This window comes from Ascaphus truei, chromosome 6 (genome assembly GCF_040206685.1).
Source record: "Ascaphus truei isolate aAscTru1 chromosome 6, aAscTru1.hap1, whole genome shotgun sequence".
NCBI classification, from domain to species: domain Eukaryota; kingdom Metazoa; phylum Chordata; class Amphibia; order Anura; family Ascaphidae; genus Ascaphus; species Ascaphus truei.
Window position 1 is genome coordinate 115,719,844 of NC_134488.1, and position 144,179 is coordinate 115,864,022.

Genomic DNA, 144,179 nt, shown 5'->3' on the forward strand with positions numbered 1-144,179 from the left:
AGAGCGCGGGGCCCTTGCAACCGCCGCGTCCCCCCCCCAAAAAAAATCCTGCACCCCCCAGTTTGCGCACCCCTGCATTAGAATACATTAAAAAACGTCTTTAAAATTGTTTATTTTGTATTTTTTTTTTTAAATGCTACAAATATTTTCTCACAGTATAGAGCTGATTTATTTAAAAAAAACACACAGTAGGATATTGCTTGAACTGCAGCTTTAAGTTAGTCACATCCAGACACTGAACTAGGACTTGTGCAGTGTCGGGGTGGGTGTAACGCCATCGCGTCCCTCTCCTCTTCTCTCTCTCTCCACTTCAATAAAAACCCTATTTTGGGGACTGGATAAGAGGATAACACCAAGACTGGCTTACCATTACATTATTGGGAGATAACGCTATGTTATGCTCCACTAACGAGACTGGAAGCCCAGGCTAATGATATGTAGTACGGCTGTTGTTTCTGTATGTCATTAGCTTTGAGGATGCCATGTTAAGTCAGGGAACATAACGTTCTTTTCTGTTTTAGGTAACGTCACAATAATGTATAAACCCTGACTAAACAGGACTTAAGAAGCCATAAACCTTTGTCGCGTGTTCCTCTGTAATATTACCAAGATCCACCCTTTCATATGTCAATCTGCTGCTAAAACGCTACTGCATGCCCTTATCCTCTCCCGTCTGGATTATTGTAACATGCTGCTAACAGGCCTTCCTGCCTCACAACTTTCTCCCCTGCAATCTATGCAACATTATGCTGCTCGAATAATGTAACTTTCTCCCAAAACATGCTCATCTCCTCCTTAAATCCCTCTCCTGGCTGACATTTCAGATTACGTACAAAGTTCTCCTCCTTACCTTTAAGGCTCTCCACTCACCTGCTTCTCCCTACATATCATTTTGGGTCTCTCGCTATGCCCTGCTCATCTCCTGAGCTCTACCCATAACTGTCTCCTTTCCACCTCTACGACTCTCTCTCGCCTTAAACCCTTTCCCCTCACTGCCCCTTACCTGTGGAACTCACTCACACTCGGTGTACGCCAAGCACCTTCCCTCCCCACCTTTAAGACAAACCTTAAAACTCACCTCTTAAATGAAGCATCACAATAGCCTGCCCTGGACTTATGGCTGCTGTCCCACACCCAGTCACTCACTCCTACCAACCATTGTGGCCGAGCACTGTCACCTACAGCACTTATTCCCTCACCTGCTGTATCCAAGTCTCCCAACATTCCACTTAGATTGTAAGCTCTCCAGGACAGGCATTTCCTTTCCTATTGTCTGACTTTGTATTTTTTTTTTACACTGATTGGATTACAATTCCCTGTACGGTACTGTCTCGTTTGTAAAGCGCTGAGTACATTTTGGGTGCTACTGTAAATAAATAAAGATATACATACATAAACAGTTAAGAACGTAATTAAATGTAGAATATGTATCAAGATTGTGAGATTTGCTCAACAACATGGAGCAAAATGTTCTTTTTAGTCAGTTTGCACCGATGGCAAACAGTACGTTTATGGCTTGTTCATCTTGTTTCTTACATTTGCCTTTGGGTTCTCATAACCGTATCTCAGGCCCGGAGAATTCTATTTCATGCAGAGAGAAATAAAAATGGCACCAGGAAAAGGTACAAATTGACATACATCTCTTTATAATTGTAACGGGTATTCCCTCTAGTCTGACCCCCCCAATCTGATATTGGCCCCTGTGGTCTAACCAGCCCCACATTACATGGTCGTGTCTGGTGGTGCACCTGTTGGCAACAGGACTCCTGAGTCTCCCGCATGATGTTGTGTGGGGATGTCATCCAGACAGGTAGCTGAGGTAGTGGGTGCGAGTCCGACTTACTTCTTGTGCAGCGCCTCCACCTCATCAGGATCTATGCTTCCGCAGGGAGATGGTCCTTGTGAGGAACTCCTTCTTGGTGGTGACTGCCACTGCTGAGTAATCTCACACTCACACAGTGGGGGTATCTTTAAACAGGGCATCTTTATTGTTTCTTTTGATGTGATAGACAGCCCCGGGCAGCTGTCAGCCTCAGCCGCACATTCCTCCGTGCTGTCCCTTTGTCAGGTACTGCCCTCCCAATTGGAGTGGGATCCCCTCTCCCCGTAGGGAGATCACCCCTGTGCCAGGTCCCTGGACACAGTGTGGCCTCGACAGGCTTGATTAGAAAAAGTGCCACCAGTTACTTCACTAGTGGGCACAACAGCTATCCTGCACTTCCTTTGCCAGGAGCCAAACCACAGCAACCAACCACTAACTTTTGACAGTGTTGTGCCTTATATATCTCAGGGGGCAGGCACATCTCTGATGTCACTAACCTGGGACTCAGAGCATGTGGCCACTCCCATCCATACATAGGGCACCTCACCAGGGTGTGAGGGAAAACCTCCATAATTACTGCTGGCATACCTGTTACCTATCAGGTTTTACTGCCAGCAGAGGAGATGGCTGCAGACTATTATTATGCATGGCTACATAATATTGTGCTAACTACCTCCGCCCCTATCTCTTCCTACAGCCTCTCCCCAAAACGCTCACTGATAGAAATGGTGCAACATTGCAGTATAGCACCGTGATACGCTGACGCAAAGTGGTTCAGAGTTGCTATGTGCATTTAAGCGCTATATAAATAAAGACATACAATACAATACAATACCTGTGTTTGGAGGTGATACCTATCAAGGCTTAGAACTCCGAATGTAACGCGTTGTATCCACCGTGCAATCACCTTCGCAGGAATTGGTTGCGCTTAGCAGCTCTTCTGAAGGTGCATGGAAATGTAAACCTTTATATGGCCCAGCTGCATGAAGCCCTGTTAGCTTGTGTAACGTAACGCTAACCAGAAGTAACGCTATCTTAATCCTACCGCCTCTGCAAGAGAATAATATTATGATAACATGGAGTTAAATACTTAAAAATAAGTAACGTTATGATAAATAGGTCACACATAAACGTAATTTATTCGTTAATCAGGATTATCAGAACGTTATATATCCCAGAACGTTAGATAAGAATTATCAATGTTACACTTATAAAAATACTGTCGGTTTAATATATGCAGCAAGAAGAAGACAAAACGCACCGAGGTACGTTTTCAAATATTTATAGGCAATAAAAAAGCAGATTTCCAAACTTACAACTTTAAATGCAATACTTTAGACAAAGCTTTATCCACCGGAAGTCCCAAAAGCGGAACGCGTCTTGCACGAGGAGGGAGGCAATGGGGATGTCTCATAAACTGGAAGCGGAAACAAATTGTCCTCCAACGAGATCAATGTCTCAGGAATAGAGAAAGTGTAAAAAAAAACAAGCCCTACGCGTTTTGCACATCTAGTGCTTCATCAAGGGTGCAGTCGATGCTCCGTTCTCCGTTCATCTATGGCAAGGCAAGCTGCCAGAGGGTTTCCTACCTTTTAAAGAATTCATCTTGAAGTATCTTGCACAATGGACTTTACCCGATTCAGTCTAATATATCCTTAGGTATAAGTGATGCACCTCACACAGGTGAATGTTTGCATTATTTAACATAGCCTAAAGCATTTTTACATGACTTAATATTTAATATATCACCATTGTGGTTGTAACGCTCATTCGCTAGGTGGGCATTCCTGGCCTAATTAGCTTTAGGTGTTCATATCTAACCCATTCTTAGCAGCATTGGCTATGAAACCATGCCCACGCCATAGTAAATGGATTAAGATTAGCCAAGAATGAATAAATATATACATCATATATTAATCATTAGTACCCATGCCGTAACATAATTCAAACTAATAAATTGTATAGCAATGGGTTACAAACTTGCCTATGTGTTGTGCATTTATTGGAATTTTAGCATGCACAAGCGCGTTACGGTTAGGTAGCGCACGTGTGTTACACGGTTGGAACGCATGGGCGTTAATTGGAGCACACGTGAGATTTTGTCCAATGCACATGTGCATTGTATTGCGTAGCGCATCTCTGCGCTAGTCGCGCGCCTGCCACCGGATTTGTCGCTTCTTTGGGTAACGGATGCTATTTTTAGCATATCATCAGCTCAGTTGACGCTCATCAAAGTTAGAGTTTCGTGCATCTGGTTCCACGGGAGATACGGATTGAAAAGGTTCGTGGCACATTGTGGTCTGTGGCTATAAGCACAAGTAGGAAGATCACCCAACCAAATGGCTTTACTTGTTTTTGCCACTTTGTCAAAAATACGCAGGACGAGTATCTTACATGGAATGCAGGTTATTAACCAGGTAAATGTAGCAGCAATCCGAGTGGGAAACATCTCATTGTAATAAATAGGCCATATAACTCTTCTCCAGCTCCTCCTGTTTACACTCCCAGGCCGTAAACTGATGCACAAGGTGCGAAATGGTAGCAAAGCGTTCAAATAACAATGCAATTCTAGTGCAAAACTGGTGCGTTTTTATCTTGCATCAATGTATTAAAGAAACAAATCATGCGCTTATTTTTATTTTTTACATAGGATTGAAGCAGGCGGTCTCCGTAGCTGAACCCCATCAATTTCAGCTCTGGGGACCCCCTGCTTCCTGATATCCAGACCTCTGAAGGGGGTGCTGGTATCTCAATAAAGTTTAAAGCTCCCAAGCCACGTGGGCCAATAGGAAGCTTCACTGGATGACGTCACGGCTTTCTATTGGTCCGCAGGACACGGGAGCTTTAAAAAGCGGCCATTACATGAACCCAGCCAGCCGCGCGGCTACCAGCATCCCTTACAGAGGTCTGTATCTCCAGTACCAAGGAGTCCCCAGAGCTGAAATTAATGGGGTTCAGCTCTGGAAACCCCTTGCTTCAAGCCTATGTTTAAATAAAACATTGGATTGCCTCGTTAAGGTACTTGACTCCAATTTTGCCTCATACTGTATGTACCGACTTGCGATTTGGTGAATGTCAACAGGAATTACAAAGCACATATGTTACAGTTGGGATACATCAAATTCTCTGTCTCTGTGACATTATGTCTCGTTTTACGGCGAGAAAGGATGCCTTGTAAAACAGCACAGAGCCCTGCAGGACGACACTGAGGCCGGAGAACCTTTTCCATTCTCTGCTGCTTCAACGTCGGAAAATGTTGACACAACATGGACAGATGATGGGCAGAGACTTCATAGGACACAGACATGGGGCTTTGGCTTCGGAAAACCACTAAGGGACAGGGAAGCCAGGTGAGGAACACACCCCTCCTTATCTCTCTCCCTGCCTCTTCTCCCCTCTCCTGATATCTGACATGAGGATTGTTGCTGTGATGAAGGTGACTGAGCTGGAATTCACTTTCACCTGCAGCTCATTTTTATTCTAAACACAGGAAGCCAGAGGGCTGGTTCTGCCTGACTTCTCAAGGACATTTTAATAGTGACTATAAACCTTGTGTGTATGTGTGTGTGTGTGTGGGTGAGTGTGTATGTGGAGGGGAGGGAGAAGAATTGGGTATCTGTTGGCACTCTCCAGGACAATGCCACTGAAAGCAGACGAAGAGGCACAAAGAGACCAAGCAACGCTTCAGAAGGTGGCATAATCTGGCCGAGATACCACCACCACCACCACACAGGAGAGGGCAGTTTTGCCATCCCGACTGATTCTGCATCTTGAGATCATAAAGGATGCGGGTGAGTTTATAACTGTTAGATCAGACTGGAGCTGGCAGGGCTGTAACTAGATATTGGAGTTTGGGGGAGACTTTTGGACAGTGAATGAACAAAGGGATCATTGAAAAATAGTTTCAAGATGAAGATAAGAGGCTATACATGAAGAAAGCACCTTTGAGGTTTCAAAAGCTCTGTAAACACTTTTACATTTATGGAAACTACTTTTATTGGTCAATTTAAAGGTATAACAGCCTATAACAAATCTATCCTACACTTCTAGGACTTTGCACTCCATCAGTAAAAGGGTAGTGATGCACAGAACAGCATACCAGCATAGGCGGTAGATGCTAGCACTGCATTACGTTAATTCCAAAATGCTAAAGGTTCCTGTGATCAGATACAGTCTTACGTCTAACAAGGAATAACATGCAGAGAAGGTGAGTGCCAAAAGCTGCTTATCTACCATCAAATAATAATATTACAACAGCCGTCACGCTCTTGGCAGCAAAACAGGTTGGTTTCAGCCTTGTTTTTGCAGTCGAGAGCTGCTTAGTGCTCTGGCCACCCACCGTTTATTTGAATAATCCTGTTTTAGAAAAGTTCAGCACGTCCTCTCCAGTCATACCCTCCAAAAAGAAAATAATGATGAGAATGAACATAAAGCTTTGGAGCTCCCGGTATATCCCAAGTATGTGTCTGTGCTTTAATGAAGCCCTTTGTCACACTTGTATATATTAGTAACCACCTCCCATATCTCCCAATTCAGATTTGTTTTCAAAGATTCCCTTTGAACCCTATTTGCATGCTGGGCAACTCTACTCCTGATGCTCCTTACCACCTGCATAATGTATGTATATATATATAAATATCTTTATTTATATAGCGCCATTAATGTACATAGCGCATCACAGCAGTAATATATGTGACAGTCATATAAATAACAAATAATACAAATAACACATAATGGAAAGAAGTGCTTCAGACATAAAAATTACACTTAGGAAAAAGAGTCCCTGCCCCGATGAGCTTACAGTCTAATTGGTAAGTAGGAAGAACGTGCAGAGACAGTAGGAAGGTATTTTTGGTAAGTGCGTCTGCAAGGGGATAATAAAAGCTTATTGAAGAGCCAGACTGCAGCCATGAATCAGGACAGACGGGATATTGGGGTACAGGTTAAATTAATCCTAGTGTTGATTTTGTGCTGGCATTTAAGATATTGCATCTTCCACGGAGATCAGGGGTTATTTACTAAAGTGTCCCGGATGCAAAACTGGTACAAAAGGGTTTTTAGTGGGCAGTATTATCCTGACAAACTAGGGGGGAGAGACTGCTTCATGCCCTAGTATTTTTCCAAAGGTTTATTGTAATAATAAACGAGAGTACTCTGAGAACTGGGCATAACATTACCGTCTCGCCACTCCCTACCTTTGGCACTTGGCACTCTATCCGTTGCCTGAGCTGTGAGTTGTCTGTGAACAATGGGGGTTATTTACTAAGATTTCCTGGTAGAAAAACTGGGGCAAAAGCTGTACAAATTAATATCAGATTTACAAAAGGGGGAAAAAAACTATTACTTTCAATGGGATTCATTTTCTTTCTGAAATCTGGTGCGGTTTTTGCACAGTTTTTCCCCTTGTTTTTGCAGCCAGTTAACTGTAGTAAATAACCCCCCATGTTTCTATATTTCCATGAAAATTACAAGCTGGTGACTTCAGTGCCTAAATAATAGCAGCTTATATCCCTTTCACAGGGAATATATTCTAAAGTCTTCCCGGGAACAAGACTGCAGAAGGATTTAGGAGTGCTTGTAGACAGCAGGTTTAGCAATAGTGCTCAAAGTCATGCAGTAGCTGCAAAGGCAAACAAGATCTTACCTTGCTTTAAATGGGGAATGGGTGGAAGGGAAGTAAACATAATTATGCCCCTTTATAAAGCATTAGTAAGACTACACCTTGAATATGGAGAACAGTTTTGGGCACCACTTCATCAAAAAAGACATTATGGAGTTAGAAAAAGTGCAGAGAAGAGCTACAAAATTAATAAAGGGGAAGGATAATCTGATCTATGAGGAGAGGCTAGCTAAATTAGATTTGTTTACATTAGAAAAGAGGTGTCCAAGAGGGGATATGATAACTATATACAAATATATTCGGGGTCAATACAAGGAGCTTTCAAAAGAACTATTCATCACAAGAGCAGTACAAAGGACTCAGGGTCATCCCTTAAGGTTGGAGGAAAGGAGATTTCACCAGCAACAAAGGAAAGGGTTCTTTACAGTAAGGGCAGTTAAAATGTGGAATTCATTACCCATGGAGACTGTGATGGCAGATACAATAGATTTGTTCAAAAAAAGGTTGGACATCTTTGTAGAAAGGAAAGGTATACAGCGATATACCAAATACGTAAACATGGGAAGGATGTTGATCCAGGGAGTAATCTGATTGCCAATTCTTTGAGTCAGGAAGGAATGTATTTTTCCCCTTATAAGATATCATTACATAATATTTCACTAGGGTTTTTTGTTTGCATTCCTCTAGATCAATATACTATAAGTACGGATATAGGATAAAGTATCTGTCGTCTAAAACAGCTGCAAAAAAACAGCACCATTTTTATCAAAGAAAATGAATGACATTGAAAGCAATTGACGTTTTTCCATGGATACATCTTTTGTGAGAAAAAATTCACAGACGTCAAACTTTGCAACAATAGAAATTAGCCACGAATGAATAGTCATTGCGGAAGGTCCCGTGGCACTTTGTATACTGCCACTGTCTGGGGAAACTCGGATGACATTTGTTGAAATTGGCAACATTCTGGCAATGCAAAATTGAAGAGAAAACTGCATGAAATGTGAATTAATATTGAAGAGATTTGCACAAAGGTAGTTCTGCCGACAGGAAAGCTTTCGTAAATAAGTCCCTTAATGTCTGCAATTTGGGGGCTAATTTGGGGGACAAGTGAGGACGGATACATATCTAATGTTGTTTTATTTGCCACAAAAATAATGCACATTTGGTAGAAATAGTTTTATGTACAGAAATCGTGTGTGATAACTGGGAGCTTCGTCATTTTCTCTACTTCCACATGTTCTAGCTCTGTACATTATCTGAGCCGTGATACCTGGGCTTACCCCCATCGGACCAGCTGCAAGCTCGGGATCTGGGATCCAGGCATCATGGACGTGCTAAAGGTAGAGCAGGGAGACGGAGAGGACAGAACGCTGGTACAAAAAGATTTCTTCAGGCCCTGGCCAAAAACGCGTCGGACAGTTAAAGGTAAGAGCAGAGACAAAGAATGTCATTTGTGTGCTGGACGTCTGGCTGCAGGGTACTGAGTATTTACTTAGTGCTGAGTATGTCTGGCTGCAGGGTACTGAGTATTTACTTAGTGCTGAGTATGTCTGGCTGCAGGGTACTGAGTATTTACTTAGTACTGAGTATGTCTGGCTGCAGGGTACTGAGTATTTACTTAGTACTGAGTACGTCTGGCTGCAGGGTACTGAGTAATTACTTAGTACTGAGTACGCCTAGCTGCAGGGTATTGTGGTTTAATTACTCAAGTCTCCCGGTTGCAAAACTGGAACAGAACCTGTGCAAAAAAACAGCATCAGATTTGTCACAGTGAAATCTCCAGTGTCTTTTCGTGGGATTCATTATCCATGATGAATGCGTTGCTGTTTTTTTGCACTGATTTTTTAGTCTGGCAGTAGGAAGACATTAGTTTTAAGTATATAATTCCTAATGTTCGAATGGGTTTGGGTTGGGATTCAGTGTATATGGGTTGGATCTAGGATAAAGTGCGTGTATGTGAAGGCTGCAGAATACATTGACTGGAGAATGATTCCACCCCTACAATGCCAAACAGGCTTGTAACACGTCACAAGTCCACAGTATGTATGTGTTGCAGACCCCTTTGACCGAGGTTAATTTGCAGTCTTTGTTTCTCTCCTTCTTTCCACAGTATGTCTACAAGGTCTGAAGCGGTTCCTTTTCCGCATTGGTGATGATTGGTATTTCCTGTTTGCCCTGGGGGTCATCATGGCCCTTATCAGTTTTGCTATGGACTTCACTGTCTCCAGAATGCTGAATGGTAAATAGTTTTCTTGTTGTGTGTTCGGTCTGTCCTCCAAACTCCAGAACACCAGGTCACCTGTTCCATCACTTCAGTGGGAGTTATTTACAAAAGTCTCCCAGGTGTGAAACTGAGGCAACCCCACTGCAAAAGCTTTGCACCAGATTTACTCAGTGGTTGGGCACCTTGCGATTCCAGTGGGGACAACTAAGAACCCAATGACTGGACAAGTCTCTCTGGCACTCTCTCTCTGCACCCTCATCCTTTCTCCTGCTCTGTGATCACTTGCCAGGTTCCACGACGGAGAAAAAGATGAGCGACAAATGACATCACACCTGCCTCAATTCATTTTGGGGTGCAACTTTGCAGTGCTTACCTGTTATTGGCAGATACAAGCTACCAATCCCTTCCATGCCCGGGAAAGTTGCACCTCCTCATTCAGGCAATTCGTCCGTAGCAGGGAGGTTCTACTGATTTTGTTTTGCTATCAGGTTTTGCCTGATTAGGCCCTGTTAGGAGATTTTACTTAATAGACTAAAGGCATCAAGGAAAAATGGGCTGAAAGATTCACTAGATGTATCAACAAAATTATCCTAATGCTTTCGATAGTAATGTTTTCTTGCACTAGAATCCCACTATTTTTGCCTACACTTTTGCACGCTTAGTGATCCACCCCAGCCTCACTATCTTGAAGCTGGCGTGGCCATAGCCACCAGTGACCACTTGTTAGCCCGTCTGCTCTCCTTTTCTTGACCTTAACCTGCTGCTATTTTAGGTGCACAGGGTAGATAAATATTATGGGCCGTCAGCAAGTGATGCAATGTTATCAGAGGGCCAGCAGGACAGAACATTTTCTTCTCTCCAAGGACTTCTCACTGGGAATGTTGGCAGCTGGTTGCACATTGGCAGCCAATCAAAAAACAGGATCCCTAAGAGTGGGATTATAGGAGAAGTTGTGGTGCTTCTCTCCAGCTCAACTCTGTCTTTAGGGCTGGACGAGTCTGATGGATTCATTTATAATGGCTCATTAAATGTGTTCCATCAATGTGCAGGATTGGGCCACAAAAAGGATTTAGAACAGGGGTTCTCAGCCCCAGTCCTCCATACCACCTAACAGATTAGGGTTTGAGGATATTGCAGCTTCAGCACAGGTCACTCAATCAGTGGCTCCGTCGAAGAGGACTGGAGTTGAGAAGCACTCACGTAGAACATTTGTCGGACATTTTGGATCTTAGTATAAAAACCCACTGACTTTTAACCTGGGTTCAAATCCCAGTGTCGGTTCTCTCTGTGACCTTGGGAAAGTCATTTTTATCTCTGTGCCACAGGCGTTCAAAATAGCCCACCATATGCACGTGGTAATATAATATGGATGATAACAAAAAAAAATGGGGGTTATTTGTATTTAACGGCAATTTTATTTATCCTCCTACTCATTAAAGCAAGGGTTACAAAATATATAATGAACTAGCACTCACCCTGTCTACTATAATGATGGATAGCTTGAGATGCTATGATCCTGCACCTATACCGCAAGATGCATATAACAATACAAAAACCATACTGGATAAGCACTCTTCACTTTTCTTTGATTGGAGTGCTGATCCAGTATGGTTTTTCTAAAGTTAGGGTTACTTAGTATACGTCCGTATTTTTCCGGACCTGCTCGGCTTTTTGGTACTGAAATCGCCGTCCGGGAGGAAGTTTGAAATATCTTAAAACGTCCAGGATTTTGCCAATACAGTATTATTTTTGAAAAATGTTTACACAAAAAAGTGGAAGAAGGGCAGCGGTGCGGCGGCAGCGGTGCGGCGGCAGCGGTGCGGCGAGGGATGGCGACTGCAGAGGAGGAGCATGACGACGGGGGCAGTGGCAGCAGAGAGCAGTGATGGAACCCGCCCCAGCGGTATATGGAAGTAAATTACAACATCTGATGCCTGCTGTGGTAGGCTCCATCACTGCTTTCTGCTGCTGTCAAGGCCGTCCTCGCCATGGTCCTCCTCCGCATCCGTCATTCCATCCGACCGCTGCCATCCTTCTCCGCCCATCGCTGCCAGACGGACCTTCGTCACCCAAGTCAACCATCAGGTAAGTGCTGCGCAGTGAGAGACGGTCTGTGAGGAGGAGGCTGGGGGCTGAGAGGTCTCAGCAATAGGACGAGGGGGGGCTGTGAGGAGGAGACTGGGGGCTGTGAGGAGGAGGCTGGGGGCTGAGAGGTCTCAGCAATAGGACAAGGGGGGGGCTGTGAGGAGGAGACTGGGGGCTGTGAGGAGGAGGCCCCGGGTGCTGTGAGGAGTAGGAGGGAGAGGAGAGAAGGGGGTCTGTGAGGAAGGGGCCTGAGAGGAGGGGAGCTGTGAGGAGGGGAGCTGTGTGGTTGAAGGCGGCTGTGTGGTTATGAGGGGCTGTGAGGTTGAGAGGGGGATGAGAGATGGAGGGAGGAGTGGGTTGGGCAAGGAGGGGGGCTGAGAGATGGATAGAGGAGAGGGGCTGAGAGATAGAGGGAGGAGGGGGAGGATGGGGCTGAGAGATGGAGGTAGGAGGGGGTTAGGGGAGGAGGGGGTTAGGGGAGGAGGGAGGAGAGGGGCTGGGGGAAGAGGGGGTCTGAGAGATGGAGGGAGGAGGGGGCTGGGGGAGGAGGGGGGTTGATAAATGGATGGAGGGAGGGGGCTGGGGAAGGGAGGGGGCTGAGAGATGGAGGGAGGGGGCTGAGAGATGGAGGGAGGAGGGGGCTGGGGGAGGAGGGGGGTTGATAAATGGATGGAGGGGCTGGGGGAGGGAGGGGGCTGAGAGACGGAGGGAGGGGGCTGAGAGACGGAGGGAGGAGGGGGGCTGAGATATGGAGGGAGGGGCTGGGTGGGGGAGGGGGCTGAGAGATGGAGGGTGGCTGACGACATGTAGTGAACAGCATATACAGTATAACACATTAATACAACATGAGTTGGTAGATACTGGTGCAAATACCATACCTTAAAACCTGACCTGTTGGGGGGTCTTGAGGACTGGAGTTGAGCCCCGCTGGGTTAGATGATTTTCTGCCATATGATTTTTCCACTAAATCAAAGTACTTAACGCTACTGTAGCAAAGTGTGCACTATTAGAGAGGGTTGGGGTTCCTTACAATGCATCTGATCTCAGACGCGCTATTAGAGAGGGTTGGGGTTCCTTACAATGCATCTGATCTCAGACGCGCTATTAGAGAGGGTTGGGGTTCCTTACAATGCATCTGATCCCAGACGCGCTATTAGAGAGGTTGGGGGTATTCTTTTGTTTATATGACTAAATGTGTCTGCACCATAGAAGTGCCGTTGTGTGCCTCTTTCTGTCTATGGAATGTTCCTGGTAGAATTCTTGCACCCCCTGTAAGGACGCTTTAGCACTTTTCTGAGCTACGTGAACTTTTGTTAAAATATTACGAAATATAAAAGAACTTGTTGAAATGTATTTGCGGGGTATATATGAAGACACTTGCACAGCTCTGGTTGCCCCCCATGGCTGTGGCCAAAGTACGCACGCGCGATAGTCCTGGAAATAGATTCACGCGACTGCCGCTTAGCGATTTGTGTGCTCTGTTGACGCGCGCGACGGAGAGGCGTGGCCGTGATGTCACCAGGCAGAACAATTGAGGTTCGCCCTCATTGGTTCAAACTTGTCACGTGTTGCGGCCGTCGTGCGAAAAATCAAACAGATTTGTCTCCTCCGCATCGAGCACAGTATGGCCGGACTGGTGCACTTAATGAATATGCTTGTGCCGCGGCTGCGGGCACTATGGCTGCGGCCTAAAACAACCTATAACAAATCAGCATTTCTTCTGAACCAATACGACTACCGAACATGGAACTGCCTATTTCTGTGGGTTATATGAGCTTTCAGATCTACGCTGTTCGATAGACAGAGGTCATGTATCAACGTAGAGAAAAGTGTGTTAAGAGGCACTGCCACAGTACATCATAACAGTTTCTTATATCTGATGCACTGGGGGTTATTCTGCAGCCCCAGGGTTATATGCAGGATATAAATGAAGCCAGATAGCTGAACTCATCCCTTTTTGAAAGCACAACAAGTCCTTTTGTCTTTTCTTAACTTTATTGAGGGAGTCACAGAAATAAGAGGTGCTTGTAGATGCTCTAGTGTGGGTAGAGAGCGCTTCTCTAAGTGACGGTGATTTGTAGTAGAGGGAAGGTCAAACGAATTGCTATTGCAAGAGAGTAAATAGCAGAAGAAGTACTCGCTCAGCCTGCTTGGATGGAAAAGGAAGTGTGATATTACTGTCACACAGGAAAAGTGACTGGTCTGTGCTAATTGTGTCATTTCCCAGAATCCCTTGCTGCAGTGGAAGTGCTGTGTGCTGGGTGATAATGGTGAAAGGTAGGGTTGCAGACCTGTCTAAGACATGCAAATGAGCATACAGGAATATTTCCAGTTGCTATATATATATATATATATATATATATATAGCAATATATATATATATATATATATATATATATATATATATATATATATATGTAGAGAAGAAATGACCTAGGCGCAAATAAGCCAGGAAAGAAACAAAGAGAAAAATATCATAGGGCAGTATGTCTGTTACTTTCAGAGTTAAGGTGGTAAGGTATACACTTACACTTAATCAGCCAAATAAAAGCCTTTAATCCACCACTGGGATTCAGGAACACTGCTGCTGGGATTTCTTTGCTGTTTGCATGGATCTCAGACTCTCCACGACTGCTGCTTGCTTCAGGGGTCACCTTTTCATCTGTAGCTGCGTGTCTCCTTAGCATGGGATATAGCTCACCAGGGAGGGGGGGGGGGGGAGGGGAAGAGGGACAATGGAACAAAAATAGTATAAAACCTTTTATTGTAAAAACTATCTAAAAAATAACAAACAGTATCTCACTCACATGGTGTGAAATAATTTCAAGCAGTTGAGAGTTTGAATTGAGTCTCTCACACTCGTAGAGTAAGCTGTCCGGTCCACTGCACTGCTGCTAGCCTGGTTTACTTCCGCGTCACGTGCTCCGGCTCCAATTCTCGCGAGACTTCGACCTCCAATGACGTCACAGCGCTATCTCCACTCCGTTCTGCAGCGCGTCTCACTCTGCTCGGTTTGCAATGCCTGCAATGACTGCAGGGTCTGCCCTACGCGTTTCTCCTCTAGGGCTTCCTCAGGGGCAGTTATGCCCCTGAGGAAGCCCTAGAGGAGAAACGCGTAGGGCAGACCCTGCAGTCATTGCAGGCATTGCAAACCGAGCAGAGTGAGACGCGCTGCAGAACGGAGTGGAGATAGCGCTGTGACGTCATTGGAGGTCGAAGTCTCGCGAGAATTGGAGCCGGAGCACGTGACGCGGAAGTAAACCAGGCTAGCAGCAGTGCAGTGGACCGGACAGCTTACTCTACGAGTGTGAGAGACTCAATTCAAACTCTCAACTGCTTGAAATTATTTCACACCATGTGAGTGAGATACTGTTTGTTATTTTTTAGATAGTTTTTACAATAAAAGGTTTTATACTATTTTTGTTCCATTGTCCCTCTTCCCCTTCCCCCCCCCCCCTCCCTGGTGAGCTATATCCCATGCTAAGGAGACACGCAGCTACAGATGAAAAGGTGACCCCTGAAGCAAGCAGCAGTCGTGGAGAGTCTGAGATCCATGCAAACAGCAAAGAAATCCCAGCAGCAGTGTTCCTGAATCCCAGTGGTGGATTAAAGGCTTTTATTTGGCTGATTAAGTGTAAGTGTATACCTTACCACCTTAACTCTGAAAGTAACAGACATACTGCCCTATGATATTTTTCTCTTTGTTTCTTTCCTGGCTTATTTGCGCCTAGGTCATTTCTTCTCTACATTATCCATTGCGGCAAGTGTGGAGCCGCAGACCTAATTGGCTGCATTCAAGCAAGAATAGATTGTAAGGTATAACACCTCCTGTTTGACTGATTGGCAAGGGGTAGTTAATATTTTTACTACTACAACCCCACTAAGTGTTTGGAATTTGCGCTGATTGTATTCTGTTTTTTCTATATATATATATATATATATATATATAAAGAGTATTCTTAGTTGGAGTGGGTGATACAGTCAAACTAGTGAGACGTCTTGTATATGTCTCAGTAAATTCCCCCTGAAGGTCACAGCCGATAATGGTGTCCCACACCTCTGCAGCCTCATTGGGGGCATCTATCAAGGTAAAACCATCTTCAGCAAGACATAGTACTCACATATCTTCTTAGATTTGTGATTATTTCAATCCTTTACCACTCCTTGAATCTCTGATGAGGCGTGCCAGCCGCAGGTAGGTAAATCCAGGTTAAAATGGAAAAAACCCAGCAGCGCACAGCCAAGAGAGCCAGGCTCAGGGTAATAATAAAAAAAATATTTATTTATTGAAACATCACCAAAAGGAGGTACACAGACCCTCCTACGCGTTTTGCACCTTGTGGGTGCTTTATCAAGCTTGATGTGGGGTTTATCAAGCTTCATAAAGCACCCAGAAGGTGCGAAATGCATAGGAGGGTCTGTGTATCTCCTTTTGGTGATGTTTCAATAAATAAATATTTTTTTATCATTACCCTGGCTCCCTTGGCTGTGCGCTGCTGTTTTTTTCCATTTTAACCTGGATACCAAAGGATGCAGGACCTCTGGTCAACCGGTCAAGCTCAACCACTGCTTCTCCGTGTAACTCCATTCATTTGTTCTGTTAGCTCACAGGTGGCTTCAGCAAGAGCTGCAGGAGAACATGCTGCTCCAGTACCTCTCCTGGATTGTGTACCCCATCGCACTCGTTGCCTTCTCCACTGGTTTTGCGCAGAGCATCACTCCTCATTCTGGAGGTGAGAGGCAGGTGTACACTTCCTATCCGCACTGTACAGTATAGGAATACACAGAATATATCATGTAGGAAGGCATATATTAGAACTATAGACCATGTCCTCTATATAGTATTGTTTGGGTCAGAGTGTTTACACTCCACTAGATATGGCCAGATGATTAATTTAATGCATACACACTGTATAGAGTATGTGACTCTTAGGATTTGTTGGCTCAGAAGTTTGGTGTAGGGATGCATAGCCTGACACCTCTAGAATTCAGTGGGTCAGATGAAGGATGTATAAATGCATAATCTGTAACCACTGGGACCTAGTGTTTAGGGTGGGCTCAGAGTCATCTGTGCCACACTACAAGCTACCCCATGGGATGACTGTAGAGATGCACATAACCTTGGCATACAGCATGGTGCCATGGAGGGTTCCCCATTCCCTGTAATACTGCAAGAAATGAATGTTCCCTTTCTCCGCAGGCTCTGGAATTCCTGAACTGAAGACCATTCTAACTGGAGTGATTCTGGAAGAATATCTCACCATCAAGAACTTTGGAGCCAAAGTAGTGGGTTTGACGTGTACCCTGGCAGCCGGCAGTCCCGTATTCCTGGGCAAAGTGGTGAGTTCTGCACGAAAGAGGTTAAATGCCTTTCCCTCCAAATAGCAGACGTCTCACAGGTTCAGAAATATTAAGACATTTCAAAAGCTTCTGGTCTTAGAGGGAGCAAATAATAAGATTAATAATGCTTATTTCAAGAATGTTAGAATGTTTATTTCTAAGCTTCTATAAGGGGATAATACCCTTAGGCCCAGGACATAGTGCACTCAGCGTCGCTGAGCCGCACTGAACAGATGCACAAAGCCCCTGCACCTGTAATCAGCACGGCTATAGTTTCTCCCTCCGCATGCGTGCTGATGCGTGCGGAGGAGGAGAAACTTCCCCGAGAGCGGCAGGTTTGAAATTTGCCGCTCGGGGAAGCGGAGGAGTGGTCACGTGACCGCTCCCATCCAATGGGGCTGCAGCCGGTCCTACACAGGCAGCACAGAGGTGTGTGTGTGTGTGTGTATATGTGTATGTAGGAGGGGGGGGGGAGCGGGTGATGTGTCCCCCTTCTGCCCTGATCCCTGTCTCCCTGCCAGCGTGGGAGATGGAGGGGTGTTGCGCTGCCCCTGTGGGGAGGGGAGGGGGGAAGGGGGGAAAGGGCAGGGGGCAAAGGGCAGGGGGCAAAGGGCAGGGGGAGGGAGGGCAGGGGGCAAAGGGCAGGGGGAAAGGGCACGGGGAGGGAGGGCAGGGGGAGGGAGGGCAGGGGGCAAAGGGCAGGGGGGCAGGGGGCAAAGAGCAGGGAGGGTAGGGGGGAGCAGGGGGGCAGAGAGGGTATGGGGGGCAAAGGGCAGAGGGAGGGAGGGACGCGTTAAATAACCCATTCCCCTGCGTTTACTCACCTTGCACACGGTTGCGCTCCTCTTCCTACGGGTACCGGCCGCCCTCCTCCTCCACTTCGGGTTCCTCAGCGGAGAGGCTGAGACGCTCCGGTGAGGAGGTGCTGTGCCTTTCGTGGGGAGAGGCGGAGACAGCCGGAGGAGCGCTCTCGGGGACGGGGAGCGGCCTATGTGAGGGGAGACCCACACAGTGCGTGCTCTGTGTGTGTGTGTGGGGGGGGGGAGGGGGAGGACAGGGGGCAAAGAGAGCCGTGGGGATGTGAGAGCGCCGGTGTGTGAGTGTGTGAGTGTGTGAGTGTGTGTGTGTGTGTGAGTGTGTGTGTGACCTTTGGCCCGTCACTCCGCCTCAGGCCAATGAGAGGTGTGCGGGGGCGGGCGGGCCAAGGGAGCCATCTCATTGGCCTGAGGCGGAGTGACAGGCCCAAGGTCCAATGTGATTGCCGCTAGGGACACAGGGAGACACATACAGACAAAGACACATAGAACACTTTGAGAAATATATAGATAGATACACACACACACACACACATATACACACACACACACACACAGGTTCCCCAGTGACACACAAACACACAGACCACTTCAAAGTGACACACACACACACACTGACAGCTACCAAGTGACACACACACACAGTGATACCCGCCTCCCAAGCGCTTGCTGTCTCCTCTGCCAGGACAGCATAAAGCTCCTGGCAGAGCGAGCGGCAGCAAGCAAGAGCGAGCAGCTGCACCTAAGCGCTTACTATGTCCCAGGCCTTAGAGATCACCCTTTCTTTCATATTTGTAGGGTTTGAGGATGCTAAAAATCCCTTCCAGTTGGAGTAAATATATTTTTGGTATGGAAAAGTATGGAGGATAGACAGTGCTCTATGTGGAGCTAATGCACTAGAACATAAGTCACAGGTGGTGCAGCGGGACCAAGGAGGGACCCTAAACCCTCCACATACTCAATAAACAAAAAAAGGCGTTCCCAGCACTCAAAATAACCAAAGGGAAATATGGATATGCCAAATGATATTAAATATATAAGTTAATGTGTTAGCAATATACATAAATGCAGGATACTCGTGAGGTATATGGATACAGTTTTGACAATGTCAATCGATGATAGCAAGTGTGCTCACAATAATGTGAGATGTGTTAACTACATAAGAATGCAACACGAGGGTAGGGACGGGAAAGAGAGGTAAGGGGAAGGAGGGGAAGACAAGGGGAAATGGGTGTAATGGGAATAAGGGGGACAACGTTTCGGGGGGATGAGCCCCTTCTTCAGGCCCGTTCACAAGGACCGATTAGATCAAAGGTACTTTCCTTAACCCCTGTGGTAAAACCTCCCTAACAGGTAGGATATACAGTATGTGTAGTGTCAATTAATGGGTCCACACCCTGGGAGACCAATAAGGCACCCAGCACAGCACTATAATCAATCAATCAATCCAGAATAGGAGAAATCAGCAACAGCCCAAAAGGGCAATGATAGCATGCAGCCAGAGCACAACACACTAAAGAAAATTAGAGTTCCTTCTAGAGAATGTTAAATTCTCCTCGTTAGAAGTTAGTCTGAGACAGCACCCGTGGGTACCATATATGTTAATCGTTACGTTTAGACGAAATCAAGTATATGCCAAGACCCAATACGCTCCTCTAGCATGGTCATGACACCCCGGGCAGGCACCCGCCCTATCAGGCGCCCTATCTCCTGCTGCACATCAGACGCCGCCTTTTTGACTGCCCGGGGTGCCATGACCACGCTAGAGGAGCGTATAGGGTATTGGCATATACCTGATTTCGTCTAAACGTAACGTTTAACCTATATGATACCAACGGGTGCTGTTATGACTAACTTCTAACGAGGCATTTAACATTTGGCATATCCTTATTTCCCTTTAGTTATTTTGAATGCCGGGAACGCCTTTTTTCTGTTTTTTAAATATATTTTTGGTGCACCCTTCCTGTATAGGAGTAAGGTGTTGGATGAAATATTTGTGGCAATAACATGTGAGTTTTATGGTTCCCTGTGAAGGGAGCGGGTATGATATGCATGGCATTGTATTTGTGGAACGTAGCCTGAATTTGCAGGGGGAAGAGGGGTAGGGGAGATTAGGGGAGCAGGGCTGTTGATCTTCAAGTTCATAAATGATTTTAATTGTGCTGTACTATAACCTTTTAATACCTACAATATGGTGGGACACAGTATACACTTTTTGAGTTACCCACTGAAAAGACAAATGTTCTTACTTAAGAAGGATTCCGTTTTTTCAGACACACAATGACTTTGTTAAGTTGGTTACACATTTAAACGTACGGTCTCTTCTGGGGTCAAAAGGAACCAATGGCAGTAACATGTTTAAGGAGTCTCTTCTTCTCCGACATCCTCTCGTACAGTGGGGAGAAGGCCCCAGGAACATCGTCCGACAGCCTAACTGGGGTGAAATACTATCTCATAAGCATTTGGTGTGCGTTTTCTTGGATACTTGTACAAATCACGCGGTTTGAAGCCACTTTCGAAAATGTCATCCCAATTATCTTGTTCTAGGATACAATGTAAATGTACTTCCCGTTGTGTAATATGCTTAAATATATCTTGATCATTCAAAGAGAAAAAAGAGTTATAAAGAATTGCGATCAGACCTTCCTCATCAGACCATTAAGAGAAGTCATTCGGCCTCAGCGAGGGAAGGAAGTCTGGGTTCACGAATAGGGGCTTAGTAGGGATTCGTTAGTGGTTTTATTTAGTATTAATTGTTTTCCAGATTTTTAGAGAGTACAATATCGTACGAACTGTCACCTGGGATTGGACTTTGTTGTGATTGGGTAACCAAATTAGTATGTTTATTTTAGTTGTGGTTATTGTAGATTCCTCAATTTTGACCCATCTTTTCTGCCCTGGGTCTGAATGCCACAGCTCCAATTTGTTCGCCTGGGCAGCCTTATAGTAAGAGAATATGCGAGGAAGCGCTAGGCCTCAGTTACGTGTGGGCTTATACACATGTTGTTGTATGTTGTATTGTACACATGTTGTTGCTTGTTAACCCCTTATTTTGCCAGATAGGTTTGCAGATATTAGTTTGCAGATCTTTAATATCTGCCTTTTTTTTATTGGGATGTATGGAACAGATACAGGATTTTAGGTAGTAGGTTTAATTTTATAGCATTAATAGGCCCTACCCAAGAAATATGGAAGCGTTACCACGCAAGAAGTTCATTTTTAAGTTTTTGTAGTAAGGAGAAAACATGTGTTCGGTCCTATGTGTGGTAAGAGTTGGTGAGAAAAAGGCCTAGATATTTCAGTGAGCTGTCTTTCCATTTGTCTCGTTATACCCACGTACCAGCTTCACGTTGCATTGCCAGCAATCAGCCTCGCACTGATGAGGCCCAAAAGGTCGAAACAGCTGTCTGTGAGCAGGTTTATTGGCTACAGGCTGTGCTGAAAAGCTGTGTAATACAGCAGGCAGAAGCTTATAGTGGTCAACGTTAAAATGGATAAGATAATGTGCTCATTTGCATGTCATTACCCAGAAACTCTGGCTGCAGTGGAAGCACTGTTTTCTAAGCGATAATGGTGAGAGACAGGGTATTTTTATTTAGTGTACAATTGAAATCAAAATTCAAAGGCTGAAGTTTGACCATGTCTTTAGGGATCTTAATATTTAACACTTCAGACTTTGAGTTGTTTTTCTTGAAACCAGACAGTGTACAAAAAATTGATAGCCTGAGAAACAATTTTGGCAGTGTGGTGAGGGGTTTCATCAGGGGGAGTAGAATGTCATCAGCATAGAGTTACAGTATTTTGTATTGTTTCCCACCCGAAAGCCGATGGTTCCCTCGTCAAGGCGAATAACAGGGGTGACAGTGGACAACCATGTCTAGTCCCATCTTTTATGGGTATTGATTCAGAATTCACTCGCAAATAATTAACCTTTTCTGTGAGTGAGGTATATAGCTCGGAGACAGCTTTTAAGACATTTCTAGTGAATCCAAACTTTTGAAAGTGGCAAACATGTAATGCCAGTACACCCGTACACCAGTACACACTCAAAAGGCCTTCTCAGCGTCTAACGCCCACAGCATTGATGGATGCTTGGGAGTCAAGTGAGATGAATTAGATCAATAGCTGTCCGCTGCTTGTCTACCTGGAATGAAACCGACTCAATCAGGGTGGACTAGCTTAGGCATCAGCACATTCAGTCTTATTGCTAGAATCGTAGCAAAAAATGTGATATCTGAGTTGATAATGGTTATGTGCCTATAACTTCAGCAATCAGACAAATCGGTACCCTCTTTAGGAATTAGAGTGATCTTGGCCTGCATCAAAGATGGTGGGAAAGATTCACTCTGTAGAATAGCATTAAAGACTTTCAGCATTTGAGGTGCCAAGAGAGTAGCACATTTTTTTAAATACAGATTTGTAAAGCTATCTGGGCCGAAAGCCCTTAGAGTATTTGAAAGATTTTATTTTGCTCCTGGCGAGCTCGTTTTCTGTGAGATGCAATGCGTATTAATATTCCTCTGAAGACAGATTTGAATTTTTCCCACAGCAGGGGTTTGCGAGTCAACACTTCCCTCGTTACAAAATAGTTTTTAATTTCATCTGGTGTTTCTAAAAGGGATCTTTAGCAGGATTACTTCTCCACGTGGACCTCGTGTTCCCCAGAAATTGATCCGTTAGGATCCTCTCAACAATGGAGTGATCTGACCAGTTTATAGGGTGGTTCTTTGACTGGCAAACACAGGGCACCAAAGAGGCATCTAGAAGTATATAGTCTTCTCTTGTGTGTATGTATTGTGGGGTGTAGAGAAAAAAGTGAAATCTTTAGGTTTGGGGTGCATTTCCCTACCGATATCTAGCAGGTTTAAACTGTTGAGAACTGGACATTACAGCTCGAACATTCACTTTTTGATGGTGTTGTACTATTGTCAAAGGAGGTTTAGATCTGTCCATCATTTCATTCTTTGCAATAATAAAGTCCCCACCTAAAATAACACGCCCCTGTTGAAACTGTCTTAGGGTATCAAAAATTCTCCAGACAAATTAAGCGCTAGAATCATTTGGGGTGTAGAGAATCACTATTGTAATGTTTTTTCTAAAGGGCGTGCCCATGACAACCACATATCTCTTATCTCTATCTGATTTTATTTTTTCCTAGGCAAAGGAGATTATTTTAAGTATTTTAATGACCACTTCCTTTTTCTGCGCCCGGGCTGAGGCGATATACACGTGCGAGAAATTCTCTCGGGCCATAATAATTTTAGCTGGTCGGGCACCTTGACAGGAGCTGGGAGTGGGAAAGGGACTACGTGAGGAGCTGGACTTCCCATCTTTCTGTCCAGCTTTTCTTGCCCGATGGGGTTCAGGATCTAATGCAGAGAAAGGGGAGGAAGGGGGTACACAACAGCCCGATATTCAGCATGGGTGTATCAGTAAAGGGGAAGAGGTGCGGTAGGGGAGGTGCAGATGCTAGAGCTGTGGTCGTCTTCACAACGCAACATACTGCGTTCTCTCAACTGTATTTTTTAAAGGATATTAAATATTTAAAGGTACTTCTGTATGATCTACTTGTATGTGAGCTGACAAACCTATGGCTCTAGTGCGTCTGCATTGGGAACCTGTCTGACCTGCAGACCTGCCTGAGACATGCAAATGCACCACAAGTGCTATTTTTATTTGCCTTTGAGCTTTTCAACACCCCTGGTTGTAAAACTGTTAAACAGTCAGGGGGGAGTGAAAGATGAGTGTAAGGGCACAGGGCTACAGATCATGGCAGGATACGGGACACTGATCAGAGGCTCACAAATTACATCATGTGCTCACAAGTGATGTTTTTATTTGCTATTCATCATGGGGAAACACTCTTCACAATCCCAGGGGGTGGGGACCTGTTATAATCTATTAAAGGAGGCCTGGGTACCTGTTCAGAAGACTTAATTAGGTCATTTCAAGTTTTCCCTGTCTTATTCCAATAAGCGCTGGAACTATTTTCATTATATTAAATCTATAATGGAATAGAAGTACTATCTTTGAGCTCTAATCTAACCTGTTTGCTGTTGAAGTGACTGTCCTTATTTTCGGACACATTTTACCTTTTCTGTTTTGGGAATTTAGGATTTTGATGAATGTGTGTTGTTTCTTGGAACAGGGGGGCCCAGGACTCCGGAGGTGTAAGCCCTCACGGTTACCCTTAAATTAATTTGAGGAAAAGAAAATTCTTCTTCATTTCCACAGTAAATAAAAATACCACTTGTGAGCACATTCACATCTCAGGCAGGTCTGCCGCCCTGCCTTTCCCCATTATCTCCCAGCATACACTTCTTCCACTGCAGCCAGGGATACTGGGTTATAACATGCATTTGCAACGTGACAACTTTTGCTTCGTGTCCATTTTAACATGGACCCCCTATAAGCTTATGTCTGCTGCATTACACAGCTTTTCAGCACAGCCTGGGTTATAGAAGTGCAGAGCCAGTAACCCTGCTCACAGACAGCTCTTTCAACCTTTTGGGTCTCATCAGTGTGATACTGACTTTGCAATTTGAAGCTGGAATAGGGTTCAACCGATTAATTTCCATAAGTACAAACTTTTGCTTTATGTTTGGTTACATTTGTTTAAGGAAAACAATTATATTGTTAAATTGTTTTCAATTTTTATTTTTCAAATTAACAGGGATTTCCCCCTTTTAGTAAAAAGTGTTTATAGTCCATTTTTTTTTCTTCCTCCGTCTGCTCCATTTAATTTGGACGTTTCCCGGTAATTATCATTCTTTCCCTCGATTTCTTTAAACTTGCAGTTGTCGTTAGCCAACCAAAACATCGAGCGAATGAACAATTTCTCTGTCTTCAGATGTTTACAAAGTCTTATCACTAAAAAAAAAAAAAGACTTGATTAAGGTTGTAAAAATACCACTAAACATTTCTTCTTATTTTATTTTTTTAAATTGAAGAAATATACGTCTGCTTAAAAAAACAAAAACAAATAAAACCCACGGTCTCAGTCGTGTACATGCAAACTACCAGAGACTCTCACATCCACCACCAGTTTAAGTTCTTTCAAATCTAAGGCCTCGGACACGCTTACCGCTGGCGTGCTGAGGCGCGCTGAGGCTCAGGGAAAGCGGGTGCTTTCCCTGGCCTTGCGGTTGCTTACCGCAAGCGCTCTCAGCAGGCCGTCCGGGGGCGGGCGCGTCACTGGCCGGGGGCGGGCCAGTGACGTCACGGAGCTGGTTCGCCCTCATTGGGCGAACCGCTCACGTGACTGGCCTGTCTCGCCGGCAAGCGGGGGAATTTTAAATTCCCCTAAGACCTGCGCTTCCGCAAGCACGCAGAAGCGCAGGTGAGCCCCTACTAAAGCCGCTCTAATTGCGGCTGTAGGGGCTCAGTGCTGAGCGGGAGCGCGCGTCAGCACGCTTCCGCCAGCAAGCGCCAAACATGGCCAAGGCCTAAGGCTGTCTCACATTTTAATCGGGTCTGTAACTGTTTCATACGCCCATAATATATATTTTCTTTAACTGTGCATGCAATGTCTTGTATATAATGTATACCCTGTTCATTTATGTAACTGTATTTGTAACCATGTATTATTTGTCTTAACTCTGTGCCCAGGACATACTTGAAAACGAGAAGTAACTCTCAATGTATTACAATGTATTATTTTATAAATAAATCAAAATAAATAAATAAATACTGTGGAACACGCTGTCCGTTCATATTGGTCCTGAAAAGGACTACCCGTTTAAACCCCTCTCTTTGCAGGGCCCGTTTGTACACCTCTCCAGCATGATCGCTGCATACCTGGGCAGGATGAGGTCCTCCGTAACTGGTGATTACGAGGTGAGTGGGAGGGGGAAGAGTATTAAACCATTACATCCTGCAAACGCACAGCAATGGCGTCACCCGGTATAAGTCCTCCTCTGCCAGGGAGGTCGCCGACCTGTCACCATGCAAGGCGTGGCTGGCCCTTCTGGCAACGAAAGGGTTCAAATGCACCCCAAATAATGATGCGTCGCTGTAATGTCTAGCCTTAAACCAGGGGTGGCCAAATCCAGCCCTCAAGGTTGTCACCAACAGGTTTTCAGAATATCCCTGCTTCAGCACAGGTGGCCCAATCAGTGGCTCAGTCACTGATCTTTAAGAGAAAGGACTGAGGTAGAACATATATCAATGTGAGAGGCGTTTAGACCCGTGTCAAGGGCTGCTGGGCGGTTCCTCCAAAAATACTGCACACAATGGGGAACAAAAGAAGAGATGGGGGAGCACAATGTGAGGGGAATGTAATATCTTTCACTGACGGTCAATGTGGTGTTTAGACCTCTATTGATCCCTCATAGAAAGATCAAAAAACTCCTTGGATGGGGAGCTTGCGTATAAATGTGTGATCACAGGGATTAGATGGAAAAATAAATAAACTTACACGGCCTTGTGTAAGTTGTATCCCATCAAGGTTTCTTTTACTTCCTTACTTTACCACACAATAGGGAAAGGTGCGACGCGCTCGAGACACGCACACATGCATGCTCGGGCCACACACGCTTGCAGAGCCGTCTTAACATATGAGCACGCTGGGCAGTTGCCCGGGGACCCCAAAGCAGAGGGGGGCCCCCACGCGCCCGGCCCATGCGTGCCCACCATAGGGTTGCCAGGTGTCCAGTTTTCACCCGATAATTCTGCTGCCTATCCTAAAATTGTTGCGGCAGTGGCAGTGCGAGGGCTGGCATGGTCTGTGGCGAGGGCAGGCGAACGTTAAGTGCTGAGAGGGCGGAGGCAGAGAGAGGGAGGGCCAGGACGGTGGCTGGGCAGAGCAAGGAGAACCGGTGTGCTGTCCCTGATTGGAGTAGAGGACAGCCAATCAGAGGACAGCGGGGGTGGAGCCCACACCCCGGCGGGCCAGAGACATGTTCTGTGCTGTCTGTGTCCTGCAAGAGATAAGGTAAGGACAATGTGGGGGGTATATTATATGTATTGGGGAGGTAGGAGTATATTTAATATATATGGGGGTGGTGGGGGTATATTTTATATGTATTGGGGTGGTGGGGGTATATTTTATATGTATTGGGGTGGTGGGGTATATTTTATATGTATTGGTGTGGTGGGGCTATATTTTATATGTATTGGGGAGGTGGGGGTATATTTTATATGTATTGGGTGGTGGGGCTATATTTTATATGTATTGGGGAGGTGGGGTATATTTTATATGTATTGGGGTGGTGGGGTATATTTTATATGTATTGGGGTGGTGGGGTATATTTTATATGTATTGGGGTGGTGGGGTATATTTTATATGTATTGGGGTGGTGGGGGTATATTTTATATGTATTGGGTGGTGGGGCTATATTTTATATGTATTGGGGAGGTGGGGGTATATTTTATATGTATTGGGTGGTGGGGCTATATTTTATATGTATTGGGGAGGTGGGGGTATATTTTATATGTATGGGGGTGGTGGGGTTATATTTTATATGTATTCGGGAGTGTGTTTTTTTTAAAAATGTATGTACTAGCTGAGAGACCCGGTGTTGCCCGTGAGTTAAATTTCCCGCTAGGAGGGGGAGGGGGGGGACAGAGGACAGGAGGGGGGAGCGGGGGGGGACAGTGGACAGGAGGGGGGGACAGTGGACAGTGGACGGGTGGGGGGGCTACAGTGGACGGGTGGGGGGGGGGACAGTGGATGGGTGGACAGTGGACGGGTGGGGGGGAGGGAACACTGGACGAGTGGGGGGGGGACAGTGGACGGGTGGGGGGACGGGACAGTGGATGGATGGATGGGGGGGACGGGACAGTGGATGGGTGGGGGGGGACAGTGGACGGGTGGGGGGGGCAGTGGACGGGTGGGGGGGACGACAGTGGACGGGTGGGGGGACGACAGTGGACGGGTGGGGGGGGGGACAGTGGACGGGTGGGGGGGGACAGTGGACGGGTGGGGGGGGCAGTGGACGGGTGGGGGGGGCAGTGGATGGGTGGGGGGGACAGTGGACGGGTGGGGGGGACAGTGGACGGGTGGGGGGGGACAGTGGACGGGTGGGGGGGGACAGTGGACGGGTGGGGGGGGACAGTGGACGGGTGGGGGGGACAGTGGACGGGTGGGGGGGATAGTGGACGGGTGGGGGGGGGACAGTGGACGGGTGGGGGGGGGACAGTGGACGGGTGGGGGGGGACAGTGGACAGGAGGGGGGACAGTGGCCGGAGGGGGGAGGGGGGGACAGTGGACGGGTGGGGGGGGACAGTGGATGGGTGGGGGGGACGGGACAGTGGACGGGTGGGGGGCAGTGGACGGGTGGGGGGGACAGTGGACAGATGAGGGGACAGTGGACGGGTGGGGAGACAGTGGACAGGAGGGGGGACAGTGGACAGGAGGGGGTGGGACAGTGGACAGGAGGGGGTGGGACAGTGGACAGGAGGGGGTGGGACAGTGGACAGGAGGGGGGGACAGTGGACAGGAGGGGGGGACAGTGGACAGGAGGGGGGGGGTGACAGTGGACAGGAGGGGGGGACAGTGGACAGGAGGGGGGACGACAGTGGACAGGAGGGGGGGTTGCTTAAAATTTCACAGTGTCACACACACACAGTGTCACACACATACAGTGTCACACACACACACACACACACACACACACAGTGACACACTCACAGTGACACACACACAGTGACACACACACAGTGACACACACACACAGTGACACACACACAGTCACACACACAGTGACACACACACAGTGTCACACACAGTGACACACACAGTGACACACACACACAGTGGCACACACAGTTTCACACACACACACACACACACACACACACAGATATGTCACCTCTCCTCCCGGGCGCCGCCATCTTAGGCACTCGGCGCCACGAGGGAGGAAGTGGGTCCTTCCAGGCGCCACCATCTTAGGCACTCGGCGCCGCGAGGGAGGAAGGGGGTCCTTCCGGGCGCCGCCATCTTAGGCACTCGGCGCCTGCAGCTGCCTGCCCACTGCCTGTCCCCCCGCCGGGGAGGGAGGGAAGTGAGCGCCGGGGAGCGGGGGTCCTTCCGGAGGCTGCCTGCCCACTGCCTGTCCCCCCGCCGGGGAGGGAGGGGAGTGGAGCGCCGGGGAGGGAGGGGAGTGGAGCGCCGGGGAGGGGTGTGGAGCGCCGGGGAGGGTGGGGAGTGGAGCGCCGGGGAGGGAGGTGAGTGAGCGCCGGGGAGGGGGGGAGAGGACAGTGTGTGTGTCGCCGAGGGGGAAGAGAGTGTCAGTTGGGTGACGTCAGATCCACCAATCTGATTGGGCAGAGGCTGAGGACCAATCAGATTCACCGCAGCTAGTACCAACCTTTCGATTTTATATATTAAGAAGATTGGGGGCGTCACAACTTTTACCATTGTGTCCAGTATTTTTGGACAAGCCATCTGGCAACCCTACCCACCAATGCTAAAAATGTATAATCTCTGTTCTAAGTCTAGCTAGGAGGGCTCGCTCTCCCCCCGCTGCGGCGCCCGGCACCCCGGCTTGCTCTCCCCCCGCCCGGCACCGCTCGCTCTCCCCCACCCGGACATGGAACCCCGGCTCCGCTTGCTCTACGCCCGCCCGGCACCGCTCGCTCTACGCCCGCCCGGTACCCGGCTCGCTTCACAACCGCTCGCAGCCCAGCAGTGCAGCACTTCCGGTGCCTGCTGCTGCTTGTGTGCGCGTGGGAGGCTGGGAGCGACAGTCTGCATAGGTTAGAAGTATATACCAGTGACTGTGTCTTTATTGTGATATTTCTTCTGAAAAATAAGGTGGTACAGGTTGAGTTTTTTCACTGTACTGCAGTTATAGCAAAGTGATGTTTCTCTTGTGAGGTATTGTAAAAGTTATCTAAAAGATTGTTTTATGAATAACACTGTAACAGTAAGATGTCAGAATAAATTGTAAACTAGATATTCAGGGGATATTAACTATTCATTAACAAATCGTTAATTTACTTTTTATTCATGTGAGTGATTGTGTAGGCAGGGCCCCCGTGCACTGCTTTGCCCGGGGGCCCCTAATGTTGTTAAGATGGCCCTGCACGCTTGAGACACGCTCGAGAGACACACACACATGCACGCTCAGGACACACACACGCTCGAGAGACACACACACACTCTCTCCACGTATGCTGTTACCTCCTCTTCTTGGCCGCACCCTCAGGCTCCTGACACCTCCTCCTGATACCAGCAGCAGCCAATCAGGATGGCGGAAGCTGCCCAGCCCCCTAGCAGCAGCCCTGCTCTCTCCCTGCCCGGGGAAATCCCGCGGCCCCCCAAGCCGGTCAGGTCACAGGTCCAGAGAGGTAATACCGGTATACACATACATGTCCAGAGAGGTAATACCGATATACACATACATGTCCAGAGAGGTAATACCGGTATACACATACATGTCCAGAGCGGTAATACCGGTATACACATACATGTCCAGAGAGGTAATACCAGTATACACATACATGTCCAGAGCGGTAATACCGGTATACACATACATGTCCAGAGCGGTAATACCTGTATACACATACATGTCCAGAGAGGTGATACCGGTATACACATACATGTCCAGAGCGGTAATACCGGTATACACATACATGTCCAGAGCGGTAATACCGGTATACACATACATGTCCAGAGCGGTAATACCGGTATACACATACATGCCCAGAGAGGTAATACCGGTATACATGTACTTATCCAGAGAGGTAATACCGGTATACACATACATGTCCAGAGCGGTAATACCGGTATACACATACACGTCCAGAGAGGTAATACCGATATACACATACATGGCCAGAGAGGTGATATCGGTATACACATACATGGCCAGAGAGGTAATACCGATATACACATACACGTCCAGAGAGGTAATACCGATATACACATACACGTCCAGAGAGGTAATACCGGTATACACATACATGTGCAGAGAGGTGATACCGGTATACACATACATGTGCAGAGAGGTGATACCGGTATACACATACACGTCCAGAGAGGTGATACCGGTATACACATACATGTGCAGAGAGGTGATACCGGTATACACATACATGTGCAGAGAGGTGATACCGGTATACACATACACGTCCAGAGAGGTGATACCGGTATACACATACATGCCCAGAGAGGTGATACCGGTATACACATACATGTGCAGAGAGGTGATACCGGTATACACATACATGCCCAGAGAGGTGATACCGGTATACACATACATGCCCAGAGAGGTGATACCGGTATACACATACACGCCCAGAGAGGTAATACCGGTATACACATACACGCCCAGAGAGGTAATACCGGTATACACATACACGCCCAGAGAGGTAATACCGGTATACACATACATGCCCAGAGAGGTAATACCGGTATACACATACATGCCCAGAGAGGTAATACCGGTATACACATACATGCCCAGAGAGGTGATACCGGTATACACATACACGTCCAGAAAGGTAATACCGGTATACACATACACACCCAGAGAGGTAATACCGGTATACACATACACGCCCAGAGAGGTAATACCGGTATACACGTACATGCCCAGAGAGGTGATACCGGTATACACATACATGTGCAGAGAGGTAATACCGGTATACACATACACGCCCAGAGAGGTAATACCGGTATACACATACATGTGCAGAGAGGTAATACCGGTATACACATACACGCCCAGAGAGGTGATACCGATATACACACACACGCCCAAAGAGGTAATACCGGTATACACATACACGCCCAGAGAGGTAATACCGGTATACACATACATGTGCAGAGAGGTAATACCGGTATACACATACATGTCCAGAGAGGTAATACCGGTATACCCATACATGTGCAGAGAGGTAATACCGGTATACACATACATGCCCAGAGAGGTAATACCGGTATACACGTACATGCCCAGAGAGGTGATACCGGTATACACATACATGTGCAGAGAGGTAATACCGGTATACACATACACGTCCAGAAAGGTAATACCGGTATACACATACATGTGCAGAGAGGTAATACCGGTATACACATACACGCCCAGAGAGGTAATACCGGTATACACATACACGCCCAGAGAGGTAATACCGGTATACACATACATGTGCAGAGAGGTAATACCGGTATACACATACACGCCCAGAGAGGTGATACCGATATACACACACACGCCCAAAGAGGTAATACCGGTATACACATACACGCCCAGAGAGGTAATACCGGTATACACATACATGTGCAGAGAGGTAATACCGGTATACACATACATGTCCAGAGAGGTAATACCGGTATACCCATACATGTGCAGAGAGGTAATACCGGTATACACATACATGTCCAGAGCGGTAATACCTGTATACACTTACATGTCCAGTATTACCTCTCGTGGTTTAGGCTGTGCTTATAGTGCCGGCGACAGCGACGCGACATCGCTTCAAAACAAATGTATTGAAGCGGTAGAGTGCGCTTATAGTAGGAGCGACGTGACGGAGCGACGGCTTGGTCGCGATCGCTGGAAGTCACTTCAATTTGATTTTTCCAGCGACCGTAGCGTGACGTCAGTGTCGCCGGCACTATAAGCGCTGCCTTACCTGACAGTGTCCAAATACAGGACAGTCTGGTTCAATGCTGAACCCCTGGCCCCCTACCTGTGTCTAATCATCGAGAAGAAGCTGCAAGGGGGATTTGTAAAAACGGGAGGAGCCCTTTAATACGTTTTATAGGATCATCTGTAGGGTTATAGGAATGTATATAGGCTTTAGCGCTAATTTTGTCTGTGTAAATATTTTGACCAATTTTACTTTGCAACTCTTTGCGCGTCTCTACAATTGAGGTCTGAGATCTGGTACACGCAGGCATTTCTTTTTTGGGTGACCCCCTCCCCCATCTCCCACCCCCCCCATCTCCCACCCACCCCCCCCCCGCCATCTCCCCCCCATCTCCCGCCTCCCCCCGGAGCAGTGCACTGACTGGCATCTCTGTTTACCTCCCTGCAGAATAAAAGCAAGGAGCATGAGATGCTGGTCGCTGCGGCGGCAGTCGGAGTCTCAACAGTCTTCGGAGCGCCAATCAGTGGTAAGGACGCAGGGATACCTATCTGCCCCCTGGGGGGTGTGCTGGTAATTATTATGTATTCCGTCCTGCGTCATCTACATCCGGGGAGCTCAACTCCAGTCCTCAAGCCCCCCACAACCGGTCAGGTTTTCAGGGTATCCCAGCTTCAGCACAGGTGGGACTGAGCCTCTGATTGAGCCAGCTGTGCTGAAGCAGGGACTGATGGAGCCACCTGTGCTGAAGCTTGGGATATCCTGAACACCTGACCTGTTGATCTACATCAAATGTAAAAACAGTATCACATTAGCAGAGCTTTCCCTACTATTCTGCCAATGTTTTTGACTATTGACCTATGAGAGCGATGTTGCACAAATATATGAAGGTCATTTAGATATATAAATAAAAACAATGAAGCTACTGAACTGTAAAAGTCGGTATCACCAGCCGCCGTCGCCCTCCGACCGCTGATTGGCTGTCGGCCCCGGCGTCTTTTCTCTCATAGGGGTTCTGTTCAGCGTGGAAGTGATGTCATCGCATTTTGCCATCAGGAATTACTGGCGCGGCTTCTTCTCGGCCACCTGCGGAGCTTTCATGTTCCGGCTCCTGGCCGTGTTCAACAGCGAGCAGGGTAAGGAGACGTCGGGGTGATCATCCCAGTTCACCCCACTCTGTTGGTCACAGCCCCCACCCCCTTTGTTTGTCATGTACTTTGCACGTTCTGTTTCACGCTAGTCATACATTCCTATGGAAAGGTAGAACCAGTGCCGGAAGCTAAAATCCTATAGTGTGTGGTCATGTGGAGCTAAACTGCCCCCCTCCCAAGAATCGCGGTTACAGAGGGCTCCGCGCTCTTCCCCGCACCGCAATGAAACGGATTGCCGCGGGGGGGGGGGAGAGAGTGGGGCCTGTGTAAGAGCAGCCGTCCTCCATCGACGTTAGCGGCTTCATGTCAACGCGTCATCGCATGGTGGTGCTTTGACATGACAACGCGCCGTCACGTGACGCAGCGACGTCATGACGCCGTGGGATGAGGGCCGACAGGTAAAAACGTTGCAACCCAAATATGAATTTTTGGTTGCGCCCCATCTTTGTTGGCCCAAAATGGCACATCCAATCAGAGAGCTACATGCACAAGGCACCTTCACGCCTGCGCCTAAAGTAAGGTGGACTCTTGGCTATCAAAGAGCTTGTGACTTACATTTCTGCATCAGTCTTTCTCAACCAAAGGAAAAGTTGAAGGGGCAGTTCCCCCTGTACGTTTATTTCGTTTCTATTTTTTAAAGACTTCGGCACAATCCTGAACAGTAGGGCGTCGGTTTTCAACCCAGGGCTGCCACCTCTCCGGGTTTGACCCGGAGACTCCGGGTTTCGGGGTACTTACCTCCGGGCTACGGGTTTAGCCCGTCAATCTCCGGATGGGGGCGGGGTGCGGCGTGACGCCGTGTAACGTCATGACGTCATGTAGCGCCATGTTGCCATGGCAAGACGGCAGCCATGTTCACTGCAGTTGGAGGGGGAGTTGCAGCAGGATGCCGGGAGACCCCTCCGCAGCACGCCGCCAAGTAAGGGATTTTTTATTAAAACATTTTCTCCGGGTTGGCCATCAGTTGATGGTGGCAACCCTGGGCAAACTCAGTTGATGGTGGCAACCCTGGGCAAACCCATAAATAAATATGGCTGCTAAGCCCCACTAAGTGACATTGGTAGATCTCAAAGAAGATAAGACATTTTGTTTCTGATAAGAGCCTAGTAATCTGCAGGGAAAAACATCTCTGTGCTGCCTATGGGAGTGGAGAAAGTGAGAGTGAACTGGTGTCGCCATGTGAACACTCTACTGCAGGATGTGGGCCTTTTCAAAATTACTATGCAAATACAATAATAATAAAAAAAACACCTAGGGAAAGAAATAAATGCAAAATAAGGGTGGTGATCTGCTTTAACCCTAACAGTGCAGGCGCCACTGCCACATCGAGACCACGCGACCGCTCTGCGTGGCGATCGCGTGATCGAGACTTCACTGATGAGCCGTCCTCTTCCATTTGTCTCCCGGGAAGATCACGTACGGTACTAGAATATGAGCAGAAAGCCCATCACTCAGCTACTATGTCATGGGGAACGCAAAGGGGTTAAAGGGTGATCACACGACGCTCACTCCCATAATAGCTCATATTGGGGGGAGGTGGGGGGGGAGGGGACCTGGACCTTTAAACTATTCTTAAAAAAAAAAAAAATGATTGTTTTAGTTTGGATTTTTACCCCCTGGTAACTCCTCGGTGTTGCTCTACCCTCAGAAACTATCACAGCTGTCTTCAGAACCACTTTCATGATCAACTTCCCGTTTGACCTCCCGGAGACTTTCTTCTTCGTGATATTAGGGTGAGAGGAATATGGAATATTTTTACTTAGATTTCCCTAATGCTTTAACTGGTTAACAACCCTTAACAATGGTTAAGAAAACCAGAGCCTGCAACCTTTTCAGGGACAGCCCTTTCATTGTTTGTTGGGGGGGGGGGGGGGGTTGCAGTCTGAACTGGTTGAGACACAGCAAAAAACACACAGAAACGCAGTTAAAATAAGAAAATGTGTTCACCATGCAGAGTGCAGTAACGCTTAAACTAGTGCCTCATTAATCATTCATATACAATTCAAATATCAAGGCCCCTAGTCCACATGCTGGGGAGATGTCTTCCCCCTTGTAACGGAAGAATAAAGCTGACATCTTCCCTAGCAAGGGGAAGAGGGTTTCAAAGCTAATTGAATAATAAGGGAGCCGTATTCTGCTAGCTGTGGTATAGGATGATTTTGTATTTATCAAAAGCTCTTCAGTATACCCTACCGCAGGGGTCTTAAACTCAGTCGCCAAGGGCCACCAACAGGCCAGATTTTATGGCTATCCCTGCTTCAGCACAGGTGGCTCAATCAGTGCAAGTGAAAGCTGCCTGTTGGTGCTCCTTGAGGACTGAGTTTGAGCCCCCTGCCCTACAGTAACGCTGTTATAATAAATCAATTCAACACATATATACAATAGATTCATGAGCACGATGAAATCCTGTAATGATGGAAGCGAAATATAAATATGTGTTATATATAGGAACCTGCCGACAGTCTGTCCTCCAGTGTTACGGAGATAATGTTATCTTACATTAGCTCCCAATTGTATGACATTAGTATATTTAACTTCTCTCCAGTGTGCCTGCACCAGATCTACTCAAACGTAAACACCCCATAAATACAAAACTATTATTATTATCGTTTATTTGTGAAGCGTCAACATATTCCGCAGCGCGGTACAACGGGGGCATACAGAGTCATATATATTTAGGGGTGCCAGGTGTCCAGTATTGAACTGGACTGTCCTGTATTTGGACACTCTGTCCCAGTAAAAACTGAAAGGTATACTGGACATTTATTTGTATACTGGACATGTATGTGTATACCAGTATTACCTCTCTACACATGTATGCGTGTACCGGTATTACCTCTCTGGGCTTGTATGTGTACTGTATACCGGTATGACCTTCCTGCACATGTATGTGTATATCGGTATTACTTCAGTGGACATGTATATGTATACCGGTATTACCTCTCTGAACATGTATGTGTATATCGGTATTACTTCTCTGCACATGTATGTGTATACCGGTATTACCTCTCTGCACATGTATGTGTATATCGGTATTAGCTCTCTGGACATGTATGTGTACACCGGTATTACCTTTCTGCACATGTATGTGTATACCGGTATTACCTCTCTGCACATGTATGTGTATATCGGTATTACTTCTCTGCACATGTATGTGTATACCGGTATTACCTCTCTGCACATGTATGTGTATATCGGTATTAGCTCTCTGGACATGTATGTGTATACCGGTATTACCTTTCTGCACATGTATGTGTATACCGGTATTACCTCTCTGCACATGTATGTGTATACAGGTATTACCTCTCTGGACATGTATGTGTATACCAGTATTACCTTTCTGCACATGTATGTGTATACCGGTATTACCTCTCTGGACATGTATGTGTATACAGGTATTACCTCTCTGGACATGTATGTGTATACCAGTATTACCTTTCTGCACATGTATGTGTATACCGGTATTACCTCTCTGGACATGTATGTGTATACCGGTATTACCTCTCTGGACATGTATGTGTATACCAGTATTACCTTTCTGCACATGTATGTGTATACCGGTATTACCTCTCTGGACATGTATGTGTATACCGGTATTACCTCTCTGGACATGTCACCTGACCGGCTTTGGGGGCCGGGGGATTTCCCCGAGCAGGGAGAGAGCAGGGCTGTTGCTAGGGGGCTGGGCAGCTTCCTCCATCCTGATTAGCTGCTGCAGAGTAATACAGCCAGGAGGTGTCAGGAGCCTGGGGGTGGGGCCAAGGAGAGGAGGAAACAGCATGGAGCAGAGAGAGGTGAGGGTGTGTGTGTCTCGAGCGTGTTGCACCATTGTGTGCAGTATTTTTGGAGAAGCCACCTGGGAACCCTATCTGTATTACATAAACAGTTACATACACAGTGCCCATAGACTGATGCATGACACATCAGGCTCAGTGAATCACGGATAAACATGCCATTATCTTCCTATGCTGGTTTGTATAGGGTGATCTGTGGGGTGACCAGCTGTGCCTATCTGTTCTGCCAGCGCTGGTTCCTGGGATATGTCAGGAGGAATTATTTTACCTCAAAGCTGCTGGCCTCTGAGTAAGTATATATGTTTCTGTACATAAATCTACCGCAAGGTTTCCTGTGGGTATACATTCTTGTATTAACCCCTTCAATGTCAGAGTCAGATGAGCATGTACGTTCTTGTTAAACATTATTTTCACATATTTATGGGATTTATAGGGTAATTCCATACAGTTCCATACAGTCCAAAGCAGCCATTCAAGCTATTTTCGGACAATATAGGACAAGGCGTTTAGGATAAAATGCTAAAAAGTTATGCAGCCCAATGGCCAGGATTCATCAAGCTGCGATGCGGGGTATCACACTCCGATCTGGGGTACCCATTCACTTCAATGGTAGTTAGCGACGGATCGGGGGGGGGAGAAATCCTACATGGCGGCATGCTGAATCCTGGCCAATTTGTTTTATTCAGAGATGTTGGCTTCTAAGAACCCTTTTCTACATTAAACTATTGCATTTCAATACTTGATGCTCCATTGAAGTCTATGGGAGTATTGATGCTACATGCCAGTGAGACTAACTCGAAATCAGCGATGTTCATTAATAATCAATGGAACCTGACAGGTCTGCTGATGAGTAATGTGTCTTCTGTATTCTCTCCTAGTAAGCCTGTATATTCTGCCCTGGTGGCTCTCCTGGTATCATCCATAACGTTCCCACATGGTCTGGGCCAGTTCATGGCATCACGGGTAAGGTCTCCTAGCAGCTACCTTCTTCTTCCTTCTGACTCTCACTGTTCCATTTCATCCTCTACCTCACCTGTCCTCTCTTTCTTTGCTTAACCCCATAGTGTTACGGTCGCATACGGTGCTTTATACTGTCCACTAGACAGACCCGCTAAGCAGAGGTGGAGAGTAGAGACCAACCCGTACCTGTGATCTAAATCCTGAAGCAATAGTAGGGTCCGGTTCTGGGGTCAGGACAGGAGAGAGGCGGGATGGTCGGGATCAGTGCTGGAGAGAGGCAGAATGGTAGAGTAAAGGTAGTCCATCGGCAGGCAGGGGTCTATTGAAGACGAGGCTTCCAGCAGGAGACTAGGTAAGGAGTACCTTGCACAGGCAAGGAGGGAGGGGAATGTAAGCCTTTTTAAAGGAGAAGGTAGATGAGAGCAATCGGCACAGAAAAAGGCTGACTTCCTGCCTTGGCGGCCATGCTGGTAGAGGCAGGAGAAGTCAGAAGTAGGGGGACCAGATGTCCCGGTTTAGCCGAGACAGTGCCGTTTTTTCTGATCTAGTGAGATAGATCCAGTAGAAAGCTCCAGGAAAGCGATTAACTAACGCATTGCTCATAATGCAGCCAAGGGCAAGTAGCCAGAAAGCTAGCAAGATAGCAAGTGTACAGAATTCCTGGACACCTTTACAGTACCACAGGTCCTTGGTAGATAGCCCGTTTCTCAAAAAAGAGGATCATTTAGTGCAAACTTTGGCACAAGTCTCATCCTGGGTAGCTCCCTTACTCCTCAGTCTGCACCCTCATCGGGTAAGATCGTGGAACCTGGATGCCCACTTGGTGGGTGAAGTTTATTTTTGTTTGCTGAGATTGTTTTACTGAAGTATCTGTGCTGCTAGTTTTAGATTTTTTGTTCAAAAATATATTTTTGTAAGAGTCCCTAGCGCCATTTTTTTTGTTTAAAGTTGCTCCCCAATGCCCTTGCTGCCCAGACCAAGAACTGGTGGACAACATTCTAGACCTACTGTACTCTGCATCTACATAGGTGGCTCACTAACTGGGTAGGCCACAGAAAGATATGCTACAAGTTGATTAACCCAGCTAATATAAGGATGGTGGACCTCCAGATCATGCAATGGTCGGTAATAAGGAAAAGTTGGAGAACCTCAGATATCTCTAACAGATTTGTTAATTCAGGCTGGAAAACCTAACTACAAACAGCACAACTTCTATGTAGTGCAATTATTGTAATTGTAATATTGTAATATTATAGAATGGCTCTTGAAGAACTGAAGGTTTGTAACTTATGATTCCATTTATTGGACCAACAAGAATTGAAAACAAATGAAGAAGAGATCTGTGAGGTTTTTGTGAGCTTTAAACATTTTACAAATGTCCTTTTGCCTGGAATCTTCAATTTGTATTTCCTCTTGCAATATTAGAGTTTCCTCCCTCTCTTTTCTGTCTTAGTTTTCAACTTCCTCTTTCCACTTCTTGCTGCTCACTCCCTTCATGAGGTGCTCCCCTCCCCCAGCTGACAATGAAGGAGCTTCTCACCTCCCTCTTCGACAATCGCACATGGTGGACACTTTCCCAGAATGCTTCCCTGGAGAGGCCACCCGGAGTGGACCCAAATAACCTGTGGCTGGAGTGGTCAAACCCTGAAATTACCATCTTTGGCACACTGGCGTTCTTCATCGTCATGAAGGTACATCCTTTTCTCCTTGGGCCCTAGAATATTACACTCATCCACACTTGCCCTTCAATCCCTACAGTATAAAACTCCATAGCCTGCCATGTCATTTGAAGTGAATATCACGCACTGGAGATCAGTTTAACTTTGAACATTTTTATCATTCGTTGTGCCATACTGTGAAATATCATTGACTCATTAAATCCATATCCTCCACTTCTCTCTCGTTTAGGGCCTTGTAACTTGACGACTATGCATTATCTGCACCTGTAGTATAAGTGGCACAAAGACACAAAGGTAGAAAGCGCACTGAGAAACAGTAAGGTGTAAAATATGTATTGAAAAAAAAGGTCCGCCAACAGGACTACATAATAATACGGCAATGTGTGTATACAAAATAAAGGACTTACAATGTGTTTAAAAAAATGGTGAGAGCAAGAACCGGGAGATCCGGATAAGCAGCCGCTTGGGTAGGTGATGAGAGTCCGGAACCGCAATCTCCGTCAGCTGTGCCTGATACCTCTCTCTACCGGTCTGTGGCTCCACCAATGAAATCTGGCACAGCCAGCCCATGTGACCTCTACGCGTTTCGCACTAAGTACTTCGTCAGGAGTTCACATGGTGGGGTGGCTGATGGATTATATAGCCATTCTGAGCCAATTACATCCAGCCGTATTGGATTGGTGTCGGCTAGCTCAGAAGACCAACAGTTTTTTATACACTAATTTAAAAAACATATATATATATATATATATTATTTCCATTTGCTATTTGCTTTGCTGTGGAGTGTTTTTGTCACCTTTTTTTTACCCACCATAACTTAACTAAGTATGATAAAATCTATCCTGCTTCATTTTTGCATAGCCAGTATAACCAACCCCACACTGATGAGACCAATTAAGGTCGAAACAGCTGTCTGTGGGTGGGTTTACTGGCTATGCATCTTAACCCTGGCTGTGCTCAAAGCTGTGACCATGCAGCAAGCTTAAGCCTATAGGGAACCATGTTAATGGTTTTGAAGCAAAAGGTGGCACTGTGTGCTCATTTGCATGTCATTTCCCAGAATCCCTTGCTGCAGTGGAAGTGCTGTGTGCTGGGTGATAATGGTAAAAGGCGGGTTGCAGACCTGCTAAGACATGCAAATGAGCATACAGTAATCTTTCCATTTGCTATTTGCATTGCTGTGGATGGTTTTTGTCACTTGTTTTTTTTTACCCACCATAACTTAACTAAGTATATATATTGTGACAAACAGCTTACTCCGGGGCTCCGCCGTTTGTCCAGGACTGATAGAACACGGTAGGTTAAATGATGAGGCGTCACGTACTGTTCCTTTAAACAGGCTATGCCTGGTTTATTCAGTCCCAGGCACTGAGACTGCCACAGTGCATATAACAGAAACACATCAAAACAAAAAGCTGCTCACCTGAGCGATAACTTAACTTAGATTTTCCCTAACTCAGGGTGGAAGTGGCTTTTCCACTTCCAACAACAAAACAAGGTACTTTTCAGTTTTAGACAAAAAGGAACAGAAACATTTAACCTGTTTGGGGAGAGGCTTTTCCCCTCTCTGCTTCCAGCAGCCTTCCTGTCTCCAGGCTCTTGGGGAGAGGGGAGAGGAAACAGGAAATCAGTCTTACATACCTGATTTCTAATTAGCATGACAGGTGACAGAAATCAGGCAGCAGACAAACTCTGGTCTGGATCTCTGATCCCTCAGTTCCAGCGCTTGCCAAACTGTGGGATGGAGTGCATGTATTATAAGGCTGTGTAGCCATGCATAATAATGACTGCATACATCCTCCCTGTTGGCAGTAAGTCCTGGTAACTACAGGCCTGCCAACAGTAGTTATGGAGGTTTTCCCTCACACCCTAGTGTGGTGCCCTGTGTAAGGAGGGGAGTGGCTGTATGCTCTGAGTCCCTGGATAGTGACTTCAGAGATGCGCCTGCCCCCTGAGGTATAAAGGGCACAACACTGACAGTTAGTGTTGTTGTTGGTTGAGCAATAGTAACCAGAAGGTACAGAGATTGAAGAATCGCTTTTGTGACCCTAGTGCAGTAACTAGCGGTAGCAGAGTGATCAATTAAGTTTTGTCTACGCCATACTGTGTCCAGGGACCTGGCGCAGCGGTGATCTCCCTAGGAGAACGGGGATCCCACTTCAATACGGGAGGGCGTACCTGGCAAAGGGACAGCACGGAGAGATGTGCGGCTAGAGCCGGCAGCTGCATGGGGCAGTCTGCTACATCCCTGTATTCAATAAAGATGTCCTTGAGAAAAAGAACCCCACTGTGTGAGTGTGAGATTACTCAACAGTGGATGGCACCAAGAAGGAGTTCCTCACCAGGACTATCTCCCTGCGGAAGCACAGATCCTGATGAGGTGGAGGCGCTGCACATGATGTAAGTTGGACTCGCACCCACTACCTCAACTACCTGTCCTGATGACATCCCCTAATAACACCAAGCGGGAGACTCAAGAGTCCTGTTACTTGCAGGTGCACCACCACACACGCCTTGTAATGGGAACTGGTTAGACTACATGGGCCAATGTGAGATTGGGTGGGTCAGGCCAGGGGGATACACCCGTTACAATTGGAGGCGCTGCTGAGATACCTGTTAACAGGACAGGCTTTTGCTAGGCACACATTAGGAAACCGGGAGAGTGTCTGCTGCCACTTTGTGCTGCGTGGGACGGAACCAAGGGTAGTCAGGGAGATGCTGGAGCTGCATGCCGCAAAGACGCCTTGGGATCCGTTAGGGGTTAGTGAGTCTGGAGCAGGGGGCTATTGCTGTCCTAGTCGCCTTGAGATAGCGCTAGCGGGGGACGCCTAAGGGGTAAACTGGTAACTGAGAGCAGGAATTCTGGACGGGTCCGCACTAGGCTAGCCAAAAGTAGGTCGACGCCCAAAGTACTGCATGGAAGAGCCAGAGTACTCTAGTCTCCATTCCAGATCACTTACCAAGGAGCACAGACTGGAGGAACGTGTTACAGTAGACACAGAAAGAGTGAGCCTAGCCTGAGGTAGTGCAAACACGAGTCGGATATACGTTAGGTACACAAGGTGGTGCACAAGGCATGTTTATTGTACAGATGTGGTAGCTGCCCCGCAGAGCGGAGCTCCATGTACAAAAACCTGATTTCTAATTAGCATGACAGGTGACAGAAATCAGGCAGCAGACAAACTCTGGTCTGGATCTCTGATCCCTCAGTTCCAGCGCTTGCCAAACTGTGGGATGGAGTGCATGTATTATAAGGCTGTGTAGCCATGCATAATAATGACTGCATACATCCTCCCTGTTGGCAGTAAGTCCTGGTAACTACAGGCCTGCCAACAGTAGTTATGGAGGTTTTCCCTCACACCCTAGTGTGGTGCCCTGTGTAAGGAGGGGAGTGGCTGTATGCTCTGAGTCCCTGGATAGTGACTTCAGAGATGCGCCTGCCCCCTGAGGTATAAAGGGCACAACACTGACAGTTAGTGTTGTTGTTGGTTGAGCAATAGTAACCAGAAGGTACAGAGATTGAAGAATCGCTTTTGTGACCCTAGTGCAGTAACTAGCGGTAGCAGAGTGATCAATTAAGTTTTGTCTACGCCATACTGTGTCCAGGGACCTGGCGCAGCGGTGATCTCCCTAGGAGAACGGGGATCCCACTTCAATACGGGAGGGCGTACCTGGCAAAGGGACAGCACGGAGAGATGTGCGGCTAGAGCCGGCAGCTGCATGGGGCAGTCTGCTACATCCCTGTATTCAATAAAGATGTCCTTGAGAAAAAGAACCCCACTGTGTGAGTGTGAGATTACTCAACAGTGGATGGCACCAAGAAGGAGTTCCTCACCAGGACTATCTCCCTGCGGAAGCACAGATCCTGATGAGGTGGAGGCGCTGCACATGATGTAAGTTGGACTCGCACCCACTACCTCAGCTACCTGTCCTGATGACATCCCCTAATAACACCAAGCGGGTGACTCAAGAGTCCTGTTACTTGCAGGTGCACCACCACACACGCCTTGTAATGGGAACTGGTTAGACTACATGGGCCAATGTGAGATTGGGTGGGTCAGGCCAGGGGGATACACCCGTTACAGCTGCACTCCCAGGTCACTATATATATATATATATATATATATACCAATTACTATTTATCTCTCTAAGTGGAAATTTGGTTCCTGATGATAACATATAAGTGCTCCGAACTACAAATAATAATTAACTGTGTTTTGTATTTATACTTGCGTGATTTGTGATGTAATTAAATACAAATTGCTGGGACAAATCTGACATTTTTATATTTGACCTTTGTATATATCTAAAGAATCTATCAATACAATTAATATTAATTTAAATAAAAGTAAATGCTAAACACTTTTATAAGTGTTTAATGCTAAGATCTAACTCAGAAGATTGTGCATGGAAAATCTACATCTTAATCCCGGTTTCTCCCAATAAACCAGATAGGATCTCCACAGGTGAATGGATCTCATGGCCTGTGTCACTAAGAGGTCTATTAACTCAATTCTCCTGGCTGCCACACTGGTGCAATACCAGTGCCAAAGAAGTGCACCATACTGTATTTATCAGAGAAACCACTCCAGTTGCTTTCGATTCGATTCATTTTGCTTGACATGTGCTGTTTTATACACTGGTTTTGAAGACAGGAGTTTTAGTAGATAACCCTCTAATGTTCAACTTGAAATAATCACAATGCGTATCCACTCTATCCAGGGCCGACAAAAGCTTTCCTGGGGCTCAGGACTAGAGTCTCCACTGAGCCCCAAGTTGTTGAGCTCGGGGGAAGTGTCTGTTCCCTCCCTGTCGGCGGCCCTGCAGGTCCCACTGCTCTCTCACACAGTCCCCTCTCTCCCTCCTTATCCACCTCTTTTCATTTTGTCCCACTCTCCCCCTCGCTCTCATTCTCCCCCTCTCTCTCACTCTCCCCCTCTCTCTCTCCTCCCTCACACTCCCCCCTCTCTCACACTCTCCTCACCTCTCTCTCTCTTCCCTCTCTCCCCCCTCTCTTACTCCCCTCTCCCTCTCTCTCTCCCTCTCATTCTCCCCCTCTCTCACACTCTCCTCACCTCTCTCACTCCCACCTCTCTCACTCTTCCCTGTTCTCTCTCTCCCCCCCCTCTCTCACTCCTCCCTCTCTCTCTCCCCAACTCTCTCTCTCTCCCCTCTTCTCTCACACTCCCCACCTCTCTCTTCCCTCTTCTCTCCCCCCCCCCTCTCTCACTCCCCACCTCTCTCTCTTCCCTCTTCTCTCCCCCCCCCCCCTCTCTCACTCGCTGCCCCTCCCACCAGGATAGATAGACTGTAACCAAGGGTCTTTGGGAAAATATAAATAGTGCAGTCACATTTCAAAAAGCAGAAGCCGTGTGCAATAAGCAATAAGTAGAAGTGTGTGAGCGCGGAGGGCGACGTGCAACTAGTGCTATTCAGTGAATCATGCTGAGAGTGCGGACACAAGTCTTCCTGTAACTAGTGAGGAGATCACAGACACGTTCGCTACTAGTCTAGTCTGCAACATGCCCTTGTGACAACAAAAGGGTTACTTTTCTCTCTTACCCTCTGTCTCTCGCCTCCAGTTCTGGATGTTCATTCTGGCTACCACCCTACCCATGCCAGCTGGATACTTTATGCCGGTGTTTGTGTTTGGTGAGTGCTTCCTGTGTTCTGACCCAAATACTCCATGATGCCTCAGACACCTGACCGAGACATCCTGTGCGTTTGCACATCTTAACCCTTTGGCTGCCCTAGGGGTTAAACATGGAAGTACAAATGACAATGTGTTCAATCCAATGTGATGCGCCCTTAAGTAATAGGCAACTGGAGCATCCATTCCCCTACAGCCGAGGTCTATCTGTTCTGTCCGTAGTGGGATAAAGGACAGAAATATGATCAGCTACAATAACTTACTGTATTCACATCTGTGCTGGAGAAGCCTTTACAGCACTGAGGGGGTTAAGGGGCTGTTGAGGAATATAGGTATTCCGGCATTCAGTAACCGTCACCCTCTCTCTTCTCCTCTCTTCAGGGGCTGCTATTGGACGCTTGGTGGGGGAAACTGTGGCATATCTGTTTCCTGCGGGCATTGCCTCCGGTGGTATTGTTAACCCCATCATCCCTGGAGGTTATGCACTTGCAGGTGAGGAGTCGCGATGCCACTCACACAGCTAGTACACAGGTTGCTCACAACAGATCCAGTTCTATCATATTTCACTTGCAATGCTTTGCTGCCCCCTCTGGTAGCGCGGGGGTTACTAAGGCACATTCTAGGCAGCTTCAGTACAAACCTTCCATATATACACTACCCTCCCACTCTAACCTCCCAAGGTGTGGCATCCCAAGAGAAAATGCTCCTCCTTCGCTAATTACAGGTACTGAGTAATAAGCGTTGTCAGGTCCCAGTCGTTGAGATGATTAAAATGGTCATAACCCCATCGCTCACTTTTTTGGGGTATTTGGCAAGGACTGCGCTGAGTATAAATATAAACTTACACACCCCTAAAGCTCTTCTTGTGAAGAACGATACCATTATAGGACAGTACCTCCACTAAAATATCAATGCCCGGATTATCGTGTTCATTTTGATGGGTGGATGATTTCCTGAATCAGGTTAGAGAGATGTTTCGACAGACACACAAATTAGTTTATGTAATTATCAACAAGCCTTTTCTTAGGTCTCTGTGTCAAAGAAGATTTAAGGGGTAATTTTTTCCATTGTCCGAACTGACCATTCAGGTCATTTTCGGCTGAAAATCCCCATTGAATTGGATTTTTAGCCGAAATCGTCCTGAATGGCTATTTTGGACCATATAGAATAAAGCCCTTAAAGTTGCAGTTCAGGCTTTTAAAAAAAAAATTTTTTATAGTTTTTTTTTTACTTCAATAGTTTCATGTGGGCAATCTCTACTAACCTAAAGAACTGTATAGCTGCCGGTCAATTCGTTCTCCGTCTATTGATCGGCAAAGTTTGGCGACATCTTTAAATATGGGGAATGTATTTCCTCTGCTTCTGTCAGTCAGTGGAAGCTCATGAATATTCATGAGCACTCCTGCACTGACATGTGCAAGAGGGAGGGCAGTGCTGACAAAGGGGTGTGCCAGGGCTTGTGACAGGACATGAAGGGGCAATGCCTTAGCAAATGGCTGTTAAAATAGAATACAAGAAAATTGGTCTTTCAAAGTTGTTTTTTTTAAAACAGAAAATGCTAAAAGTATTTTTTCTTACTACAGAACTGATTTGTTAAAAAAAACACACATGCAGGATATTGCCTGAACTGCAGCTTTAAGAGTATCAGACGTGTGGAGTAATACTCAGGATTACTTTACAATGCAGCTTGTGGATTTATATAAATGTGTGGGGTTGGTCGGGTTGAACATAAAATTAGCATTGTAGGTTTATAACATGGAAAACAAGACAAATCACTTAGCTTTTCTCTGTGAAAAGCCCATCCACGGGCTGCTTTGCACTTATGATGATTCTCACTATGTTTACTGTGTGAGAAAGTTTCAGGAGGTGTTTCAGACAACGTGTTGGGCAAATCCAAACCAGATTCCATGACTTGGGTGTTTGTTAGACACTTTAACCTGGAAGACTTACATTGGCACATCTCCTTCTCTCCGACCCTCATCCAGGAGCAGCAGCATATTCGGGAGCGGTGACACACACTCTCTCTACGGCGCTGCTCGTGTTCGAGGCAACGGGACAGATAGCGCACATCCTCCCGGTGATCCTCTCTGTGCTCGTCGCCAATGCCATTGCCCAGAAATTTCAGCCGTCCTTCTACGATGGCACCATCATTGTGAAGAAGCTGCCGTACCTGCCGCGAATCCGCAGCCGGCACATTGGGTGAGGGGCTGCACACCCCTGATAGACAACCTTGGACTACCCTAAAGAAGCACCTTAACCTTAGAGACTCCAACATGGGACAGATACCTCCACCTTGTATATGATTAATAATGGATAACAAAAAAAACACAAGAATATCACCAAAACTGCAATGTTTTGGAGACATTGTGGGCTTTGTGAAGTACTCCAATATGTAGACACCTTGTTATACTTATTAGACATACCCCGAGACACTAATCACGGAAACTCCTCCGCATGGGACCCCACATACCCAGAGAAACCCTAAACCCTACACACACCCCAACATATTTAAATATGTTCTAATGAGCCCTTGCATGTAAATACTCATGTCTGAGGCCCCCTCAACAACACATACACACACAAACGCCCAAACGGCAACATAGGTAAACAAGTAAGTACCGTGGACCAACATGCAAGACACTTCACACCAAGCCCAGATATATCTACAAAAAGACAATTCATGGATCCCCTCACTCCCCCCCATTCAAGGAGCTACATCCCAAAAAATTACTGCTTCACCACATTCCAATGTCCGTCTGTCTGTTTCTCTATATCTATCTATCTCTTTGTATTGCTCTATGACAGGAGTGGCCAACTCCAGTCCTCCAGGGCCACCACCAGGTCAGGTTTTAGGAATATCCCTGCTTCAGCGCAGGTGCTCAAGCAGGGATATCCTTAAAACCTGACCTGCTGGTGGCCTTCAAGACTAGAGTTGGCCACTCCTGCTCTATGATCTGGTGTCATGTGTCACATCTCCCTGCACTGTGCTCAATTTCACCTTTCTGCTTCTTCAGCTCCTACAAGATCAACACGGAGGAGTTCATGAGCACAGACATCTCCGTCCTGGCCAGGGAAGCCAACTTTGAAGACATCCTTAAAGTCATCACCTCTTCTGAAGACTCTGAGTACCCAGTGGTGGACAGTAAAGGTGACGTCACGTGCACACAGGGGCAATCTGCAACCACAAGACCATTTCTGGGTCTGCGTAGCAATGTGTAACCTATTTGCGGCTGGAATCGTTCACTTCTGCAATACATTGAATGCCATCCAGGAATAAAGGATTGGAATAATTCCTCAATGTATGCAGAGGCTGGAGATTGAGAAGGAGGCTCTCTGCTCTTTCCATCTCAATCTTTGTGTCCATGTGTATATGCAACTTTGCGTAGCGCCTCCGACCTCCCTTTACACCCACCTTGAAATTACAATCACTGTCCTCTATACAACCTGATAATGTATGTACGCAATATATGTATGTATGTCTTTATTTATGACAGAAAAGGTGCGCTCTATACTACTTGTGAAATGTATATTCAAAACAACTAATGTTGTAATTGTGAGGAAAAACTCTAGAATATGGGAAAACTCTAGAAATTGTAAAAAAAAAGAACCAACTCGTGTTGGAAAGGTTAATGGGAGAATCCCAAGACAAATGAATATGCAGCTAGTCAGAGCAGATTGCTCAAGACATGAAAGGAGAGATATAGATAGACAAGACAAGCGCAAGATCCTCCATGAAAATTGATTTTAGTAAAAATGTATGAATCAAAATGCACATATAGTAATAAAGGCACATACATTTAGTAAATATGCAGATATAAACCACCAATGATACAAGGTTACCAGGCTCCCATGATCATCATAGGGTTAATATTGGTCTCATGGACGGTGCCACCAAAGTGTGGAGGTGAGCGAGAAAAGTAAATGTCCAGGTTGAAGCAGGCATCAGCTCCGGTAGGGAAGGCATCAGCTCCGGTAGGGAAGGCATCAGCTCCGGTAGGGAAGGCATCACCTCCGGTAGGGAAGGCATCACCTCCGGTAGGGAAGGCATCACCTCCGGTAGGGAAGGCATCAGCTCCGGTAGGGAAGGCATCAGCTCCGGTAGGGAAGGCATCAGCTCCGGTAGGGAAGGCACCCGCTCCCGGTCTCAGAATTGGAAGCAGTCCCGTTCTCGCTATTATGGGTGAGAGATAAACTCCGCCGAATACAGCACCGGCTCCTGATCTCCAACGGGCAGACACTCACAGCGCAGCAGGGGAAGAAGGGAAGGAATCCGCTCTCGGTCCCAGGTGTAAACACCCCACGTCTCCGTCAGCTGGGCAGGTGTAGCTGGAGCTGAAATCGCCTCCGTTAGTGCAGCCGCTGCAGGGAAGAGGCTTAGAAATGACGTCACCGCTTTGCGTTAGTTAGAAGCTGGACGGTTTCCAGCATGAAGAATTTTTCCAAGCAAATAGAGAGCATATTTCAGGAAACAAGCTCAATATGAAATAATGAATAATAATGCGTAGATTGTGTGCTAGTTTTCATATTGAGCTTGTTTCCTGAAATTGCTCTCTATTTGAGAACGGGACTGCTTCCATTTCTGAGACCGGGAGCGGGTGCCTTCCCTACCGGAGCTGATGCCTTCCCTACCGGAGCTGATGCCTTCCCTACCGGAGCTGATGCCTTCCCTACCAGAGCTGATGCCTTCCCTACCGGAGCTGATGCCTTCCCTACCGGAGCTGATGCCTTCCCTACCGGAGCTGATGCCTTCCCTACCGGAGCTGATGCTTTCCCTACCGGAGCTGATGACCTGGACATTTACTTTTCTCGCTCACCGCCACTTTGGCGGCTCCATCCATGGGACAAATATTAACCCTATGAGGATCATGGGAGTCTGGTAACCTTGTATCATTGGTGATTTATATCTGCATATTTACTAAATGTATGTAAAAATTTTACTATGCATTTTTATACATACATTTTTACTAAAAATCAATTTTCATGAGAATCGTGCACTTGTCTTGTGTATCTATATCTTTATTTATATCGCCCCATTAATGTACATAGCACTTCACAGCAGTAATACACGTGTCAACCATATAAATAACAAATAATACAAATAACATATAATGGAAAGAAGTGCTTCGGACATAAAAGTGACACTTAGGAAAAGAGTCCCTGCCCCGAAGAGCTTACAATCTAATTGGTAAGTAGGAAGAACGTAGAGACAATAGCAAGGTGTTCTGGTACGTGCGTCTGCAGGGGGTCACGGTCAATGTATGAGGTGTAAAGTATCAGGCGCAGAGCTACTCATATGCTTTGTTAAGGCGGTGTGTTTTAAGGTGGGTCTTAAAGGTGGATAGAGAGGGTGCTAGTCGGATATTGAGGGGAAGGGCATTCCGGAGGTGTGGGGCAGTCAGTGAGAAAGCTTTAAGGCGGGAGAGGGCTTTAGATATAAAAGGGGTAGAGAGAAGACATCCTTGAGCAGAACACAAGTCGGGCAGGTGTATAGTGAGAAATTAGGGCTGAGATGTAAGGAGGAGCAGAAGAGTGTAAAGCCTTAAAACTGGGGAGGAGAATTGAGTGTGAGATGCGGGATTTGATAGGAAGCCAGGAGAGGGATTTCAGCTTCTTCTACCTGCCAGATCAGAGATGTGACTCTCCGCACACAAAGTGCCTGCATGAAGGAGGAGGGGGAGGGAGGTACAGCCTTTGTGAGTGTGATAAGACTGAGTTTGTTAATAGGACCTGACTGGTACCAAAACAAATTAAATATCACTCCCTCCTCTTCTTGTGGCTCCCTCTCTCCTCTCAGAGTACCAGATCTTGGTGGGGACGGTCAAGAGGTCAGAGCTGATTCATTTCTTGGAGACTCGTGAGTCCCAGCAGTACCCTAAGAACACGGAGGATAAGGTGCAGAGACATGTAATGGTTGTAGACATGTTGTATCCTTTTTTGCCGGGAACATTATAAACTACAGGTGTGACAAGAGCCAACCAGAACTCTCCGCCCCCAGTGCACAGACATATTTGAATCACATTCCAGTGTGTTTCCACCAATACGTTGATAAAGGAGAGTGGGGGAGAGGGAAAGAAGCAACTTCACCTTCCCAGAAATGACAAAGAACACGGGCACATGCACCCAGACATATTCACTAAGCAGTTCCAAACCGAAAGGTACCCTATGGCCCATTCAAATGAGTTGATGAATTAGCACTGCTTAGGAGATATGGCCCATAGCCACTGGATGAGTTTTTTTTCCCATAACCCTGAATATTGTCTGCTTACATATTTGAGAAGTTCCCTCATATTAGGTGCCACCACCCTGCTGACTCCCTTCATCTTATTCACCCACAGACCGTGTCAGAAGGTAACCTTAGTGATGCATGCACCATTGAGCCAGTCACCTTCCAGCTGTCCACATGGACGTCCCTTCACCAGGTAAGTACCAGCTCTACCCCCACTTTCCACAAGCTTCTAAAATGCAGGTATCACTCCTCTGCCTTCTCTCCCATAGGCTCACCATCTCTTTGAGCTACTCAGTCTCCAGCAAGCCTTTGTGACCAAATTTGGGAAGATTGTGGGGCGCGTCGGCAGGAAAGAGGTACAGTGCCATGGTGCTATCTTGTTACAAATCCTGGGGGGTGGAGCTTGTACATAGCAGGTGTATGCTTGTTACTTTCCATGAATACCTTAGAGTGGGGACACTTTATCATGTGTGCAAAGGCTGAAGATGTGTGTGAGCCTGTGTGATATTTCTGTACTGTACAACATGACGATCAATGCGATACCTAATTAATTGTTGCCAAACCACGGATTCCACCATCTGTAGCCGGATTGTTAGAAATCCACACACGGATGAATCAGCGGAGAAAGTGAGAGATATTTCCCCCCACCCCTCCTTCCCGGATTCATTCATGTCCGGATATTTAACAATCCAGCCTTGGATTTCAGATCGCTCTCTAAAATAAAATAATCCGAAAGTGCGGGTTTGCCTTGTTTTTTTTTTGAGAAAGACCCGTGGGAAAACCAAAGGAACCGACCGATCCGAGGCAGATTAAAATCCGCAAAAACAACATTTCCCATCTCTATAAATGTCACAGGGCAAGAACAGATGGAACAGAAATGTTAACCGAGAGTACAGGGGACAGACAGCGGAGAGTGATAGCGGAGGGTGGCTGGATATTAGGCTTCGTGCATGCATACAAAATATGGCAGTGAAGCTACGTTACAGATAATTGGCCGGGTCAGCGGTGTTTTTGTATAATGTTTCATTTCCCCCCCCCCCAAAAGGCTATGGAACAAACAATGAAAAGGGAACAATATTAAAGTCAATAAGAGTTTGGGGCCGATTCGGACTATGGGCCTCATGCAGAGAGCAGCGCTATGCAGAATTGGAGAGGGGGAAAAATTTTACCTTTTTTGGAGAGTTTTTATGTCCATATGCAGAAAGGGCAGAAAACTGCATTTACAATCCTTTCTGCATATGGAGAGTTTCAACCAGCGCTATGAGCGCTGTTGAAACTACTGGGGAAAAAATCGCGGGTTTTTTTTTTCCCCCTCCACCGGCCGCGGAGCGCCAGCTGCTTGGTGGAGAGGGAAAATGTTGAAAATCGCGCCATTTTTTTGGCGCGAACAGCCACTAGATGGCGATCGCGGCTCTCTGCATACGGCAGAGAAAAAAACTGGAGAGATTTTAAACTCTCCAGGCGCGCGGCGAATTTGAAGGAAAAAAAAAAATGGCGCTTTTTTTGAAACTTGCCGGTTTCTGCCTTTCTGAAGGCAGAATCCGCCAATTAATGCCGCTTTCACTTTTTGCGCTGCTCTCTGCATGAGGCCCTTAATCACGTTACCCCCTAAGAGGCCCAAATGGACCGCTCCTGCTATCACTTATTGTGTTAAGAAAAGCTATATGCTGTGTTTGGTCTCCTTCTGCAAACCCCTTTTTGCGCTGCCTGACAATCCAGCCCCTTTGCGTGAGGAAATCAAGAAACTTTATAGGTGGCGACAGTGATTAATAACAAAATATAGGGAAACATGGGGTGAGAATGACAATATTACGATCATACTTATGCAAAGGGCGTATACAAATATAAAGGGACAATGTGTGTACTATGGAAGGATTTAGGGGGGGTTGTTGATTAAGGCAGAGGTTCTCAACTCCCGTCCCCAACAGGTCCGGTTTTAAGGATACCCCAGCTTCACCACAGGTGGCTCAGTCAAAGACTAAGCCACTGATTGACCCACTTGTGCTGAAGCATGGAGCCACTGACTGAGAAACAAGTGCTGAAGCAGGGATATCCTGAAAACCTTACCTGCTGGGGAGTTTTGAGGACTGGCATCGGGAGCCCCCGGATTAAGATCTTCCAGGTACAAACTGGGGCAAAAACCAGTAAAAACGAATTGCAGCAGAGTTATCCAGCTGCTTTCAATTAGAGAGAGGGGGAGAGGGAGAATATACACACATACATACCTCGTAGGGATCAAAGCACATTTTTACTTAGACTTTTTATTGTTTCAGATGAAAAAGGCCATTGAAGATCTTGCAAACCCGAAGTGAAGCAGCCACTGTCTGCTGATGCCACAGACACCTTGCAGAGAAGAAGTCATTATGATAACAGTGTTATCCCTCTTCTCTGCTGTGGGGGTTGCAATGCTTTGTCCACAAGCAGGGAAGGAGTCAACGCCTCACAATACGACCTGGACACAGGCTGCCCAGAGCTTCTGTCATTATCTCCTATGACAGGGGTGGCCAACTCCAGTCCTCAAGGGCCACTAACAGGTCAGGTATTCAGGATATCCCTGTTTCAGCACTGATTGAGCCACCTGTGCTGAAGCAGGGATATCCTGAAAACCTGACCTGTTGATGGCCCTTGAGGACTGGAGTTGGCTACCCCTACTCTATGGCCTCTGTATTGTTCACACTCTTGACACACTCTGTTCTTCAAATACTGCATCTGTGGGACATGTGAAGGAACAACGTGATCTGATGACTGATATAAACTACGTAAGAACTTGCCCCAGATCCCCAACACAGACCGAGACAAACACACCTACTTCTTTATCTCGTACTATTTAAAGGTACAGGTCTGTTATTGCTTCTAGCAACCTGCCTCCTCATACACCTGTGCTTGCCAGCTGACCCCTGGTACCCCTGAGATGTCCGTCCAGTGGCGGTTCAGCCATTAGCCAAAAGCCCATACTTACTGGAAAAGGTCCTTTACGTTTGGCAGCCATGAGAAGATTGCTACTGGTTCTGGGTTTCCCCTGCACAACACACGGTTTAAACATTTGTAATTTACGTTCGGATGAAGCGACTTGTGATTTCTTCATCTCCCACCCTGATTTGAGAATCACTATTACCCAGTGCCTGTCCTTGTGTATTTGCACTCAGGATGCATATTTTAGTATGTCTTGCCCAGTCAAGTATGGTGCATCTAGAATATTCTACTGGCTACACCTGGATCTATATTGATTGCAACTTTAAAATCTTTTTCCGGTCACGCTGGTGTACACATGGTTTCAGGTATCACCCTCTCAGATAAAAACAGTCTCTATATACATAGCAACTTATCTAACTTTGCCGATTAAAATGGAATGCACTTACTGTAGCTATATTTATATATGAGCCTGTGTGAGTAGGGGTACAGGCTACGCACTTCTTAAACCCAGGCTGCGCTGAAAAGCTGTGTATTACGGCAGGGATAAACTCATAGGGGGTCCATGTTAAAATGGGTGAGAAGTAAAGAGTGACACACTGTGCTCATTTGCCTGTCCTTACCCAGAATCCCTAGCTGCAGCAGCACTGGGTGCTGAGATAATGGGGAAGACCGGGTTGCAAACCTGTCTGAGATGCAAATGCCCCACCGGTGATATTTTCATTTACTATGTGTGCCTGTGATTTCCACAACAACCACTCCGTGTCGCCAGCACCTCGCACTGTGCCTAGAGGAAAAGCTCAGCAGCAAAACGCCTGCTGAATTTCCTCCATGTAAGTGTAGAGTTCTATTATCTACAGCAGTCCAGAAATAGATTCTTTGGTGGTTCTGACACCTTTTTTTTTTTTTTTAATATATTGGACTAATGAGATCATATTTCATAGAAGCTGTTGCACCTGAGTTTTTCACTTAGGCTACTTCTCCTTCAGATGCCAATGAGGAAGATCTCTCCTTAAAAAGTCAGCGTTATCTTATCTGGAACAGGAAACCTGGAGAAGAGGCCACGAGGTTCTTTCTGAAAGCGCATGTACAACATCCATATATTTCAGGAAACGTATGCTTGCACTACACAAAGTGCCCACAAGGTGTCACATTTCTTTCAACATACAAAAATATATCGCCTCAAGACAACTGGATGTACTGGGTGTGGATTGTATTACACTTTAGCCCAGGGGTGGGCAACTCCAGTATTCAAGGGCCACCACCACCAGGTCAGGTTTTAAGGATATCCCTGCTTCAGTGCAGGTGGCTCAATCAGTGGCTGTCTGCGACTGAGCCACGTGTGCTGAAGCAGGGATATCCTTAAAACCCGACCTGTTGGTGGCCCTTGAGGACTGGAATTGCCCGCCCCTGCTTTAACCCCTATTCAATATAGTTAGAATCAGCGCAACACACAGTTAACGTTTTACTATAAATGGGCTGAACAGATGTTGTTTCTACCTATTTCCCTGTCACTGGGAACCTGCATTTACTTTTCTGCCAGTGACTGCTGCTGCCGCTATACAATGCAGTGTAATATGTCGCTGGCCCTTCCAGCGCTGCAGATGTATAAACTGCAGTCATTCATTATTACAGGGTGTGGGAAAACGTGTATAGTGAACACTGTAGAAAAAGCCCAAACACACTCACTGGAAGGCATCACAGGAACCAACACAAACCCCAACAAACATCGTTAAACAGTCAAACCAACAAGTGCATAGAAGTGGGCTGTACACGGCCAAATGCATATTAAAACAGCAAGAACTCTGCACTAAATAAGACTTTGGCACAAAATGTCTCTGCAGAAAAATGCCATGGCCTTCTTATAATAAGGACACAGGTGGGGAAAGGGATGGGAACCTCTGCTCAGCTAATGGTCATTCTAAATAAGTAGGTGAGTAATGGTGCTGTGCCGAGAAATATACTAATAATACACAAAAGACAAAGAAGTCTGCTGGTAGCACTCTGTAACTCAAAATAAGTAGATAGTGGTGGTTGGTAAATTGTAATGGTTAAAAATACTTTATTAATATATTTGTTAAAATAAAAGGGTGTGCATACATGAGACAGAGCTCGCAACTGACCAGCTATATCGGGTGCTCTCGGGACCGCTGCCTTATCATACAAGCAGTGTGTGGTCTGGATGCACATCCAATTTCCTATCCTGATACTTATCTTGGATTTTTAAAGTGTTAATGCCTGCATCAACCAGGTTTTTTTTGGTGTATTTGCTTAGTATAATCACCTTTATATAGTTAGGGGTTTATAATTACCTACTAGCACACATTATATCGGTAGCAAACGGACACATTTATTTCACGAATACAGCTATTGATTTGGAGGGGATACACCCCTTTTATCTTGGCAATTACCCTCCAGTATACTATTATGGAGGTATGATAGAGTACCACTATACCTATATATACATCATTATAGGGTGATATAGGATTGTGTGCTATGTCTGGACATATGCTAACACTAGCATCTACCATACTATATTCCCCGGGGATAGCAGGTTTTGACTGGGTTATACAGCCACTTTAGTCTCATTTATGCACACCCTTTTATTTTAACAAATATATTAATTAAGTATTTTTAACCATTACAATTTACCAACCACCGCTATCCACTTATTTTGAGTTACAGAGTGCTACCAGCTGAGTTTTTTTTCTTTTGTGCCTTCTTATAATAAGTCCCGTTTTTGCTATTTTAATTGCACTTGTGGTGCATAATCCCGTTCTCTTGCGGACTTGTGTAGAGCGAACGACAAAGATGTGGCAGATAGCTCTACATCCCGTCCTCTGCCTGGAAACCATCGCAGTTCCAGAGACTTGCTGGATCTCAGTACTTGATTGGCCATCCAGCACTTACACGTCAATCTTGAGGGCCAATGGTTGGGGAAATGTTCTCAGGATCAAGGTAGCGCTGGTACAAACGTATACATCGATCCTTCTTCCATTTGCTCGTTGAAATCCAGTGAATATTGAGCTCACCGACCCGGCCCCTTGTTTATTTAGTGTACAGTACATTCTTAATAAAGGGGGTAGTTGGCTCATTTATGGGATTGAGGAAGCCAACACCGTTCCATTTTTACCAGCATTTCGTGGACAAACAATTCTTCTCCTTCCCGCAATGGAGGTGGCGAGTGTGACACATTAGAAACAAAGACAAGACCATTGTGAACACTCATCCAATTCTTTGATGATCAGAAGCTGCATGTGGTCAGTAAGGAATACAGTATACTTGAGGTTACGTCTCTCAGTTCTTCTGAGAGCAGTGGAGTTTAGAGGTTCTTGCGGACAGTGTCTCCCCTGCCTTTTAGTTATAAAAGACCTCGTCCTCAGATAGGGAGCTGCTGTCCACGTAGTGCAGTGAGCTGTTGAGACGAGGTTTACAGGACTCGGGACAACTCTCTGTCTCCCTCGCCGCTGGTGCTTTGCAATTGTCAGAGCTGCTCCTCCTGGCCCCATTGCTTAGCAGGCACTGGAATGCAGGCTGGGCAGGGGGGTCCTCGCTCATATCCCATCTTTCCAGCGGCTGTTGGGGGCCAGCAGCCAAAGACACAGCTGAGGAGTAAGAGAGGCCTGGGAGACTTCCCCCCAAATCCGAGCCACAGGCACCATGGGCATAGCCCAGGAATCTCCCCTGTAGGTATAGGCCCTCCAGGTCTGCAGGGAAAAGATAGAAGAGAGACTAATGACCAGAATAGCCAATGGATACATTTGTAGCAAGCAAATCAAGGATTAGAAACCCATACATTGGAGGGGCAGAGTAGCAAGCAGAGCATGACTGTATATACGGACTGTCCTTTGCCTAATATACAGTGGTGATAGATTATGTCAGGACTTTGGATGATGAGGTCAGTTGACCTATTGACCTATTCTTTGTATTCTATGGTCCAAGGGTCTCTGAAGGTCTCACATGTGTTTTGTTGCCTGGAGTCAGATATCACACCACTAACTCTCATTCTGCACCTTGGGAATACGGCATTGTGGGCTGACCCAGAATGCGACGCTTTTAGCCCAGTCCAGCCTCTCTTTAAGAGACACCCTCGCTGCTATCACACGGCAGAGAGAAACTGCCACCATCCGTCTCTACAGTGCCGACCAAATCTGGGTCGACTCCATTAATCAGCTGAGCAGCACCAGGACAGAAGCGGCTGTAATTGGTTGAGGTGGTTACTAAGAGGGACAGCGAGTGTATGAAGCAGCGCTGCCCCAGGAAGGGTGTTAGGAACAGTTCAGCAGATGGGTCTCCTGTGATTAATTCCCAACTCGCTGCAATAACATGAGACTGACCGAGTTCAGAATTAGCTTATTCTTCCTTTTCCCCCATATTTATATCCTTGACTACTACAGGAGTTTGGTGACCACCAATAACTCTGTACACCTCTACTAGATTCTGTTTCAGGTAAGGTCTTCATGGGATGGTCTGCTACCCTCAAACTCAGTCCTCAAGGGCCACCAATAGGACATGATTTTATGGATATCCCTGCTTCAGCACAGGTGGCTTAATCAGTGGCTCAGTCGAAGACTGCACTACCTGTGCTGCAGCAGGGATACCCATAAAAGCTGTTTTACCCATAAAAAGAGTTTGAGACCCCTGGTCTATAAACATCTCACATATACCTGTCAACTAGCTCCACATTTTCCCAACCAGCCCTGGTTTTGGGACCTATTGTCCTGGCCTACGTTTCTAGAAGGTCATCTTCATGAATCCCAGAATGCTTAACCAGAGGGTCCCAGAGCACATTGCAGAGCAATGTGTTGATTTCCCCTCAGGCAGCAGAGGGGTTAATTTTTGGGAGTTTAAAACCAGAGCCCAATCAAACTGACAAATACAGAAAACTGGCATTTTTAAAACCCTTAATGCTGCAGTCCAAGCAATATCCTACATGTGTGTGTTTTTTTAATAAATCAGTTCTGTATTATGAGAAAAATAAATTAAGACATTTTTAATGTATTATAATGTAACAAGCATTTTCTGTTTCTATAGCAACCATTTACAAAGTCACTTCCTATTCTGAGACAGGCTCTGGCACATCCCTTTTGCCCTCTCTCTAGCAGTGCACCAATTGTATCTAGTGCCTGCCTGGTCACATGATCTTCCACACAGAACTTTGCATTTTGGGTATCCTTCTGCAGCTCTAACAGGGATTTAGTGAACCCCCGAGCCGAATCTTTGCCGATCGAACACAGGAGAACAGATTGATTAGCTAAGTTGCCAATCGGTGTTCAGATTGTATTGATATACAATTGATATAAAAATTCAGCGGCAGCTTTAACTGCTGCTTTAAAATGTTCCTGTTTTGTGATTATAATTGCAAATGAAACTAAACAATCGGGAGCTGACGTGCACCTCTCGCTCTGGTTTATGAAATGCTAACATTGCTGGTGTAGTCTCAGTCGTCACTGGCTCGCTTTTTGTCAGATTGTGTTTGATGTTTGCAGTAGATAACTGGTCGATGGGTACAGACATTTAACAACACGCACCCCCCATCCCAGCATGTGCAAAGGAAGACATTCTGCTGGCACTTACCTTGAAGTTGTCGGACCTCCTGTGAGCCCAATCCATAATGCATTTCTTCATCGTCAAGGGAGGACCATGCACTAAGTGTTGCTTCAGTAATAGCAAATTGCTCTGCAACGCCTGGCAAAGCAGAAGAGAAAGACACAGCATGTCCCAGGCCTCATCCATGCTGATAGCACGCATGCGCGTGACAGAGCGCCGTGACGCTCTTAGGCTGCGGACATGGTGAAAAGAAGAGCGCTGAGCGAGCAGCACTGACGCTTATGCTCTCCTGCTCAAGCAGGAGCTTTTTTGTGTCCCTGCATGGGCGTCAGCGAGCGCGCCTGTGAGCCGGACGGGAGGCGGGGCTAGCGCGTCACGGCGCCGATGTCACGGACTGCCATTGGCTTTTGGCAGTCACGTGACCGGCCCTGCGCTTCCCTCAGCGGGAAAACGTAAATGTCTCTGTCGGCTGCAATTCCACACGCCTGCGGAAGCGTGCGGAAGCGCCGTCTAAAGCCGTGCTGATAGGGATAATGTCTCCCCACAGCAGGGCTCAGCACGGTCTTTTTGACCATGTCCGAGGCCTTATGGAGCAGGGGCGATTCCTGTCCTGTAGCCAGACGTGATTCGGAGCTTTCGGGGTGGGGGGGGGGGGAAGTGGCCGTGACGTCACAGAGCTGGTTCGCCATCATCATCATCTTACAACCCCGTCCCAATATATAAGAAATAGAGGTCATGTATGCCCATAACCTGACCCGCTCATGAAGGGGACTCTAGACATAACCCCTTTCGACCTGACAGGCATTCCTTGCATGTATGTAGAACATACTTTGGTTCTCTGCACATAACAGACACCTAGGTGGTGAACAGGACACCGGGACTTCTAACAGTCACAATAGAGCTACGATCTCCTGTTCCCAGAACCTGACCCACCTACAAGGGGAAGTGTGTACTACTATCTGGCAAACTTACAGCCCCCCTAACTGCACATAAGACAGGTGTCTGTCCATCTGCCTGCACGAAGTATACTGGGATTTCGGGCAGGGACACAGGGTTTTGAATAACAGACAATCATTGATCTGACCTCCATGACCACACTACAACAATTTGGGTAATACCAGAAGAGCAACAAGAGACTTATGGTAGATACTGGATAGACCTTAGGTGTCTATTTTTAATCAGTATAGTAAACTACAATATATACTGTTTTAATTACACTACGATCTATTAAAATTATAATAAAAGAATATTTACACCTTTTTCACCCCTGACCGTTTATTTCATAAAGGTCTGCGGTGCGCCTATGAAAGGGACTCTCTAGTGTATTGTCTTTGATACACCTATCTAGTCATATTTGACCTATCCCCGGGCAGCACGCATCCTCCATCAATGGGTATCAGAGCGAGGTTCCCCTCTATTGTATATTACTGTACTATGCAGTAACACTTAAAAAATGTTTGCAGTACAGAACCAATATCTCTCTCCCCCCAGGTCTGTGTGTGTCTCTCTCTTTCTCCCCAGTCAGTGTGTGTGTGTGTGTATCTCTCTGTCTCCCAAGTCAGTGTGCGTCTCTCCCCCCAGGTCTGTGTGTGTATTTGTGTCTCTCTCCCCAAGTCTGTGTGTGTGTGTTTGTATATCTCTCTCTCCCCAGGTCTGTGTGTGTGTTTGTGTATCTCTCTCTTCCCAGGTCTGTGTGTGTATGTGTATATCTCTATCTCCCCATGTGTGTGTTTGTGTATCTCACTCTTCCCAGGTCTGTGTATGTGTGTTTGTATATCTCTCTCTCCCCAGGTCTGTGTTTGTGTATATCTCTATCTCCCCATGTGTGTGTTTGTGTATCTCACTCTTCCCAGATCTGTGTGTTTGTGTATCTCGATCTCCCCATGTGTGTGTTTGTTTGTGTATATCTCCCCCAGGCCTGTGTGTGTTTGTGTGTCTCTCTCTCCCCAAGTCTGTGTGTGTTTGTGTGTTTGTGTATCTCTCTCCCCAAGTCTGTGTGTGTCTGTGTATCTCTTTCTCCCTCCAGGTCGGTGTGTATTTGTGTACCTCTCTCCCTCCAAGGTCTGTGTGTACTTGTGTATCTCCCTCCCCCCAAGGTCTGTGTCTGTGTGTGTGTGTGTATATATATATATATAATTTTTTTATTGGACTAACAATTTATGTCATAGGACAAGCTTTCGAGAGTTCTCCTCTCTTCTTCAGGTCAAGCAATACTGATATACAAAGGATTCCTTGGCTAAGGACAGGCAGGTTAACTCAATCCCATATATCATGCAAGGAACCTTCTTACATGCTGCAGTGTTTATTTGGGTAAACAACATACAAATAAAAAGGGGGGAAAAGTACTGAGGGAACACTGGGACATGAGAGCAATGGGGGAAGTGGCCTAAATGCAGGATATAGGGATAGGTGAAAATCAGTAACTTTACTAGGATAGGAGAGATGACTGCTCGGGATGGCTGCTGGTACTAAGAGACAGCATGCTGGTCTGGGCTGATGGGAAATTAACTGAGACAATACCACCTGGCAAAGGCAGGGGGAGAAGTCCACCCTGGTAAAAGTCACCTGTGTGGAACAGGGATATCCTGAGAACCTGACCTGTTGGTGGCCCTTGAGAACTGGAGTTGGCCACTCCTGCCTCATCGTATACCTGCAGCAAAGCGCGCTTCCTTCAGCTCATCAGTCAGGTCGGAGTAGTGCTCCTCATCAGTCATGGAGGGGTCCCAACTGGACTGGGGGGCGCTCCACCCCTTCCACTCGATCAGGTGAGCGACTCGGCCCCGCGCCATCGCTGTCGGCTTGGTGATATGATCCTTAATTGTTTGCACCAGACCTGAGGAACATAGGACAGATTCATAATGTAACGCGGAAAATGTTCAATGCGCAGAGACATAACAGGACAAGTGTGATAAACAGGACAGGGTGCTGGGTTAGTGATATAACAGGGCAGGGTGCTGGGCTAGTGATATAACAGGACAGGGTGTTGGGTTAGTGATATAACCCATATCTGAATCCTGTCTGCTTCAACTCTTTGCTGTGTGTATGTCAGTATATGCAACTGAAACAATCTTAGGTAATATCCCATATCTGAATCCTGTCTGCTTCAACTGTTAATTGAATTAAGATTTGACACCTAGGCAGGGAGCACCCTGTGTAAAAACCATCTGTTTGAATGTGCCTCAGATGTGCTAATTAAGCAGACAGAACCACACTGTCAGGTGACTTTTTAGGCCCATATAACCTGTGTCAGAACAGCTAGTCTGCCTGCAGCACATATCCAAGTGGCACATTATAAGTGGGAGGACTACTGAACAACTCTACTGAACAACTGAAGTTTAAAAGGAAGTGAAGAAGAAGTGAAAACCCCAACTGGCCCTGATTCCTGCATTTGAACTACGCTGGAAAGGAGGATATCATCTATACCAGACTGCATCATTACTGCTGTGATGCTGCCTTTACCATTTATATTTGCTGTGACTTCACTTCTTCTCAAATTATGCACTTCTTTCTACCAGCCTCAGTATGTCTCTAACTCTATTCATATATCTCCATCTCTCCTTCCTTCCCCACTTCTCAGTTCACATGAACTCCTTTCTTACCTGCGTCCTCTCACACCACACAGCTCTATCCCCTGCACTAAAACGCACCCCTACAAATCATCCTCACACATACTCTTTCTATCCATGCTTCTCCTCCTTGCTTCTGGGGATATCTCTCCCAATCTTGGTCCCTGCGTTATTCCTACATGCGCTCGTCCTCGCCTGCCAATTGCAACCTCTACTCCTTCTGGTGTCAACCCCTCCAGCCTCATACCCATCCCCTGCCACCCTCCCTCCTCTCTCCCTTTCTCCTGTGCCCTTTGGAATGCTCGCTCCCTCTCTAACAAGTTCCTCTCTGTACATGACTTTTTTCTCTCTCACTCTCTGCTCCTATTTGCTATAACTGAGACCTGGCTCACTCAGTCTAACACTGCTCTGGAAGCTGCCCTCTCCTATGGTGGCCTTTCCATCTCCCACACTCCGCGCACTGATGGCAGGGGTGGAGGCGTGGGGCTCCTGCTCTCCCCCCTCTGCCGTTACAGCACCCTTCCTATTCCTCCATCTCTTGCTTTTCCCTCCTTTGAGGCTCACACTGTCCAGATCTTCTCTCCTCTCCCTGTCCATGTGGCGGTCATCTATCGCCCACCTACCTCTACTCATCCCCCTTCTGCCTTTCTCTCTCACTTTGAATCCTGGCTCTCTTTCTTTCTCTCCTCAGACTCCCCTGTTCTTCTCCTTGGGGACTTCAATTGCCACATTGATGACCCCTCTCTCCCCTGGGCTTCCCGCTTTCTTTCTCTAACCTCTTCTTTTGGCCTTCAACAGTGGACTGCAGCCAGCATCCACAAGGATGGCCACTACTTAGACCTGGTTTTCACTAAAAACTTCTCTCTCTCCAATTTCTCCATTTCCCCTTTTCCTCTCTCTGACCATCATCTCATCTCATTCTCTCTATCTCGCTTCTCCCCTTCTCCACCTCCATCTACCCCCCGGTTCTGCAGAAACCTGCGCTCTATTCACTTACCTGACTTTTAGTCCACTTTACGCTCCTCCCTCTCCTCTCTCAGCTCTGCTACAGACCCTGACAACCTGGTCAGGAACTACAACTCTGTCTTGTCCTCGTCTCTTGATCTACATGCCCCGCTTTCTCTCTGCCGCACTCGCCCTTCTAACCCAGACCCTGGCTAAATTCCCACACGCGCATGCTGCGTTCCTCCACTCGTCCCTCTGAACGCCTCTGGAGGAAGTCTCACACTCTCGCAGACTTCCTTCACTACAAATTTATGCTATCCTGTTTCAACTCTGCCCTCTCGCAAGCTAAACAAGCCTACTTTTCTTCATTAATCAACATGCACAAGTCTAACCCACGCCGACTGTTCTCTGTCTTTGATACTCTACTCAAACCACCCTCAGCTGCCTCTCCTTCCTCCATCTCCGCTCAGGACTTTGCTGACTATTTTAAGGAAAAGGTGGAATCCATACGGCAGAACATCCCCTCTGTTTCTTCCTCCCATCCTACACCTCTTCCTAACTCTCCTCCTGCCTTCCTTGACTCTTTTTCCACTGTCTCAGAGGAGGATGTGTCGCTGTTGATCGCCTCTTCTCCCTCTAACACTTGCCCTCTTGACCCCATTCCCTCCCATCTCCTAAAACCTCTTGCTCCTACTATAATCCCTACGCTCACACACATTTTCAACTCATCCCTCTGCTCTGGAACCTTTCCATCCTCCTTCAAACATGCAACAGTCATACCATTACTCAAAAACAGCAAGCTTGACCCTACCTGTCTTTCCAACTATCGACCTGTCTCCCTCCTGCCTTTTGCCTCAAAACTCCTTGAACGTCTTGTATTCTCTCGCTTGCTCCATTTTCTCAACACCTATTCTCTCCTAGACCCTCTACAATCTGGCTTCCGCACTGCTAACTCCACGGAAACAGCCCTCACTAAAATAACTGATGACCTCCATGCTGCCAAAGACAGAGGTCATTACACTCTGCTCATATTACTCAACCTCTCTGCAGCATTTGACACAGTGGACCACCCTCTTCTCCTCCACATTCTCCATACGCTTGTTATTTGGAACAAAGCTCTATCCTGGATCTCTTCTTACCTCTCCCATCGTACTTTCAGTGTCTCTTCTGCTAACACCTCCTCCTCTTCTATTGATCTCTCTGTGGGGGTACCCCAGGGCTCTGTCCTGGGACCTCTTCTCTTTTCTCTGTATACACTCTCTCTAGGTGACCTAATAACATCTTTTGGGTTTAATTATCACCTCTATGCCGACGACACACAAATATACTTTTCAACACCCGACCTTACACCTGCTGTACAAACCAAAGTTTCTGAATGTGTCTCTGCTATATCATCCTGGATGGCCCTCCGACGCCTTAAACTCAACATGGCTAAAACAGAGCTCCTCATACTTCCTCCCAAACCTGGCCCTACTACCTCCTTCCACATTAATGTTGGAACTACGCTCATTCGCCCAGTAGCCCAAGCACGCTGCCTAGGGGTCACACTCGACTCCTCTCTCACATTCGCCCCTCACATTCAAAACATTTCTAAAACTTGTCGTATTTTCCTCCGCAATATAACAAAGATACACCCTTTCCTCTGTTGCTCGACTGCTAAAACTGTGACTCAGGCCCTCATTCTCTCCCGTCTTGATTACTGTAACCTCCTGCTGTCCGGCCTTCCTGCCTCTCACCTGTCTCCCCTACAATCTATCCTAAATGCTGCTGCCAGAATCACTCTACTCTTTCCTAGATCTGTCTCAGCATCTCTCCTCATGAAATCCCTCTCCTGGCTTCCGATCAAATCCCGCATCTCACACTCCATTCTTCTCCTCACTTTTAAAGCTTTACACTCTTCTGCCCCTCCTTACATCTCAGCCCTAATTTCTCGTTATGCACCATCCAGACTCTTGCGTTCTTCTCAAGGATGTCTTCTTTCTACCCCCTTTGTATCTAAAGCCCTCTCCCGCCTTAAACCTTTTTCACTGACTGCCCCACACCTCTGGAATGCCCTTCCCCTCAGTACCCGACTAGCACCCTCCCTATCCACCTTTAAGACCCACCTTAAGACACACTTGCTTAAAGAAGCATATAAATAGCACTGTGGATATTCTGAACACATGATACATAAAGATTGGCCCCCTGCAGACGCACTTACCAGAACTCCCTCCTACTGTCTCTGTACGTTCTCCCTACCTACCAATTAGACTGTAAGCTCCTCGGGGCAGGGACTCCTCTTCCTTAATGTTATTTTTATGTCTAAAGCACTTATTCCCATGATCTGTTATTTATATTATCTGTTATTTATTTGATTACCACGTGTATTACTACTGTGAAGCGCTATGTACATTAATGGCGCTATATAAATAAAGACATACAATACAATAACAGGGCAAGGTGCTGGGTTAGTGATATAACAGGACAGGGTGCTGGGTTAGTGATATAACAGGGCAGGGTGCTGGGTTAGTGATATAACAGGACAGGGTGCTGGGTTAGTGATATAACAGGGCAGGGTGCTGGGTTAGTGATATAACAGGACAGGGTGCTGGGTTTGTGATATAACAGGACAGGGTGCTGGGTTAGTGATATAACAGGACAGGGTGCTGGGTTAGTGATATAACAGGACAGGGTGCTGGATTAGTGATATAACAGGACAGGGTGCTGGGTTAGTGATATAACAGGACAGGGTGCTGGGTTAGTGATATAACAGGACAGGGTGCTGGGTTAGTGATATAACAGGACAGGGTGCTGGGTTAGTGATATAACAGCAGTGTGCTGGTTAGTGATATAACAGGACAGGGTGCTGGGTTAGTGATATAACAGCAGTGTGCTGGTTAGTGATATAACAGGACAGGGTGCTGGGTTAGTGATATAACAGGACAGGGTGCTGGGTTAGTGATATAACAGGACAGGGTGCTGGGTTAGTGATATAACAGGACAGGATGCTGGGTTAGTGATATAACAGGACAGGATGCTGGGTTAGTGATATAACAGGACAGGGTGCTGGGTTAGTGATATAACAGCAGTGTGCTGGTTAGTGATATAACAGGACAGGGTGCTGGGTTAGTGATATAACAGGACAGGATGCTGGGTTAGTGACATGTAACCCACCTGTTGGACTTACTATTTGGGAGATAAGGCAGCGCTTATAGTGCCAGCGACAGCGACAGCGACAGCGACGTCGCTTCAAAACAAATGCATTGCTGCCGTCGCGTGCGCTTATAGTAAGCGCGACGCGACGGCTTGATTGGAAGTCATCTCAATTAGATTTTTCCAGCGACCGCAGCCTGACGTCGCCGGCACTATAAGCGTAGCCTAAGGCCTCGGGCATGGTGCCTCGGGCCGCGCTGAGCTGCGCTCCTGCTCTGCCTCGCCTGCTCAAGCTGGAGCTTTTTTGCGTCCTGGCAGGCGAGGCAGTGAGCGCGCTTTGGGGGCGTGGTGGGAGGCGGGGCTAGTCCCTCGTTCCCATTGGATGTTTGCGGTCACGTGACCGCTCCTCCGCTCCCCTCAGCACGGAAATTTTAAATCTGCCTGTCTCCTGAAATTTTCTGAGCCTCCGCACGCATGCGGAAGCGGCTCCTAAAGCCGCGCTGATTACAGATGTAGGAGGTAAGTGCATCTGCTCAGCGCGGCTCAGCGCCGCCTGCTGTACCATGTCCCAGGCCTAATGTGTTACATTTAGTTGTTATTGCAGTAAGCCATAACCTCTAAGTAAATGTTGCAGTTGGGCAACTGCCATTCAAGCTCCACCCACCTTCCAGAAAGTACCCACTGTCATCCAGAGTGGGCGTAGCTTTGAAGGCCTAGTGCACCACCCATGTAACCATGGTGACCTAGTATGCAGGATAATTTTGTGTTTCATGTGTAACTTGTGTAAGTGTATGGTCATCTTTTGTGATTTTTTTTATATCAGGGAAGGTTCCCTCCTTAGTATTAGGGCCACTATCAAGACCATTTCTGCACCAGTGATATAGGGGGACAATGTGGGTGTATCCCCAGCTGGGGTACATTAGCAGTGACTCCCCAGTGGCATGTACCACGTTGGGCTTGCCTGTACCGTAAGTTCACGCCAAGACACTTCAGGCACCATTTATAGAGACATGAAGGGCATCGTGCAGGATGATGGGGAATGGGAACCCAGAAAGGAAGCACCCCCAAAAAGTAGACTCTAGGAGGCTGTACCATCCCCTGGTAATTAGGAGAGAGAAGGTGTATTCCTGGTATTTAGGAGAGATAAGGCGTGTTCCTGGTATGTAGGAGAGAGAAGGTGTGTTCCTGGTATTTAGGAAATAGAAGGTGTGTTCCTGGTATGTAGGAGAGAGAAGGTGTGTTCCTGGTATGTAGGAGAGAGAAGGTGTGTTCTTGGTATGTAGGAGAGAGAAGGTGTGTTCCAGGTATGTAGGACAGAGAAGGTGTGTTCCAGGTATGTAGGAGAGAGAAGGTGTGTTCCAGGTATGTAGGAGAGAGAAGGTGTGTTCCTGGTATTTAGGAGAGAGAAGGTGTGTTCCTGGTATTTAGGAGAGAGAAGGTGTGTTCCTGGTATTTAGGAGAGAGAAGGTGTGTTCCTGGTATTTAGGAGAGAAGATGTGTTCCTGGTATTTAGGAGAGAGAAGGTGTGTTCCTGGTATGTAGGAGAGAGAAGGTGTGTTCCAGGTATGTAGGAGAGAGAAGGTGTGTTCCTGGTATTTAGGAGAGACAAGGTGTGTTCCTGGTATTTAGGAGAGAGAAGGTGTGTTCCTGGTATGTAGGAGAGAGAAGGTGTGTTCCTGGTATTTAGGAGAGAGAAGGTGTGTTCCTGGTATGTAGGAGAGAGAAGGTGTGTTCCTGGTATGTAGGAGAGAGAAGGTGTGTTCCTGGTATGTAGGAGAGAGAAGGTGTGTTCCTGGTATTTAGGAGAGAGAAGGTGTGTTCCTGGTATGTAGGAGAGAGAAGGTATGTTCCAGGTATGTAGGAGAGAGAAGGTGTGTTCCAGGTATGTAGGAGAGAGAAAGTGTGTTCCTGGTATTTAGGAGAGACAAGGTGTGTTCCTGGTATTTAGGAGAGAGAAGATGTGTTCCTGGTATTTAGGAGAGACAAGGTGTGTTCCTGGTATTTAGGAGAGACAAGGTGTGTTCCTGGTATATAGGAGAGAGAAGGTGTGTTCCTGGTATTTAGGAGAGAGAAGGTGTGTTCCAGGTATGTAGGAGAGAGAAGGTGTGTTCCAGGTATGTAGGAGAGAGAAGGTGTGTTCCAAGTATGTAGGAGAGAGAAAGTGTGTTCCTGGTATTTAGGAGAGACAATGTGTGTTCCTGGTATTTAGGAGAGAGAAGATGTGTTCCTGGTATTTAGGAGAGACAAGGTGTGTTCCTGGTATTTAGGAGAGAGAAGGTGTGTTCCTGGTATTTAGGAGAGAGAAGGTGTGTTCCTGGTATTTAGGAGAGAGAAGGTGTGTTCCTGGTATGTAGGAGAGAGAAGGTGTGTTCCTGGTATTTAGGAGAGAGAAGGTGTGTTCCTGGTATGTAGGAGAGAGAAGGTGTGTTCCTGGTATGTAGGAGAGAGAAGGTGTGTTCCTGGTATGTAGGAGAGAGAAGGTGTGCTCCTGGTATTTAGGAGAGAGAAGGTGTGTTCCTGGTATGTAGGAGAGAGAAGGTGTGTTCCAGGTATGTAGGAGAGAGAAGGTGTGTTCCAGGTATGTAGGAGAGAGAAAGTGTGTTCCTGGTATTTAGGAGAGACAAGGTGTGTTCCTGGTATTTAGGAGAGAGAAGATGTGTTCCTGGTATTTAGGAGAGACAAGGTGTGTTCCTGGTATTTAGGAGAGACAAGGTGTGTTCCTGGTATTTAGGAGAGAGAAGGTGTGTTCCTGGTATGTAGGAGAGAGAAGGTGTGTTCCAGGTATGTAGGAGAGAGAAGGTGTGTTCCAAGTATGTAGGAGAGAGAAAGTGTGTTCCTGGTATTTAGGAGAGACAATGTGTGTTCCTGGTATTTAGGAGAGAGAAGATGTGTTCCTGGTATTTAGGAGAGACAAGGTGTGTTCCTGGTATTTAGGAGAGAGAAGGTGTGTTCCTGGTATTTAGGAGAGAGAAGGTGTGTTCCTGGTATTTAGGAGAGAGAAGGTGTGTTCCTGGTATGTAGGAGAGAGAATGTGTGTTCCTGGTATGTAGGAGAGAGAAGGTGTGTTCCTGGTATTTAGGAGAGAGAAGATGTGTTCCTGGTATTTAGGAGAGAGAAGATGTGTTCCTGGTATGAAGGAGAGAGAAGGTATGTTCCTGGTATTTAGGAGAGAGAAGATGTGTTCCTGGTATTTAGGAGAGAGAAGATGTGTTCCTGGTATTTAGGAGAGAGAAGGTGTGTTCCTGGTATGAAGGAGAGAGAAGGTATGTTCCTGGTATTTAGGAGAGAGAAGATGTGTTCCTGGTATGTAGGAGAGAGAAGGTGTGTTCCTGGTATGTAGGAGAGAGAAGGTGTGTTCCTGGTATGTAGGAGAGAGAAGGTGTGTTCCTGGTATTTAGGAGAGAGAAGGTGTGTTCCTGGTATTTAGGAGAGAGAAGGTGTGTTCCAGGTATGAAGGAGAGAGAAGGTATGTTCCTGGTATTTAGGAGAGAGAAGATGTGTTCCTGGTATGTAGGAGAGAGAAGCTGTGTTCCTGGTATTTAGGAGAGAGAAGGTGTGTTCCTGGTATTTAGGAGAGAGAAGATGTGTTCCTGGTATTTAGGAGAGAGACGGTGTGTTCCTGGTATTTAGGAGAGAGAAGATGTGTTCCTGGTATGTAGGAGAGAGAAGGTGTGTTCCTGGTATGTAGGAGAGAGAAGGTGTGTTCCTGGTATGTAGGAGAGAGAAGGTGTGTTCCTGGTATGTAGGAGAGAGAAGGTATGTTCCAGGTATGTAGGAGAGAGAAGGTGTGTTCCAGGTATGTAGGAGAGAGAAAGTGTGTTCCTGGTATTTAGGAGAGACAAGGTGTGTTCCTGGTATTTAGGAGAGAGAAGATGTGTTCCTGGTATTTAGGAGAGACAAGGTGTGTTCCTGGTATTTAGGAGAGACAAGGTGTGTTCCTGGTATTTAGGAGAGAGAAGGTGTGTTCCTGGTATTTAGGAGAGAGAAGGTGTGTTCCAGGTATGTAGGAGAGAGAAGGTGTGTTCCAGGTATGTAGGAGAGAGAAGGTGTGTTCCAAGTATGTAGGAGAGAGAAAGTGTGTTCCTGGTATTTAGGAGAGACAATGTGTGTTCCTGGTATTTAGGAGAGAGAAGATGTGTTCCTGGTATTTAGGAGAGACAAGGTGTGTTCCTGGTATTTAGGAGAGAGAAGGTGTGTTCCTGGTATTTAGGAGAGAGAAGGTGTGTTCCTGGTATTTAGGAGAGAGAAGGTGTGTTCCTGGTATGTAGGAGAGAGAAGGTGTGTTCCTGGTATTTAGGAGAGAGAAGGTGTGTTCCTGGTATGTAGGAGAGAGAAGGTGTGTTCCTGGTATGTAGGAGAGAGAAGGTGTGTTCCTGGTATGTAGGAGAGAGAAGGTGTGTTCCTGGTTTTTAGGAGAGAGAAGGTGTGTTCCTGGTATGTAGGAGAGAGAAGGTGTGTTCCAGGTATGTAGGAGAGAGAAGGTGTGTTCCAGGTATGTAGGAGAGAGAAAGTGTGTTCCTGGTATTTAGGAGAGACAAGGTGTGTTCCTGGTATTTAGGAGAGAGAAGATGTGTTCCTGGTATTTAGGAGAGACAAGGTGTGTTCCTGGTATTTAGGAGAGACAAGGTGTGTTCCTGGTATTTAGGAGAGAGAAGGTGTGTTCCTGGTATGTAGGAGAGAGAAGGTGTGTTCCAGGTATGTAGGAGAGAGAAGGTGTGTTCCAAGTATGTAGGAGAGAGAAAGTGTGTTCCTGGTATTTAGGAGAGACAATGTGTGTTCCTGGTATTTAGGAGAGAGAAGATGTGTTCCTGGTATTTAGGAGAGACAAGGTGTGTTCCTGGTATTTAGGAGAGAGAAGGTGTGTTCCTGGTATTTAGGAGAGAGAAGATGTGTTCCTGGTATTTAGGAGAGAGAAGGTGTGTTCCTGGTATGAAGGAGAGAGAAGGTATGTTCCTGGTATTTAGGAGAGAGAAGATGTGTTCCTGGTATTTAGGAGAGAGAAGATGTGTTCCTGGTATTTAGGAGAGAGAAGGTGTGTTCCTGGTATGAAGGAGAGAGAAGGTATGTTCCTGGTATTTAGGAGAGAGAAGATGTGTTCCTGGTATGTAGGAGAGAGAAGGTGTGTTCCTGGTATGTAGGAGAGAGAAGGTGTGTTCCTGGTATGTAGGAGAGAGAAGGTGTGTTCCTGGTATTTAGGAGAGAGAAGGTGTGTTCCTGGTATTTAGGAGAGAGAAGGTGTGTTCCAGGTATGAAGGAGAGAGAAGGTATGTTCCTGGTATTTAGGAGAGAGAAGATGTGTTCCTGGTATGTAGGAGAGAGAAGCTGTGTTCCTGGTATTTAGGAGAGAGAAGGTGTGTTCCTGGTATTTAGGAGAGAGAAGATGTTTTCCTGGTATTTAGGAGAGAGACGGTGTGTTCCTGGTATTTAGGAGAGAGAAGATGTGTTCCTGGTATGTAGGAGAGAGAAGGTGTGTTCCTGGTATGTAGGAGAGAGAAGGTGTGTTCCTGGTATGTAGGAGAGAGAAGGTGTGTTCCTGGTATTTAGGAGAGAAGGTGTGTTCCTGGTGTTTAGGAGAGAGAAGGTGTGTTCCTGGTATTTAGGAGAGAGAAGATGTGTTCCTGGTATTTAGGAGAGAGAAGGTGTGTTCCTGGTATGAAGGAGACAGAAGGTGTGTTCCTGGTATGTAGGAGAGAGAAGGTGTGTTCCTGGTATGTAGGAGAGAGAAGGTGTGTTCCTGGTATGTAGGAGAGAGAAGGTGTGTTCCTGGTATTTAGGAGAGAGAAGATGTGTTCCTGGTATGTAGGAGAGAGAAGGTGTGTTCCTGGTATGTATGAGAGAGAAGATGTGTTCCTGGTATGTAGGAGAGAGAAGGTGTGTTCCTGGTATGTAGGAGAGAGAAGGTGTGTTCCTGGTATTTAGGAGAGAGAAGGTGTGTTCCTGGTATGTAGGAGAGAGAAGGTGTGTTCCTGGTATTTAGGAGAGAGAAGATGTGTTCCTGGTATGTAGGAGAGAGACGGTATGTTCCTGTTATTTAGGAGAGAGAAGATGTGTTCCTGGTATGTAGGAGAGAGAAGGTGTGTTCCTGGTATTTAGGAGAGAGAAGGTGTGTTCCTGGTATTTAGGAGAGAGAAGATGTGTTCCTGGTATGTAGGAGAGAGAAGGTGTGTTCCTGGTATTTAGGAGAGAGAAGGTGTGTTCCTGGTATTTAGGAGAGAGAAGATGTGTTCCTGGTATGTAGGAGAGAGAAGGCGTGTTCCTGGTATGTAGGAGAGAGAAGGCGTGTTCCTGGTATGTAGGAGAGAGAAGATGTGTTCCTGGTATTTAGGAGAGAGAAGATGTGTTCCTGGTATGTAGGAGAGAGGAGGTGTGTTCCTGGTATTTAGGAGAGAGAAGATGTGTTCCTGGTATTTAGGAGAGAGAAGATGTGTTCCTGGTATTTAGGAGAGAGAAGGTGTGTTCCTGGTATGTAGGAGAGAGAAGGTGTGTTCCTGGTATGTAGGAGAGGGAAGATGTGTTCCTGGTATGTAGGAGAGAGAAGATGTGTTCCTGGTATGTAGGAGAGAGAAGATGTGTTCCTGGTATGTAGGAGAGAGAAGATGTGTTCCTGGTATGTAGGAGAGAGAAGGTGTGTTCCTGGTATGTAGGAGAGAAAAGATGTGTTCCTGGTATGTAGGAGAGAGAAGGTGTGTTCCTGGTATGTAGGAGAGAGAAGGTGTGTTCCTGGTATTTAGGAGAGAGAAGGTGTGTTCCTGGTATGTAGGAGAGAGAAGGTGTGTTCCTGGTATTTAGGAGAGAGAAGGTGTGTTCCTGGTATTTAGGAGAGACAAGGTGTGTTCCTGGTATTTAGGAGAGAGAAGATGTGTTCCTGGTATTTAGGAGAGAGAAGCTGTGTTCCTGGTATTTAGGAGAGAGAAGGTGTGTTCCTGGTATGTAGGAGAGAGAAGATGTGTTCCTGGTATGTAGGAGAGACCAGGTGTGTTCCTGGTATTTAGGAAAGAGAAGGTGTGTTCCTGGTATTTAGGAGAGAGAAGGTGTGTTCCTGGTATGTAGGAGAGAGAAGGTGTGTTCCTGGTATGTAGGAGAGAGAAGGTGTGTTCCTGGTATTTAGGAGAGACAAGGTGTGTTCCTGGTATTTAGGAGAGAGAAGATGTGTTCCTGGTATTTAGGAGAGACAAGGTGTGTTCCTGGTATTTAGGAGAGACAAGGTGTGTTCCTGGTATATAGGAGAGAGAAGGTGTGTTCCTGGTATTTAGGAGAGAGAAGGTGTGTTCCAGGTATGTAGGAGAGAGAAGGTGTGTTCCAGGTATGTAGGAGAGAGAAGGTGTGTTCCAAGTATGTAGGAGAGAGAAAGTGTGTTCCTGGTATTTAGGAGAGACAATGTGTGTTCCTGGTATTTAGGAGAGAGAAGATGTGTTCCTGGTATTTAGGAGAGACAAGGTGTGTTCCTGGTATTTAGGAGAGAGAAGGTGTGTTCCTGGTATTTAGGAGAGAGAAGGTGTGTTCCTGGTATTTAGGAGAGAGAAGGTGTGTTCCTGGTATGTAGGAGAGAGAAGGTGTGTTCCTGGTATTTAGGAGAGAGAAGGTGTGTTCCTGGTATGTAGGAGAGAGAAGGTGTGTTCCTGGTATGTAGGAGAGAGAAGGTGTGTTCCTGGTATGTAGGAGAGAGAAGGTGTGCTCCTGGTATTTAGGAGAGAGAAGGTGTGTTCCTGGTATGTAGGAGAGAGAAGGTGTGTTCCAGGTATGTAGGAGAGAGAAGGTGTGTTCCAGGTATGTAGGAGAGAGAAAGTGTGTTCCTGGTATTTAGGAGAGACAAGGTGTGTTCCTGGTATTTAGGAGAGAGAAGATGTGTTCCTGGTATTTAGGAGAGACAAGGTGTGTTCCTGGTATTTAGGAGAGACAAGGTGTGTTCCTGGTATTTAGGAGAGAGAAGGTGTGTTCCTGGTATGTAGGAGAGAGAAGGTGTGTTCCAGGTATGTAGGAGAGAGAAGGTGTGTTCCAAGTATGTAGGAGAGAGAAAGTGTGTTCCTGGTATTTAGGAGAGACAATGTGTGTTCCTGGTATTTAGGAGAGAGAAGATGTGTTCCTGGTATTTAGGAGAGACAAGGTGTGTTCCTGGTATTTAGGAGAGAGAAGGTGTGTTCCTGGTATTTAGGAGAGAGAAGGTGTGTTCCTGGTATTTAGGAGAGAGAAGGTGTGTTCCTGGTATGTAGGAGAGAGAATGTGTGTTCCTGGTATGTAGGAGAGAGAAGGTGTGTTCCTGGTATTTAGGAGAGAGAAGATGTGTTCCTGGTATTTAGGAGAGAGAAGATGTGTTCCTGGTATGAAGGAGAGAGAAGGTATGTTCCTGGTATTTAGGAGAGAGAAGATGTGTTCCTGGTATTTAGGAGAGAGAAGATGTGTTCCTGGTATTTAGGAGAGAGAAGGTGTGTTCCTGGTATGAAGGAGAGAGAAGGTATGTTCCTGGTATTTAGGAGAGAGAAGATGTGTTCCTGGTATGTAGGAGAGAGAAGGTGTGTTCCTGGTATGTAGGAGAGAGAAGGTGTGTTCCTGGTATGTAGGAGAGAGAAGGTGTGTTCCTGGTATTTAGGAGAGAGAAGGTGTGTTCCTGGTATTTAGGAGAGAGAAGGTGTGTTCCAGGTATGAAGGAGAGAGAAGGTATGTTCCTGGTATTTAGGAGAGAGAAGATGTGTTCCTGGTATGTAGGAGAGAGAAGCTGTGTTCCTGGTATTTAGGAGAGACAATGTGTGTTCCTGGTATTTAGGAGAGAGAAGATGTGTTCCTGGTATTTAGGAGAGACAAGGTGTGTTCCTGGTATTTAGGAGAGAGAAGGTGTGTTCCTGGTATTTAGGAGAGAGAAGGTGTGTTCCTGGTATTTAGGAGAGAGAAGGTGTGTTCCTGGTATGTAGGAGAGAGAAGGTGTGTTCCTGGTATTTAGGAGAGAGAAGGTGTGTTCCTGGTATGTAGGAGAGAGAAGGTGTGTTCCTGGTATGTAGGAGAGAGAAGGTGTGTTCCTGGTATGTAGGAGAGAGAAGGTGTGTTCCTGGTTTTTAGGAGAGAGAAGGTGTGTTCCTGGTATGTAGGAGAGAGAAGGTGTGTTCCAGGTATGTAGGAGAGAGAAGGTGTGTTCCAGGTATGTAGGAGAGAGAAAGTGTGTTCCTGGTATTTAGGAGAGACAAGGTGTGTTCCTGGTATTTAGGAGAGAGAAGATGTGTTCCTGGTATTTAGGAGAGACAAGGTGTGTTCCTGGTATTTAGGAGAGACAAGGTGTGTTCCTGGTATTTAGGAGAGAGAAGGTGTGTTCCTGGTATGTAGGAGAGAGAAGGTGTGTTCCAGGTATGTAGGAGAGAGAAGGTGTGTTCCAAGTATGTAGGAGAGAGAAAGTGTGTTCCTGGTATTTAGGAGAGACAATGTGTGTTCCTGGTATTTAGGAGAGAGAAGATGTGTTCCTGGTATTTAGGAGAGACAAGGTGTGTTCCTGGTATTTAGGAGAGAGAAGGTGTGTTCCTGGTATTTAGGAGAGAGAAGGTGTGTTCCTGGTATTTAGGAGAGAGAAGGTGTGTTCCTGGTATGTAGGAGAGAGAAGGTGTGTTCCTGGTATGTAGGAGAGAGAAGGTGTGTTCCTGGTATTTAGGAGAGAGAAGATGTGTTCCTGGTATTTAGGAGAGAGAAGGTGTGTTCCTGGTATGAAGGAGAGAGAAGGTATGTTCCTGGTATTTAGGAGAGAGAAGATGTGTTCCTGGTATTTAGGAGAGAGAAGATGTGTTCCTGGTATTTAGGAGAGAGAAGGTGTGTTCCTGGTATGAAGGAGAGAGAAGGTATGTTCCTGGTATTTAGGAGAGAGAAGATGTGTTCCTGGTATGTAGGAGAGAGAAGGTGTGTTCCTGGTATGTAGGAGAGAGAAGGTGTGTTCCTGGTATGTAGGAGAGAGAAGGTGTGTTCCTGGTATTTAGGAGAGAGAAGGTGTGTTCCTGGTATTTAGGAGAGAGAAGGTGTGTTCCAGGTATGAAGGAGAGAGAAGGTATGTTCCTGGTATTTAGGAGAGAGAAGATGTGTTCCTGGTATGTAGGAGAGAGAAGCTGTGTTCCTGGTATTTAGGAGAGAGAAGGTGTGTTCCTGGTATTTAGGAGAGAGAAGATGTGTTCCTGGTATTTAGGAGAGAGACGGTGTGTTCCTGGTATTTAGGAGAGAGAAGATGTGTTCCTGGTATGTAGGAGAGAGAAGGTGTGTTCCTGGTATGTAGGAGAGAGAAGGTGTGTTCCTGGTATGTAGGAGAGAGAAGGTGTGTTCCTGGTATTTAGGAGAGAAGGTGTGTTCCTGGTGTTTAGGAGAGAGAAGGTGTGTTCCTGGTATTTAGGAGAGAGAAGATGTGTTCCTGGTATTTAGGAGAGAGAAGGTGTGTTCCTGGTATGAAGGAGACAGAAGGTGTGTTCCTGGTATGTAGGAGAGAGAAGGTGTGTTCCTGGTATGTAGGAGAGAGAAGGTGTGTTCCTGGTATGTAGGAGAGAGAAGGTGTGTTCCTGGTATTTAGGAGAGAGAAGATGTGTTCCTGGTATGTAGGAGAGAGAAGGTGTGTTCCTGGTATGTATGAGAGAGAAGATGTGTTCCTGGTATGTAGGAGAGAGAAGGTGTGTTCCTGGTATGTAGGAGAGAGAAGGTGTGTTCCTGGTATTTAGGAGAGAGAAGGTGTGTTCCTGGTATGTAGGAGAGAGAAGGTGTGTTCCTGGTATTTAGGAGAGAGAAGATGTGTTCCTGGTATGTAGGAGAGAGACGGTATGTTCCTGTTATTTAGGAGAGAGAAGATGTGTTCCTGGTATGTAGGAGAGAGAAGGTGTGTTCCTGGTATTTAGGAGAGAGAAGGTGTGTTCCTGGTATTTAGGAGAGAGAAGATGTGTTCCTGGTATGTAGGAGAGAGAAGGTGTGTTCCTGGTATTTAGGAGAGAGAAGGTGTGTTCCTGGTATTTAGGAGAGAGAAGATGTGTTCCTGGTATGTAGGAGAGAGAAGGCGTGTTCCTGGTATGTAGGAGAGAGAAGGCGTGTTCCTGGTATGTAGGAGAGAGAAGATGTGTTCCTGGTATTTAGGAGAGAGAAGATGTGTTCCTGGTATGTAGGAGAGAGGAGGTGTGTTCCTGGTATTTAGGAGAGAGAAGATGTGTTCCTGGTATTTAGGAGAGAGAAGATGTGTTCCTGGTATTTAGGAGAGAGAAGGTGTGTTCCTGGTATGTAGGAGAGAGAAGGTGTGTTCCTGGTATGTAGGAGAGGGAAGATGTGTTCCTGGTATGTAGGAGAGAGAAGATGTGTTCCTGGTATGTAGGAGAGAGAAGATGTGTTCCTGGTATGTAGGAGAGAGAAGATGTGTTCCTGGTATGTAGGAGAGAGAAGGTGTGTTCCTGGTATGTAGGAGAGAAAAGATGTGTTCCTGGTATGTAGGAGAGAGAAGGTGTGTTCCTGGTATGTAGGAGAGAGAAGGTGTGTTCCTGGTATTTAGGAGAGAGAAGGTGTGTTCCTGGTATGTAGGAGAGAGAAGGTGTGTTCCTGGTATTTAGGAGAGAGAAGGTGTGTTCCTGGTATTTAGGAGAGACAAGGTGTGTTCCTGGTATTTAGGAGAGAGAAGATGTGTTCCTGGTATTTAGGAGAGAGAAGCTGTGTTCCTGGTATTTAGGAGAGAGAAGGTGTGTTCCTGGTATGTAGGAGAGAGAAGATGTGTTCCTGGTATGTAGGAGAGACCAGGTGTGTTCCTGGTATTTAGGAAAGAGAAGGTGTGTTCCTGGTATTTAGGAGAGAGAAGGTGTGTTCCTGGTATGTAGGAGAGAGAAGGTGTGTTCCTGGTATGTAGGAGAGAGAAGGTGTGTTCCTGGTATGTAGGAGAGAGAAGGTGTGTTCCTGGTATGTAGGAGAGAGAAGGTGTGTTCCTGGTATGTAGGAGAGAGAAGGTGTGTTCCTGGTATGTAGGAGAGAGAAGGCGTGTTCCTGGTATGTAGGAGAGAGAAGGCGTGTTTCTGGTATGTAGGAGAGAGAAGATGTGTTCCTGGTATGTAGGAAAGAGAAGGTGTGTTCCTGGTATGTAGGAGAGAGAAGGTGTGTTCCTGGTATGTAGGAGAGAGAAGGCGTGTTTCTGGTATGTAGGAGAGAGAAGATGTGTTCCTGGTATGTAGGAAAGAGAAGGTGTGTTCCTGGTATGTAGGAGAGAGAAGGTGTGTTCCTGGTATTTAGGAGAGAGAAGGTGTGTTCCTGGTATTTAGGAGAGAGAAGGTGTGTTCCTGGTATGTAGGAGAGAGAAGGTGTGTTGCTGGTTTGTAGGAGAGAGAAGGAGTGTTCCTGGTATGTAGGAGAGAGAAGATGTGTTCCTGGTATGTAGGAGAGAGAAGGTGTGTTCCTGTTATGTAGGAGAGAGAAGGTGTGTTCCTGGTATGTAGGAGAAAGAAGATGTGTTCCTGATATGTAGGAGAGAGAAGGTGTGTTCCTGGTATGTAGGAGAGAGAAGGTGTATTCCTGGTATGTAGGAGAGAGAAGATGTGTTCCTGGTATGTAGGAGAGAGAAGGAGTGTTCCTGGTATGTAGGAGAGAGAAGATGTGTTCCTGGTATTTAGGAGAGAGAAGGAGTGTTCCTGGTATGTAGGAGAGAGAAGATGTGTTCCTGGTATGTAGGAGAGAGAAGGTGTGTACCTGGTATTTAGGAGAGAGAATGTGTGTTCCTGATATGTAGGAGAGAGAAGGTGTGTTCCTGGTATGTAGGAGAGAGAAGATGTGTTCCTGATATGTAGGAGAGAGAAGGTGTGTTCCTGGTATGTAGGAGAGAGAAGGTGTGTTCCTGGTATTTAGGAGAGAGAAGGTGTGTTCCTGGTATTTAGGAGAGAGATGTGTTCCTGGTATTTAGGAGAGAGAAGGTGTGTTCCTGGTATGTAGGAGAGAGAAGGTGTGTTCCTGGTATTTAGGAGAGAGAAGGTGTGTTCCTGATATGTAGGAGAGAGAAGGTGTGTTCCTGGTATGTAGGAGAGAGAAGATGTGTTCCTGATATGTAGGAGAGAGAAGGTGTTTTCCTGGTATGTAGGAGAGAGAAGGTGTGTTCCTGGTATGTAGGAGAGAGAAGGTGTGTTCCTGGTATTTAGGAGAGAGAAGGTGTGTTCCTGGTATTTAGGAGAGAGATGTGTTCCTGGTATGTAGGAGAGAGAAGGTGTGTTCCTGGTATTTAGGAGAGAGAAGGTGTGTTCCTGGTATTTAGGAGAGAGATGTGTTCCTGGTATGTAGGAGAGAGAAGGTGTGTTGCTGGTATGTAGGAGAGAGAACGTGTGTTCCTCCCACAGAGGAGATACACCGCAATATGACTAAGCCACATGGACCTCCCTGGGCCAATTGTGTGGGATCCATGGAAGCATATCTATCTGAAAACCTGTCCTGTCTGAAGTGAATAAAACTTGTCCTGTTTGTATAAAAGTCTCTGGCGCCCTTTCATCATCTCTATATGTTACTTCAAGGCTTACACAAACCAGCCGGATACCAGTCCAAGATCCAGGTAACAAGAGAGTCCAGTGCACAACATCTGCACTTATACACACACCGGTGCAATCCCCTCCTTTTGAGACGGGTAAGGAGAGGGGTTACAGATATAACAGGGCAGGGTTAGTGATATAACAGGACAAGGTCAGTGATATAACACGGCAGGATGCAGACAGAGCCAATGACAGCATTCTCATAGTCCTCAACTAGTGTATTCACTGAGGCCCCGGATTGTTTAGCGGGGGGAAGTGTCCACTCCCCCCGTCTGCAGCCCTTTGAGTCCTCCTCTCCCTCCACCCTTTTTGTCTCCCCCCTCTCTCTCTACCCCCTCTCTCTCACTCCCTTCTCCCCCTACCTGTTGAGCGAGGGTCCCATGCCCGCAGAGTAGGGAAGCCCACCCAGGTGGTTGCTAGCAGAGGTTGGGGCCTAACGTCCAAGTTGAGACCGCTGGGACAGATTCCCCACCCCCCCCATCCCCTGTGGGCAGCTCTGGGTGCAGGGTAAGTGGTAGTAGGACATTGTGCAGTATTGGTGATCTATGGATCTGATTTATTTATATTAAACACTTAGGGGGTATGTATAAAGCATTGCTAAAAGAGAAGTGGTAAACAGACACAGAAGAAGAGCAAGTTAGTGTGTCCAAAATCAATGCATAACACTAATTTGTCTGTTGTGTGCATCATCTTTTTATATATATATATATATGTGTGTGTGTGTGTATATATATGTGTATGTATGTGTATATATATATATATATATATATCATGTTCTCTTATAGCGCTACTAGTTTTACGTAGCGCTTTACAGAGACATTTTGCAGGCACAGGTCCCTGCCCGCAGAGCTTACAATCTATGTTTTTGGTGTCTGAGGCACAGGGACATAAAGTGACTTGCCCAAGGTCACTAGGAGCCAACACCGGGAATTGAACCAGGCTCCCTGCTTCACACTCTGTGCCAGTCAGTGTCGTTACTCACTGAGCCGCTCCTTCTCTATAAACGCTGCACCGGCAGAAGGGCCGTTGCAGCCGCGGGTAGGAGCTTCTCCCTGTTCCGGTCAGCTGTTTAATGCCAGCGTGCTGGTGAATTGTGTCCTGCTTCTCTTCTCACACATGGTACTAATCATTATGGTTGTCAGGTGTCCGGTATTTTTAACAGGACTATTCTGTATTTGGACACTCTGTCCTGTAATAAATGAGAGGTAATACCGGACATGTATGTGTATACCAGTATTACCACTCAGGACATGTATGTGTATACCAGTATTACCACTCAGGACATGTATATGTATACCAGTATTACCACTCAGGACATGTATATGTATACCTGAATTACCTCTGTGGACATGTATGTGTATTCCGGTATTACCTCTCTGGGTAGTATGTGTATACCGGTATTACCTCTCTGGACATGTATGTGTATACCGGTATTACCTCTCTGGGTAGTATGTGTATACCGGTATTACCTCTCTGGACATGTAAGTGTATTCCAGTATTACCTCTCTGGACATGTAAGTGTATTACCTCTCTGGACATTGTGACGGTTGGGGGTTGCCAGCCTCGCATAATAAAGGTGAAGCCTGGCTGGCTGCCCCAATACCGTGTATAAATTGCTGCCTCTGTGAGGCTCATTTGGCCTGGATGTAATGTTTTGTGTAACCCCTTCCAGAAAAGAGCTATTCACTGTGTGATGTCTGGACAATGTGTGTCTTGGGGAACAGGGTTTGTAAGAACCAAAAAGCACGTTATTCCTGTGTTAGTGTATTCCCCACATAGTAGGCAAGTTAGTAATGTAATTTGTATTTTCAGCATTTCTCTGCACGCAGACCCAGTAATTCACTTTGCTGGGCTGCAGGCAGAGAAATGTTGGGTCGTGAAAAAGGCTGGGAGTGGCTGAGTACCAGGACAATGGTGAGCAGGGAAGGGCTGATTACCGGGGACAGGCTCTCGGCGGGGCAGAGACTTTGTTCCTCCAAGACGTTGCGGCGCCTACCCAGCGGAGGTATGGGGCTGGCTAAGGAAACTGTTGCAGTGTCTCAGTCCCGTAGGCGCAATTTCCACTGGCCAGTTTAAATTCCCCGCTTGCCAGCAGGTCCCGCCCCAGTGTACCTAAGCCGGCTCCCTCCTCTGATTGGCGCAGTCAGACGAGCCCTCTTCCTCGGATTGGCTGCAGCCTCACGATCTGCGCTCTGATTGGCCGGCGGGTCCTGCTCCATGTAAAATATAGCAACCAAGGGCTATGTAAGAAGCGCAGCCGAGATGATCGGAGACACGGCAGACGGGATTTTCAAAAGTGCTTTGTGTGGAATAGCGCTGAGAAGCCGGGGAAAAAGACGTTCAGGGCAAGCCTTCTGAAGCAGACCCCTGGTGGAAGCTCCACAGGCCCCCAGTTGTTGAGTGTTTCATTGCGACTGTGTATTTTGTGTGTTTGTTGGCTTGCCAGAATAAACTTTCATTTATTCAATTATTGTGGTGACAGTGATCCCGGTGGTAAAGGTGTTAAAAGTACTGGTCTCCCGTGACAGACATGTACATTATGTGTATATCGGTATTACTGCTCTGGACATGTATGTGTATACCGGTATTACCTCTCTGGACATGTATGTGTATACCGGTATTACCTCTCTGCACGTGTATGCGTATACCGGTATTACCTCTCTGGACATGTATGTGTATACCGGTAATACCTCTCTGCACGTGTATGTGTATACCGGTATTACCTCTCTGGACGTGTATGTGTATACCGGTATTACCTCTCTGGGCGTGTATGTATATACCGGTATTACCTCTCTGGGCGTGTATGTGTATACCGGTATTACCTCTCTGGGCGTGTACGTGTATACCGGTATTACCTCTCTAGGCGTATACCGGTATTACCTCTCTGGGCGTGTATGCGTATACCGGTATTACCTCTCTGGGCGTGTACGTGTGTGTATTACCTCTCTAGGCGTATACCGGTATTACCTCTCTGGACATGTATGTGTATACCGGTATTACCTCTCTGGACATGTATGTGTATACCGGTATTACCTCTCTGGGCGTGTTTGTGTATACCGGTATTACCTCTCTGGGCGTGTACGTGTATACCGGTATTACCTCTCTGGGCGTGTACGTGTATACCGGTATTACCTCTCTGGGCGTGTACGTGTATACCGGTATTACCTCTCTGGGCGTGTACGTGTATACCGGTATTACCTCTCTGGGCGTGTATGTGTATACTAGTAAGTCCTTGTTTTACGACACTTCGTTTTACGACGAATGGCTTATCCGACGCTGTGCAATGCATACCTATGGGCGGTTTTATGACGCCAAAATGGCTTATCTGACGCTTTGCAAAGTTGCAACATTATGTCAGTCAGAAGGCTGCAGTCAGGGAAATCATCCAGATCAGTGTGAAGGTTTTGTGGTGTATTTAGACCCTTAAACATGTCTAACAGTTTTATTATACAGTTCTGGATTCAATAAATAGAATCTTTACATCATAATTTATGTGTGTGCTGCATATCTTATTGCCTGCGTAAAATATTTGGTGTATTTTAGTGTTAAAAATGCCTTTAGGAACGGAACCTTTCACTTAAACAGTGTTCCTATGTGAAAATGTGATTCGCTTTACGACGCTTCGCAATCCGACGCCATTTTGAGTAACGCATTGTGTCGGATAACCGAGGACTGCCTGTACCAGTATCACCTCTCTGGACATAGTGACATGACCGGCTTGGGGGGTGCTGTGGGATTCCCTGAGCAGGGCGGTGGCTAGGGGGCTGGGCAGTTTCCTCCATCCTGATTGGCTGTTGCTGGGTAATGCAGCCAATCAGGAATAGGTGTCAGGAGCTTGGGGGTGGGGCCAAGGTGGGGGAAATAGCGTGGGCAGGAGAGGTGTGTGTCCGTGAGTATGTATGTGTCTGTTCTGTTGTGTGTTTTTCTGTGGTTGTTCTGGGGGGGGGGGGGGAGAGAATGAGAGGGATGGCAGGGGGAGAAAATGACAGGGATTGGGGGGGAGAAAATGAGGGATAGGGGAGATCAAATGATAAGGATAAAGGGACAAAAAATGAGAGGGATGGGGGGTAGGAAATGAGAGGGATGGGAGGAAGAGAATGAGAGGGATGGGGGGAGAGAATGAGAGGGATGGGGGTGAGAGAATGAGAGGGATGGGGGGGGTGAGAGATGATAAGGTGAGGGGGGTGAGAGGATGTCCATTGTGTCCAGTATTTTTGTAGAAGCCACCTGGTAACCTGCTAGTGATCACAGCAACATCTCCCTTTCCTCTGCACTGGGGACAGAGGGCAGGCCGCTGTTGGGGGCCGCATGTGTAGCCCTGAGTGGCCTGTTTCCCACCAACGCGCGAAGTGATGGAGATGTAGGCAGAGTCTGGATGTTGTCTGTGCCACACATATGTAAATGATATGTCATATTAAACTGCTAAAAAAAAAGTATGCGCCATTGTTGTCCGTCAAGTTTTTCTTGGCGTACAAGAAAATGCAAGTAGAACAACACTTTTTAATGTATTTTTCAGTATATAAATTACAAAATGTATTATTCTCACAATATGGCTATCTACTGTATGTTATAAATAAAATGACACCAATTATTTATTTACGAATTTACTACTGCTAGTTGTAAATAGGAAAAAAAATACACATCACTCTATTTTTCCTTTATATTGTACCAATCAGGTATTCAACATAAAGCAATGCGTCATTAACTTAATTTCACACATACGATGCACAATTGATGGTGGTTTGTACTACTTTTTAAAACTAAAACACAATGCAGACAAAAAATTCAAATATCTTTGGTACATAGGCAGCGTTGTGTTTGATAGTTAACTAATCTTTTTTTCTGTTATTTCACTAACCCGGCACCCATAAACCCCAAATAATTGCACCAAATTTAAAGTAAAATTGCTTTCAGTGGGATTCCTTTTCTTAAAACAGATGCAGTTTTTCACTGGTTTTGCACCTGGGAGAGCTTGGTAAATAGACCCAGAAATAGGCAGGTCAATGCATATAAATAACACAGTACAGTCTATTCTCTCTCCCCCAGTCTCAGCTCAGAGAACAAGGACTTCCCTACTGAGTATTGAATGAAATGAAGGATTTAAGATTCTAGTCCATGTGGTTTCCACAGTAACAAACACCTTGGTACTCTCGACATCACAGTTAATTACTGCAATGCCTCCAAGTAATGACCTCTCCCATTACTTCACAACTCAACATGTCTGCTAAATACATCGAGACTGCGAAAAAACATACTCATCTAGGAGCAACCGGGGACATCTGACAGACAAATCGGGGGCACATTCATTTAACCGAGGCATCAGGGCAACATATCTGTTACTGAGGCATCAGGGCAGTGCAGCACTAAAGGGACACATACCTCTGACAGACATCAGGGACACACGCTTCTGACAAAAACATCAGGGACAGGTAACTCTGACAGAGACAAACACATCAGCGACACATACATCTGACATAACAGAGAGAAGTTAGGAACACACACGTCTGACGGAGACACCATAGACCCATAGATCTGACAGTGACGTCGGGGACACCTACTGTCCTGGAACCAGATTGTATATTGTCTCTGTTCTGAGGCTGCCAGCACTCTTTGGTTGTCAGTTTGCAACAAATGTTGCTTTCGCTTGTGGCTTCTCAGCCAGTTGCCTTCACAACGCCCCTTTCTCTCAGCTAATTGAGCTGTTCCTGGCTGCCCCTGCTAGATGGGCCAGTCCTAGCTGTATTTCCTGTTAGCCCAGACTAGCATGTTTCCTTTTGGAACCAGCAGCCTTCAGGAGCAGTAATTTGTCCCATCTTACGGTTAAAGCTATCATAATTTACCTCTCCTTCACTTTTGCCACCTGCCCAATTCCCCCCTTTTGTTATTGTTCCTTTTTATGATAAAAGCATAAAAGAAAGAAAGACTCTGTGTGCATCTATGGGAGTGAGTTAACTGCCTGTCTCTACCACTTGCCACAGTGCGCTTGAGTCAGAACACCTACCTCTGACAAAGACATCAGCGATACATATATCTGACAGAGACACCATGGACCTCTAGCAGGGACACAGACCTCTGGCAGAGACATTAGGGACACATACCTCTGGCAGAGACATCAGGGACATCTAGTAGAGACATTAGGGACACATACGTCTGACAAAGACATCAAGGACACATTTATCTTACACACCTATCCAAATAATCTTTTTATCTGCTATGTCTTGCAGAACCATCTGTGACACACACCACCAAAATGCCTATACCCATTATACAAACATTTCTCTCACTGGGGCGTCACGAACAGAAAACCGACACAATTATAACCAAACATACAGATACCTTCTTGACATTCCAGTCACAACATTCCCTAGCGCTTCTTGTACCTACCCACCAGCGATGAGGTTGCCAACTCAGTGATATCGTAGCTACTGGAAGTGGTCTTGGATTCACACATAAATCCATTGGGCGTCTTGAAGCATTTCTATAAGGAGAGTTACATTGTAAGCCAATTGTGAGTACCGCTCTTACATCATGTACTCACTGAACTAGAAACAAGTGTAACCACAGCTCAGGTATAAACAGACACATACAGGGAGCTCCGTATCAAAGGCTCCCGGCTACAAAACGGCAGCAAAAAAACAGCACCAGACTGATCAAAGAAGAATAGTATATAGTAATCAATGGGATTTTTTTGCCTTGATACTTAGTGACTTTATTTGTTCCAATTGTGCGGTCGGGATATTTTAAAACATTACCCCCATAGAGTTATTTACTAAAGTCTCCTAGCTGCCAAAGGGGGCAACCCCAGTACAAAACAACTGCACCAGAGTTATCAAAGCCCATGGCTTTTAATAGGATTACTTTTCTTTGACAAACACACAGCTGTTTTTGCACTGGCTTTGCTGCTGTGGAACTTTAGTATATTGACCCAATAAAAAGAGAGTGAAAGATATGCCCCATTTTGTTCTTCAAGACACCTCTATCTTACTTTACAAGCTTAGCTCCTATTTCCTAAATCTGTAGGATTTTACCCTCCCCTGCTTTTCCGTTCTCCCACATTTCCCCCGAGTTAACGTACCGCTAACGTAGCGCATGTGCCCTTGTTCTGGAAGGAATTTCATTTACTTTTGGAAATGCTCGGTTGAATCTTTGTGTTAAACAACACGTTGTGTACATGTTGTGGTCCTTGAGTGAACAAATTGTGGTCTCTCTAAAGGAGACTGAATATTACCATCCCCTCTTGCCTATCAGCAACTTGACTAAACCGATTGGTACCCCCGGCTGCACCAATAAAGGAATAGAAGCCAAATGTGTAATGTGCGTGTTATTACTTATTGTATTGGGCTTGAATAAATGTCACTCGTTTTTGACAGTCTGCATCAGGGGTGGACAACCCAGTCCTCAAGGGCCGCCAAACAGGTCCGGTTTTAGGGATATTCCTGCTTCAGCACAGGGGGCTCAGTCAGTGTGTACACATCAAACAGCTCACAGAGAGTAGCTGATGGAGGTCTTCCACCCCATCAACAAAAATAACCAACTATTTTTATTTCTTCTACGTCATTTTACGCTGCATTGCTAGAACCTTCAAGATATTTATTTCTTTTGAATATCTGTATTTGTCAAGAGTAATTTGCCTAAACCCTTTCACTGCTGGATGAGCCCGCCATGAATTTCAGGGTCATGTGTAGACAGGGCCGCCAACAGAAATCATGGGGCCCGGGACAAATGAAAGGAGCAGGACCAGCACCCCCCCCGAACCCATAGCGCACCTACCACAAAAAAATATCTTTTAGAGCGCAACTTTTACTTAACTGTTTTCTTATTGTGATACAGAAAAAAACATTACAATGCAACCTGTTTATTTTTATATTTTCAACAAAAGAGATGTGACTGCCTGCCTGGGTGGGTGGGTGGGTGAGTGGGTGAATGACTGGGTCGGTGAATGACAGTTGGGTGAATGATGGTGGGTGGGTGAAAGATGGTAGGTGAATGACAGTATGAATGACAGTGGGTGGGTGGTGGTTGAGTGGGTGAATGACAGTGGGTGGGTGGGTGAATGACAGTGGGTGGGTGGGTGAGTGGGTGAATGACAGTGGCTGGGTGAGTGGGTGAATGACAGTGGGTGGGTGGGTGAATGACAGTGGGTGGGTGAGTGAATGACAGTGGGTGGGTGAATGACAGTTGAATGACAGTGGGTGGGTGGGTGAATGACAGTGGGTGGGTGGGTGAATGACAGTGGGTGGGTGAATGACAGTGACTGGGAGACAGTGACTGGGTGGGACACTGTGACACAGACAGTGACTGGGTGGGTGGGAGACAGTGGGCGGGAGACAGTGGGCGGGAGAAGGGCGAGTGGGTGACAGTGTGACTGGGCGACAGTGACTGGGTGGGTGGGTGACAGTGACTGGGTGGGTGACAGTGGGTGACAGTTGACAGTGGGTGGGTGACAGTGGGTGACTGACAGTGACAGTGGGTGGGTGACAGTGGGAGACTGACAGTGACTGGGTGGGAGACAGTGACAGTGGGTTACAGTGACTGGGTGGGAGACAGTGACAGTGGGTGACAGTGACTGGGTGGGTGACAGTGACAGTGGGTGACAGTGACTGGGTGGGGTGGTCCTTCCCCCTCCGTCTCACGTTAGGAGCGGGGGGGGGGGGTGGAATGCGGGCCGCAAGATGAGCTGGTCCTTCCCCCTACGTCTCACGTTGGGAGCGTGGGGGGGGGTTAGAGCAGGCCCTGCGCATGCGCGCCGCGACCGCGGGTAATTGCCACCATTTTCTTTAAACTTTTTTATTTATTTAATTAACTGGCGCCCGGCCACGCAGGGGGCCCAGTGGCCGGGCCCCCCTGACCCACGGGGCCCAGGACGCCAGTGCCCTTTCTCCCCCGCTGTTGGCGGCCCTGTGTGTAGATTTTGAGCACCAACATATGTAACCCTTGGCACTAAATGGCTTTGTCAGATTCAGATTAAATTACCCTTCATTTATCCTGGAGTCCTCTTGGATGGGAACAGATGTTTATATACGTGTCTTCTGTGCACTACTGCAGATCCCTGCACCTACCTTCCCCAACTCCTCTTCTTCTTCCTCCTCCTCCTCCTCTTCAGGACTTTCGGTGGGTGCTGTGTCTCCCAGCGGGTGAGCTGCTTCTGCAGAGACAGGGGGGCTTGCTGGCTTCGTGTTGTTATTGGACAAGTGGAACTCCTTGCGACCACTGAAGAAGAACTCTGAGATAGAGAAAATAATACAGAGCCTGTGCATTCACCGAGACACAACCTGCAGCATAGGAAATGACCCAGTGCTGTCCACTTAAAGCCGCAGACCAAGCAATATCCTACGTAATAAATCAGTTCTGTACTATGAGAAAATACTTGCAGCATTTTTTTTAAAAACAACTCTGAATTACATTTTAACGTATTATAATGTAACAATCCTTTTTTGTTTCTATAGCAATCATTTACAAAGTCACGTCCCCTTCCTCTTCTGAAACAGACTACTCCTCTGCAGTCATTGAGTGAACCCCCGAGACGAATCTTTGCCGATCGATCACAGGAGAACGGATCGTCCTGCAACATAGCTTATTACTTAGCATTGTGTGGATTGTATTGATGCACATATTAAAGGGGGAAAAATTAATAAAAAATAAAAAAAACGGCAGCTTGGACTGCTGCTTTAAGGGCAGTGTTCTCGACTCTCACCATTATTACATGTCCTTCCTTACAAAGCTGTCTGTGAGTTGGGTTACTGGCTATACACTTCTTTAATCCAGACAATGCCGAAAAGCTGTGTAATACAGCAGGCATACGTTTATAGAGGTCCATGTTAAAATGGATGAGTGACGATGTTCTTACCCAGAATCCCTGGCTGCAGTGAAAGCATTGTATGCTCAGAGATAATGCAGGAAGGCAGAGTTGCAGACATGTGAATGCGCTCACAAGTTAAATGTTTATGTACTGTACACTTATCCCCAAAGTTTGTAAATTGGGGTGATGAGCCCGAGCACACTCATGTGTACGGATCTTAAGCAGGTCTGATTATCAGTCTTTCAAAAACTGATGAAGAAATCTGCACCAGAATTATCAAAGAAATTAAATCGAAAAGTAATGAAAATGTTTTCTTTTGAAAAAAATCTGATGCCGTTCTTTTGCATGGGTTCCGCCCTCGTTTTGCAGCTGACAGACTGAAGTTATTTTAATATTTGTATTAGTATGCGTTGTTTCTATGGCAAACACGAACACTCATTTTAATCCATTCCTGGAAACCTGCTTTTCAGGGTTTAGTATCACAGGAATATTTACAAAAAAAAACTTGTCTGAGTTTTTTTTTTTTTTTAAGGTGTCAGTCACTTAGATTATTAAAAGAAATCATTAAACGCAAAAAACCTTGTGTACCAAAAGCACTCTATCCACCCACGTCCTGGGCAATAGCTCCCGATATAAGCAAAAAAAACAAAGGCCTACATTATCAGCAGTGCACCGATTAAATGCAAGTGGATCTGTGTGTCTTTGTACATGCAGTATACATGTTCATATGCAAATCGGTGCATTTCTAGTATACCGTCTTAATCTGGCTGTGTTTAGATTGTGTCTATCAGTGTATTCGTGTGTTAATGTTTGTGTTGTGTAATGGTTGTGGTAATGAATCTGTGTGCTGGGTAAAGAGCATTAGGCACTACTGTACTATTAGGACGTGCACTGATCACATACTTTGTGGATTCCTGACGTTATTTCCTGTGGGTGGCTGGTAATTTGACACTAGTGGGCATACATGGACTTTAAAAAGAATGACATTACCTGCTAATAAAAAGACTAATCATATTTTAAGGTTTAACCCCTTCCGTCCTGGATGGTCCTGCAACACATTTCAGAGCAATGCGTTGCTCGTCTCACTAACATGGAGGTAGTTTAAAATCCAGGAGCTTTCAATCACCTAAGTGACCTCTAGGCCCAGAGTGAAAATCTGCTCCAGGAAACTAAAATGGCCTCTGGAGCTATATATCTACTAGAATCAATGCTCTGTGGGAGCCTTACATAAAGGAGCAATGCTCTGCAGGCTTCTATACAGGAGCAATACTCTGCAGGATGCTATACAGGAGCAATACTCGGCAGGATGCTATACAGGAGCAATACTCTGCAGGATTCTATACAGGAGCAATGCACTGCAGGCTTCTATACAGGAGCAATGCTCTGCAGGCTTCTATACAGAAGCAATGCACTGCAGGCTTCTATACAGGAGCAATGCACTGCAGGCTTCTATACAGGAGCAATGTACTGCAGGCTTCTATACAGGAGTAATGCACTGCAGGCTTCTATACAGGAGCAATGTACTGCAGGCTTCTATACAGGAGCAATAGTCTGCAGGCTTCTATACAGGAGCAATAGTCTGCAGGATGCTATACTGGAGCAATACTCTGCAGGCTTCTATACAGGAGCAATAGTCTGCAGGATGCTATACTGGAGCAATACTCTGCAGATGCTATAGAGGAGCAATGCACTGCAGGCTTCCATAGAAGAGCAATACTCTGCAGGATGCTGTACAGGAGCAATACTCTGCAGGCTTCTTGAGAAGTTCCAGGCATATCACACATGGGACACGGAGGAGGCTGCGGTAAACACGGTGGCTGAGACGGAGGCCTGAGGGTAACCATGACAACTAAGACATGCAGAGTCTGCTGAAAAACAAGTCAGCTAATGTACACAGACACATGAACACGCAAACATTCATACATACACGCCGTCCTTCACATGTGCTGGGTTCTCGTGTGCTCTTTTAATTTGCCTTTATTTTCTACGGTAAAAAGAAATTATGCATACAAATTGAGGTACTGTGTGTGTATATATATATATATGTGTATATATATACAGGCATACCCCGCATTAACGTACGCAATGGGACCGGAGCATGTATGTAAAGCGAAAATGTACTTAAAGTGAAGCACTACCTTTTCCCACTTATCGATGCATATACTGTACTGCAATCGTCATATACGTGCATAACTGATGTAAACAATGCATGTGTAACAGGCCCTATAGTCTCCCCGCTTGTCCACAGCTTCGGTACAGGTAGGGAGCCGGTATTGCTGTTCAGGACGTGCTGACAGGCGCATGCGTGAGCTGCCGTTTGCCTATTGGGCGATATGTCCTTACTTGCGAGTGTACTTAAAGTGAGTGTCCTTAAACCGGGGTATGCCTGTATATATCTGTATATATATTGCCATTTTAACATTAACCTTTTAACCTTCACTTGGGAGGGAGTTAGAAACACGTTTTAAACCGTTTCCTTATAACACATTGGGGTGTACAGATATTTACCTGCAATGATGCTCTTTCTGGGCTGTGTTGTCCCACCTCTAAACATCAGCTACCTCATTTCAGGTTTGCACTTGTGGTGTGTACGCTTGAATTATCGCACTAATAATGAGCTAAATACATTCACGTGTTAACGTCGGCTAATAAAAGACGATTACGTTGCATAAATGACCCTATTTTGTTTCATTTGCATAGTATTGACCCAGCAATGACTAAGATAGCTGCAATAAATTACAGTTGACAAAGATAAGATTAATTTCAAGACATGTAAAAGCAAAAAAAAATATCCCATTTCTTGCTGAGGAACACTTTTTCTTTGATAAATCTGCCGGTTTTCTGCTCCAGTTTTGCCCCAGTTTAGAAACTGGGGCACTTTGATATATAACTCCCATTGTATTAAAGCGCCAATCCCTGCTGCTCAGGGGGATTTTATGTGACTCCTCTTTCATCTTTACTTAAATGGGGAGTCCCACAGAAAAGAACCTAAGACCCTTTATAACCAGGGACCGTACATTTCCTGGATATATATATATATATATATATATATATATATATATATATATATATATATATATATATATATATATATATATATATATATATATATATATATATATATATATATAATCAAAAAATAAATAGATGATACCGTTCTGTGGCTAACGAAATGCTTTTATTTGTGCGAGCTTTCGAGATACACTGATCTCTTCTTCCGGCGATGTTACAATGAATGAAGCAAGGATAACTTAAAAACAGTGTCTCTTGGAATGTTATCTATTCCAAGATACACTGTTTTTAAGTTATCCTTGCTTCATTCATTGTAACATCGCCGGAAGAAGAGATCAGTGTATCTCGAAAGCTCGCACAAATAAAAGCATTTCGTTAGCCACAGAACGGTATCATCTATTTATTTTTTGATTATTGAAGCTCGGCTAACACGGTACTGATACCTCTACATGAATATATATATATATATATATATATATATATATATATATAGCAAATATTCCTGTATACTCATTTGCATGTCATATATATATATATATATATATATATATATATATATATATTAAAGTCAACCAGTTGCACAACAATATGGCACCATATTTATCAAAGGAAGAACTCCAACTGCTTTCAATAAGATTTAATTTCTTTTTTTACAAAATGGTTGCTTTTTTGCCCCGGTTTTGCAGCCGGGAGATTTAGTAAAAAGATGTGTAGGTGCTGAATTCTAGGTCAAAAAGAGGCTAATCAATATAGCATGAGACGCGTCACAAGTGATGGGCCAGTGGGTGAAGGAAACATCGCAGGACGGTTGGCATTCCTCTCGTTAAGGCCGCCATCAGGATGGGAGCACCAGGATACCTGTGCCCGGCCCTGCCGCCCGGACACGGAAGTTGGACCTGACCGGAAGTAGGCTGCGACTTCTGGGATCGTCTGAACAATCGAGAGCCTTTTTTCTGCCGGTCCCACTGGAGAAACAGCTGGGCCCTTTCCACCCCTGCCCCCCAGATGAGAGCCCCCCCCCAACCCGTCCCCCTTTCCTTAATTAACTTGGGGACCTGGGTTACATTTGGGTCCCGTGTCTCATTCAAGTAGGTGACGGGCCTGCCTCTAATGGATTGGCCAACGCCCGAATTTGGTACCAGGACTTCTATTTCTTGAAATAAGCATAAGAAAACATCAGTTCTGCTTTGTTCAGAAAATATATTCTTCGGTGCCACAGCGGTAAGTTGAGCGAGACGGCTGCTTTAATACAGCTCAACAAATTATTATCCTGCCTCAAATAGAACGTCGTTGTCATGTTTGATACATTCTGAGCAAGTTTCTTAGAAAATGTTCTGCCTAACTCAAGTAACTTGTCTCCTAGTTTCTCCTATAGCTCTGTGTAATAACCATTGTCGATATCGCTCACTGATGGAGGTGTAGCAAAATAAATGTAACAGTGTTTCCCCCGCACGCTGGGAGATCTGCCTATTACAGGGTGTGTACTGCGGAGTTCCTGTTGATTCACAGGAGCTCTGAGGTTCCGCCGTTGTTAGTGAGGAAGACAGGACCGGCTTTTGGGGTGATAGCTGTTTTTTCTCACTCTTGGTTCAGCGCCTCCATCTCTTGCAGGCTCCAGGAGTGCTGGAGGCAATCCCTGCAGGAGAACCCTCTGATACTCTCCCTGGTAGATTGCAGACTCAGGCAGGATATATTTTATAAAACAGGAAAACAGCTTTTATTGTCCCACAGCAACAATCAGCATACTCTGCATACACTACATACTCTGCATACAGTACACTGCATACTCTGCATACTGTACACTGCATACTCTGCATACTGTACACTGCATACTCTGAATACTCTTGGTTCCCAGCCTTGTGATGGTCCCTGGACTCAACCCCCAGACACGGGCCCAAAGGTCGGTCCTTCCTATTCCACTACTCCCTGGTGGAGTAGGAGGTATAGTCCTCACTCCCACAAGGGAGGGGATGGGAGCGCTGCGCACACTCTTCCGTGGGACCAGTCAATCTCAGGGGAGTGGCAACTGGCTAAAGTTGGGAAGTGCAGCCACTTAAGTACCCTGGGGGAGGGGCTTAGGTCTGAGCCCAGATAGGGCAGAACACAGGCCTCACCCGCCGCCCCCCTTGTCACTCAAGGAATGTCATGGAACAGGTATACCTCTGTCTACATTTCTGTTTCACCCCCCCTTTTTCCTCGCAGCCCTGCTTGTCAGCTTATTAGTGCCAGCTGTATGTGTTTGGTTCTGCACACAAAACACAGTGCCATTTCCCCTCTCCCAGCAGCTTGCTGTGTTAAAGATGCAACATTATTGCTACATGTTGTAGCTTCCCCAGACACTCCTGTGAGTTGCCATGGCAGCCCCAGCCTTTCTCTCAAATGGGCTAGTCTGCTTTCTCCCCCTCTGCTCTGCCCACAGATGGTCTGTCCCCAGACTATCTTACTACCCAGCATACCTTGCCATTTCCTTTCCACCATTTTCTCTGGACTCGTGAGTACCTGGCTGTAACCCCTGTAATGGTGATGCAGGATTATCTTTTCACCTCCCTTTACTACTAAGCACACACAGAGATACCTACACCTCTACACAAGAAACTGTATTTACCTACTTTCTCCAAAATAAAGTAAGAAAAGAAACAGACCTTGTCGTGCTTGGAAAAGAGGGCGAGTTGACACTATCTGAGCTAAGTCATCACCACGTGACCCTCTGGCTTCCAGAATAAGGAAGCTGCTCAATGCAGGGGAAACCCGGATTGGGCCTAACACTGCCTGCACTGCTACCAGGATTTACATGTTAGGCAGGGTAGATTAGCAGCCAAAACCAGACATGACTACACTCTCCCTCTGGTGGAAAATCCAACGTCCCGGCTTGGAACCGAATTTTGGTGTGCCATCCTTCAACTTAGAACAATTCTGAAAATGCATAACACTTGACAGTACATTTAACACAGTGAAGCAATATGCAATTGATCGCATAAACTCTATAACAGTGATGAGGCGTCACAGATACCTCCCAACATGGAGAATCGTTTATCCCATCAATAATAATAAGAAGAGTCAGGCTTTTTAACCAACCTGCCCTCATTGTCAGGGACGGTGACCGAATACACCTTCTTGGGAGCCACTCAAACAGGTACTCTACCCTGTCCATGTAGATACCTCTACCTACCCTCCATTCCCCCATTAGATAACTGATCCTGTCTTCAGTGTGAAAGATGGAATAGCTACACTTAGAGGTTAAATAGCCTCTTATGGCATCCCTCAGCCATTCCTCCCGTTAGCTTCTATCTCCTGCATGATGGGCTCAGGGACATAGGGGTAATCGAACCCATGGGACTGCCGGAAGCGTTGTACTATCAACCTAGCAGCCCGACTGAGCTTGGTCAATTTACGGCCGCAAGCCTGGCCCGGCAACACCCAGAATAAGGGCACCTGTGAGGGTTGGGTATGGAAATGTACAACTAAGCCGGTGGGTTGTATGGCCCCCAGCTTGATCTCCCTCTCTCTTCTCCTAATAGTTTCGGCAGTCTCCTCTGTGGAGAACTCCCCTTCCTCCCACCAGTGATCAACTAGATCCCCACTAATTAGCAGGAACCTGGTTCTATTCATATATGGGACATAGCCCTGGAACATTGGGTCCAACCAAGGTAGTACCTTCCTTATAGGGACGGAGCATACTGACAAATCAGACCCAGAAGCTCCCCTTCAGGATACCCCCAATGTCTCTGATTTGATAGGTTTTGTCTGATTTCCTCCCAAAGGAAATCACGCTCTCAGCCGTCACTTCCCCATCTGAGTAGTCCTCAAAGTCCACCCAGTCTCTCCAGTCCTGAGAGGGTGTTGGGACTTTCTTGTTGTCCCAGGCCCGGGTAGTAACAGTCTTAGGCCCAGCAACAGGTCAGGGACAGTCATGGGTAATAGGCCTACCCCGGTCGGTCACCGCCAACACCTGGTGTTTCTCAGGGTCAATAGGGGCCTGATGCCTTCGGCCCTTGGCACGGTCAACATCATCCGGCCGCACCGGCGGTGAGTCGACATCCTACGGTTGCACCGGAAGGGTGTTGTCGACCTCCGCGTTGGAAGAAGTACTGGCTGGTACCTCTTCACCGGATACCTCCGCTGGAGCCGGGAGGGAAGAAGCGAGAGTATCCTCACCACTCCTCTGGCTCCTGGAAGTCGCGTGGTCCTCTCGATCGGAAGCAGGTACGTCCGCTGCCATCTCGCTGGGAGCCACCACAGGCGTGTCACTCCTCCGCTGCTTGGGGCACACCGTCGCTCACCGTGATATTATCTGGACAGGACTCCGCTGCCGCTCGGTTCTGAAGGTGGGTGGTTCCTTCGCAGCCTTGCTGCCGTTATGCTCCGGCCAGAGCATCACTATGGATCGCCGTCCGCTACCGTCATTGTCGGATGAAGAAGGTAGGGACACGCTCACAGGGGAAAAGTCCCGGGACACCTCGCAGTCGCAGGCGGCGATCGACAGGCAGCGGTTCCGCTCCTGCACCACCAGCGGAAGCGCCCCAGCCTCCTCCCGGGCAGTCACCTTACCCGGTAAGTCTTTTATTGGTTCCAGATCTGGAACACGGACACATGGGCCGCCTGGACCGTCCGCTCCCGGGGCCTCAGTCCAGGCCGCACTCTCTTGAAGAAAGGCCGCAGTTTTTCGGCTGTTGGGTAGAGCAGGCAGTGCTACCGTAGGCTTTGGGTATGAGGCTCCACACCATGGGCACTTGGCAGTCAAGTTGGCGTCTCCGCCGGGGAAGTCGCAACAGGGGCAGAGACATTTTAAGTAGATCTCCCCATTCACTTCCACTACCAGGAAGCCTCCTGGTAGCCAATATTGGGAGACCTCGCATCAACTCATGGCAAGGTATAGCTTAGCAGGGTAAAGTTTCGCGTACTAATGCTTAGCTTCTTCTCAGCTAGCTCACCATCAGGAACTGAGGGTGCGGCAGCTCGCATCCGGCTCCTCCCTCCGGGCTGATAGTCTCTTTGGATTAGTGCCTCCACGCTCTGGTGGAATGAGGAGCACTGGCACAATAAGATAGGCGTGGCCTCAGGTTTCGCACCGAGCCGCTCACTTCACAGGGCGTGGCTTAGCTTCGCGCCAAGCCCTGCACAATTTAGCAAAAGCTTGCAACTTTTGCAACTCTCCCACGCGGTCCGTCCGATTTTGGAGGGAAACCGTTCTCCACACGCTGCAGATGTTCTGAGGCAGGAAAGATGCCCCTGGCTAAGCAAAAACCCCTGAGTACACTGTGACTCCCTGTGCCTCAAGCTGCTAATAGCATTGTGATAGTTCCTCAAACGGAGGTCCTGGTAATCTTACTTTCAAGTTCCCCTCCCTCGGACACTACCCATCAATACCGTAACACCACCCCATCTGCCCCTGACACTGTAGTCCCTTTCCAAAGGTTTCTGGGCCCCAGGCAACCAAAACACCCCCTCCAGGCGTCCTACATATCAGTTGTCAGGGTGATATGAACTAGAACATATAGCATGTTGCTTCAGCACAGGTTACCTCACATAGGGAATGGCACAGGCTGCAGGTCTCTAGCGGGGAATTTGGGCCCTTGCTTGTTGGACAAGAGTCCCCTGGACACTACACCTGACCCCCCATCCTTCTTTAGTACGCTTGAAAGCGTACCTTCCGTTTCTTTCTTTGGCTTGCTTTGCTGTAAAAGCCTGTCCTGATCATATCAGCAGCGCCTCCAAATGTAACGGTGTTTCCTCCGACCTCTGCGAGATCTGCCTATTACAGGGTGTGTACTGCTGAGTGCCTGTTGGTTCACAGAAGATCTGAGGTTCCGTTGTTGTTAGTGGGGAAGACAGGACAGGCTTTTCGGGTGACAGTTCTTTTTTTCTCTCTTGGTTCAGCGCCTCCATCTCTTGCAGGCTCCAGGGGTGCTGGAGAACCCTCTGATACTCCCCCTGATAGATTGCAGACTCAGGCAGGAGTATATTTTATAAAACAGGAATAGTTTTTATTGTCCAACAGCAACAATCTGCGTACTCTGCATACTCTTGGTTCCCAGCCTTGTATGGTCCCTGGACTCAACCCCCAGGTATGGGCCCCACAGGTCGGTCCTTGCTCTTCCCCTACTCCCTGATGGAGTAGGAGGTATAGTCCTCACTCCCACTCCCTTAAGGGAGGGGATGGAAGGTGGCCAGAGCCCTGCGCACACACTTCCGTGGGACCAGTCTCTCTCAGGGGAGTGGCAACTGGCTACATTTGGGAAGTGCAGCCCCTTCAGTACCCTGGGGGAGGGGCTTAGGTCTGAGCCCAGATAGGACAGAACACAGGCCTCAGCCCGCCTCCCCTCTTGTCACTCAAGGAAGCTGCTCACTGCAGGGGAAAACCCGGATTGGCCCTAACACTGCCTGCACTGCTACTAGGACTTACATGTTAGGCAGGGTAGATTAGTAGCCAAACCCAGACATGGTTACATAAACATAGAGTTCCTTGTCGTTCAGAGACTTCCTTGAGAAGGAAGAGAGTCGAGAAGTGGGGACATTGCGGTCAGCAGCATGAACGCTTGGAGAAGTTCATTGAGGAGACAACAGAGTGAGGAATCCACTCTTCTCCAGTGAATACGTTGGTTGTGTGTTTTCTGCTGATAATGAAATGTATCAATGGCGCTTCCTGTTATTTTTCTTGACGGTTTTCATGCATCCATTGAGCTGTTGCTCTTGCTCTCCGTTTGTCTGTCTAAGACAGGGGTGGGCAACTTCAGTCCTCAAGTCCCCCCAACCGGTCAGTTATTCAGGATATCCCAGCTTCAGCACAGGTGGCTCAATCAGAGGCTCAGTCTTTGACTGAGTCTCTGATTGAGCCACCTGTGCTGAAGCTGGAACTGACTGAGCCACCTGTGCTGAAGCAGGGATATCCTGAAAACCTGACCTCTTGGGGGGGCTATAGGACTGGAGTTCAGCACCCTTTGTCTAAGAGACTTGTATCAAACGCAATGGTTGAACTGTAAACACTACTTACAAACACACAGGACCACTGCTTTTTATTTAAACACATACCCCCTGCAATTACTTTTTAAATAAAAAAGGATTTATTTTAGCAAGGCTCTCACTTTCCTTCTCTTTGTGTTTTACAGTATAACATAGTATATTGTATAATATAGTAAATATATATATATACTAGCTGAGAGCCCCGGCGTTGCCCGGGATGTTTGTGGTGTGGGTGTGGCATTTGGGTGGGGAGTGGTCCACGCGGCCCATGTGCGGTGGTAGTGCTGCTGTGGCTGTACTGATGGTGATTGTATTGGTGTGCTGATTTGGGAGGGTTTGGTGCTGATGTGGGGGTGCGGATGTGGGTGTGCCGATGGGGGAGGTGCAAAGGTGGCGATGTGTGGGTGCTGATGGTGTTGATGGGGGCTGGGAATGGTGGGGAGCCGAGAATGCCAGTGTGCTGGGGGGGCATGAGATACCGGTGTGCTGATGTGGTGGTGCTGGGGTGTGTGTGTGTATACACGTGTGTGTGTATGTGTATACACGTGTGTGTGTATGTGTATACACGTGTGTGTGTGTATACACGTGTGTGTGTGTATACACGTGTGTGTATACACGTGTGTGTGTGTGTATACACGTGTGTGTGTGTATACACGTGTGTGTGTGTATACACGTGTGTGTGTGTGTATACACGTGTGTGTATACACGTGTGTGTGTATACATTGTGTGTATGTATATATTGTGTGTGTGTATACGTGTGTGTGTATACACATGTGTGTATACACGTGTATACATGTTTGTGTGTGTGTATACATGTTTGTGTGTATACATTGTATGTGTGTGTGTGTGTATAAGTGTGTGTGTGTGTGTGTGTGTGTGTGTGTGTGTACACATGTTTGTGTGTGTATACACATGTGTGTGTGTATACGTGTGTGTGTGTGTATACATGTGTGTGTGTATACATGTGTGTATATACATGTGTGTGTATATACATGTGTGTGTATACACATGTGTGTGTACACATGTGTGTGTGTGTGTACACATGTGTGTGTGTGTACACATGTGTGTGTGTATACACATGTGTGTGTGTGTGTATACACATGTGTGTGTGTGTATACACGTGTGTGTATACACGTGTGTGTGTGTGTGTATACATGTGTGTGTGTGTGTATACATGTGTGTGTGTATACATGTGTGTGTGTGTATACATGTGTGTGTATACATGTGTGTGTATACATGTGTGTGTGTGTATACATTATGTGTATGTATACCTGTGTGTATACGTGTGTGAGTGTATACGTGTGTGTGTGTGTATGTGTACATGTGTGTGTGTGTATGTCTCCACGTATGTGTTTGTATGTCTCCATGTGTGTGTGTGTATGTCTCCATGTGTGTGTGTACGTGTACATGTGTGTGAGTATACGTGTACATGTGTGTGTGTGTACGTGTCTACGTGTACATGTGTGTGTGTGTGTGTGTGTGTACGTGTACGTGTGTGTGTGTGTGTACGTGTCTACGTGTACATGTGTGTGTGCGTGTCTACGTGTACATGTGTGTGTGTCTACGTGTACGTGCGTGTGTGTCTACGTATGTGTGTGTCTATGTGTGTGTCTACGTGTGTGTGTTTGTGTCTACGTGTGTGTGTTTGTGTATACGTGTGTGTGTGTATACGTGTGTGTGTGTGTCTACGTCTGTGTGTGTGTGTGTGTGCCTACGTGTGTGTGTGTGTGTCTGTGTCCCTGTGTGTCCTTTGGCCCGTGACTCCGCCTCAGGGAAGGGGGGGGGTGGGGGGGGAGGTGGTGGGGGTGGGGGGGGGGGTGGTGGGAAGGAGGGGGGTGGGGGGGAAGGGGAGGTGGGGGGGAGGTGGTGGGAAGGGGGGGGGGGTGGGGGGGAGGTGGTGGGAAAGGGGGGGGGGTGCGGGGGAGGTGGTGGGAAGGGGGGGGAGGTGGTGGGAAGGGGGGGGGGTGGGGGGAGGTGGTGGGAAGGGGGGGGAGGTGGTGGGGAGTTGGGAAGGGGGGTGGGGGAGGTGGGAAGGGGGGTGGAGGTGGTGAGAGGTTGTAAGGGGGGAGTGAAGGGAAGGTGAAGGGGGGGGTGGAGGGGAGGTGAAGGGGAGGTGAAGGGGGGGGGTGGAGGGGAGGTGAAGGGGGGGTGGAGGGGAGGTGAAGGGGGGGGGGGTGGAGGGGAGGTGAAGGGGGGGGGGTGGAGGGGAGGTGAAGGGGGGGGTGGAGGGGAGGTGAAGGGGGGGGTGGAGGGGAGGTGAAGGGGGGTGGAGGGGAGGTGAAGGGGGGGTGGAGGGGAGGTGAGGGGGGGGTGGAGGGGAGGTGAAGGGGAGGGGAAGGGGGGGGTGGAGGGGAGGTGAAGGGGGGGTGGAGGGGAGGTGAAGGGGGGGGGTGGAGGGGAGGTGAAGGGGGGGGTGGAGGGGAGGTGAAGGGGAGGTGGGGGGGGGGGTGAAGGGGAGGTGGGGGGGGGTGAAGGGGAGGTGAAGGGGGGTGAAGGGGAGGTGGGGGGGGGTGAAGGGGAGGTGGGGGGGGGGGGGGGGGGGTGAAGGGGAGGTGGGGGGGGTGAAGGGGAGGTGAAGGGGGGTGAAGGGGAGGTGGGGGGGGTGAAGGGGAGGTGGGGGGGGGGGTGAAGTGGAGGTGAAGGGGAGGTGAAGGGGGGGTGGAGGGGAGGTGAAGGGGGGGTGGAGGGGAGGTGAAGGGGGGGTGGAGGGGAGGTGAAGGGGGGTGGAGGGAGGTGGAAGGGAAGGGAAGTGGAGTGAGGGGAGGTGAGGGGTGGGTGAGGGGAGGTGAGATGAAGGGGGGTGAGGGGAGGTGAAGGGGGGTGAGGGGAGGTGAAGGGGGGTGAGGGGAGGTGAAGGGGGGTGAGGGGAGGTGAAGGGGGGTGTGGGGAGGTGAAGGGGGGTGTGGGGAGGTGAAGGGGGGTGAGGGGAGGTGAAGGGGGGTGTGGGGAGGTGAAGGCCGCTCCCTCACCCGTCCGGCCGCTCACTCACCCGTTCGGCAGCTCCCTCACCCGTCCGGCCGCTCCCACGTGGATCTGAGGCGGGAGGCAGCTTGTTGTGGCCGGTCCCGGGCGCTCGCTCGCTCCGCTGACTGTAGCGGCGCCGGGGGGGGGGGGGGTGGAGGGGAGGTGATTTGAAGGGGGGTGAGGGGAGGTGAAGGCCGCTCACTCACCCGTCCGGCCGCTCCCACGTGGAACTGAGGCGGGAGGCAGCTTGTTGTGGCCGCTCCCCCGCTGTGTCCCGGGCACTCGCCGCTGACTGTAGCGGCGCCGGGGGGGGGGGGGGGAGGTGATTTGAAGGGGGTGAGGGGTGGGTGAGGTGAGGGGTGGGTGAAGGGGGGGGAGGTGATTTGAAGGGGGGTGAGGGGAGGTGAAGGCCGCTCACTCACCCGTCCGGCCGCTCCCACGTGGAACTGAGGCGGGAGGCAGCTTGTTGTGGCCGCTCCCCCGCTGTGTCCCGGGCACTCGCTCCTCCGCTGACTGTAGCGGCGCCGGGGGGGGGGGGGAGGCTGATTTCGGGGAGGAAGAGGCGGAGGCTCCGGCGGGTATGTGAGGGCCCCCCCCCCCCCCCCGGGTTATACATGCTGCTAATGTACACCCCCCCCCCCTACTGTGTGTGTGTGTGTGTGTGTGTGTCCGTGTGTCCGTGTGTCCGTGTGTCCGTGTGTGTGTGTGTATATCCCTGTGTGTGTGTTTTTGTCCCTGTGTGTCCTTTGGGCCGTCACTCCGCCTCAGGCCAATGAGAGGTGTGCGGGGGCGGCCCAAGGGACCAATGAGATTTCCCCTAGGGACACCGGACATCCAGCAGGCAGGCATGCATGCAGGCAAACATACAGTGCTTTCACTAATATAGTATAAGATATATATATATTGTAGTATGAGTCTTTCTAAAATGAGCTCCAAAAATGCTTTGCTCAGTCTAAAACAAAATTACTTACATCTTTCGCATTTACTAAAGAAAAGAATAGTTAATTATTAACGCTGTCATGGCAGTAATACACGCAGAGCAAGGCAAGGCTGGACCCTCTGGCAGTGAATGGGTTAATACACTCTACCGGGTAACGCAGACCTCACCGAAACAAAACATAACCGGATGGATCTTATTATTAATAATAATAATATAATAATAATAATAATCTTGGCAATGAGATAACTTTTTTGCAGCTTTATGCAGTAGGTTGAACTTGAAGGATGTACGTCTTTTTTCAGCCTCATCTACTATGTAACTATGTAACCTTTGAGCATTCGGTCTTTGAGCCATTTGGTCCACCGATCGATGTTTCCATGGAAACCAAATAATTAAAGCGTGCGCTCCCTGCTCGGGATTCAAATGGTCTCCTGTGAAATCAAGTGAATATTATGAGGCTGAAAGCAGGGGGCGGGAGACGCGCTCTGGCAGCAGGGATTCCTCCAGCAGGAGAGGGGACATCTCACCAGTGCTAAGATGTGTGTATTTTACCAGCATCTGAATAGTTCGAAAGGCTGAGCCTAAGAAAGTCTATTACAGCAAATGGTGTAAGGTCCATTTAAAAAAAGTTAGAAGCACTCTCCTTTCATAAAGGAACACAGTCGTTTGGACACATGCTCGGGACAGCATTTTTAATGGTTGCCAGTAATTAGGAAGTTTTTTTTAAATGCTAGTTTTTGTTTTTAAAAAAGGTCTGGACGGAGAAAACTCCATGAGTGGAACTTTAGGAGTGCACATAGAAATACAGTTTATAATAAGGACCACTAAAGAAAGTTATGTCCTTTCTAAAAAAATAATAATGATTCTATGGAGAGCGTGGGGTATGTATGGGTGAAGGTGTCAATATGGAAGAGATGAGAGTTATGGAAGTGTACAGTATATATATCATGCAGTAAAAACATTAAATGATACAGGATGTGATTGCAATGAATCCCACCTCGTTGGATGACACAGAGACCCTGCAAGGACGTTAGAAAATGATACTAAGATGCATCTCCTCTCTTGGTTAAAATCCCTTTCTCAAAAGCATCAAGAGTTAATCTGGGGCATGAATAATGCAATGAAAATGCCGCTTTTGGGAAAAGCTTCCTGGAGAAGGATATTCAAGGGTAAACAGAACATGATTTTAAAACTCATGGGATTCAAATCTGAATGATAAAACATCCAGCAATTGCAAGAGTTCTCGCCAAAATGGAGAGATTATAAGCTTCTTGGACAAGGAACCTTTTACCTTTTGTGTAAATATATGTGAATCCTCTAAAAAGTTTGTATGTTATAATTGTTATTTAATTCTATACATGAATTGTACTTTGCTGCTACAAATGTTATGATATAAGGCATATGAATATATCTATAAATGATGGTATTAATAATGTAGTGTTGTATATTGATCGGTATATTCCTGGAGAGGATACACTGTTCCTTATATAAAAAAAAAAAGTAAACGATTTATATTAATGTTCTACCCAATGCAGCAGTAAATGATTCAATTTGTGTAAGTTAAAATGGGTTTATTTTGTAACAGCTGCTTGGTTTATTTCCCCAGTGCTGAGGGCGCTGTTCCAGTTTGGTTTCTAGTTATTATGGGGGGCTCCCCTCTGCTCATTTTCCTGTGCCTACCAAAAGGACCACAAACTTCCACTGCTCCACATCTCGTCCCTGTGGCTTTATTAAAAAAAACAAGTAACTCTTCCTTTCACCGTCATTCTCTAGAGCCCGTGATCAGAGATTGTAACTGGGAGGCAACATGTTATTTGGTTTTTGCAGTGTCATTTTTTAGTATGATCCTTACATCTGGCACACAATAGAAATGTCAATGAATGAAAGATAACAATAATGGGTGAATTGAAGCACTTTAGAACCTCTGTCACTTCCTGGAGGATAAAATTACCTTATAAATGACCCCTAAATCACAGTTCTCCGTGTACCAAGCAGAGGCCGGTTGGTTTATATCTGTGTACGTCAACAATATAGCATTAAGTGTGATATCAACTCTTCAGATCAAAGTTTTCACCATCAATCAGCCCCTTATACTTATATATATGAAGTATATATATATATATATATATATATATATATATATATATATATATATATATACACACGTTAGCTTCATGTGTGTGTGTGTGTGTGTGTGTGTGTGTGTGTGTGTGTGTGTGTGTGTGTGTGTATATATATATATATATATGTGTGTTATTTATGGTGACAGTGCTAATCCCTGCAAACATCTTTCCTCTGTTTTGTTCATAGAAGATTAGATACCTAGATAACTCACAGAAATAACAGGTATGTCTCACCAACTTGTTGTATATTGGGGTTACTGACAGCTACCTGCGCGACTTTAGCACTAAGCCACTTTTGATTGCAGAGCCTGGTTTGCCCTTTGCGTTCCAAATGCTTATTGCTGACATTTTTAAAGACCTCCCTCCTCCTCCTTCTTCCCTTACTTCATATATGTCAATGTTAAACTCTGCACTGGGGTGCAGCACCTGCAACACTGTGCTCTGTGGCAGCATAATCCGGCAACAATAAAGTAAGAATAGCCGACCAGTTAGTGGTGAATATGTTAATACCTGTTTAACCCTCCACTCCCTACCCCTCCCCCTCCACCCACTCACCTTTAGATATACAGGAGCCCATCACTAACAGCAAGCAGTCTTGTGCCATCAAAATCCTGGGGCAAATGATCCTCTTCTGGCTTTTTTTTTTTTTTACAGTGAGATCTGCCTGGGGGTCTCCTGCCCAGAGCTTCCAAACCCCAACATTGCTAATGCACAGGTGGGAGGGGGGGGGGGGGGGGTCTCAGAAGCCCAGCCTGGCCCCACACAGCCCACCGTGTCTGCGGCTGGCACCTGGCAGGGGGTGGCAGGACAGATAGGGCGTGTGGTTGGTATTCAGGGGGCTGACAGACATGGCCCAGGCAGTGAGTGGGTGTGTGAGTGGGTGTCTGTGTCTGCGTGGTGAGATTGTATTGGAAATAATGAGAGAGAGAGAGAAGCAGGGAGAGAATCGTCACGTTGGATGCCGCTGTTGCTCGGAGACTCTCAGACTGTCTGCTGAATGTCACCACCCCTTCCCCTCCTTCCCCATCCTGGGAGGGGTCTCTTGGGATCAGGCGACATCTAACTAGGGGGGTAAAGGCTTTCTGTATTTCTTTTTATTCTTGTAGATGGAGGATGCTGCTGCTGCTGCTTTGGTTGATGGTTTAATAACACCCTCTTTGTTAGAGGTCAGCACAGTTCTGGCCTCTTTGGGGTTATTTACTTGGATTTTGGAAGATCCTGCAATAAAAAAACAAAACAACAAACATGTAATAACACACAGTATGTACACGTCGGACACCTATCTAGCATGTTAAAAACCTCCCGCTGCTAAACTTGTGCAAAAAACAGCACCAGATTTAGCAAACCCTTGTTGAAAGCAATGAGAGAAATCTGTAGGGGAAATTTCTATTTAATTTTGTAACATTTTGATATAACCTCACCCGGTATTTTTTCTTTTTTTCTTTATACCTTACCTGAATGTGGAGACCCGTATGGCTGCGGCCATAGTGCGCGCGTGCGACAGAGGCGACAGGCTGAGCCATGCGCCTGTCGCTTCTGTCGCACGCGCACTATGGGGACTCCCTTGCGTGAGCGACGGGGAGGAGTGGCTGTGACGTCGTCTGGCTTGGTTCGCCATGATTGGACGCGGCAGTGATGTGTCCTTCGCGCGAAAAATCTAAAAAAAAATTGACGGCTCAAAATCCTGCCGTTGCTCGCGTCGCATAGCACGCAGCATGGCCGGACTGGTGCGCTTACATGCATTTGTTCGTGCCGCGCGCGCAGTCCACTGCACTATTTCCAATGCCTAAGGCAAAAAAGGTTAAATTGTTGTCAATGGGAATTCTCCAGATCCCAGAGCAATTTTCAGCTCATTTCTTGGTTCTGCCAACGGGGAGAATGGGCCAGTCAATCAGGGGAAAGTTGATACGACGTACGCCAGGGTGAAAAACTTCAGTCCTCAAGGGCCACCAACAGGTCAGGTATTAGGGGTATCCATGCTTCAGCACAGGTGGCTCAATCTTCAACTGAGCCACTGATTGAGCCACCTCTGCTGAAGCAGGGATATCCTTAAAACCTGACCTGCTGGTGGCCCTTGAGGACAGACGTTGGCCACCCCTGCCGTACGGCATTTCACCCACGGATTGGCTTCCATGGCCGGCTCCTTCTGTATGCAACAGGACTTGACTTGTGGAAGGCTTGTGAACACGAGAAGTCACAGTGATGTGGCAGGAGCAGGTTTTACTCTGCGCATCTCTCCCTGGTTTGGGTTGAATGAAGATAATATTGGGATTGTTTAGGTGGTCGTTACTAATAAATTCTAAGGAAAAGTGGGGACTTTTTATATTAAAGTTTTGCGTTTTGTAGAACGGGGACAATACTCGTGGGGAGAAAGAAACCCTGCTAGTCTTAACAAGGGGAAAAAAGCACTTTCATTTAAATGTGCCTTTTCCTTCTGACAGCTCTGTTGCCGTGCTTGAAACTGGGAGATTTTAACCTTGGCACAGTTATAAGTGTCGGTTCGAACTGAGGTATCAAGGGCTCACAAGGGGAAACAGATTTTAGGGCCCATTACAGGACCATAATGGACAGGAAAGTTATAATAGGGCTTGCATACATACACAGGCTCATACATGCTTGTGAGTACATCATAGATAAATGCACTCATAGCTATAAGAGCTAAAGGCACTTCTTCAAGGAATACAATATATACACTGACAAACACAGCTGACTCTAACCGCAGATGCACTCACTTGGGGAATCTACCCAAGATTGGGTCATTCTGGGAGGAATGGCCAATCTGGAACGTACTGTCAGAGCCCACCGTGTACACAGTGGGTCAGCCTGAGCCTTTATTATAGGACACAGGGATACTAGCTTCAAGCATGGGGTTGCAGTATTACTGTACATTTGTTCAACTGCAAAACGAGGGCAATAATGGTGCATAAAACAGCACCAGATTGATAAGAACACAATTCCCATTGAAATCGAAGGAGTGAAGAACTTTAGCACATGTAGAACAAAATACCAGTTGAAAGATATGGGATTTTTTTATTTATTTGGCAAATCTGGAGGAAATGTTTGCCTTGATACATAGGTCCTTATGAGGCCCTTCTTCAGTTGGAAACCTGGAACTGTTTTTTGCACGGGTCTGCTCCTCGTGTCGCAGTCAGTAGACTGAGGCACATAGTATTTATGAAAAGTAAACACTGGTAGAATATCCCATGAAAGGATTTGTAAAATTCTCAAATGTTCAACATATCTTCTTCCCAGATGTGAAATTTCAGCATTCGGGTTTGGCACATAAAAAAAATGTTTATTCAATATTTACTCACAGATATATGGTATTTCACAAATCAAGTACATGTGTTCTCGAAGATGGCAACCTTGTCATTCCTTGCTTCTCTCTGCTGGAAACGTCCTTCCATTCTCTTTGCTAGTGTTATCCTGTTCCCTCCTTAGCTACATTTCTTTTTATACAGAGTAAAAATACATGTGGAGCTTTTCCTATGTTATCGGTATAAGGAACTGAAAACGTGTCTGTATTCTATGATGAATATCTCACAGAAATATCCAACAACAGTTGTCTGTAATCAATCACAGTCCCTTATTATTACAAGTTAGTCACACCCTTTACGTACAAATAACCTCTCTACTGTAGCAACCGTCTTATAATCAATCACTCATAAGAAAGGGTGGGGAAGGAAAGACATTCTAACATTCCCCTCTGATTTATATTAAAAATCATAAATAAATAAAGTTCCTGTAAAGTTCCTGTAACTATTGTATTGTATTGTATGTCTTTATTTATATAGCGCCATTAATGTACATAGAGCTTCACAGAGGTAATACACGGGGTAATCAAATAAATAACAGATATAAATAACAGGTCATGGGAATAAGTGCTTCAGGCATAAAAGTAACATTAAGGAAGAGGAGTCCCTGCTCCGAGGAGCTTACAATCTAATTGGTAGGTAGGGAGAACGTACAGAGACAGTAGGAGGGAGTTCTGGTAAGTGCGTCTGCATGGGGCCAAGCTTTATGTAACGTATCCAATATTATCCCCAATGCTATTCATACGCTTCTTTAAGCAAGTGTGTCTTAAGGTGGGTCTTAAAGGTGGCTAGAGAGGGTGCTAGTCGGGTATTGAGGGGAAGGGCATTCCAGAGGTGCGGGGCAGTAAGTGAGAAAGGTTTAAGGCGGGAGAGGGCTTTAGATACAAAGTGGGTAGAAAGAAGACATCCTTGAGAAGAACGCAAGAGTCGGGATGGTGCATAACGAGAAATTAGGGCTGAGATGTAAGGAGGAGCAGAAGAGTGCAAAGCTTTAAAAGTGAGGAGGAGAATCACCCACCCTTCGTATCACATTGAAAGATTACAAAGAGAGTATGCCGAAAGATTACTCTAAAGTACAGAATTCTCACTTAAGAAATATGATGCCTTGTGTAATTTCCTATTTAACATTTTTTTTCAATGTTTCTTCTCCTTGGTTCATTTTACTTTTATCTCCCGTATACATTCTTTTCATAATACATATTAAAAATAGTTGAAAAATAATACATAATAAAGCCACACAAAGTACAGTACAATGATGGAAGGATGAATGAAAAAATGACCTAAAGCTGATCCAACCGAACACTTTGACAATATTGTAATGGATTTTCTTTATCTTTACCCACCAAGCTGATCCTGAGATTACAGACCAATCATGTTCTATTTTTTTTTCAGTTGACCCTGTTCATGGTTTAAAAAATGTTTTTCCCCCTTTAATATGTGCATCAATACAATCCACACAATGACAAGTAATTAGCTAAGTTGCCGATCGATCCGTTCTCCTGTGATCGATCAGCGAAGATTCGGCTCGTGGGTTCACTAAATGGCTGTCAGTGCAGCAGAAGAGGACCAAAGATGCCAAGTTCTGTGGGGAAGATCATGTGACCAGGCAGTCACTAGACACAATTGGTGCACTGCTAGAGAGATGGCAGTGCTCAAAAAGGGGTGTGCCAGAGCCTGTTTCACAAGAGGAATGTGATGCGACTTTGTAAATGGTTGCTATAGAAACAAAAAATGCTTGTTACATTATAATACATTAAAATATAATTTAGAGTTGTTTTTTTAAAAAAAGCTACAAGTATTTTCTCATAGTAAAGAACTGATTTATATAAAAATAAAAAAAACACATATAGGATATTATTTGGTCTTCAGCTTTAATTGTTTTGGTAAAACCTGAAGTAAACCTTCATCTTTCTTAATTTATTCAGTCTGTTTCTCCAATAAATACATTTATTTGAGATACAGTATATTAAATTGCAATGGAACTATATTTATATCTCGCGAGAGAATCTGTGACCTATTGACCTGGTTCTCATGTAAATATATTCTTATTGGGTTTTCTTCAATACAATAAAATCCCTGTAATAAAACCTTGGAATGTGTACACATAGGTGTAACGGGTATTCCCCCCCCCCCCCTTCTATCGCAGATAGGGACCATGTGGGGAAATCTACATCTGTTACCAGTGTGGTGCAATACCTGTTAGGCTCACAGGAGGCCTGAACCTCCGCCACTGGGAGCCTGGGGTGTATCCTGGAACGTATGCTTACAGCGCCTCCACCTGTGCAGGGATTCCAGGTGTATAGAATGACCCCTGACACAAGACCCACAAATAGGAAACACATACAATGGAGTATATATATGTAACTGTTTACTATATGGGCAAAACAATAACATCACATCACATATAGCCTTGCCCCTAACTGGGCTATACCCTTACACCTATACCCAAGTGTCCCAATAGTCCAGCAACCCACCCACTAAGCGTGATCAGCGCCTGTAAGGAAACCGGTATGTAGGGTACAGTTGGTGCACTTGTAGAAATACCTGCCCGGGCTCCTGCGCCCGGGTACAGCAACAACAGGAAAGGACCGTCTGCGTCCAACGCTGAATCCGCAGCAATGGCGTCCTCTCCCAATCCAGATGATATCACCACACAGATAGTCTCTATCTTGAGTGATGCAGGTCTGATCCCGGACACACTTGTCACACTGCTCCCTCCTTGTCAGCGCACAAAGCAGCGTCTGTCTCACTGACTAAGCTACTGCTAAAAGGGCAAAGTCCCTATTTTAGGGCCTTTCCTACACAGCAGCTACACATCTACTGGTGAGTTGGGCCTAGCTGGGGCCTGGGGGTAACCTGACCTAGTGTAAGAAGCCACTTGCTCCTTACACACTACCTCCCCCTCCCTTCTCCCAGCTCCAACTAACTCTTCCTGTCTGCACACAACAATGTATCCATATGCAGCATGAGAATCTGTAAGCCTCAGTGGCTGTTTGACTGCATGTGACAGGGATCTTAGGGCAGTCCCCAGAGGCTGCTGGGAGTTGTAGTCCACTCTGGGGCTTTTCCCTATGAGGATCGCATGGGCGCCTCTCTAATGGCCGCCTACCTCTCTCTATCTGCGTCTGCGCAAGACTAATGGCTGCCGCTCCACTATCCTGCACATGCGCAACATCTAGGGCACCCTGCACTATAGGTAATTTGGGCCGCGACTCCTCATGCGTACCGCGCATGCGCGAACCCCACGCCAGTCGCAACATGGCCACCGGTACTCCTGGGGCTACACTGCGCATGCACGACTTCCCACGCATGTGCGAACGCTCGCAAAATGGCGGCGCCCTGGCACTGATGTCGCCGGGAGCCCCTGCAACTGCCTGATATGGTGCGGGGGTATCCGCTACTCTGCGCAGGTGAGGAGGGCCAGAGGGGACCCTGCTACATAGGAAAGAAAGCTTTCACTGTTTCCTGATCTGTCATTACCTGTACACACACCTTTCCTTTCTCTAAAGGAGTAACAAGATCACGACATGTTTTTACTGTTTCAATACGACCTGAACATGAAGTGTGATAATGAAAACACGAATGATAGTCGTAGGTTGGTGTTGTAAAATGTAAACATGCAGAAAGATCTACTTGTTCAAGTCCTGCTGTAATTGTGTCAAAAACAAAGTCAAAGTATTGCACTGTGTTTGTTATCCATTTTATTTTTCCCGTGGAACACAAGCTATGATCTCTTCATTCAGTGGGATTCATGCTGAAGACAATAATTAGCTACAAGTTAAGTTTTTCTATCAAAATGTACATCTTTTACCACCACAAGGGTGATTTCCCACTGTTTAATTAGCATCAAATCACCAAAAGGATATAAGGTCCACTGAAGATTGTAGCACACTCCTTCAGATATACCCTATATTCACCTGTGTAAGGTATCCTAAGGTTCACACACTGTGGGAATCTAGCTAGGTAATTATACTGTGTGGGAATTTCACATTAAGGTGATTGCAAGAATTCAGTATTGTACAATGTATTGAAGCACATGTTTTGTTGTCATATTCTTTCCAACATATTCATCGGAGACAAAAAACCATCAGGTATCAGGATTCCAGCGCCAAAGAGGACTATGTTTGTGTATAACTAATGCATATCCACATTTCTTTTTGATTTTCTAAAAAGATACAACATAAATATTTCCCCTTTTCATGGAATGTAGGATTATCTAGGCTGTAACTAAGAGGTTGTCCTGACCAATCTACTCTCCCAACGGAACCTCTTTGTACAGTATTAGGTGATCCACGAAGTAGACTTCCCAGAAACTCACCATCCCTTGTCCATGTCTGTCACGGTACCTAGTGATAGGTTATAATAATACACACCAAAATATCTGGGTTGAATTGAACACGGCTTAGATATAATAAATATAGTTTATTCCTTAAAGAAGGTGAACACACAAGATATACAAATAACAGGCAAAATATACACTTACTTAGGGTTGGAATGATGAAGTAATCAGGTTACACGATTAGCAATTCATGCAGCAATCACGAAAAGACACAAAGACTACTGAGTATAGGACTGACACTGGTTTATATGTAATTCCAGTCCTATACCTTATCATTGAGTGCAGGCCATTGGAGAACAATTACCTGCACCCAATCTCTCCTTGCCACGTCACCTGAGGGGCACCGTAATACCTGGGGTATTATTCTAATCAGGGGGCTTATTTCCTCAGCCCCCCTCCCACAAGACTGGCGTCTTAAAGTCTGGCTTTGCCAGGATACCCTTTGTCCCCAGGTGTGAATTACAACACTTAATATCAAGTACCCATGTCCTGCATTCCTTTGTGCTCGCATACACAAGCAGGGTGGGGGAGTCTTTGATCAGGAGTTTATGATAGACCACTTGTCTCCCATCCTGAGCATTACCATACCATATGGGCTCTGAGTTTTTATACCAGACCCAAAATACAATTCACTCTTTAATATCTTTACATATTAAAATAATCCATTCTGCTGGGCCCAGTGGGCTGAAACTTGCCAGTCCCTCATGCCGGAGGTGACTCTCCATGGTGGCCAAGTTTCAGCTCTCTGCGACCCCCAGAACCGGAGATACAAAAAACAAGTTAAAATTCTTATTACTTTAATGCAGGATTCTCCGCTCTAAAAATGGATCTCTGCTTTTCACTCTTTCCCATTGAAATCAACGGGCTCCGCGGCTATAGGCTTCCAATGGAGCAACTCCGCCGTTGAAGTCAATGGGCTCCGCCGCTATAATCTTTCAATGGGGCAACTCCGCCATTGAAGTCTATAGGGCTCCTTCACCATAGTCTTTCAATGGAGTAACGCCGCCATTGAAGTCTATGGGGAAAATCACAATTCTTTACAGTTGCCCATACTCCGTGGTGTTCGGAGAGGGCTGGAAATGGCCATGCAGTCATGCCGGAACAGTGACTACATGCGACCCAAATCCCAGCCCTCTGGTCCTCACAGAACCGGAGATATGGACTTACACATTTGACAGTTTTGGACTTAGCCGTTTTAACGCCACGCGGCTTTTCCCCCATTGGAATAAATGGCCGGCGCCGCCATAGGAAATGCATGGGCGAGCGCCGCCATGGGATTCAATGGGGCCTCTGCTCCGCCATTAGAGTCAATGGCGCGACCCTCCTGCTGAGCTCAACCCTTTACGGGGGTCCCCCATTCTCAGACCCGGTGGTGGTCATGTGTGGGAGTTCCTAGGGGCTAGGGGCAAAAATAATTTTATTCCTGGGTGCCCTAGAACCTAAGGTTCCCACGCCAATTGTAGTTGACCTTGAACTAGTAGTGATAAAAGCTCTCTTTAAGAAAATGTATCTGCTTTTGCGGTCTGCGGTTTGGATGGCTGCCAACCCATTCCTGGAGGTCGGCGTCGAGGAATCCCCATTGAAATGGATGGCTCCATTGACTTACAATGGGGAACCGCCGCTCCTCCTCTCGGGCGCCACCTGCAGGTCTTCTACCGAAACAGGCCCAAATCGCCGGAATCTCCATAAGGTTGCATTGGGCTGCAATGGCGACTTATGGAGAGCTGCAAAATGGAGCCTGAAAAGGCGGGAAAAGGGAACAAAGGGCTATAAACACTGAACTAACATTAACCCCTTCCCTCCCGCATCAATCCCAGTGTATGTGTTGGTGCAAAAACTGGAATGGGAACAATACACATTTACAGGGGAACATACATTTGGGTACCGAAGCAGGGTAAAAACACCTTACTGGATCGCAGTCCAGTTAACCCCTTGCTTCCTAAGTGAGAGCAGGGGGTGGCCAAATGGGTGTAACCCCTTTAATACCGGGCCAAACCCCCTCTCCCATGACAATGTCATTAAAGACTCAGGTGATAAACTTAACTGTGTACTACATGCAAATTGTAAATTATCTCTGTTTTCTTGTATTTCCACTGGACAAGGTGAGACCTTCACCTGTGGGATAATGCACTCCATCGCTGAGATGGACACTGTCCATTACTAACAGACTTGGATTTCCTTGCTACCTGTATTTCCCATGTTCTGGTAAATCTAATGTCTAATATATCCCATGCATGGTTTTTGTTCTACTTCTTTTGGTGTCAATAACTTAAACAATACTTGCTTTATAAACAATATTTCTGATTTAGCTTGTCCTGTTTTTTTATATAGATGGGGTACTTTGCTCAAGATCACCTGTCCATTCTAGCGATTCTTCTCCATTTACACTGATGCTCCAAAATGCATCTTCTTGTATGTCACATTTCCAGGACCCAGTGTTTTCATTATCTACACAGGTACTTTTGAACCATGTATATTTATCCTTAGGTCCTATTAGCATCTAGTTTGATATTCCATGTATAAAATCAATACGGACGCAGCATCTTACAGCATTTTTTGTTCTTATTGTCTCCTCTACTTCTTTCCCAATAGTACTAATAGTCTCATTGTTCTTTTTTCTTAATAAAATGAAAAAATATTCAGTCCAATAGGTGATGGCAATAATGGTGCTCACTGGGATGATTGACAGGATGTAGATGAGGATGTACGTTGAATTATTTTCTATCACGTAGCTTTTGTGGATTTTTCTCGTTTTACTTAAGTCCGATCATCGGATACAACCCATTACCAGGGCAGCCTTCGCATCCCGCCTCCTCCACTTCGATCAGCGTCGCTGGAGAGGCCTCTTGCGGCGTCACAATAGTATGGCTCGGTAGGCCAGAGGTAGAAAATGCCACACTGTTGGCACCCAGAGGGAGGGCACACACTATGCAGAGTCCTGCACACTGGTCATGGGTAGACTTGACCTCTCTCAAGGTAGTGGCAGACTGCTAAATATAGGAAGGGCAGTGCCTTAAATACAGATCCAGCAGTCACCACCCCTGTGCCTCTAATTGGACACAAGGCCTGATGACACTAACTTCTCTGACTCAAGGCACTGCTATGAGTGGGGAAAACCCATAATTACTCCTGGCAACACTACCCTTACTAGCCCTTACAGCCAGGAAGAGAGCAGACCTCTAGCCCAAAAACCAATCCGGGCTACATGTACATAAAGAGGTATGACATTGTGTTAGAGAAGAACGTGGTGATACCATGTTCGGTCATGGTGTTGGGAGTAAAGAATTCTGACTATGGGAATATTCTCTGGATAATACTGGCAGGTTTAGCTAGGGAATTAGAAGCCAGAGTAACATCAGAAGAGGTAACGGCTACACCGGGACAGATAGAACGTATTTCACCAGCAAAGGAATTACATGCAATGTATTTGAAAAGAATATGACTTATTTGATGTAACCGCCATTTAGCTACTATTTCTGAATGTAAGTAATATCTTCGGATAATAAACGTTTCTTTTGTGTGCTATAAGTCAGAATGCAGAGTATGTTTATGCCGCTGTGAGAATACAAAGACATTTTATACAGCAATCAATCTCAGTCACTTATTATTACAAGTTAGTCACAGCCTTTACTTACTAATAACCTCTCTAGTAACTGTTTTATAATCAACCACTCATAAGCAGGGGAGGAGGAGGAAGGACATTCTAACAGGATTACAGCAGGGGTGGCCAATTCCAGTCCTCAAGGGCCACCAACAGGTCAGGTTTTAAGGATATCCCTGCTTCAGCACAGGTGGCTCAATCAGTGGCACAGTCTTCGACTAAGCCACTGATTGAGCTACCTGTGCCGATACGGGGGTTTCCTTAAATCCTGACCTGTTGGTGGCCCTTGAGAACTGGGGTTGTCGGCCGCCCCGAGATTACAGTATAAGTGATATGTGGGAGATCTACAGATTTAAGTGTAAGTGCATTAGGAATGCGCAGGAAAGGTGGACAGCAGCAGCGTTGGGCGAGGGAGTCCAGACTAATATTGTAGGTACAATATCGCAGATAGAAATAAATTCCAAACTAACCTTGTGTGTCCATGGTGCAGAGTTCAAGCAATCACATGAAAACCGATGGGTCTTTCTTCGATAAACTATGAAGCCGTCTTCTCTTTGCGCAGGAAGACTTCAGCTCTGTTCAATTGAATGGGTGTAAACTCTTCCAGAGCAAAGGGCAGACAGCCTAACGCTTAGAGGCCATACAAAGGCATCTATTTAACCGCTTCAACGTGTCACGTTGATCACTGGCACAGAAGCGGTTAACAGCATTCATTAATCTTTGTCTATTTTTCGCTAAGGCTGCTGAAGGTCTCTAATGCCCGGTTGCAAGGTTACCCGTGAAGCACTTTCATGTTGGTGAGATGAAAAGCATCAGAGCTTTAGGCGTTGTAGTAAAAAGCCCACATAACTTGCATGGGATCATGCACAGGGGTCTCCCACTTCAGAGGCCAGTGTTTAACAACAAGGCCATTTTTGTCTCCTGAGATCTTTTTGGGGTGCAAATATTAGTCCAAAGTTGAAGAAGCCATATTGATCCTAGAGAAATGTAGATTTGTCGATACCCTTTTAGGGACCATCATGAGAATTCTTCACCGACGAAATGACAGAAGTACAGAGCTTTCAAACCTTAAAGGCCTCTTCCTGAAGTGAACACTGGAAGAAGAGACCTGTGAGGTTTCGGGAGCTCTGTACACTATGATGCTCATTCACTAAACTGCGATAGTGCCGATCAGAACACTGTTGCACGGAAACTCCCACTGAAGCCAATGGACACAGATGAGCAACTGTCCTCAGATTTGATTTGCTATTTTTTGCCTCCCACAAATTTCTTGTAATTTCTGCTAAATTCATGAGTTTTTATGCAAAAATATTTTTAGCAAAAAAATACCACAAATTTTACTCGTTTTGTGACCTACACATTGACTTTTAATTCTTGGTGATTTTTTTTTTTATGTGGCAATTTCTTGGCGGCAACAATTCTCACATAGCTAAAGGGGATGAGATATTGTCCTGATTGGCACTATTGCAGTTTATTGAATAACCTACTATAATTTGAACGTTGAAGGACTCCCTAGCACAAATATTTAAATGAGACAGAATCGGTCTCCCTTGTTAGCAAAGGGGACAATCAGATCACTGTGGTTATTGATGATGGTCATTGGGGAAAAAGACGTGTCTAAGAGTGACACTCTTTGGGGTCTCTAAGGCTTGTTTAATAGAGTGTGATAGGGTCGGTTCAGCACTACTGCAAGGAAACTTCCAGTGACTAGAACAAGTTTCCAGCTCACTGAATATGTCCGTATTAATCACCCCCTTAAATAAATATTAAGTAAAGTGCTTTTTTATAGCAAATTACTAGAGATGTGTGAAAACGGTCCCACGTGTGCGTGCAAAACGGTTGGCATTTTTGTTACATTTGCATACTTAAAATAGCATATTCCCAAAGTGCCTCGGCTGTGTGGGAGGTATGTGTCAATAGGAGACTGGGGATTTTTCAGTCTCGTGAACAAAATCTTTGCTAAATATTTCACCAGTGAGCCAATTCTGCATGATTTGCTCACTTGGGTGAAAATTCTGCGGATCTCCCCAAATGACACCGCGATATATCTGCAGCAGGGCAGCTTCTTTGTATTAACCCTCTTTGCGCCATTTTCTTGTACGTCTGCATATTAGGTATTTATGGAGTAGGCAGGAAGCGCTTAGGGAGGAGTTAAATTTGTGGGTGTTTTCCTTGATCACCTTGAAGGGGGCGTAGAGATTGTTTCAGCGCACAATTACAGAGCAGCAATATGTATATTCAGAGCAATGCAACACGTTCTACAACAGTCTCAATACTCTTCATATATATGCCGCAAACAACACAAATAAAAGGCTTATTTTGTGGACACAAACGCTTCAGCGCAGACCCACTTCTACATACATGTAGACCCTGGCGTCTCTGCAGTAACCTCTTTGCTACAGCCCTGACAGGGAGCTGCATTTCTTCTCTCTGTTACTTCCTGCTCCTCCCTTTGTACAGCTCAAGTTCACATGGACTCGTTACTAAAACCAGTCAACATTACAGGCTGTCTGTCTCCAAATTCAGTACATTTTGCGGTTAAAAACTGCCTGAGTTGGGGCATTCCCAACAAATTCTGAACACTGCTGCCAAAGGCGGGGCAGTGCCAACCGTAGCTGGCAGGATTCACAATTCCTAACGGGCGGATACATCCCTTTTTAACGCCTTTACTACCAGACATACATTGAACACATTAAAGAGATTTCTGGCAGTGAAGTGGTTAAAATGGATACACGAACCCTTTATGGCCGACAGTGGTCAAACTATAGGGTAACTCCAAGGTCAATTAGTATCTAAATATTCATCCCAGTTTGGGAAAACCTGACTTTCTGGATCCTTTTGTGTAATCTGGAGCCAGGAAGCAACCATAAAAAGAGGTCTGCTTACTTCACTAGGAGGGGGTAACCTTTTTAGGCCTAAAAGGACACCAACCGTGACTGTATAGGAATATAATCCCTAGGCTATTATAACATATACATATACGGCTTTGATGATTTCATATTAACTTATTCGTAAGGCTTTTAACTGACCTAGAAAAAAGTCCCATAGGATAACATGGATTGATAAATATCAGTAGAAGAACAGAGTTCATCAATAGTGCTCTAAATGACTATGGATAATGAAAATAACAATGTCAATACAGATATTCTTGATAGAAGATGTCTTGATGCAGGCTATTAATATACAGGTGAGTATTGGGTATGTAGGTGAGCGCTGTGTAAAGGACATATATATTGAAGTCCTAGAGGTGTTGTGAATGAAGAGTGTTAAGCTCCATCACATCACTCCTAATGAGGACAATGTCACACACGCTTGAACCACCCTAGTGTATACCTCCAAAATAGAATAAAGGATAAACTCACATGAAAAAAGCCTGGTTTCTTCTTGTTGGTGGCGTGCATCCGGAAAAGTGGTAGATAGGTGGGTATTCTGCTGGAGGCAGTGTGTCAGAGCACAGCCATAAATGATCAGGAAAGCAGCTTATGGTTAAAAGATATTCTTTATTCGGACATCATGGTGCAGTCAGGAAAATGGAGGGAGCTCTTACGCGTTTCACGCCTCGTTGGCGCTTCGTCAGAGAGTGAAAAAGTAATGCTGGGACCCCCTTAATATAGTGCCTCTCATTGCGTTTCAAATTGCTCACAGCCGCGGCTCGATTGGCCGGAAGTGACGACACCGGAAGTCAGGAACCGGATGTGACGCGACGGGCTCCATGCATGGATGGTTTGTTTACAAGCTATGCTTGTAGTCATGGAGATCGCAGCGTCATCACTCCGTAGCAATGGGGAAATCATAATTACAAACGGGACCCAGCATTATCACCCCACCATACAAAAAACATACATAATCAAAGGTGGTGGTTAAAAACAACATCTAAAGCATATAAACTATGCATAAACTGAAGGACTCTTTGTAAACAGTTTGATATTATCCATAATGTATGGTTGCAATCATATTTGTAAACGTTTTTGAGTGTCTGGTGACATATGTAAATAGTTTATAATGATAAAATTTAAATCATTGATCCGGGTTGTATAGTCTATATTGCGATCATACATGATGGATTAATATATCAGTAAAAATCTATTGTGCCAATTCTTTGCATGAAAGTATACATTTGGAACAGTTGCACAGATTTACTCGAGGTGATTTATGAAAGACTGATGACTATATCTAAGCAATGGGTGAAGCATATGTTATACATCTCGTTATAATTACATTCTATTATTTTTAAGGAGATAAAGGCAATATGAGAAGAGCAATGTATATACATCATGATATTTTAAATAGTCTTGTGATGTGTTGTAAATATATACATTGTTTTTGATGTGCATAACATTAGGTACAACAGGTTAGTTCTTCTTTCAACATAGAATTATTGATGTATGGAGAAATAATGAACATACATTTCACAAGAAGTGCTTGAGTTCCCAATCTGTATTTATACCCCCGGGTGCCAAAGACCCGAGGGTATAAATCCAGAACATTTCTCTCTGGTTCAGTACATTCTCTCTATTACCTCCTCTTGTGTGTCTAGGAATGTGTTCTAATGCACTGAATGAGAAAGTGTCACTGGAGCCTTTTGGACAATATGAGAAATGTTTAGACACTGGTAGGTTAGGATCTTCCTTTTTTATTGATCTTAGGTGTTCTGAAATTCTCACTTTTAGAGGTCTGATCGTCCTCCCAATATAGGTCATACCACAGGCACAATTAAGTTTGTATATAACATAATTGGTAGAACATGTCATAAATTGTTTTAGTTTGTATTTCTGACACGTATATTTATTAGTAACTGAACTTAGTGGTGTAGCATATCTACAGTATGTACATTTGCCACATTTGTGGAAGCCTTTTGGGAGTCTATCTCGGGGTGTCTTGTGTCCTGCAGTGAATAAGCTAGGAGATAGATGATATCCTATGGTTTTGGCCTTTTTATATACAAATTTTGGTAGATTATTTGTGACCGATTTCAGCCCTCTATCTAGTTCTAATACCCTCCAGTGTTTTTCTATGATGCTTCTTATCTTACTAGCCTGATTGCTATAGGTGGTGATAAAGAGCGGGGTCTCAGATTCAGGTTCTGTGATCTTTGTTTTTGTTGTTTTTTTCCTCTGTTTTGTATTTTTCAACAGTTCTGAACGATTTAATTGCAGTGCATGCATAAATGCAGACTGTATATCTGTTTCTTGATATCCTCTGTTCCTGAACCTCTCGTTCAGTATCTCCGACTGTTGTATGAAGGCTTCTTCAGTAGAACAAAGCCTTCTCAGTCGGAGATATTGACCTTTGGGTATGCCTCGTAATAGAGGTCTCGGATGGCTGCTGTTTGCCCTTAGCAGAGAGTTGCGGGCATTTGTTTTACGAAATAAATTCGTTTGAATTGTACAATTCACATCTATGGATAATCTTATATCCAAAAAGTCTATATGATTAATGTTTACTAATGATGTGAATTTTAAATTAAAAGTATTGTCATTCAGATAGTTGATGAAAGCTCCCAGTATGTCGTGGTCCCCCTCCCATATCAGGATAAGGTCGTCTATATAACGACGGTAAAAGATAATGTGCTTACGAAAAGGATTGGTGTCACCGAAAATGTGTTTATTGATAAATATGGTGCAGTTTTGTTGCTAACGTTTGTCAGCCTGGAGACTTTTATATTTTGCCCCCAAAATCCCCTTAGACTTTATCAGTTTGGTTGCCATCAGATAACCCCCCAATATAAGGACCCTAAAAATGGCTTTATCTAGCACAAAACAGTGCTTTGTTTCTACTTTAAAGTTTCTATAATTTATAACTCGTCATTATTATATTTTTAACAGTGGAAGGGGTACAGTAGTTCATTTCCAGGTTTTAGCCATTTCGCATTTTGCGGCTATTGAAATATGGGATTGTAGTTTGCTGGCGAGTCTTTTCCGGTTGGGGGTCGGTTTATTAAATAATAGAACCCAAGGATCAAAGGGAATACGTAAATTAATGGCAATAGAAATGTGTTTTCTTATCTTTCGCTACAACAGTTTATTTTGGGGACAAGTCCACCAGATGTGTATCTTCGTGGATCTGAAACCACACTCTGTCCAACAAAGGGGATATCATATGTAGTCAGAAAGGAGAGAGGTACTGTACCATCTTTGCAAAAGTTTAACGTTGGTTTCTTTTGTTGCGTAGCATATGCAGCACCTTGCCGTTCTTTCAAAGATGTCCTTCCAACCCCCATATTTATGAATGACAATTTTGCTTTGTCATCATGAGGGGATAGAAGATGGTAAGAGGGCTATTGTCCCTTCATTGTACGTTTGTCCGGACTAAAGAACTTCAAAAGTAGATGGTTCTCTTGTTGACTTTTTTTTTTTAGGTGACGAGGCAAAGTGCCTCAATTGTAAATAAATCCCTAATTCTCAACATACAGCTCAACCCCCTTGTAACGCTGTGCTTGGGGTCCAAAGAATCACATCGCGTTATAAGCAAATCGCGTTAGAAATAATGTACAATTGTATGCATTGTACAATAAAGTATTTAAGATTCCAATAATCGTGTTGTAAAGTATTCATAAATACAAAATTTGGGAGCCACGCTTGCATCGCGTTATAAGCGGATTCGCTTTGTAACGGATCGCGTTATAACGGGGTTGAGCTGTACCTTGTTTCTAAGAGGCAAAGCTTCCAGTAACCGTACCTGGAGTGAAATCCCGGTTAGTGGAAAGAGGTGTCAAAAGGGAAGGGTGTTGAGTTAAAAATTGAGTTTCACACCTTAAAAGAATGCTTAACTATTAGATGAGATTAAGCAACTCATAGTACAGAAGGAAAATCATCTAATTGGCTTCAATCCCTTTCAAAGTCCACCCAGGGGACTAGTAAATGAAGTGACTTAAACTGGATGCCCAGTAATACCTTTGAATGTCAGGCATTGAGAGACCACCTGAAATCATGGGAATTGTCCCATTTGTGTGAATTATTCTCTGCTAACGACCGCTCAACACAATGTTATAAATACATTTTTCCATTTCTTTGAGGTGGAAATGAGAGTAATTTAGAGGCAAAACCTGGAATAGATTCAATAAATGTGGGAAAACGTTCATCTTGATGGTGGTTATCCTGCCAGACCACGATATAGAGAAGTTCTCCTAAGAAGGTAAATCCTTTTTAATTTGACAGAAAAGTGCAGGATAGTTCTCCTCAAAGGCATAGTTATTGGTGAAATAAAATCATAAGTATTTGAGGCTTGGACGATTCAATTGTGTGTGAAAAAGTCGCTCCAACGCGTTTTGCACCACGGTAGCGATGGACAGACCTCAAGCTTCAAAATGAGAAACAATGATCTTAAAATTGAAAAGTAGATGTATGTTTCCTTCTCATTTAATGATGCTGGAATTTAGGTAATGGGGATCCGTTAATAAAAGTAAAATATTGTCTGCAAGAGAGAAACGTTATATATCTTAATATTTGAGGAATGCCCAATCGTTGATGCCAGAGCCTCAATAGCCAGGGGGAAAAGAAGAAGTGAAAGGGGACATCAATGGCGTGCCCCATTGACCACTGGGAAGGGTAGAGAGGTGCTACCAGTGTTAACCATTGCCGTGGCTGCAGAGTATAATGCTTCTACACCTGGGACAAATCTGGGGTCTAAATCCACTTTATGTAGCACATAAAGGCTAGTTTGCCCTATCAAAAGTTCTCAGCATCCAGCGCTAGAAGAACCGCAGGGCAGTGAGAGGGGTTACAGTAATGAATCATGTTAATAGCTCTCTGATTATTGTCAGCTGTCTGCGGTTCTGGAATAAATTCCATCTGGTCAGGGTTTTGGGATCACCACGATGAAGGCTGTTAACATCTCTCTTGGGGGCAAGAATCCATTGAGAATGTGATTATGAAGTTTTACTAGGTAGGGAATCAGTGAAGGAGCACGTTGTTTATGGTACATGCTCGTAAATCTGTATTACTTCTGATGAAGACCTAAGTCTTGAGAATCTTGCTTAGTCTCGGTAGGGGGCAGTTAGAAATATAGGTCTCGATCTCTTGGTTAGAGACCGCGTTATAAGAACTGCTCTCAGGGGTACAGAAAGGACTGGTCATGACTGTACTTGAGGGGCCAGGGTAAACCCTTTTTGTGGTGTGGACGCAGCCAGAGGTTCGGCGTGATCCACCTGTACTAACGGGCAATGGATGCCGGGAGCGTCGGGCAGGATTAGTACTGAGGGTAGGGCTTCGGGGCATATATCCCGGTCTGTAACGAATAGTATTTTACGCCAGTTTTGCTCCCTGTCATAGTAATGGTCTTGCACTCGGGCAGTATCCAGAAGCGGAAGCTTCCTGACTTGATCAGTCACCGTGCCCAGGGAGAGGGTAGCAAGGACGTGTCCAACGGGAAGGGCACGGGTCAGGGGAATTTCATGCCGCTGGGCCCACTTACGCACCTCGGGCTGTGAGGGCACAAACATGGTGGAACAAAAATAGCGCACAGTTGAGAAAAAAATATTGGGCACCCCAGGTCTGAGATCTCAGCAGTGCCTCCAATTGTAACGGTTTTTCTGGACCCACCCAATCTCAGATTGGCCCCTGTGGTCTAACTGGTCCCCATTACATGTAGGTATAGTGTGTGGGGCACCTGCTGGCTTACAGGACTCCTGAGTCTCCCTCTCGGTTGGTATGGGGATATCAGCAAGACAGGCATCTGAGGTAGTGTGCTTTGAGTCCTAATCACATCTCTCAGCAGCGCCTCCAAATGTAGCCCTCTTTCTGACGCTCTAGAGAGACTACAGGTACTGCACACACCTGTGGCTCCAGGAGATCTCCGCTAGCTGGGAGCCAGCGGTAACACTTATCTTAGCGGCAGCGCCTCCACTTACCCAGGATCCCCATCATGTAATATTCCCCTGGGCAAGAACCATATCCACACACATATATATGAGTGCTTGAACTGACTTTACTAGAGTACAATAATAACCTTAATGCTTAACTGAGGCAATAACACATATCATACTTATCACTTTATCATGGCAATAACACATAACACGTAGCTAACTTTTAACTGTCCTTATAACACTAGTGGCTCGGCCACTCTCCTAAGGAGTAATGTCTCTGTCCCGTCACCGCGTGCCCCACACCGTGTCCATGTACTGTAATATGTATATAGACTCAGTCCTTTGGCCACTCCACTTAGTGTCCCCAAAGAGTGTTCCCTAAGGCGGGATAATCGCCTGTTGACCGGTGTTGGTGCACTTGTTGTAAATACCTTCCGGTCACTGCGGTGACCGGTAACAGCTTCAAAAAGGATCCGTCGATCCAGCGCAGTTGGTCTGATGACACGATGCTCAGCAACCTGGTCCCAGATGACTGCAGCAACCGCAACTCTGCACCTTTGTCCCTAGCTGTATATTCAGTAAGGGAATAACGCTACCACTATAGGGCGTCCCTACAGCAACTCACTCTACGTTGGCTAAGGGATTCTCTTAGGGCCTGCGGGGAAGATCTGTCCTATGCAGGCAGGTCACGGACCCCCTGCACCCACACTACCTCTTCCTTTGCCCTCCGATTGTTGCGCAATAAATATGGCGGCGCCCTATACGGTCGGGTCGCCGCGGAACCTTACACCACTCTCTCCGGGCACGCACTGCAACCGCATAAGGTACCTAACACACCCCTACATATATATATATACATCAGTACTGTTGTTTAGCTCTATAGCCAACCGCTCCTCCCCCCGCCTCCCCCCCTCCCCCCTTGGGGGTTGAACACGGAGGTCTGGGTTGAACATGCTAGACATGTTCCCTTTGAGTTCAACCCCACAGGGTTCAATTATTGTATTATATATCACATGCATCTCTTTTCTTCTCCATCTCTCCTTTTTTCACGCAAAAATTGGGTGTACAATAGTTTCACTATGATTCACTTATATTTATCATATACATATATTATATCACATCACCAATATCATCATTCATCACAAGTAGTTTATTCACACTCCAGATTAATATACACATATTATAAAGTAGGTTATAATCTATTTATCATATTCATATTGTTATCTTGGTTTCACTCCACATTTAATATTCCCTTTATATGGTAGGTGGTATGAGACTAGCTGTATGGTGCAGTCTTGCCAAATTGGGACACATAGTGACCTGAGATACATGTCCGGTTTGTATCCTTCTTGTGTTTTTCTCGTGGTTCATTTTTAGATGTTCTTATGAACACTGTTTTACATTTTTTGCCCTGGTTCTCTTCGTTGTTTTTTGTTTTCTGTTTGACTTCAATCATTTTCTTTCCATATGGGAATCACTTAATTATGAGGATCTCCACAGGTTTCATTCATGGATATTATACCACTAAGGTGGGGTCATGTATTATTGACAGATCCCACCTTTCTTTTGTCTCAAAATAGGGGATGATTCCTTTATTATATATTATTACACTTTTGTATAAATCCCCCCACCCCCCTCCTCTTTATTTATTCCCCTCTCTTGATCCCTTCTTGGTTAATTCTAGAATTTGTTCTCACTCATTTCATCATTCTATCCACATACATATGTTTTTTCAATGAAGTATTATAATTTTTTTCATGTTTACGATCATCCTCCTTCAAGCCAATACTAACTAATGAGTTAATGGATTCCTCTGTTTATACAGTTGATCTGAGGTATTTATATGGTCTATACCACAGAGACCATATATATTTTTATACAATGTTGTTTATATGTTATTCTTTCATTTATTATTATTTAATCAATTATGCATTTATGACTATTTTCTACTGGTTTTTATTTATAGAAGCATTTATAGATTTTGGGATTTATTAGTCATTAGCTGATTGATTACACTTGTTCTTCTAGTAATTTGTACTGCAGCCAATTGGACTCTAGGTATATATACTCCAAGTAGTATGCCTGGAGTCCATCCCCTGATGAAATCATGAAACGCGTAGGGCTAGGTGTGCTGTGGAAATCCTAGTGCTGTTCGTGACCTGCCGCATACTCCTACATCAAACGTACAACATCACTAGCTGTTACGCTGTATCCAGCTTCCCCCATCTCCCCCGATGGGAACCAGGGTTATCTGGTGGTGTGTTCCCGGAGGAAGAGTTCGTGTAGCGCCCGTCGTCGTGAGTTCCTGCTGGACGGTGACTCACGAGGGTCAGATCGGACCTGGTGGAGTTGCAGAGCTGCAGAGCAGTGGAGCCGAATCTCGCTGAACACTCGGAGCATGAGTATTATCTCATAAACTGCTTTTTTATCTTCGTTGTTTGTGAGTTCGATATATGAGCTTTTTGGATTATTAAATATACCTTTGCACAGTAATGCACTAGGATCTGGCGCTTTTTTCTTTTCTTTTTTCTATGCAGGTGGAGAGGGGAGGTCGTTGTGCCCCTGTAAGAAGGCTGCCTGAATCCTGACTAGTGCTTTAATCCTCTCTCATTGGACTGATATCTCCATGGACTCATAAGGACATTTTATGTAGTTTTTATTTGGATTTTTATATAGGTTTCCACAGCACCTTTTTATACATCATCTTTATATATATATTATTATTTTTATTGATTTAATACCAGTAAGAGTTTATTCTATTGATATATTTAACTAGGTTGTTTATTTGTTTTATATTTACTCTATTATAGCTGTATGCTCATCTGCATGTCTTAGGCAGGTCTGCAACCCCGCCTTTCCCCATTATCACCCAGCATACAGCACTTCCACTGCAGCAAGGGATTCTGGGAAATGACATGCAAATGAGCACACAGTGTCACTTTTTGCCTCAATAACCTATAGGGAACCATGTTAAAAATGGTTATTGAGGCAAAAAGTGACACTGTGTGCTCATTTGCATGTCATTTCCCAGAATCCCTTGCTGCAGTGGAAGTGCTGTATGCTGGGTGATAATGGGGAAAGGCGGGGTTGCAGACCTGCCTAAGACATGCAGATGAGCATACAGTTATATTTGCATATTTGCTTTCCTGTGGAGGGTTTTTGTCACTTTTTTTTACTCACCATAACTTAACTCAGTATTATTATATATATATATATATATGTAGCCCCTTTTTCCCTATGCCTAAAGAAATACGTGGGTGACTACGCGTGCTGCTGTACCTGTTTGCTCACAGGAGGCCTAAGCCTCCGCTTCTGGGAGCCTGGGGTGAGCTCTATCTCTTTGCGTGCAGAGCCTCCACCTATGAGGGATCCCAGCGTTGGCGGGATAACCCCTCACAGGAACCGATACAACAGTAGTAAGCAATAACACCACACAATATATAGGGGTTCCTGCTGTGTGAGTCCTACCGGGGTCTGCCTCCCCCCCCCCCCCCCCCCGGTCGGTCCGTTCATCCGTGTGTGTCCCCATCGGTCTGTCCCCCCCCCCCCACACACAACACACACATATACACACACACACACCACTACCTTTTGGAGGTGGGGGAAGCTCTGACACTCCAGCCCCAGGTGCTGATAGGCTCACCAGCGCTCCACATGACGTGTCACCGCTCGGGATCGCAATTCTTTTGCATCCCCTGGCGGCTGACGCGTCACAGCGCGTAGTGAGCCTCCCCGGAAGGTGGCAGCGGGGACAGAGAGACAGGAGGTAAGGGGCCGGTGGCCCGCGCACGCGGCCGTCCGCAGCGGGTCCTCAGCCAGAGGGACACAGCTCTGGCTCAGAAACAGAGGCCACCAGAGAACGAGAAGACCGGCCACTTGCAGAGAAGGGATCTCCTGGAAAGTGTGAGATACTTCACTTTTGGGGATCTTTTTATCTTCAGAGGCATCCTGGTAGGTTCACCATTAGTGGTATTTGTACAAGTTGTGTAGCTGGAACAAACTCCACGCTACCTAACACCCCCTAACATCCACACCCCCCCTCCAAACCCCTTATTCCCCCTAGAGTGTAAGCTCCCAGGAGCAGGAGCCTCGTTATCTTCTGTATCTGTTTGCGCTTGTCTGTATGTCATTCAGTTTATGTAACTAATGTCACTCTGTACCCCCACTGTACTGCGCTGCGGAATATGTTGGCGCTTTACAGATAAAAGGATAATAATAATAATATTAATAATTAGGACCCAGTGCGATAAGTGAGTGGATGGCATAGATTACATACTCATAATACATTTTAAAAGTTGTCCGAATGGCCGCGAAGCTATCTGGTAGCCCCCCCGCTCCAGCGTTCTTATCGTTCAACCTAAATATAACCTAACACTTTTGTAAATTGAAGTCCAGAGTGCTTTGCCTTCCCTTTTAACAGGCACAGTACCACTACTTTTGAATGGCATTTGAAGCCTACCTAGCAAAGCCATTTTACGACATCAATGTTTCCTTTTTAAAATCACATAGGACCGGGGTTCTCAACTACAGTCCTCAAGACCCCCAACAAGTCAGGTTATTAAGATATATCTGCTTCAGCACAAGTGGCTCAATCAGTGGCTCAGTCTTCCACCGAGTCACTGATTGAGCCACCTTTGCTGAAGCAGGGATATCCTGAGCACCTGACCTGATGGGAGGCCTTCAGGATTGCAGTTGAGAACTCCTGACCTAGGAGACTAACAGGACAAACCTCTTCACAGCTATATACCTCTGGTGTAGCGCAGGAGTTAACGCCCTTTAAGTACCCTTGAGCTTGGCATTGCCTATTATGGGTTTTCCTCTGCCTCTTTTGTCATTGTGCATCAGTCTCTCTCACTATCACAGCCACTTACTGCCTTTAACCAAGAGCAGGGGGATAGGAGATGTATTCCTCTGAATGACAAGACCATCATGGGAACAAACCCCTATTGCCGACACCCTGTGCGACCTTGGGCAAAGTCATTTCATCTTCATGTGTCTCAGATTCCAATTAAACTGCACTCTCTGCCTGATGTAACTTTGGAACCTTCTATGCGTTGACTTGTCTTTACTACAAGTCCTTGCCATAACCAGGCTTAATAGAGGAACGCTTTAAAGCTGCAGTTGCGCTAAAGTGAAAGCACTCTTGACATGCAATATACTTCTTACCATTGCTACCTTATTTAATATATGTCTAATAGCGTTCACATTTGTATATGTAACCCCTCTATTTCTCTGTACCTCTGACTGTTCGACTGGTGCTGACGTGGGGGCCTGAATCCGTATGTCTATGTTAGATAACACAAGTGCATGGAGCAGGTAAAGGGACCCAACACCTGGGTATATATGTGGGGTGAAATTAGTGTAAAGCGCTAGTTATCGCATATATAGATAAACAGTGCTAAAAAAACATTCAGAGTGCACATGAAATAACAGGTCACAGTCCACTGACCGTAATTAAGTCAATGAGCTGCCTAAAAAGTCGCCTGGTTACCTTGGGAAATCAGAAAGTGGACTAAGCTGGAAAAACGACTCTTATGGCGCTTGGCTAATATGAATAATGTCACAAAAATAAATGTGTGAGTTCAAACCCAACGTCGGCTGGCAATCGGGGAAATCTGCCTTGCTGTGGGATTCTGCGCTGTGGATCGTGGGTGTGTTACACATGAAAGGGAATATAACAAATAATACAAATAACACATAAAGGGGAGAAGTGCTTCAGACATAAAAGCAACATTTAGGAAAAGAGTCCCTGCTACAAAGAGCTTACAATCTAATTGGTAGGTAGGAAGAACGTACAGAGACAGTAGGAGGGAGTTCTGGTAAGTGTGTCTGCGGGGGGCCGAGGTTTAAGTATGAGGTGTAAGTCCTGAATGTGCTACATGTGAGCAACAGTAATTATTTCTTGTTAAAAAAAAGACAAACTGGTGCTAAAAAAAGATTAAAAAAATATCTGTGTACATAGATTGAAACCATGGAGGTGAAAATGCTTAATACAATTAGTTTCTTTATATTCACAACATTGGTCACGAGTTTAACAAGCCGATTGTACTGCCTGCTATCTGATTTAAATGTTCTACCACCTGATAAATGTAACCTACTTTGAACAAATATTGATGTAAGGGTTTATTTTTGGGGACGATTTTCAAAGAATGGCCTTATAAGTAGCACAGGCCAGCTTTGGGTTTGCTGAAACACAATATCTTCAGTACTAAGTGCACTCTATGGATCTGTCCCGTCCCCCCCTACATAGTGTCACGCTGCAGAGGTGATCCCTGGCCTGTGGGATCTGGAGGAGGAGACGCGACGGGGAGGCGTGCCCTCATTGGCTGAACCGCTCGCGTGACCGGGCCCTTGTGCAACAAACTCAAATTATTCTGTTGCGCAAAAAAACGGCCGCGCTCTCGCTCTCGTGCACGAGCGCACTATAGCCGTCCTCATTGAGGTAAGGCCTTTTGTTCTCTCCGCGCACACCATCGCTCTAACTATGGCTTCGGCAATGCTCATGTGAGATATACCTGGCTACTGTTTCTATTATTGTCTAATGTAGTTGTTGTTGTTGTGTATAGTGCGTCCCATTCGCAGTAGCCCCTCTAATGGGCATTGAGCATTTCATGCTGTGGATTTGTTTTTTCCTTGAGCTATGATTATGGACAATATTTACTAAGCGGTGCTATTCCACAAGACACCTACCCACGTCGGAAGACACCGTTTCCCATTAAGGTGAGGCAGTATCTTATTTCCCTGACCTCCCAGAACCCAAGTGGTTGCTGTACCGTCTCTGGAAAGGCGAAAATGATCTACAAGTGGGAAAACCGAGTCTCTATCTCGCTCTGCATCTATCTGCATACCTGTCATTGTACCTTTGGAGAAATCCATCTACAAGGTTTTTTAAAAATCTTTTATGGCAGTGAGTGCAATACTTATTTGCTAGTTTTTTTTTTATTAAGTAAAACTTACTTCACTGTTGGATTCTGGGCGCTTTTTCTTCTTTGTCTCTTTCTCTGAGTCGGAATCTTGACCTGGAGATCTCTCTAGCATTTAGTGCTGCCACTGTTAGAAAGCGGATAGCAAGCGGCCTCACTGGACCATTTAGTCTGGCTCAGTCTGCCCTATACAGTCTGATTAAAAGCAGAGCACAGGTAACAATGCAGGAGTTCGGTTCTCATCAGTAACAATACCACTTATGGGCCCATTCGCATAAGTCCAGAGAGGTCCACAACCCTGCCTGTCTCATTATCTCTTAGGCTTGTTATATAGTCCTCGCTGCTGTGTGTGCGGCTGCGCACCCAGCGTTGCTTGTGGCGTCGTGTTTATTTACTAGGGTGCAAGCGGTGGCGCATGCGGTAAGGGGGCGTGACTGACGTCACAGTGTTAGGCCGCGATGTGATTGGTTTGCGGCGTGGCATCAGCGCAAATTTTTTTTAAATTGTATTTTCCCTGGTCTGCCGCACCACCGCTCACGGCCGCGCGCGCGTCCCAAGTATATAAACGTCTGGCTAACACAGCCAATTATAATTGACGCCCGCGCGCTATATTACACGCCTTAGCATATCATGCTTCCACTGCAGCCAGGGGATTCTGGGTAATGACATGTAAATGAGCACATTCTCATAAATGGAAGTTTCTGCATCATTAACTGTGCATCACCCCACTTCTCACCATACTGAATAGGAGCCAGTTTTGATGGTCTTTTGAGATGATTGTACTGCGCTGCAGAATATGTTGGCGCATTATAAATAATAATAATAATAATAATAATAATAATAATAATAATAATAATAATAAATAATGATTGCAGTCGAGTTGCTTCCCATTCATAATTTCTTGTAGTTCCTCATGGCAGACACTGGAGGGCGCTTCTTCATTAAATATGTAGGAATTGGCGGTGCCCGTGCATATTTGCAGCTGGTCGTCATTCGACAACTTTTCAGCACCTACATTTATTCCGAATGTATATTTTATTAACCGCATCATTTGCATAGATTCCTATAACAGATGGTGGAAATTCACTACACACATATATATATATATATATATATATATATAGCAAATGGAAATTTTACTGTATGCTCATTTGCATGTCTTAGACAGGTCTGCAACCCCGCCTTTCACCATTATCACACAGCACTTCCACTGCAGCAAGGGATTCTGGGAAATGACATGCAAATGAGCACACAGTGCCACTATATATATATATACACAATATGTGGAACACAGTAGGTAATCATAACACACCAGGGCCCATATTTACTACGCAATGCTATTCCATAAGACATCTTCCTGCGCTGGAGGACACCGTAAGGTCCATACAATCTTCCAGGTAGTGTTAGGACTTGCAAAAGAGGGGGTACCTTGGCGGGGTTTGCAGACTTAAAATGCTTTGGCCAAAGATTCGAAAAATATCTAAAAATGTATAAAGTACAATACAATGCAAAAGACTTTGACTGAGCTACTGATTGAGCCACCTGTGCTGAAGCAGGGATATCCTTCATACCCAACCTGTTAGTGGCCCTTGAGGACTGGAGTTGGCCGCCCCTGTGGAATACCTTTGAGCGATGCATGTGAACGGAAACTTGAGAAAAGCAAAAGGTTGTTGGTGGCAGTTTCTCTACGAAACAAATCTGTTTCAATGTTGCCAGGAGTAGAAACAGTGACCTGAAGATATTTCAGGTACAGCAGGGCCCCGCTTCTCAACGCTCCGCTTTTCGGCGATCCGCCGATACGGCGGCACTGATAAGGGGGCCGCCATGTTGGATCCTAAGTCGCACATGCGCAGTATGTTCGGTTGCGCCCGGCTTGCGCATGCGCAGAACTGAAAATCGCCGGATCTGCTTTCCGGCGATTTTCACTATATGGCGGTGCCCCTGGAACGGAACCCGCCGTATACCCGGGGCCCTCCTTTATAACCATGGCATTTAACGTCTCCGTTTCCCCTTCCGCCCACCACCAGAGCTGGCTGGTGAGTAGATATATCCAATCATCTTTTTTAGGGATTAGGGTTTGATAAAAAAATAATGTTTAGTCCGTAAGGTATGACACTCGCCCTCTCCGCCTGCGATGGTTGGATATCTCTCTCCTCTGCTGGGCCTCATGTTGCGTGATCGATAGGCCCATCAGCTTCCTTTCTAGCCTCCTTTTCATGTTCTCCTCCTGTATTGGACCTTGATTGATTGCGACCCCCAGCAATACATGATCTCCCCAACCCTCACCCCTTCCTAAAGTCTCTCCAAAGTCACCCACCTCACCAATCCAATCGCCACCACTGTCCCCACTGTCAGACCCATCACCATGCGGCCGACAAGACTAAATCCAGAGACCAGACCCCAACCCCTGCCCACCAAGCAAGCAAGCTCTCACTACACCTAACCCATAGCCTGACCTTAATGTTCCCACCCCTACCCACCAACCAAGCAAGCTCTCAATGCACCTAATCCATAGCCTGACCTTAATGTCCCCACCCCTGCCCACCAACCAAGCAAGCTCTCAATACATCAAACCCATAGCCTGACCTTAATGTCCCCACCCCTGCCCAACAACCAAGCAAGCTCTCAATGCACCTAACCCATAGCCTGACCTTAATGTCCCCACCCCTGCCCACCTACCAAGCAAGCTCTCAATACATCAAACCCATAGCCTGACCTTAATGTCCCCACCCCTGCCCACCAACCAAGCAAGCTCTCAATACATCAAACCCATAGCCTGACCTTAATGTCCCCACCCCTGCCCACCAACCAAGCAAGCTCTCACTACACCTAACCCATAGCCTGACCTTAATGTCCCCACTTCTGCCCACCAACCAAACAAGCTCTCAATATATCAAACCCATAGCCTGACCTTAATGTCCCCACCCCTGCCCACCAACCAAGCAAGCTCTCACTACACCTAACCAATAGCCTGACATTAATGTCCCCACCCCTGCCCACCAACCAAGCAAACTCTCAATACATCAAACCCATAGCCTGACCTTAATGTCCCAACCCCTGCCCACCAACCAAGCAAGCTCTCAATACATCAAACCCATAGCCTGACCTTAATGTCCCCACCCCTGCCCACCAACCAAGCAAGCTCTCAATACATCAAACCCATAGCCTGACCTTAATGTCCCCACCCCTGCCCACCAACCAAGCAAGCTCTCACTACACCTAACCCATAGCCTGACCTTAATGTCCCAACCCCTGCCCACCAACCAAGCAAGCTCTCAATACATCAAACCCATAGCCTGACCTTAATGTTCCCACCCCTGCCCACCAACCAAGCAAGCTCTCAATGCATCGAACCCATAGCCTGACCTTAATGTCCCCACCCCTGCCCACCAACCAAGCAAGCTCTCAATGCACCTAACCCATAGCCTGACCTTAATGTCCCAACCCCTGCCCACCAACCAAGCAAGCTCTCACTACACCTAACCCATAGCCTGACCTTAATGTCCCCACCCCTGCCCACCAACCAAGCAAGCTCTCACTACACCTAACCCATAGCCTGACCTTAATGTCCCCACCCCTGCCCACCAACCAAGCAAGCTCTCAATACATCAAACCCATAGCCTGACCTTAATGTTCCCACCCCTGCCCACCAACCAAGCAAGCTCTCAATACATCAAACCCATAGCCTGACCTTAATGTCCCCACCCCTGCCCACCAACCAAGCAAGCTCTCAATGCATCGAACCCATAGCCTGACCTTAATGTCCCAACCCCTGCCCACCAACCAAGCAAGCTCTCAATGCATCGAACCCATAGCCTGACCTTAATGTCCCCACCCCTGCCCACCAACCAAGCAAGCTCTCAATGCATCAAACCCATAGCCTGACCTTAATGTTCCCACCCCTGCCCACCAACCAAGCAAGCTCTCAATGCATCGAACCCATAACCTGACCTTAATGTTCCCACCCCTGCCCACCACAATGGCATTGTAACGATTACTCTATGCCCATCACATGAAATGTTCCATATATAACCCCACCATTGTTTTACTAACTTATGTACAGTGCCCTGGATTAGGGCGCAATATAAATGTCGTAATAAATAAATAAATTCCTTTGTATAAATAAATCTCCCGAAGTTGATGTTAACATTGAAGAATTTCTGACAAGTCATATTTATATTCAGACACTATCTGTCTCTGATTTAGTCTGATTAGGTTCCTTGGCTGTTCTGGTTCTTTCTTGAATAGTCTTTAGAGCCTCAACGTTCTTTTGCTTTTCAACTGCATACTAATATTTTCTCAATCCTGCACGTCTTTGTGCAACTCTTTATCAAACTTAGAAAAATAAACATTTAAATCATGTTTTACCTGGATTATATTTATTTATAAAAATGTGTTACCAGGAAGTAATACATCGTCTTCAAGTATGTCCTGGGCACAGAGTTAAGATTACAAATAATACATGGTTACAAGTACAGTTACATATCCTGTTTAATCAAGGCAAAAGTTTGTCTATCATGTTCAATTAAAGGGTACAAAAATTCCACAGGACACTTATTCCATAAAGCTACCTATCTACTACACAAAGCATCCTCTTTCACATCCCATGTGGGAAAAACGGACTTCTAAGGCCCTTTCGGATTCGATCTAAAGCTGTAATTCCCCAATTGTTTTTACAGTTTGGGAACTGGAGGTTCCCCCGGAGCTGAACCCTGCCCATTTCAGCTCAGGGGATCCCCCCCCCCCCCCCCCGATCCCCGATATACTTACAGTGAACTTGCTGGGTTTAGGTCTCCCTACAGGGGAAACAAAATGGCTGCCAAATATCATACCAACAGGAAGCCGCAACATCAACAGTTTTGATATAGAAGTACTGGTACTGTAGCAGGTTTGCTTATAAAAAGTACTGGTACTGTAGCAGTTTTGCTTGTAAAAAGTACTGGTGCTGTGGCAGGTTTGCTTATAAAAAATGATGAAATCCGCAGAGTCGGAAGAAACGCGTAGGGATATCTGGCAGTGAGCCTACGGTGACAGGGCAGCTCCCAGCACCAGCGTGAGGAGGCAAGGACTTGCCTGAAGATTTTTTTCCGGTTTCAAGTGTGAGAAGAAAGGCTAAATGGCGGCTGCATGTGGAGATTGAGTGCTCACAAACACTAAGGATTACACTGGCGACACACTTTATTCGAGCTCGGCTAGTCCCACGAATTCGGGTATACCCGGGTATATTGAGGTTTGTGACTGTTTTCTGCCCGAGTGCATTGAGGTATTTTCCAAGCAGGGATTGAAGCATTTTATTCCCGCTGGCTGCAATACTGCACAGTATATATATATATACTGCATTACAATTCATGAATTTATGCCATCTGGTAGACACGCGAAGCATTGCAGCCTATTAAATCCTAATCATTATCATTTAACAGATCAGCCGCCCGTCAGCCAGGCATGAACCCAGGCTGGGAAGGCAAACGCAACGGGGCTTGTCAGAGGTGAGGAGCGGCGCATTCCAGGTATCTGCCAGGTACATACTGGGTATTTGCTCGAATAAAGTGTGTCGGTGCAGTACTCCCCTGGAGACAGCAGCTGACAGCAACATCTTTTTTGGAGCCAATACTGACACTCACACACAAAGAAGAGACCGAGGAGTCCTCAGTTGGTGCATGGGCAGGTCCCATAACATGCTTTATTTTATCAGACAAATTGTAAGTGTGCATTTGTCTTGTCCATGAGATATTAAAACTTTGTTCATCTGATTTTACACAAGGATCGGGCGCTTCTTTTCTCTTTTTCTCTAATATATATATATATATGTATATATAATATCGTGATGCATTTTCAACTCCATGAAGCTGTTTTAGTCCTATGAGATTTTGGTTTGTGGTCCCAGCAAAGAAGTATCACTTATACTGGACATGCAATGTATGTGTATACCGGTATTACCTCTCTGGACATAGTGACCTGACCGTCTTGGGGGGTCGCGGGATTTCCCCTGAGCAGGGAGAGCGCAGGGCTATTGCTAGGGGGCTGCGCAGCTTCCGCCATCCTAATTGGCTGCTGTCCTATCGTCATATCTTGCAGAAAAATCACTCCATTTTCCTGAAAATGTTATCAATTATAGGTCTGTCACAGCAGATTATGACATTTAAGGATCATTTGATAATGTAATAAATATTCTTTGGAATTGGTGACGGCGTGATGACCTCATCAAGTGCAGTGTTACAAAATGGGGCTTAGCGAAGAAGATGAGCACGTTATAAAGTGCTTGAGGCAGAGCGAGGGATTATGATCCGGTCGCTAGGAGGACTGAAAACATGAATTCGCATTGTTCAGGAGTGAGAGCAGCTGGATCAACGCCTAATCGGGTGTTTCAGCAGAAGGACATTTTGAACACACACGGAGAACTCAAACTTTATAGTAATCTCAGTGTTAGTGTTTCAGATTAGATTACGACAGTTTAACACAGTTACAAGCTGCGGAGGAGATGCTCCTATATCTCGTTTAATGAACATGTGCCTGCTGCAGTGAATCTGATACTTGTTGACATAATACAGTGACATCAATTTAGTTAACATCAGTTGATTGTCTACATTGTGCTTCTTATATTGTGTTAATCTACATAACAAGCCTGCACATTTTCATGTGGATTGAGCGAGAAATTGATCAAATATAATGAAAAACTAAAGTGGTCCTTTTGTAGTGTATTGAACCATATGAACCAAAACATATGTGTTTGTTAAGTGTTTTTAGTGCTCTGTATGTTTTGCTATTTGTAATTTTGTATTGTACAGTACTTAACACATTTGTAGTGAGACATTTTGCACATTCTTGGCTGATTCTTTGTTTATTAGAGGTTTCTTCCCTGCCTTTAAGGCTTTTGTTTATATACATTTTGTATGACAAATATATTAGATTTTCTTTTTTTTTTTTTGTAAATGTATCCTTTAAAAAAAAAAAAAATGTGTGCAATAAATATCCCGGTGAAAGTAAAGGCTCCCGGTCCGAGATCTCTTTATCGGGAGCTCTCCCATTATAGAGCAAAAATGTCCCCGTTGATCTCGTGAACGTTGATGGAAAGTTACAGAAGTGCACTTTGTTTCTTATAGATTGTTCCAGTCTAACATTGTTTGTAACATTTCAGAATTTCAGACAAATAGTAATCACCCAAAAAAACCTGAAATGCACAATTTTCTTTCTCTATTTACAGTCTAATATTAAGAAAACGGCATGTGAATTTGATGTCATGAGCAACCTTGCAGGCTTTACTAAATGGTGCTAAAATATAGTGGTGCGTGGGGATTTTTTGGGGGATGGAACCATTTTTATTATTGGTCGTGAACATCAAAAGTTCATAGTTTTGGGGGGGATGTCTCTAAAAGTGACAAGTGTGCTTGTAGTCTTACAGTCTGTGCACACTACTGTACAAGAAACAAGGTATCGTCATCCTACCACCTGTCCATGAACAGAACAAGCACAAAGTCGCCCCATGCGCTAAGGCAGGGGCCCAATGCAAACCAGCCTCCTACCCTTTTCAGCCCCCGAATACAGCTTGGAGAGGGTTAAGGGAGTGTTGTGACACAGGGGGCGGACCTCGGAGGAGTAGTCGAGGCAGGAAAATACGAGAGGGTCTCTCTGTTACCTCCTGCCCACCCGCAAGTAACATGCCCACATTAATAAGTTGTGGTATGTGTTCCATTATTGTCACAGCTGTTGGTGGGGTTGTCCTGCCAGGCGGTGGTGCCCAGGAAGTAGGAAGGTGGTTTGGTGAGTGTACGCCCTTGGTTGGGGCTGGTTTATAATTCTGCTATCAGGTATGGTAGCAGCGGGAGTCAAGCGCCATGGCTACACCGTTGGATCTCCGTACTGTGGACGGACGGCAGTCTGGCAGGAGGTGGAACAAGGATTTAATATATATAAAAGTAATATTCAATAAAAGCTGAGGCCTTGTTCATCCCAAAATCAGTTGTCCGTGTCTTTATGGGTTGGGGTGAGTGATAGCTCACCAAGTTAATTATGGTTTAAATAGTTGGCTCCAAGGACTCTTTGTGTATAACTTAAGGTGGGCTGGTGAAATATGTTGCATATGTAAAAGGACAGCAGTATAGTGTCGTGCTTGTGTGTCTACCACTGATTGAGACACAGGAATCCAAAATGTTGTCTAAATGTGAAACCCTACATAAGACCAAATGGAACTAACGTGTCAACTAACTGGTGCCTCTTTACCTAAAAAAAAAAGAAAACAGACACACTGTAACTATTATGTAAATATATTGGTGTGTCCCCGCAAACGTCCCCGCAAACGTGCCTGTGTGTCTGTGTGTGTGTGCGTGCATGTTCCAGCGTTGCCTTGGACTCTCAGTAAAAAAAAGAGTTCAATGAAGAAGCCCACAGCCAAATTTGCTGCCTCAGGTGCTTCTGGGACGTTTTGACTCAGTGCCTCACTCTCAAGCAATGACCTTTCCCTTACCTCTCCTGCGATTAACCCCTTCACAAAAGGTAGCTTTAAAAGCATTTGAACATGAACTCATTGTTTATACAATGAGGCCTACATAAGGAAAAAATATCTACCCCACAAGGTTCCCTGACCCTGTATCAGTTCCCTGACCCTGTATCAGTTCCCTACACTTCACACACTTAGTTACTGTGTTTGTTTTACGGCGGGTATGAGTGGACGTGAACATGGGCTGAGGCGGTTATTCATCGATAGCTCTTTGTGATTGTTAATGACCATTCCGGTGAAAAGCTAGATCTCATCTCTACAATAAAGTGTCAACCTGCTGCATTAAGTACTTGTTTGGCTGGCACGGATCTCATTATTTTTCGGGTAAATGGAAGATACTACAGGTTACCCCAAATAAGCCGCCAGGAAGATATCTGCAGGTAAGGGATGACATAGCACCTGCTGACTTTTGTGGGTTTCTTTATAACTAATCTGTAGTCATGCTGCCTTCAGACTAAGTTCACCAGCAAAATATACTCAAAGTTAAGCATACCAGCCAACTGATTTCAGGCCAACTACATGATATAGATTTTAGTCTAATGCAGGGGTGCTCAACTCCAGTCCTCAAGCCTCCCCAACAGGTCAGGTTTTCAGGACATCCCTGCTTCAGCACAGGTAGCTCAATCAGTCCCTGCTTCAGCACTTTGACTGAGCCACCTGTGCTGAAGCACGGATATCCCGAAAACCTGACCTGTTAGGGTGGTGGGTGTGAGGGCTTTAGGACTGGGCTTGCGCTCCCCTGGTCTCATGAATCAATGTTGCAAACCTACCAAGCAATGGAAATATAAAACCAGGACTGTATCATTGACATACAGCTGGCCTGGAGTTCGTTTGGCAGGTACGGTGAAACCTGGAGCGGAGCTCAGCATCCAGTGACAAGAAATGAGGATATGTGATCCCGGGCGTTCCCTTCCGCCAGCAGCTGGAATGTCTCTGAGTCACGTCCTGGCGGTGAAGTAAAGCATTCCACACATACCAGTGCATTAATTATCCTGTGACAGGCCTGCTCGACAGCTCCGCTTATTCATCTGGATTAATTGAGTGCCTACGTAAACTAATAATGTATCTAATAATAGTGAGCTGCGCCAGACGCCGGGCCCACTGGACTGTTGGCTCTAGTCTTGGATTTACCTGCCTACACCGCTGTGGCCCCTATTCAGTATGCTTCAAGCTGACCCCCGGCGCTGGAAAAGAGATTAGCTCCATTCAAATACATGGAACTAGAATGTTCTTTGGCACATGGAAGTGGCTCTTATATAAGTGTCATGTATTTGTCATTCTGATTTTTTGCCTGAGTTTAGGAGTAGGCTACACACTTTAAAATCTTTATTTACCCCTGATTATCACTACAAATGTTCATGTAATCAGGAGCTTGTAGGCAGCCATCTTGGATTAGTGATGTCATATGTG

General features: G+C 46.0%; 2 protein-coding genes across 6 annotated transcripts; one reads left to right on the forward strand and one right to left on the reverse strand.

Moving 5' to 3' along the window:
* The first annotated feature begins 5,031 nt into the window (after positions 1-5,031).
* Positions 5,032-56,117, forward strand: CLCNKA (chloride voltage-gated channel Ka). 5 transcript variants are annotated; one of them, XM_075605936.1, is made up of 21 exons: positions 5,032-5,613; positions 6,359-6,439; positions 8,689-8,870; positions 9,556-9,684; positions 16,359-16,487; positions 16,955-17,094; positions 25,668-25,745; positions 32,898-32,976; positions 33,458-33,583; positions 35,247-35,331; positions 37,580-37,681; positions 38,271-38,355; positions 39,870-40,043; positions 45,614-45,683; positions 46,063-46,173; positions 47,667-47,880; positions 48,696-48,829; positions 51,476-51,573; positions 52,017-52,100; positions 52,177-52,263; positions 54,181-56,117. In XM_075605936.1, the coding sequence occupies exons 2-21, from the start codon at positions 6,417-6,419 to the stop codon at positions 54,217-54,219; spliced, it is 2,169 nt and encodes a 722-aa protein (XP_075462051.1). In that variant the 5' UTR covers positions 5,032-5,613; positions 6,359-6,416; the 3' UTR covers positions 54,220-56,117. The 5 variants fall into 5 exon arrangements, with proteins under 5 accessions (XP_075462051.1, XP_075462050.1, XP_075462055.1 ...); XM_075605935.1 differs by lacking the exon at positions 6,359-6,439 and adding an exon at positions 8,130-8,476; XM_075605937.1 differs by lacking the exon at positions 5,032-5,613 and adding an exon at positions 6,143-6,280.
* Positions 56,118-57,809: 1,692 nt separating this feature from the next.
* Positions 57,810-108,384, reverse strand: FAM131C (family with sequence similarity 131 member C). The gene is made up of 6 exons (XM_075605941.1): positions 107,851-108,384; positions 90,557-90,720; positions 87,882-87,975; positions 63,018-63,200; positions 60,395-60,505; positions 57,810-58,524 (listed from the first exon to the last, which is right to left on the reverse strand). Exons 1-6 carry the CDS (start codon positions 107,897-107,899, stop codon positions 58,175-58,177), a joined length of 951 nt encoding a protein of 316 aa, XP_075462056.1. The 5' UTR covers positions 107,900-108,384; the 3' UTR covers positions 57,810-58,174.
* Between the last annotated feature and the right edge of the window lie 35,795 nt (positions 108,385-144,179).

Coding starts and splice junctions, on each gene's coding strand:
- FAM131C (XM_075605941.1), bottom strand. CDS start 107,899: ATGGCACAAGACTGCTTGCTGTTAGTGATGGGCTCCTGTATATCTAAA. Junction 87,976..90,556: donor AAGAAGAGGAGTTGGGGAAG/GTAGGTGCAGGG, acceptor CTCTCCTTATAG/AAATGCTTCAAGACGCCCAA. Junction 58,525..60,394: donor GGAGGTCCGACAACTTCAAG/GTAAGTGCCAGC, acceptor TTTTCCCTGCAG/ACCTGGAGGGCCTATACCTA.
- CLCNKA (XM_075605935.1), top strand. CDS start 8,439: ATGAAATGTGAATTAATATTGAAGAGATTTGCACAAAG. Junction 16,488..16,954: donor CATCACTCCTCATTCTGGAG/GTGAGAGGCAGG, acceptor CTTTCTCCGCAG/GCTCTGGAATTCCTGAACTG. Junction 45,684..46,062: donor TATGCCGGTGTTTGTGTTTG/GTGAGTGCTTCC, acceptor TCCTCTCTTCAG/GGGCTGCTATTGGACGCTTG.